The 144179-nt window shown below is 40.0% G+C and overlaps 4 protein-coding genes across 5 annotated transcripts; 2 read left to right on the top strand and 2 right to left on the bottom strand.

Annotated features, from left to right (window-relative positions):
• Positions 1–30398: 30398 nt before the first annotated feature.
• Positions 30399–78443, bottom strand: IFTAP (intraflagellar transport associated protein). Its single transcript, XM_051621094.1, is given in 8 exon segments — positions 30399–30553; positions 41936–41969; positions 49598–49633; positions 49635–49701; positions 58356–58402; positions 60919–61051; positions 62873–63041; positions 78353–78443. Coding segments are annotated over 8 exon segments (732 nt in total).
• Positions 78444–90071: 11628 nt separating this feature from the next.
• Positions 90072–91679, top strand: RAG2 (recombination activating 2). The gene has a single exon (XM_051621505.1). It carries the CDS (start codon positions 90072–90074, stop codon positions 91677–91679), a length of 1608 nt encoding a protein of 535 aa, XP_051477465.1.
• Positions 91680–99395: 7716 nt separating this feature from the next.
• On the bottom strand, positions 99396–111645 carry RAG1 (recombination activating 1). Its single transcript, XM_051621093.1, has 3 exons — positions 111635–111645; positions 109998–110899; positions 99396–102514 (listed from the first exon to the last, which is right to left on the bottom strand). The coding sequence occupies exons 1-3, from the start codon at positions 111643–111645 to the stop codon at positions 99396–99398; spliced, it is 4032 nt and encodes a 1343-aa protein (XP_051477053.1).
• On the top strand, positions 110193–132585 carry TRAF6 (TNF receptor associated factor 6). 2 transcript variants are annotated; one of them, XM_051621504.1, is made up of 8 exons: positions 110233–110274; positions 117133–117178; positions 117878–118204; positions 123917–124067; positions 124640–124798; positions 125667–125738; positions 127092–127169; positions 127957–132585. In XM_051621504.1, the coding sequence occupies exons 3-8, from the start codon at positions 117909–117911 to the stop codon at positions 128836–128838; spliced, it is 1638 nt and encodes a 545-aa protein (XP_051477464.1). In that variant the 5' UTR covers positions 110233–110274; positions 117133–117178; positions 117878–117908; the 3' UTR covers positions 128839–132585. The 2 variants fall into 2 exon arrangements, with proteins under 2 accessions (XP_051477463.1, XP_051477464.1); XM_051621503.1 differs by lacking the exon at positions 117133–117178 and having other exon boundaries at positions 110193–110274.
• Positions 132586–144179: the final 11594 nt, after the last annotated feature.

Raw genomic sequence — 144179 nt, 5'->3', positions numbered from 1 at the left:
CAATTGCATGAGTTTCAATAAGGTCAAACGTCTTTTTGCTCATTTCATACATTTTTTTTTACTGAAACTATGTTTCGGGAAGCATGTTACGTTAGTATCAGATGCACGTACACTGAAGCTTCATGTGATACTAGCCCAAATTTTAAGGATATGGAGTCTGTCTTTGAAATGTAACATAGCTGGACATAACTTGTACACAGCGCTGATGCACTACTGCGCTACTGCTTGAAGTGGCAGGAATACAATAGATTTGTGTAAGGGGTTTTGTAGATTCCTTGCCTTAAGCTAAAGTAGCTAATGATATTCATGCAGATACAGTGCAATAAAAATGGGGCATGTTAAATGGCTTAAATTAGGTCAAATTGAATAATTGAATTTATTCTTTTACTTAAAATTAGCTTAATCAGCTGAGTCAGAAAAAATAGTTTAGTTAAATATTCATTAGAAGTTTATGTTTTGAGCTTCTTACAATCACTTGCAGCAGTATTATTTATGTATCTGTTTTTTCTTCATTACAGCTACTAGGGGATGATGTTCAACCATTCTCACTTGATGAGGAAGTTGATTATGACAATGTGGTACTGACCCCTAAGTTCTCTGAAGCTGAACTTAAGGCCATTACAGAATTGTCTGAAGAGAAGAAAATGGGCACAGGTATCAAGTCAGCATGAGCTGAAGTCAAAGGTGTTCTGTGCAGTGCTGTTAAAATAACATTTTTAGGGGGTAATTCTAGCTCTTCGTTGTACCCTTATGTAGTATTGTTATATGTGTGGCCAGTAAATTACATCCTTGAGAATTTTTTGTTTGTTCTGCCAAGGTGTCTTGGAGCCTGAGGTTGCCCTTTCCCTCTATCTCCTTCTCATTATAATGAAAACACAGAATAGGAAGATGGTGCTGGCCCAGAGCTGCTTATATAGTAGCCCTTTAGCCAGTGAGGAAATGTTTCCATCCTTTTTATATGTCTGTACAGTGATTTGCTTAGGCATTCAGGTTGGCTGGGAAGGTTTGTATTTGTCCCTAAACCCAACAGGATTTTTCCTAGGCCCCAGTGCTCAGGTACTCAGCTGTTTTCTAGGTGGTATGAGGCAGTTAGCAGGATGTCTAAAACGACAGCCATAAATTCCCTTTTGTAGAAACATCTTTGAGGGGTGTATGAGTCCTGTATTGCTCAGGTTAGATGTCCTGGAGTAACTGCTCCATAGAACCAAAACAAGCTGCTGGAATTCAGAATAGCACTATGGCTACTCTGGCCTATATTTGGTGCTGACTCAGTTCCTGACTAGCAGAAAGCTAGTCCTAAATCTCCTTTTACCTAGTTCTTTCAGTAATGCAAATAAGCACTTTTTGCAGCTGTCAAATCCATCTATAAACCCTTTCCATAAGTTATGAGACTTAAATATACAGAGTTATATGTGTGAATATATTTGGGAATTTGCTGCAGAATACCCCAAAACTTGGGACTCTTTAGTGATATCCATCTTACACAGAGAAATGGGAGTAATTCACTTACACCACTCATTATTTAGATTTTTGTTATTTTTTAGCATAGATTAATATTACAGTGAAGATTAGGCAATGTAGGCTATTTTTCCTGAACATGACATTTCATTGACCTTCCCCTGTCTTGGTTTTTGGCTTGTACCTTTCACTTCATTATCCTTCACAGAGGGGACATATTTTCCTCTTCTTCATTACTGGGATGTAATTTTTAAGAATGCACTTTAGGCACATATTAAATTTTATACATGTACGTGGAGCTAGTTACATAGAATTGTTTCAGTGTTTGTGAGGTGGAGAACGAATAATATATGTATTTTCCTCTTGCAGCTTTTATTCGCTTTAATATTTTCAACAGAGGTTTGTGAGGGACATTCTCCTTTTCTATTCATGGTCTCTTCTAAACATCCTTACAGTTCTAAAAAAAATATAAAATAAAATAAAAATTAAAAATTAAATTAAAATTAAAGGCAAAGAGGCAAAGCTCACATATAGAACAGGAAACTCTGAGAAACTTTGAGTGCTACTTGGAATCTGCTTACAGGCTGCTGCAGTAGGGAACAGGATTTTCTCCCTGTGACACTGACAACAATTTTGGACTGCAAAATCTCTGATATTGGGTGAACCTGTTGGAAGTGAAGTTAGTGTCTCTGTTACTCCTTGGTATTCATGACTTCATTGACATGCAATAGAGGTATGCATCCATGTCAGTCAGTGAACTTACCTGTATTAAACTTGTAGCTTACTTGGGAGATACCAGAAAGATACTGTTTTCTTCCACAGTCTTGATGGATCCTGAGTTATTGGGGAGGAACAACTTGAGTTTTATGGGAAGCGTAGTAGTCCTTCTGCTGGGTCAGTGATCTGAAGGGTTGTTTCCTTTGCTGGCTGTGGTGCAAGCTTGGATATTATTAATGCTCAGAGTTACTCCCTGTGGGTGTAACAGGAAGAGTAGTAATTTGCTGAGATAATGGTTGTGAAAGAATAAGAAAAAAAAAAAAGAAGAAATGAGAAGAGATGCAGACAAATCTGACTGACTCAGACATTATTACGGTTCCAAGTATCTATTAATGCACAAAGGTATTGCTGTATACACTTGTATATACACAGTACCACTGAAAGAAAATAACTTCAGCATGGAGAAAATTCAGAACCTTTTGAAGAAGATAGCATTGAAACATATCCCTGATTTTACAGAAAAGACCTTTTGGTCCTTGATTTTCTGCTGCTATAAACTGGTAGGACTCCACTGAGGCCATTTAGACTAATACAAGATAGGCAGGACCTATTTACAGTCTTAGCTGAAAGAATACCAAGCCAAATAAATTCCCCATTTAGCTTTACTGAATATAAAGCTATGTACATGACCCATTATCATTATGGGAATATATTAAAATGCAGTGCCAATGCAAATTAAATGTAGAAGCCATGTCTTTAACTGCTCAGTTACTAATCTTACAGGACTCACGGTGGAGTTCCTGTAGTGGTGTGTGCTTAGAACATTGCTTTTTTGCTTTAACACACATACCGCATACATTTTCAAGTCCTGTTCAAGTAATGAAACTTGATTGCATCCATGACTTCTAAAGATTCTCACTTTGGAGTTGTTTTTTTTCTCTTCTGCATCTTGGTAGAGGGAAATGGACTTTCCTTTATCTTCAAATTGTTTTAAAAATACTTGACATCTTTTGTAAAAACATGCTTTCTTATAAAGGCAGACTCTCAGTGATGCAACACTAAAAGGAGAAATAAAAATGGGCCCAAATTCCTAGCTATTCACCAACTTTGTGTACATCACTGTGTGGCTAAACAGCCACTTATCAAAGTGTCTGCTTAGGTAGCAGGCTGATTTGTATCCTGTTGTGCTCTACTTTCACTTTTACTCATGAGTCTTAAGTGTTAGGTTGGTCCTACATAGGTATGAGTTCTTGCAGTCCTGCAAAAGGGACTGCAAAACAATTCAATTGCGTTAACCAAAGATGCTAACCAGCAGTGTCTTGTGCTGAGGCTCCACGCACACTCCAACTTGCTAAATAATTTAGCTGAGTATGGCTATTCAGCAGAGATTTGTGTTACAACCTTTGTGAGTGTGATACTCCCAAAGCCATGGAATGGAAAAGCCATGACTGACACGGGTTGAGGCAGACATTCATTAGACCCTCTTCATTTACTGCAACTGTGCTGAACAGGTGGTCTACAACGCTCATTCACAGATTTCAGTTCAGTCTTGGCATGTTCAAGCCACCCAGTAAAGTGAGGAAACCCGTGCTAAGGGTACTTGCTGGCTTCAAGTGATGAGCTCTCTGCATCACTGAGCTGAGTGCTTGTGATAGCAAAGGGCATTTCCACCACTGTGTGCTTTCTTGTGGTGAGGTGTCAGTTAGCCCAGGTGGGTGTGAGGTACCACACGTGTTTTGGGCACCTCTTGGAGGGATGTGACCTCTCACTGAAAGGCAGCTGCCTTTGCTAGTCTTAGGCACATGCAGTTCTCCCAGGTGCTAAATGTCTGCCCATCCCTTGGGAAAACTAGGCAGATAGATCGTTTTCTTTGAAATGGTATTAAGGTGCATAAGATAATGAGTTAGGTACATTTGTGATTGCTGGCAGTTGGAGGTGACACCTTGTGTTTTTCTGGCAAGGTACTGTAAGCCAACATTGCACGCGTATGAGCATGACCTGTGAAATGCCATGGAGTTAGACTTGATATAATTTCAGTGGGTTTTTTTGAAGTTTGCAAGAAGAAAAGCCAGTGTTACAAGGTATTCTCATTTTTGTAGCCAGGCTACTTTATTTGTAATTGCAGTGCCCCGTAGTTAAAATGGAAATAAATTTTAATACCATACGAAAATGCAGAAATATTTGTCTCATTTATAACACTTCTAAAAAGGACAGATTATAAAATTTCCCTGATTAATGATCTGTAATTTTATGTGCTCTGTGGTGTCTTGTTCAGTATATCTGTTTGCGTAAATGTTTCAAAACAATAAGTAAAGACAGATCTGAACAAAATCCATAAATCTAACTTGACAATGAATTTCAGGTTGTAGAAACTCGCTATATATTTAAAGTCATCTTTGGTCTGAATATTCCCAAACTTTGGGAAAGTAGTTACTCTACTTTAAAAATATTTAACCAAACATTTCTCAAGCAACCACTTAGTATCCATCTAGATGACAAAAAAAAATCCCAACAACAGAGTCAAGGACCTCTAAAAAGAACTTATGCACTCTATAGGAAGATACTGGTATTCTATAAAAGGACTCTGAAGATAGTGAATTAAATGGAAAACAAGCTTTTTTCTAGAGAGGCAACCTTACTAAAGTATTCAATAAAAATGTTGACTTGATACACTTATTGAGAACCTTTGAATGCCCAACTGAAAAATTAGTCTAATAATTTTGTCATTTGTATGGATTTACCAGACAGTTATCTCTTGAGCCATTAAAATGAGATTAAGAGTTGTGTGGGGTTTTTCAGTACAGTTTGTAGCAGTACAGTTTGTACCATAAATTAAGGCTTTATCCTCATTATGGAGCAGATCATCTTGAGTGCCATTATGCAGCATGTGCAGGATAACCAGGTGACCAGGCCTAGTCAGCATGGGCTTATGAAAGGCAGGTCCTGTTTGACAAACCTGGTCTCCTTTTTATGACAGGGTGACCTAATAAGGGAATAATAGATAAGGGAAAGGATGAGGGTGTTGCATATCTTGACTTTAGTACGACATTTCACAACATTTCCTACAGCATTCTCCTAGAGAAACTGGCTGCTCATGGCTTGGAACGGCATAAGCCTTGTTGGGTTAAAAACCTGGTTGGATAAAAACTAAAGGGTTGTGGTCAATGGAGTTAAATCCAGCTTACAGCCAGTCACAAATGGTGTTCCTCAGGGCTCAGTACTGGGGCCATTCCTGTTTAATGTCTTTATCAATTATCTAGACGAGGGGATAGAATGTACCCTTAGTAAATTTGCAGGTGACACCAAGCTGCGTGAGGGTAGAGGGATTTTGACAGGCTTGATCAACGGGCCAAGGCAAATTGTATGAGTTTCAATAAGGCCAAATGTCAGGTACTACACTTGGGCCACAACAACCCCCAGCAGCGCTACAGGTTTGGGGAGGAGTGGCTGGAGAGCTGCCCAGCAGAGAGGGACCCAGGGGTGCTGATTGACAGCCAGCTGAACATGAGCCAGCAGCGTGCCTAGGTGGCCAAGAAGACAAATGGCATCCTGGCCTGAATAAGAAATAGTTTGGTCAGCAGGGCCAAGGAGGTGATCTTACCCCTGTACTCAGTACTGGTGAGGCCGCACCTCGAGTACACTGTTCAGTTTGGGGCCCCTCACTACAGAAAGGACACCGAGCTGCTAGGGCGTGTCCAAAGAAGTGGAACAAAGCTGATGAAGGCTTTGGAGTATATGTCTTATGAGGAGTGCCTGAGGGAGCTGTGGTTATTTAGCCTGGAGAAAAGGAGACTGAGGGGACACCTTGTTGCTCTCTACAGCTGCCTGAAAGGAGGTTGTAAAGAGGTGAGATCGGTCTTTTCAGTGAAGTTACAAGAGATAGCAGAAGAGGTAATGGTCTCAAGTTGCACCACGGATGGTTTAGATTGGATGTTAGGAGGAATTTTTTTACTGAATGGGTTATCAGGCATTGGAGCAGGCTGCCCAGGGAAGTGGTGAAGTCACCATCCCTAGAGGTATTTAAGAGTCATATAGATGTAGCATTAAGGGATGTGGTTTAGCTAAGGACTTGCCAGTGGTAGCTTGATGGCTAGAGTAATAGACCTTGAAGGTCTCTTCCAATCAAACTAATTCTGTGTGATTCTGTGTGAAAATGTACAAGGAAATGGATATCAAAACCATAATGTGACTATATAACTAAGCCAGAGGCTGTTCCAAAAACCTACTAGGTAGAAATGCCTAATTTTAAATTTAAATTGCATGTGTTAAGCTCATATTTCATGAATGCAGATACAGATCTCATCCATAGTTGGGTTCATACGTATGCTCCTGTAGCCTTGTTATGAGAGTAGCTAATTAATCTGGATGGCCCTCTGACCCCTTAGCGCACCTTGGAGTTCATCCAGCACTGCGTGCCAGGGGAGAGCAAAGAAAATAGTCCTGCCCTTGAAGCTGAATGTAAGGCCTTAGCATATTTGTAAGCCACCAGAAAAACTGAAAGCCATGCAAACAAAACTGAATGGGACCCCTTCAGAAAACCTTGCCTGAGAGGTCTCAGGAGGGTTCACCATCCTCAAGGGGACCAGTTTTTTCCGCAGAGTGATTTGGAGCAAGGTACTGGAAGTGCACTAAGGAGTGAGTCCCTGTTCCTCCTATTGAGTCTTCTCTTTTCGTCTCCTTCTGCCCTGTCTACAGCCGTAAGTTAAGTTTACAGTGTTCTTCACAAGAAACTATGACCCCAGTGGGACTACAACCACTGATCCTTGATCCTTGCTGTTTTAGAGCAGTTTCCAAGCAGCTGTGATACACCAATGCACAGCTCGCTGCTTCATTTCCCATCAACACAAGTAAGCGCAGAGCAGCCTGCACAGCCGGGCAGGTGCAGCTGCAGCCACGCTGCGGGAGATTCCAGCCACATGATGGCAGTGAGTTCTCATCCAGGCCACACACTCAGCAGGCAGGCTCTCCAGCTGGACAGCAAGTCTCATTTTGGGAGACACCTCAAGAAAAACCATGTTGGGCATAAGAATGTAGTATGAGTAAAAACAAAAGGGTTCACTGTGCCAAGTTTGTTTGACCAAATGGAATGAAGAATAACAATAGACGTACATAAATAAAAGATATCTTATGGATTTTCATCCATTAAACATACACAGCTTAATTAATTTTGTCTACTTTTCCCAGTGTGACTCAGTAGTAGATTCCTTGAACAGACTTCTATATCCCAAATATAAACAGTAATAACTGAAAGGAGTTTAAAGCTGGTTTAAGAGTTAGTACGAGGAGAAGGATAGGAAAAGAAATAATTAGGTAAACAGGCTCTAGTTATAGTTAAAAAGTAGGTATTGTTTGATGCTTTTCTTTTGAGAACTAACAGGCAGCATGTATATCACGTTACTGTGGCGAAAAGAAAAGAACCAACAAAACTCTCCAGATTGCTTGAAGCAAACAATGCTTAGCACTATTGTCAGTACAGTTTCTCCCCCGTGGCTTGAATAACACTTGAAAATTATTATTATTCTGTGATTCATATATTACAAATGGTTTTTATCTCATGGCTGTTGTAGTTGAGGACTCAGGTGGCTTTGTTTCTAGAGTGCAATTGTGTACTTGTAGCAAGTAAGTCTTAATAAAGGTTAATAAATTTTCTTGAATCCCTTTGCTTTTCTTTCCATATGTATAAACCCTTGTAATATGTAATATTGTATTCATATTTCTTAGAAAGAGGCAAGAGTCATTTAGTATGTTGCTTATGCTGTTCAGGATAACTTAGCTAGAGGACAAATTATACTGATTTCTTGGAAGTGTTGACTATGAAATGTAGACATGCTGCAGATTGCACATTTGTTCTTTGAGAGAATGTTGAAATGCATTTTTTCCACTTCTTTTCCTTAGTTTTGTTTTTGTCTTTCTTACATCAGATTTGCAACTAGGTTTCCTAAATTTGACAAGACACTACATAAATCTGATGAGCTATTTTCCTACTGGATAAAATTTTAAAGTAAAAAAAATGGAAAGCTGGTGTCTGGGCTAGGAAACATCAAAGCTCTAGTAGCACTTCATGCAGAAACTTAGCATTTGCAAAGCTTTAAAAACAGTAAATCAGGAAAACACAAATAATGGTGCGCCTGCTTACTGAATGAAAATTTAATTAAAAATTGCCTTTTTTCAAGTCAGCTGCTTACACTTCAGGTCCTCTGCCCACACAGGATTCTGTTACGTAACGTATTTCAAAATCCAGACTGTCAAAAATACTGGCAGCTTGCACTAGCTGAGTAGCATTTCCTACAACAAAATTGTGATCCATTTAAGGCTTTTTTTTCCAGGTTGTGAAACACTTCCTGAATTCCACAGGTTTATTTGCCATTCATGAACATTAATAAAGTAAACTGTACAAAAAAAATGGTTTAGTGGATATCTTTCTGCTGAGTGTAGGAAGAAGGTAGCTGGTGGGAAGAGAGGGTGGCTGAGCAGTCAAATATTATTGTGCTCAGAATTTGATGTTTGATGTCTTGCTTTTGATTCTTTTGCAATATTTGTACAAGAAGCTTGGTTGTCAGAAGAGCTGGCTGAATAACACCAAACTCACATGTATGATTGTGCTGGCAAACAAGCTATCCAAATTCAATTGGCTACTATTCCAAGGGTAATATTCTTAATTAAAGTGTGTGTTTTACAAGGTGCTTGCAACTGAGAGCATTTACTAGTTGACAGGATTAAGCTCTGATCACAAATTTTCAAACGAGTATTTATCTGGTACTGCTTGTAATCCTATATTTTCAAAAAATTAATTTTTGAAATGTATATTCTTCTGATACTCATTACTCACTGCCTCAGAACCAAAAGATTAAAGTCATCTTTCAAAGATGGCACTGAAAAACATAACTTGGAGTTCTCTGAACAGAAGTGAATTAAATAAAATTAAATAATGTTAAACTTAGGAAAAACAACTTTCTGATATTCATATATACTAGTCTCTGCAAGTACCACAAGGGAAGTTGGTAGAGGGGGCTGGCTAAGGTCAATTAAAAGAAACCTGAAAAAAATACTGGAGAATATGCTATAGGAACAAAATACTGCATCAGCCAGGAGTTGGATTTTATTAATATTTTCCCTCTAAGATTCATGTATGTTAGAATGAATAGTTGAAGTCTGAAGAATTTTACCTCTTAAGATGGTTAGCATCTTAGGTTTCCAATTCCAATAATGGAAAAAAAGGATGGTTCGTGTTAGTGGTGCACGTTCAGTTTGTTTTACTTCCAGAGCATTTCTATAAACTTTTGGCTTGTACACAGGCTGGCAACCCATATATGAAAAATCACTGCCAGCATTTTAAAAAATAAGAAATTATGTATTATTTAAATATTCTGCTTTTCTGAACAGTCTAGTTGCATTACAATTGCCCAGCAAGATGAGAAATGGCTTTTTTTTCTTTTTCTTTTTTTTTCTTCCCCCCCGCCCCTGCTTTTAAAAAAGAAGCTTACTGTAGAGGGGAGAATTCTGAAGTGTAATGTTGGATCAAAATCATATGATGTAATACACAGAGAACAAGTTATGGTGCTGCTACATTTTTCAACAAGAAAAGGGAAACTTCTCACCGAGAGCTGAAAAGGCCATTGAAAACCTTTGGTTGGCCACTCGTCAATTTGAATAGATTCCCAACCCACTGTAGCTGTATTAGATTCAACACAACACACAGACCCTCACTGCTGTCTGTTGTAGTTGCACTCCTGTAAAATACCACCAGTTCTCTGTGACCTTTCCAGGAAGCTTACCAGCTTACCAAGAGACTCCCTGGAGGAAAAGTAATTTTTATTTATTTTCTGTTCCAATACATGTTTCCGTGTAACCCTGTCTCACCCTGTCCTCCCCAAAGGAATGGCTAGGGAACAATACCAATGCCTAGACTGATTACCACTTTGGTTTGGTTTGTGTTTTTTTTTTTCCAGTTTCCCTGATCTTTCTTTTCCAGATGGAATTTTACTTCAGGTGTCAAGCACTGAAGAGCCAAAACTGTGTGCTTCTTCAAACCACTTCCATCTCATTAACATTTGGAAAGATGCTTGCCGGTGTATTCAGTAGGAGAGGAAACTGATTGCTACCTCACAATAAAACTTCTTTGTTTTAAATGTTTATTTTTATAAGCACTCTGAAGTTTTATGTGACCTCTAGGTAATATATATATAATTTTTTTAATGATGGTTGATACATTCTCTCCCCTCAGAGGGGAGAAAAAATTACTTTACTGGCCTAGTTTCAGGTAACCTCTAAAAATTCAAGTGGACCAATTACACAAAAAAGAACAATTTTTATAAAGCTTCATTTGAATCCCAGAGGGGAAAAATGATAGAAAGTCAATTAACTTTCCACACGAAAAAAAAGCTCATACTGCATAGTTTCTTGATTATATTTGGAAGAAAATTGCCTTGATTATACCTTTGATGGGAAGGAAAACCTTTTAATTAATTTAATATATGGTTACAGCAGTGCTAAATTGTATCATGGAACAATGAAGTGAGCCTACACTGATATTTTTACCTTGTTGAAAATGGATATTGCTCGCTTAGTGAGTCATGCTCTTGCTGGGTCGATGCAATTATCTGTTCATTGCAGAGCATGTGACATAAGAGCTATTAGGGCCTTTTATATAAAAGAGAGTCTAAATGGAGTAAACAAAGAGCCAGTTTTAGTGGAAAGTCTGAAATGTCTTCTTTTATAAAAAATCTTGAGAAATATGAGCTGAACTTCAGAGCCTTTACACTCGGGACTGAACTAGACACCCAAACTCTTAAGACAGTCCCTACTTTGGGAATATTTAGGGTTCAGGTCTATTTTCTACTGGTGCCGGACTGAAATGAGGAGCAGAAGTGGTTCTAATGTGTACTGACAGATGATCCTCAAACTTTTGTGCAGCTGTGAGCTACCAATAACAAATTTGTAGTAGTATCTACAGTGCCTACAGCACTAGCTGCTGCTTAAAACATTTGCCTCAAGCTCTTAGCAAAAAAAAATTACATTTGTTGTGTTTCCTGACAATAACATTTAAAAATTATATTATTAATATAAATGTTCTAGATATAACAAGAAGAAATGCATGCTATTTCTTTTTTTAACAAATGATGTGTTCTTGTTTTTGAAAGAAAATATTGTTAAGAATCTTCTTGATTTGTCTCCTGATAATGTACATTTTCTTGTCTTGTAAACTAGCACAACTGAGTCACTTCTCTTTCACTGATGGATCTTGCCTGTTACGAATGTGTTTGCCTGCATCATGCTTTTCATTCTGAAGACTGCTGTGTCTTTTTTGGTGAGCTGTAGAATCAGATATCCAAGACCTGAATAATAAAGGGAAGAGTCCACCAGCAGGGAATATCTCTTACAAATTCAGTCATAGTTGTCTAAGCTCAGATAAAATATTATCAAACATTTTTCTAATAATCCATGATAATAAACAATGACAAATAAAAACCTGTACAAGTTAGGAACAATAGCCTAATGGCATGCTCCCTGCTCTGTTATCTTAGAGGAGAACCAGCTGATGAGGGATTTGTTTATTAAAGGACACTAATAACTGTGGAGAGGGAAAGACTTGATATGAGAGACTGAGCTTTCTTGCAGCAGTGTGAAGGTGAATCTGTGCTATAAATTAATTTCAGAGGTGCAGAACTGTGATTGTGAGTGCTGTACTACAAGTCTAGTCTGTTCTGAGCAAGTGTTTTCTACACTATTTAGAAATTTGATTTGATTTAGTTTAATTAGAAGTCTCATATTTAATAACTAGCATTTTGAATTGTGGCAAAATTGGGCTGGAAAATATCAGTAGGTAAGGAGTGCTGTCAGATGCACTCTCTAGGCTTGTGTACTAGTAAAAGTGTTTAGTACTGACCAGAACGGCAAAACCAGTAACCAGAATGGCTGCATGACACTGCCTGACATTAGGTAGAAAGGTGCAATTTGCATCACTTAATTCATTAACAACTGACTTTCTTAAAGATAGGTTGCAAATCTGCATGTGGCTCATTGTGGGAGCCAATACAGTGAAAGGACTAGCTCACTGCCTGCCCCTCCCTGGTTCCACCTAGTTGCTGCCTGTCTTTTAGACCAACTGGGTACTGTAGCTTCCGTGATCTTGACTGTGATGATCAGGCTTAACTGACTGAGCACAGTCAGTAAATGTATCTGAAAAGCAAATGTTTTTTCCACACTGCTGGAACAAACATATTTTTGTTTTTTGTATCTGTGGTGTGTATGGCCCAATGTAGCCCTCTACCTTCCCATCAGTAGGGATTAAGCAAATTTTTTTCCCCCCTTTTTGGTTACTTAAGTTTATCTTTCTTATAATCATAGATTATAAGATTATATGATGTACTTTTTTAGTTCTCCCAAGTGAAAAATAACAAAAATACAATATGCGTTCACACTATTGCATTTTGATTGCATTGAGGTTCTATTTTTCATGTTTAGCCTTCTTCATAAAAAAACCCACCAAAACAAAATATTCTCATCTTGTTGAAAAGCAAAGATAAATGGGTTGGGAGCCATGTTAGTACTGGGGTCAGCATCACAACCAAGACCTAACCCCTCTGAAAGATAGAAGAGTGTGTCAAAGATGATTGAAAACATCACTGATGCGTAAAGGCAGTCATGTATGACTAATCATTCCCACTGTAACTGGAATATGATTGCCATTGGGTTACTCTAGGAAATATGTTGCTTGACTGTTCTAGCAAAAATATTAAAGAAAGAGCATTTTTAGAGAAAAAAACCCAAATCTGACCTGTTTAAGTTCTTGAATTTTCCTTTTAAGCTTTGGATCATTAATTCCTAAATCAAGTTGTTCCCCACAAAAACAACAGTGCAGTAAGAGACTCACAAGTACTGGTAGCTGACTCTTAAGAGACTAATGGATGATGGGTAGGCTTTAAGGGAAATCTGACAAAAGGAGAGAAAAAAGGTCACTAACTAAAAAGTTTTCTTTTTCTTGGACAAGAAAGCTTAGAGGGGTGAGAGCAAATATGTGATTCTGTCTGGGAAATGGAATTGGAAGATGAATGTAGGGCTTGCTGAGCATTGCTTCCAAAATGCTCCAGGCACTTTTTACACCGAAGTCCACAGTGAAAAATACACTTTGTTGAGCATATATTGCTTAGCTACCCTTATGTTTTTTTCTAGTTTCTCTAAAATAGCACAAAAAGGAGGGTAAGTGTAATGACACTGTAAAACCTATTCTCTGTGCAGAACACATGGTGGCAATGTCGCAACGCTACTGAACGACTGTTGTGCTGCGCTTAGCCAGCCAATATTTGTTTACTGAGTAGTAAATAGGTAAATGTAGTAGCGTGCTGCTTTACCCAAGAAATATTATGCTTGTTCATGATAGCACTGATTGTGTCTTATATTGAAATAGTGAGTAAGGTGTAGGAAAAAATCTCCTTTTCCTTTATTTTTGTCATCTTGCATTATTTGCATGCATCCTAAGCACTGATACAGTTTAAGCTTTGCAGAAATAATGTAGCTGGTATTGGAAAAAGTTATAACTAATTAGCTTCATTCCATAAAACCAAATATGTCTGCCTTAGGGGAGTACTTAGGATAATAAAAACCAGAGAAATCAGGAACTGTCAAGTTTTCTCCATCTCAAAAGAAAGCTTTACATTATTAACAAACAAGCTAGTCCCTTTCAAAAAGGCCTCTAGCCTAAATATAAGCTTCCTTAAATGCCTACAAAGAAATAGTGCCGCTGAAGAAGTTAGAAGGAAGTTTCTGGCACACATAAGGGTGAGTCTCTGGGTTCAGCAGCTGTGAATGGCACTCAGCACAAAACATCTTGGAAACCATGTGATTTATCTGAAGGGTTCATGCACCTGTGGTTTTCTTCTCTGTTCAGCCTGATGACTGGCAGTTCAGAGGGAAAACAAGTAGGAGGGGACTTACACTACGAAGATAATTCTGACTGCCAAGTATTTCAGGTCTCTGGGGCTGTTGTCTTTCATATTTCTCCTACTTTTTGTATGCTGTTGCAGCTCCACTGGTTTGGTTCCCAATCTATGGTCATTCCTGTTTTTTTTCCTCTTTGTTGAATGTGGTACCCTGGCAAACAGACCCTTCTCTGGACTTCTGCATGGCTCAGCTTATATACATTTCAGCAATACAAAATTAGTGAGATTTTTCCCTTCTGCTTTTCAGCCTTTTGAGCCTAGACATGATATCAGCCATTGCCAGATCATTTTGATTGTCATTAGCTCTATGAATCTGTATTAAACAGATATTCAGCAAATCTCAGTGACAGGAGCTACACACGCTGCAGATACTCGCAACCTACACTCTGCAGCACTGCCTTGCTATTTGAGTGTGAGAGGCCTAGGGAAATGGCAAAGCTGTAAGGGCTCAAGATGCATTACTACAGAGCAAGAGGGAAAATGCAGGATTTCTTCAGATAACAAGCAACACCATGCTTTGTTCCATTTCTCCATTCTACCAGATACAAATGTGAAATAAAATAAAAAAAACCTCAACAAACAAAACCCAAAGTGTGAGACCAAACACACCAAGTCACACTCAACCAACTGCTCAGATTCATGCTTGGAAGATCAGTACGTTCAGACTGGTTGGTATAGATTGATTTCTGTGAACAACACATACCTACATAGGCCAGAAAAAAAACAAACCAAACCAAAACCCTAGTAATTAAACAAGTATTGGCATAATGTTTCTGGGCAAGGTTGGTGTAAATAAAAGTGGCTAAGACCCCTGAAAATGTGTTGAAGTAATTTGTATAATGATAGCAAGGAAACAAAACAGGATTTTTCCAGTTCCTACAATCATTTTGAGATGTACATTTCCAGGATGAAGATGAAGAGCCCTACAATTCCTTGTCTTCTTTATTGATTCACATTAGGCATAGCCTAAGTGGTAGTGGAAAAAATAGGAATGGAAATTCACCAGCAACTGCTAATCAGGATTTTGGTATCTACCTCTCCCTGCATCCAACAACCAAGACTGAGGCTTTCAAACGTATATTTAGGAAGAAAACATAAGTGCCATACAATTATTTTTTAGGTGCATAACATAACCCATAAATAATGATCATCATTTCTATTGTCAGTAATTTTTAACAAGAGACATTAGTAAAAATAAGTGGCTATGGTATTGCATTTTCTTGAAATATGTAATTCTTGAACACTTCAGCTGGAACTGTAGAGATCCCACTGAAATCCCTGTACAAAAGTCCAAAGACCTGCCTCCCATACCACTGTCTCCATGGTGCAGACTGACATGGTTACTAAAGTTTCAATCCTATAATCCAGCCTAAACGCAGCTTGTCTGTGTGGCTTGTGAAGCTCCTTCCAATTTGCTACCTTCTCTGCCTCAGAAAAGAATTGGTAAATTCCATACATCTTCAGCCAGTGCTTTTTTTCTTTCATTTCTCCCTGCCAAGCACCTACCAAGTTCCCACTTGCCCAACACCTCTGTCAGTAGTGCATCGTGATTGACTGCTTTGTGTGATTTTCTGCACTGTTTGCTTTACAGGTCACACTGCTGGAGATTAGCAATCTGGATAACTTTCATTAGGAGCTCTTGGCTCAGCTGCCTACAGTCACAAGACAAAGAAATGCATCACCTGGTATACCTAGGTGATTTGGTTTACTTATATCTTTCTGGGTTTTGTTTAAATCTGAGCTTGAGCTGACAAGAAATAAAATAAAACACTACTAATAAGAAAATGATAAATCCTTTTTTGTAAAAATTATTGTCTGTGAAGTGCAGATTGAAAGCTAAGCCAAACATTTGTAATTTAGAAAGGACATGAAGAAGATCCATGTTAAAACACACATCTTAAAACTAATTCTTTCTGAATTTTTGCTTGTTTTTTACCCTCACACATACATAAAATATTAGTTTCCTAGTCTCAAATAAGTTATAAAACCTCAAACATTTATCAGTTGCTCTCTTACTGCTTAGGATAAAAAATAATGCTTCTGGCACTTTATATTAATGGTATGATTATCTTCTGCAACATCTTCTGCCAGTCTTTTTAAAGTCAGTATGAGTGTCATTTTTGTACCTGAGGCATTAAGTCCTTATGATGTCCAGCAAGACCTGCTTGGTGTGTAAATTTATTTCCACAGAGCAGCTAGAAGTATTTCAGGAAGGGAAGAATGCTGAAGAGAAATACTGTAGCTACAGGTAGCAAAGGCAAATGCTGTAGAATACTGATTGAGACCTAGAAAGTTACAGAGACTGTCACATTTAGTGTTCTTGCTTGGTCAAAGTTTGATGGTAACAAACAGCAAAATCCATAGTGCAGCATATATTTTCTCTTATGTGGGAATGGCCTGTGGAAAAAATGTGAACTTCACATAGAGGTACCAAATTAACAATTCTGGTTTTGTGAAGTACATAGAGGGGATTTATTGGGAGGGCTTCAGATGTAATATAAGCTCCTTTGGAGGTAGAGGGTGAGATTCCCCATTCAATTCTGTAAGTGTGGATGGAATAAATCACAAGTGGTTCAGACAGTACTATTGAAATACAATTGTCTAGCCTGCCTTCTAACTAAACCAGTTTGTCCTCATACCAAGTGACACAGGGTACAAAATGGCTCATGTAGAGAATAAGTCTGCTATCATGATCATCTTTCTTCTTCTTCTTCTCTGCTATTCTGCTATGACGGAGCAATCTGGTATGTATCAAACACTATTTGCATTGTCTTTGAGTCACTTTCTTTTCATGCATCATTTCATCTCTGTGGAAGCTGCTTGCTTTGGGTGATCTGGGCATCTGCAGCAACAGAAGAGAGCTCTTGCAAGGTGCTTAAAATATATTCCAACATTTTCCATGCTATTCTGTGCCAGACACTTTGTGCAGTCACATTAATACATCATCTTGAAAATTAGTTCCTATTAAAGAAAATGCAGACCTAATTTTTCCCACTTTTCCTCACTTCCAATATCTGTTTTAGTGCTTTATTGAGGTCAGAGTAGTAGACCAGCAGTAGCATGCATTAATTTTTACTCCTTCCATAAAGAACTTATCTTTCTGTTCCCAGTCATACAGCACTTCCCAAATTGAAAATTTATTTTAAAAACTCACGACTCTGCTCATGAATCAGTCTATTTGATTTCTTGCAGTTTTGGGATGAAGCGTATCTCATTCACTTTATTGTGATCACTGGGGGTTTGCTTCTTCACAGAATCACACAATCACAGAATGGTAGGGGTTGGAAGGGACATCTGGAGATCTAGTCCAAGGCCCCTGCTAGATAGAGCAGGATCCCCTAGAGCAAATTATGCAGGAACATACCTAGGCGGGTTTTGAATGTCTCCACAGAGGAAGACTTCACAACCTCCAGAAACTGTTACTTTGCTCAGTTCCATTAGTGATCATGTTTTTGCCTTCATGTTTAAAATTGTTGTTGCTACTGAAAACAAAGATGGGGTTTTACTTTTTGGGCTATTAATAGAGTGTTTTTGATTTCCCTGTCATATTCCTTGGCCACTGCATGATGATCCCATTTCTTCTTTCATTAATATCTGTGATATAAAAAGGATGTGTCTGCAAATAAAATCTATTGGTAGCAATGCTGAGAAGTTTTTTCAATACAGAAAAGGGCCAGAACACCACTCAGGAGGCAATAGTTTCCCTTGAAAATAGAAGTAATGTGAAATAGGTTAAATTCAGTAGTGTATAGTGAAAGGAAATTCATGTGAGGAGCGATTTCCCAACAACCATCCCTCCTGTGAACTCAACAGTCTTCCAGTAAGAAGAGTGGGAAAGAGACTTCGATGTTATCAATGTAACAGAAATTCAGCTCAGATTCAAGTCCAGTCTTCTATCCTGACACTTAGAAAATGTAGGCTTTGTTAGCAAATAGCAACTTGGACAATAACAAGGAATTAATGCATTTTTTTCTGCAATGATACAATAAAAGCATGTATCTGTTAATTTAGTTTATTAATAGCTTGCTTGTGTCTTTGCAATAGACATTCCAAACTTTTGAAATACAGTAGGAAGGAAAAGTCTTTTGCCTAAGTTTTTGTTTTCTTTAAATGTTAACCCTGATGTCACATGTGTTTGCTTGAAAACTATTGGAAATGTCACAAGTCTGATTTCAGCTTATATGTTGTGTGACTTTCAGGGGAAGGGCACTTAAGTTGCTAGTAGACGCCACCCTAGAAATACCTTGGCCTTTTCAGTTCCTGAAACATGTTTCATAAGCAGCATATCTCTTCTAGCCTGCAACAACAAGATTTGACATTTATGTATTGCCCCACGCATATATCACATAAAGTTGCCAAATCCTTTATGAATAACTGATGTAATAGACTTCTAAGATAAAAAAAAATGTATGTGGGAGAATCCACAGAATAAAACAAAGGTTCTATTTTGTTCCAAAGTTGAACTGAAGAAAAGGAGGAAATAGATCTTTCCTGAGGACAGCCATTCTTTCAGAAAAGCAAGCATAAGAAAAGCCACTGCATCAATAATGGTGAGAAGCAAAGGCATGCCAAATTTATCCCTACACATCTAGGCAGTGTATCAGATCAATATATCAGAGTGAATTCAGGAAAGTAGAGAACAGAAATCAAAGATGTTGTATCAGATAAGCAGCATTCTCCAGCTTCGCATTAAGACTTTGGCTCTCAGGAAGGACTGAGACCCACTTACTTTTTTTTTTAACTGAACTTCCACTGATCAAGTATTAAGCTTACTGTTATACCATGCCACATGTGTCTAAATACACCTGTCTTGCATCTGTTGTTACAAAAAACCCAACAACTTGAAAATATGTAATGAGTGTGAACATCACCAAACTTGGATGTGAACATCACCAAACTTGCACCTGAAATTGCAGAGCCGGGACCTTGCATGACATTCTTTTACTGCCTGATGTGTTGAGTGGGGTTTTTTTATTGTTACTAAGAAATTTCCACAATTAAAGCATTTACCACCACTCCTAACAAACATTTATATTTGCTTTGAAACCACCTGAGGATCTCTGGGCTCACAACTGCAAGAGCTTCTGTTGGTGTCCTGAAGGCTTTATATCTTTGTAGATCTTGCCTTTTACCCCTGTGCCTGGGTAAAAGACTATCAGGATGAATACAGTTTTCCATTTGCTTGATGATGAAAGGTTGACAAATCAGATAGACTGATAGAAAAATGGCTTTTGTTTGTGTATTTTTCCCATTGGAACATATTGTGTTTCTAGAAAATTTTATCTTCCAAATGAGGATGAAGAGTGAGATACCACTACTCCAGAGGGACAATCAGTAGTGCTTGGGTAACTTGTGTCCAGGAAGGGATGCGCTATGTCCACTCTTTGAAAAGCTGAGGAGGCACTGAATGTATAAAGAGCTCCTAATTTTATTTCATATAACAGACACGAACCCCCAGCTATCTAGTGTTACACTGCGTAACTGAACTTCAGCAGAGGGAAATAAGAATATGTCAAAACCTAAAGACACCTATTGTTCTTGTGTTAATAAAAGAAAACAAAGGAAGGAATAAGACAGAGAAGATTAAGTGACTTGTTATCGCGGCATTTTCTTATCCTTAGAATTCTTGGCCAGCTCTAGGATTTATGTTGGTAAACTTGTGTATTAAAATTCAAACTGCTTGCTGAATTTTAAAATATTTTCCTCATTGTTTATAAGATATAAAATAAATCTTCATTATATTATCAGTTAATGAATGGCTCCTTCTGTCAATATTATTTTGTAAGTCACATTGTTTTACCTTCATTTAGAGTGTTTAGAAATACAGAGTGATACATACTATGAAGTAAGTAATAATTTATGTCAAGGTGTGCAGTATGCAAAATGTCATACAGTGTGCAAAGATTAATGTATGAGACAAGTGCAAATACATTAGCTTAAACAACTATCTGGAAAGCAAGCTTAATGAAAGAGGGGGATTAAAGCAACATAGAAAAAGGCATTATAGTGACAAAAACTTAGATAGAATATGTATTTAATATGGGAACCTCTATGAATTAATAGCTCTTCTCTGACTTCAAGTACACAGACACTTGCGTCTGGTAGATACAGTCATATAATACAGAGTGGGAAGTAATGCCCAGTTAAATAAAAAACTGAGCACTGGAGGCTGAGTTTAGCAAAGATAAATCTGTTCCAGGATGTCACATGTCACACATCAAGGTATAGCATTTCAAAGCATTTCAACATTTTAAAGCAAATATCCATTACTTGTTCTGTTAAGTCTCATTTCTGCAATACCAGATAGCAAAAAAGTAAGACAACATGGTGTCTTCAAGTCTGTGCATTTCTAATGAATTCTTGCATGTTGAGATCTTTGGGAAAGCTCTGCTTATGCCCACAGGCATACACATAAAACCATGACTACAAAGTTTTTTAATGTGTATCTGTGGTCCATCCTGAAGTCTAGGTTTCTTAGTTAGACTCTAAACCTGCCATATTTTCAATTACAACACCTGAATTTACACTGTAAAGCTCTTGACCTTCAAGTAAGTTGTTTTCCCTGAAAACACCTGTTGACCCAACTTGCTTTACTATTTACTATGGTTAACACATGCTAATTTCAGCCTTTAAAGACACCAGTAACCTTAGGATTAATGAAGGCCATCAGAATTTCAAAAAAAATACCATCCAAAATGCAAACCTGCCATCTTACTCTATTCTCCTGTGGTGCCTGACACTGTTTTACCTCATACTTCTGGCTTTAAGTGATAAAGCTTGTTGGGCTACAGAAGAAGTCAGTCTGTTTCAGTAACTTTTCATGGTTCCAGGTCCATGACACCTAGACTTCTATGTGAAAGCAGCAGAGACATGAAAGAAAGTGAGCTTGAAGAAACAGGTTTAAAGAGAAGCATCCATTAGGGTTGATGCCCTTCTTCTGTCCCAGAAGCTGTGGCAGTCTCTCCTTGTGTGCCCTGGGGGCAGTATGGTTTCTGAAGCCAATTACAAATTGCCATAGGTGATAAAGATGACCAGCTATGTATTTATTCCTGCATTGTGGGCTAGAGTGTGAAATCTGAGAGACCCATAATATATAGAAAGTTCAACTACATTATTAAATGGGTCTTTCTAGCACCATGAATCTCTGTCTATAGATATATATATATAATTGTTAGGATGCTGCAGTAAGACTGCACCATAAAATCTATGAGACTTGGCAGTCTGCAGAGTTAGCTGCTGTTCTGTGAGACAGAACAGATGCTGCCTGTTACACTGAAACACACAATACCTTGTTCTGAAGATCTTTGTGGTTCATATTAATCTAAAATAAGTAAACTATATTGAAAACATACCCTAACTTTAGGGGAAAGGACAAATACAAGGTAATCATGTTTTGTAGGCCTCTATCCATTTGGAATTTGGAGCAGAAATAAAACTGCAGCCAGAGGATGTCAATCAGAAAAAATAATTACTCCCATGTTGTTTTGTCTTTGCTTATAATTTAATTTCCAAAGTTGTTATTTCAAGTGAAATCTTACTCTTAGCCATCTAGATACAGTCTCTCTTGCAGGTAATGTTCTCAAAAACCCCTTTTGGAAAAGACTATCACAATGGCCGTGACATTGTTAACTTCAATATGCAAAAATACTAGATTTTACTAATCACTAATAGAGTGATTATCTGTGTTTCAGGAAAATGCAATTTTAAACTTTTTTTATGTGGAATTAAAAAAAATGGCACAAAGAAATGGAAATATTTCCTATTTTCATTCCTGATTTTAATTGACAATGAACAAAACTGGGGATAACAGTAACTATTTTTGTATATAATTAGCAGAAGAGTAGGTGTTATATGTGGAACGGAAGTGTATTATGGACTGGAAACTATGTTTTTAGCAAAACATACTTTGCAAACTTGTCACCATTTGACTCAGGTTCAACAACAACACTCTTGATCCCCTCACCCTCCCACCCAGGTAGGGAAGGAGAGAGAGAAAAAGAGAGAGTGTTTCCTGGATTGAAAACTAAATTACACTGCTTTAATTAAACACTAATGATAAAATAAAATATATACAATTATACCCAAATGTGTCCAGATATGTGCAAAAGCGTCTCGACTCCCCCCAGCCCCAGCAACTCCCACAGCACTCTGCTTAGCCACAAACAATCCTGAAAAATCCCAGAGCTGCTGCTGGAGTGATGAGGGTCAGGAGAGCTTGAGCTTGGGGGCTGACAGTGATGGATGGATGGAGTTCTCCCCGGACACCAGCCATGGACAGAAGAGAAGGGCAGAATAAGCAGGAAGGAAGTTGTCTTCTGTGATCTCTGACCTTCCTCTGAGCTTATGTAGATATATGGAATGGAACATTTCTGGCCAATTTTGCTGTCTGTCTAACTCAGCCTCCTACGGGGGGCCATAGATCTCCCTGTAGTGTCTGAGCTGGCAAAGAAGACCCAGCAGTTCGAAAAACATTCCAGCTGTTATCAGCCCAAGCTGGGACACTTTGCTACTAGTTAAAAGAAAGTTTACTGAAGGAAAAAAAAACACAGTAAAAGGAAAAATAACTTCCTCCTGGCTCAAACCAGGACAAAACTATTAATTGCATTTATTTCTTGTCCTTAGTTACTAAAAACACATATGGTCTGCATTTTAGCTAGCTTATTAATAATTTCCCTAAATAGTTTCTTGTTTAATATGGTAAAAGAAAGAAGGTATTCTATTTCCTTTTTTATCCTTTTGAAACAAATGTCTATAGCATGCGTTTACTTTTGAAACCATATAGTAAAAACCTTTTGTGTATGTGTGTAGGCATGACAGAGAAATGGTGAGAAACAAGCTATGTCCTCTACTCTGTCTTTGCTTCAGGGACTTAGATGACATTGGTAAGGAACAATATAAGCTACTAAAGTGGCTTGCATATGGATGAACAGGAACAAAAGTCACCTTGGCCAGTGTCAAACTGTGGGTCTGAAGTTTAGAGTAAGCCCATTTCTGGGCCCAAGACTCAGGGAAGTCCCTTCAGGGAAAGTAATTTACTTTTTCATTTTTTATCCTCACATGAGTTAAAGAATTCAACATATCCTGCACTCACAGTTGTCACTAAGGTAAAGTATTTTAAAAGTTTGAGTGCATATTAGAGAAAATGATAGATCATATTCCTCTTAAATATGCTGTGAAGGCTACCTTTTTCATTAATTGCTTTTTTCTTAACAATACATTTTCTCCAGCATATTGTTGGTACACCAGCTGCTTCAATTGTATCAAATAATAATTTTCAAGTGTTATTCAAGCCACGGGGGAGAAACTGTACTGACAATAGTGCTAAGCATTGTTTGCTTCAAGCAATCTGGAGAGTTTTGTTGGTTCTTTTCTTTTCGCCACAGTAACGTGATATACATGCTACCTGTTAGTTCTCAAAAGAAAAGCATCAAACAATACCTACTTTTTAACTATAACTAGAGCCTGTTTACCTAATTATTTCTTTTCCTATCCTTCTCCTCGTACTAACTCTTAAACCAGCTTTAAACTCCTTTCAGTTATTACTGTTTATATTTGGGATATAGAAGTCTGTTCAAGGAATCTACTACTGAGTCACACTGGGAAAAGTAGACAAAATTAATTAAGCTGTGTATGTTTAATGGATGAAAATCCATAAGATATCTTTTATTTATGTACGTCTATTGTTATTCTTCATTCCATTTGGTCAAACAAACTTGGCACAGTGAACCCTTTTGTTTTTACTCATACTACATTCTTATGCCCAACATGGTTTTTCTTGAGGTGTCTCCCAAAATGAGACTTGCTGTCCAGCTGGAGAGCCTGCCTGCTGAGTGTGTGGCCTGGATGAGAACTCACTGCCATCATGTGGCTGGAATCTCCCGCAGCGTGGCTGCAGCTGCACCTGCCCGGCTGTGCAGGCTGCTCTGCGCTTACTTGTGTTGATGGGAAATGAAGCAGCGAGCTGTGCATTGGTGTATCACAGCTGCTTGGAAACTGCTCTAAAACAGCAAGGATCAAGGATCAGTGGTTGTAGTCCCACTGGGGTCATAGTTTCTTGTGAAGAACACTGTAAACTTAACTTACGGCTGTAGACAGGGCAGAAGGAGACGAAAAGAGAAGACTCAATAGGAGGAACAGGGACTCACTCCTTAGTGCACTTCCAGTACCTTGCTCCAAATCACTCTGCGGAAAAAACTGGTCCCCTTGAGGATGGTGAACCCTCCTGAGACCTCTCAGGCAAGGTTTTCTGAAGGGGTCCCATTCAGTTTTGTTTGCATGGCTTTCAGTTTTTCTGGTGGCTTACAAATATGCTAAGGCCTTACATTCAGCTTCAAGGGCAGGACTATTTTCTTTGCTCTCCCCTGGCACGCAGTGCTGGATGAACTCCAAGGTGCGCTAAGGGGTCAGAGGGCCATCCAGATTAATTAGCTACTCTCATAACAAGGCTACAGGAGCATACGTATGAACCCAACTATGGATGAGATCTGTATCTGCATTCATGAAATATGAGCTTAACACATGCAATTTAAATTTAAAATTAGGCATTTCTACCTAGTAGGTTTTTGGAACAGCCTCTGGCTTAGTTATATAGTCACATTATGGTTTTGATATCCATTTCCTTGTACATTTTCACACAGAATCACACAGAATTAGTTTGATTGGAAGAGACCTTCAAGGTCTATTACTCTAGCCATCAAGCTACCACTGGCAAGTCCTTAGCTAAACCACATCCCTTAATGCTACATCTATATGACTCTTAAATACCTCTAGGGATGGTGACTTCACCACTTCCCTGGGCAGCCTGCTCCAATGCCTGATAACCCATTCAGTAAAAAAATTCCTCCTAACATCCAATCTAAACCATCCCTGGTGCAACTTGAGACCATTACCTCTTCTGCTATCTCTTGTAACTTCACTGAAAAGACCGATCTCACCTCTTTACAACCTCCTTTCAGGCAGCTGTAGAGAGCAACAAGGTGTCCCCTCAGTCTCCTTTTCTCCAGGCTAAATAACCACAGCTCCCTCAGGCACTCCTCATAAGACATATACTCCAAAGCCTTCATCAGCTTTGTTCCACTTCTTTGGACACGCCCTAGCAGCTCGGTGTCCTTTCTGTAGTGAGGGGCCCCAAACTGAACAGTGTACTCGAGGTGCGGCCTCACCAGTACTGAGTACAGGGGTAAGATCACCTCCTTGGCCCTGCTGACCAAACTATTTCTTATTCAGGCCAGGATGCCATTTGTCTTCTTGGCCACCTAGGCACGCTGCTGGCTCATGTTCAGCTGGCTGTCAATCAGCACCCCTGGGTCCCTCTCTGCTGGGCAGCTCTCCAGCCACTCCTCCCCAAACCTGTAGCGCTGCTGGGGGTTGTTGTGGCCCAAGTGTAGTACCTGACATTTGGCCTTATTGAAACTCATACAATTTGCCTTGGCCCGTTGATCAAGCCTGTCAAAATCCCTCTACCCTCACGCAGCTTGGTGTCACCTGCAAATTTACTAAGGGTACATTCTATCCCCTCGTCTAGATAATTGATAAAGACATTAAACAGGAATGGCCCCAGTACTGAGCCCTGAGGAACACCATTTGTGACTGGCTGTAAGCTGGATTTAACTCCATTGACCACAACCCTTTAGTTTTTATCCAACCAGGTTTTTAACCCAACAAGGCTTATGCCGTTCCAAGCCATGAGCAGCCAGTTTCTCTAGGAGAATGCTGTAGGAAATGTTGTGAAATGTCGTACTAAAGTCAAGATATGCAACACCCTCATCCTTTCCCTTATCTATTATTCCCTTATTAGGTCACCCTGTCATAAAAAGGAGACCAGGTTTGTCAAACAGGACCTGCCTTTCATAAGCCCATGCTGACTAGGCCTGGTCACCTGGTTATCCTGCACATGCTGCATAATGGCACTCAAGATGATCTGCTCCATAATGAGGATAAAGCCTTAATTTATGGTACAAACTGTACTGCTACAAACTGTACTGAAAAACCCCACACAACTCTTAATCTCATTTTAATGGCTCAAGAGATAACTGTCTGGTAAATCCATACAAATGACAAAATTATTAGACTAATTTTTCAGTTGGGCATTCAAAGGTTCTCAATAAGTGTATCAAGTCAACATTTTTATTGAATACTTTAGTAAGGTTGCCTCTCTAGAAAAAAGCTTGTTTTCCATTTAATTCACTATCTTCAGAGTCCTTTTATAGAATACCAGTATCTTCCTATAGAGTGCATAAGTTCTTTTTAGAGGTCCTTGACTCTGTTGTTGGGATTTTTTTTTGTCATCTAGATGGATACTAAGTGGTTGCTTGAGAAATGTTTGGTTAAATATTTTTAAAGTAGAGTAACTACTTTCCCAAAGTTTGGGAATATTCAGACCAAAGATGACTTTAAATATATAGCGAGTTTCTACAACCTGAAATTCATTGTCAAGTTAGATTTATGGATTTTGTTCAGATCTGTCTTTACTTATTGTTTTGAAACATTTACGCAAACAGATATACTGAACAAGACACCACAGAGCACATAAAATTACAGATCATTAATCAGGGAAATTTTATAATCTGTCCTTTTTAGAAGTGTTATAAATGAGACAAATATTTCTGCATTTTCGTATGGTATTAAAATTTATTTCCATTTTAACTACGGGGCACTGCAATTACAAATAAAGTAGCCTGGCTACAAAAATGAGAATACCTTGTAACACTGGCTTTTCTTCTTGCAAACTTCAAAAAAACCCACTGAAATTATATCAAGTCTAACTCCATGGCATTTCACAGGTCATGCTCATACGCGTGCAATGTTGGCTTACAGTACCTTGCCAGAAAAACACAAGGTGTCACCTCCAACTGCCAGCAATCACAAATGTACCTAACTCATTATCTTATGCACCTTAATACCATTTCAAAGAAAACGATCTATCTGCCTAGTTTTCCCAAGGGATGGGCAGACATTTAGCACCTGGGAGAACTGCATGTGCCTAAGACTAGCAAAGGCAGCTGCCTTTCAGTGAGAGGTCACATCCCTCCAAGAGGTGCCCAAAACACGTGTGGTACCTCACACCCACCTGGGCTAACTGACACCTCACCACAAGAAAGCACACAGTGGTGGAAATGCCCTTTGCTATCACAAGCACTCAGCTCAGTGATGCAGAGAGCTCATCACTTGAAGCCAGCAAGTACCCTTAGCACGGGTTTCCTCACTTTACTGGGTGGCTTGAACATGCCAAGACTGAACTGAAATCTGTGAATGAGCGTTGTAGACCACCTGTTCAGCACAGTTGCAGTAAATGAAGAGGGTCTAATGAATGTCTGCCTCAACCCGTGTCAGTCATGGCTTTTCCATTCCATGGCTTTGGGAGTATCACACTCACAAAGGTTGTAACACAAATCTCTGCTGAATAGCCATACTCAGCTAAATTATTTAGCAAGTTGGAGTGTGCGTGGAGCCTCAGCACAAGACACTGCTGGTTAGCATCTTTGGTTAACGCAATTGAATTGTTTTGCAGTCCCTTTTGCAGGACTGCAAGAACTCATACCTATGTAGGACCAACCTAACACTTAAGACTCATGAGTAAAAGTGAAAGTAGAGCACAACAGGATACAAATCAGCCTGCTACCTAAGCAGACACTTTGATAAGTGGCTGTTTAGCCACACAGTGATGTACACAAAGTTGGTGAATAGCTAGGAATTTGGGCCCATTTTTATTTCTCCTTTTAGTGTTGCATCACTGAGAGTCTGCCTTTATAAGAAAGCATGTTTTTACAAAAGATGTCAAGTATTTTTAAAACAATTTGAAGATAAAGGAAAGTCCATTTCCCTCTACCAAGATGCAGAAGAGAAAAAAAACAACTCCAAAGTGAGAATCTTTAGAAGTCATGGATGCAATCAAGTTTCATTACTTGAACAGGACTTGAAAATGTATGCGGTATGTGTGTTAAAGCAAAAAAGCAATGTTCTAAGCACACACCACTACAGGAACTCCACCGTGAGTCCTGTAAGATTAGTAACTGAGCAGTTAAAGACATGGCTTCTACATTTAATTTGCATTGGCACTGCATTTTAATATATTCCCATAATGATAATGGGTCATGTACATAGCTTTATATTCAGTAAAGCTAAATGGGGAATTTATTTGGCTTGGTATTCTTTCAGCTAAGACTGTAAATAGGTCCTGCCTATCTTGTATTAGTCTAAATGGCCTCAGTGGAGTCCTACCAGTTTATAGCAGCAGAAAATCAAGGACCAAAAGGTCTTTTCTGTAAAATCAGGGATATGTTTCAATGCTATCTTCTTCAAAAGGTTCTGAATTTTCTCCATGCTGAAGTTATTTTCTTTCAGTGGTACTGTGTATATACAAGTGTATACAGCAATACCTTTGTGCATTAATAGATACTTGGAACCGTAATAATGTCTGAGTCAGTCAGATTTGTCTGCATCTCTTCTCATTTCTTCTTTTTTTTTTTTCTTATTCTTTCACAACCATTATCTCAGCAAATTACTACTCTTCCTGTTACACCCACAGGGAGTAACTCTGAGCATTAATAATATCCAAGCTTGCACCACAGCCAGCAAAGGAAACAACCCTTCAGATCACTGACCCAGCAGAAGGACTACTACACTTCCCATAAAACTCAAGTTGTTCCTCCCCAATAACTCAGGATCCATCAAGACTGTGGAAGAAAACAGTATCTTTCTGGTATCTCCCAAGTAAGCTACAAGTTTAATACAGGTAAGTTCACTGACTGACATGGATGCATACCTCTATTGCATGTCAATGAAGTCATGAATACCAAGGAGTAACAGAGACACTAACTTCACTTCCAACAGGTTCACCCAATATCAGAGATTTTGCAGTCCAAAATTGTTGTCAGTGTCACAGGGAGAAAATCCTGTTCCCTACTGCAGCAGCCTGTAAGCAGATTCCAAGTAGCACTCAAAGTTTCTCAGAGTTTCCTGTTCTATATGTGAGCTTTGCCTCTTTGCCTTTAATTTTAATTTAATTTTTAATTTTTATTTTATTTTATATTTTTTTTAGAACTGTAAGGATGTTTAGAAGAGACCATGAATAGAAAAGGAGAATGTCCCTCACAAACCTCTGTTGAAAATATTAAAGCGAATAAAAGCTGCAAGAGGAAAATACATATATTATTCGTTCTCCACCTCACAAACACTGAAACAATTCTATGTAACTAGCTCCACGTACATGTATAAAATTTAATATGTGCCTAAAGTGCATTCTTAAAAATTACATCCCAGTAATGAAGAAGAGGAAAATATGTCCCCTCTGTGAAGGATAATGAAGTGAAAGGTACAAGCCAAAAACCAAGACAGGGGAAGGTCAATGAAATGTCATGTTCAGGAAAAATAGCCTACATTGCCTAATCTTCACTGTAATATTAATCTATGCTAAAAAATAACAAAAATCTAAATAATGAGTGGTGTAAGTGAATTACTCCCATTTCTCTGTGTAAGATGGATATCACTAAAGAGTCCCAAGTTTTGGGGTATTCTGCAGCAAATTCCCAAATATATTCACACATATAACTCTGTATATTTAAGTCTCATAACTTATGGAAAGGGTTTATAGATGGATTTGACAGCTGCAAAAAGTGCTTATTTGCATTACTGAAAGAACTAGGTAAAAGGAGATTTAGGACTAGCTTTCTGCTAGTCAGGAACTGAGTCAGCACCAAATATAGGCCAGAGTAGCCATAGTGCTATTCTGAATTCCAGCAGCTTGTTTTGGTTCTATGGAGCAGTTACTCCAGGACATCTAACCTGAGCAATACAGGACTCATACACCCCTCAAAGATGTTTCTACAAAAGGGAATTTATGGCTGTCGTTTTAGACATCCTGCTAACTGCCTCATACCACCTAGAAAACAGCTGAGTACCTGAGCACTGGGGCCTAGGAAAAATCCTGTTGGGTTTAGGGACAAATACAAACCTTCCCAGCCAACCTGAATGCCTAAGCAAATCACTGTACAGACATATAAAAAGGATGGAAACATTTCCTCACTGGCTAAAGGGCTACTATATAAGCAGCTCTGGGCCAGCACCATCTTCCTATTCTGTGTTTTCATTATAATGAGAAGGAGATAGAGGGAAAGGGCAACCTCAGGCTCCAAGACACCTTGGCAGAACAAACAAAAAATTCTCAAGGATGTAATTTACTGGCCACACATATAACAATACTACATAAGGGTACAACGAAGAGCTAGAATTACCCCCTAAAAATGTTATTTTAACAGCACTGCACAGAACACCTTTGACTTCAGCTCATGCTGACTTGATACCTGTGCCCATTTTCTTCTCTTCAGACAATTCTGTAATGGCCTTAAGTTCAGCTTCAGAGAACTTAGGGGTCAGTACCACATTGTCATAATCAACTTCCTCATCAAGTGAGAATGGTTGAACATCATCCCCTAGTAGCTGTAATGAAGAAAAAACAGATACATAAATAATACTGCTGCAAGTGATTGTAAGAAGCTCAAAACATAAACTTCTAATGAATATTTAACTAAACTATTTTTTCTGACTCAGCTGATTAAGCTAATTTTAAGTAAAAGAATAAATTCAATTATTCAATTTGACCTAATTTAAGCCATTTAACATGCCCCATTTTTATTGCACTGTATCTGCATGAATATCATTAGCTACTTTAGCTTAAGGCAAGGAATCTACAAAACCCCTTACACAAATCTATTGTATTCCTGCCACTTCAAGCAGTAGCGCAGTAGTGCATCAGCGCTGTGTACAAGTTATGTCCAGCTATGTTACATTTCAAAGACAGACTCCATATCCTTAAAATTTGGGCTAGTATCACATGAAGCTTCAGTGTACGTGCATCTGATACTAACGTAACATGCTTCCCGAAACATAGTTTCAGTAAAAAAAAATGTATGAAATGAGCAAAAAGACGTTTGACCTTATTGAAACTCATGCAATTGGTTTTGGCCCATCGATCAAGCCTGTCTAGATCCCTCTACCCTCACACAGACTGACACTTCCACCCAGCTTAGTGTCTCCTGCAAATTTACTAAGGGTATACTCTATCCCCTTATCTAGATAATTGATAAAGATATTAAACAGGAATGGCCCCAGTACTGAGCCTTGAGAAACACCATTTGTGACTGACTGTAAGCTGGATTTAACTCCATTGACCACAACTCTTTAGTTTTTATCCAACCATTTTTTTAACCCAGCAGAGCTTATGCCCATCCAAGCTATGAGCAGGAGAAAGCTAATTTTGTGAAATTGTATGTCATTCATAGTGGTGAGGTGAATAATAGGCAAAAGTGCTAGTTTCTTTTGTCTTCCACTCAGTAAATATACTGTTGACCAAAAACTGATTTAGCTTTATTAATTCTGTTGGATTTCTTATGTGTCCACTATAAACTGAATCAGCATCCACAATAAAATCATTTCAACTCTAGGCCTGTGTAGTATTTGCTCCACAATTTGTGACTCATTTGAAATCTCGTAGTTATCCAGACACCTCATCAACTTTAGAAGTTAAATAATTTCTTTTCACCATCTCAGAGATATGCGACTGGTCCAACTGGATTTTTTACATGATTAACACAGCCTTACTGCATTTGTCAGTATTTACTTTGCTAACATAGTGTATAGCATTTCTCTATTGCTTCCCATCGAAATATCTTAGAATAAATGCTCTGCCTGTAAAATAAAGTAATGAAAACAAATACCTATGGCAGGCTGCATGCTAATAAGGGACCGCAGGGGGCCATGACACAAATGGTTTATGGTAAGCATTTACATACAATTAATTTCAGAGCTACAGAAGTGACATGTTCTCACTGCCCAAATGGTACAGGAATGCTCATTATCCTTTGAGAATTTAATATAAAATGTCTAGAAATGTCAGCCATGAGAAACAGCACAGCTCCTCAAGGGCCTTATGTTTCAAACATTTAAGTAATTCAGTACCAAATTAGCAAAACATTTAAACACATGCTTATCTTTTCAAACTTCTGATGGATCCTCAATTGAGCCAATGACTTCTGATGTATTTAAAGGTAAGAATACACTTACTTGTCTTGCTGAAAGGGAGGAAAATACTCAGCATCTTATAGTCATTACTCAGTTTAAAGGGCATAGCATCCCACAAAATTTCTAGCAACATTTTGTAAGAAGCTATTGACACAGTTAATATTATCTAGTAAGTCAGAGAAGTGTTAGCTGGATTCCACTCAGGTGGAATGTCACATGACAGACATGGCAGTAATTATCTTGCTAGTATCCACAGCCTTTATTAATAAACTGTACTATTGCCTGATTTATCAAGAAATAATTTTTTAATAGAATTTTATTGCTTAATATTCTAGGAACCTAGCTTACACTTACTTTATTAGATGCTGGAGCATATAAACCTTCCTAGATGCAGACCTGTAGGCCATGGGCATTTATACACAAGGAAAAAACACTTTGTTGATAGGGTTGGTCTAGAAAACGTTATTCATTCTGCATGCGAAGATTATTTTTCTTATGTCCATAGACTATACCAAGTAAACTATCATTAACTTTTATAAATAGCACATTCAAAAAATGTTTGCATGAGACAAAGCCTGCACAAGCAGCTCTCTTTCCCAAGGCTAATGTCAACTCCTTGACCTCCTCACCATAGTCATGTTTAGAATTAAAAATAAAATAAAATTAAAAAAAAAAAAAAAAAAAAAAAGCCAAAAAAGACCCAGCATGAGAGTCAGCCTCTGGGTGGAAACCTATAACTTCTTAGAGAAAATGCCTACAGCAAGTGTGTTGAATTACTTTCTGGAGGTGCTTATTTCCCCCTCTTGATGACAGAAGGTCTAAATGAGACCAAATTTAAAGTTGAAGCTAGGTGACACAAAGCCCGCTTTCAATACATGTTTATAGTGAATGAATGAAAAATATGCATTCAACTGCACTCATACATATGCGTGGGAGGAGGAAACAGCAACAAATACTCTAGGAAGTAGACATTAAGTTATATTGTTAATTAAAAATAATAGTATGTCTTTTATGAAAGAAAGTGTTGATGTACAAATATAGGACAGAATAAATATCTGGCATGGGCAGGTGAATGTCCTGTGATAATGTATTTTGACCATGGAGTGAATGCTATTTCAACTGCCCATGGGAGCTCATGTATACTGCACTGTCAATACTAAATCCAGGAATTTGTTTATGTCTAAAATCCAGGGAAAGGATGAATTAACATTGGTGGGCAGCTCAAATGATTTGCTGTTTTACTAAGCCTCTTCCTAACAGCTTTCAATAAAAAAAAATATTTTCAGGGAGACAAATTTTTCTTTAACAATTACCCAAGTTATACACTAGTGTCTCGGGCCAGTATCAGGGGCTACCGGCAGTCAGGATGCATCCGCGACTTTCACCCCGAGTGTGGAGAGGTTTGTGAATGAGACCGAGGGTCACACGTGGCACTCACCTCTCACAGACGAACGGCCACTGCGAGACTGTATTTTAGAGGGTAGATTAGAATACCCCCTCACCGTGCTCACAAATTGTTACTGAGACCAAGGTTTAGTTTACGAATCAATTGGTTTATTAAGGGTCAACACAAACTGAGGGGCCAAGGTTCAGGAGAGGTAGGCTAGGTATATCAGAAAGGTAATTTAAAAGTACTATGGTCTTATTAAATGCACACTCCGAGGGAGAGGTGTGGAATCAATGGGGTAAAAGGATAGGAGCTGAGCCTGGCAGGGCTCGGCAGGAGAGCCGTGGAGGGGCCGGCTCCCCGGTAACCGGGGTGACCACTCCCAGCAGCAGCAGATGCAGCAAACACAGCTCTAATCCTGAGACAGGGTGGCAAGCACAGGCTGGGCAAGCTCCTACTCCGGTTCGGTTTGGTTTAGGCTGGGCAGGCAGCAATCCCTCGGGAGCGGGCAGGCCTCGGTGAGCAGGCTTGCAGGTCCCCATGGAGCGGGCACGATCCCCCTGGAGCGGGCACAGGCCGCCCCCTTTTCCGCTTCTCCAGGCAGCGGTGGTGAGGCAGCCCCCGTTTTCCTCTCGGTTCCTCCGGACAGTGATGCTGACGTTCCAGGCGGCTTTTGGCACTGCAGCAGGGTCTCCTCCCGGGCAGGCAGAGAGCCCCGGACCTGCAGATCTTGCCCTCTTTTTGTAGATCAGAAATCATTGTTCGAGAAAGTACCACTGTTCAAATTAGGCAATTAGCATTGGCCAGGTACGTACTCTGTCAGAGGCATCTTTAACCTGTTGTCCATTTTTTCTGCCAGTTATCATAACCCTTATGCTCTTTTCTTGCTGTGGACTTACCTGGTAGAGCAAGGGGCCTGTTCCAGTCCATCCTTGCCTAAATCAGCAAAAAGACGCCACTCTTGCTTTGCTGGCTTGAAAGGCATTTTGTTTAGTCTTATGTGTGGGGAGAGAAGATGGACCGTTCCCCACATCTCACCCTTTGCTTTTAAGACAGCTTAAAAAAATATATCCAGAGTACCAATACCGTCTGTATTTCCTCCACTTAGCTCCATAACTTTTATTTCATGTAACTTATATTATCACCAGGAATTGAGCCATATGCCTTTATTATTTTGATTAGTTCTCAGATTGATTTTCAAGAGACTGAAATATCCTATAAAACAGCATCCACATAAAAAGGATATTTTGTTAATGACACTTCCTGGTTTTATTCCCCTTGACTTTTCTCCCACTCTCTTAGAGCTTCTATCAGTTGTTCTGTGACATGGGAAAAGGTGCCGACAGATATCCCATTGCTGATAGCAATAAGCATAAATAACTAGGCAGTACATGACATGTCCCTGCTCTTTCTTTCAGCATATTCCTTCTCTCCAAACAAAAAAATGGAGTAAACTGTAGGGGATGCTGGGAGTCATGTTTCTGAAATGCAGTAGAAATAATAGAAGGAATTATTTTCCACATGGGTGAGGCAAAAGGAATATAGGAAGACAAATTATTTCCCCTACAGTCTCCAAACTGCAGAAAGTAAGTTGGGGACACATGGGAGAAATTTTAATCTCAGAAGATCCCCTGGGAAAGATATTTCTGTGGACAAGTGAGTGGTCAAACATGTCAACTTACCACCATTTTTCGCTAAAGTGTTCTTTTTTGGAGTGAAGCTAGATCTGCAGCTACCTAAATATCTGCCTCCTTTCAAGGACTCCAGAAGTCAAATATGGAGGGTCTGCTATTTTCAACAAGTGTTCAAAACATGCAGAAACTCTATGATTGTTGGTAAACAAACAGATTTCAGAGTTTAATGTATGTCTGTACTATTGCATTTCTGTTCCTCCCTCTCAAATTGTATAGAATATTATAAAAACCACTACAAAATCTTTGTGGCTCAGAAAGGAATTAGGCAATCATGAATAAAGACATACAGCTTGGGTCAAGCAGGTGTGAGGAAGCTTGTTTATTTAAGTGTTTTGTAATACTTTATAGTCAAGCATTCTTTCATGTAAGGGTGCAAAGGATCTGCCTGCGTCATGAGTCTTCAAGATTTTCTACAGTGTATCACAATTGCTGAAAAAATTCTGTCTAAATAACCATGATCAAGACCTTTGAATTTTCCATTTGATGTGACCTATGTGGTGGTTTAACTGATAGAACAGACTCACTGTATAAATTAAAATCAGGAATGGAAACCACTAAAATTATGTTCTCAAAAACCTGCTGTTTAGATCAGAAATTTCTCCCTCATTCTTTGCCATAAGGCCAGCTGTAAGTTATAATGGTGTCAGATTACTATTTCCTTGAACCTCCAAAACTGGCTAACAGCTAGAAATCACCAGCAAGTCTCTCCACACAAGGAAGCCAAGGACTGTACATAAAAACCACTAGATAAGTTGAATGGTTATGTTCCTCACTGTGGGTGACTAGCCTGTAATGTATCATATGTAATGTTGTTTATCAGACACATTCTCCTCCATGCAGTGATGGGAGACCTATGTTGAAGAGCCCATGTGTCACCCACAGACTTCTTAGAGTAAAGCTTATTCCAAAAGTAAAGTGAGGAGCTGGAGTATATTGCATGGGATGCATACACAGATGCACGCACCAACTAAGCCCCAAACCTTCTATTCAGAAAACAGAGGGTCTTACGCATTAACTACTGTTGAATGAAAGATGTGTTATGGGATTTTGCTAATAAGAAATGGTTCATTTCTCAAATTATTCAGCAAATGTAAAAGACTTCTAACAAACGTATAGGTTTTTAGAAAGCTACACTGTGTAATCCAGATTTGTCACTATATGTGTGGAACATATGAAAAGCAAAGCAGAAAGGAAAGTAGAGGAAGGGAAAAGAGAGGAAAAGAAAGCAGTGGAAAGGAGCAGAAAGGAGTGGAGTGGGAAGGAGTGGAGTGGTGCTGGAAGAAGGAAGGAAAGTGGTAGGGGAAGGCAGAAGGCTTGCGAGAATATTCAGAAACAAATACACCATACTCCTTGCTGAGATTTATCAATTCTTTGTCCAAAACAGACCATGTAAATCCTTGCATATTAGCATTTCAGGGTTTATCTTTAATTTGGATTTGTCACAAGCCGGTACCGGGGATTCAGTTGTCCTTGAGAAGCAAGTCTGTTTTAGTTCGTTAGCTGGGGATAATCAGGAGAGGCCTTCGCTGGCTTAAAAGGCATTTTGTTTAGACTTACGTGGGGAAGAAAGGAACAGTTTCCCACAGGATTACTACCTCTTTAATTGGTCCAGGGAGTCCCCTGATTAGAACATTCAGTCTTTCAGGTTTCACTCGAAGATTCATAGGACTGTCCTGACCCGGTATTAAATCATGGTCATAAATCATTTGAATTACAGCAGTCTTTTGTATACTGGCCACAAGATTAGAGTAGTCCCCTTCCACGGCCCACGGCTCTCCTCTGGAAAGGGGATCACTTGAGCCAACACAAAAAGCTGCACACTGGGTTACAGTCCAGGGGTGCAACTTATCTTCAGTTGTTAGAAAAATTCCAGCATTGCTGGCTTGAAAGGCATTTGTCTTATGTGGGGAGACAGAAGATAGACCGTTCCCCACAACTAGGTATAGCAGGGCTTATTTTTTTACCTTTGCCTAGCAATACGTTCAGAAATGTACACCTTCCTCTAAAGTCCTTTATAGACAAATATGTCAAAAGCATACACATTTGACATCCTACATTGCACTATTAAGCGTGTTTATTTTTCATAGGGAAGGGTTTTCTATTCTATATGACAATGGACTAGGCAGCCACATTCTGTTGCCCTTCCCTATCAGATTTGTTTTGATAAGCAGAGAACAGTTTCATTTCAAAGCAGGGATGTCTTCAGGAGGGCAGACTTTTGTTTGTTTAGATTAGTTGACAGAATCCCTTGGGATACAGTTCTAAAGGGCAAAGGAGTTCAGGAAGGATGGACGCCCTTTAAGAAGGAAATCTTAGAGGTGCAGGAGCAGATTGTCCCCATATGCCGAAAGATGAGCTGGAGGGGAGAGAAGAGTGGCCTGGCTGAACAGAGAGCTTTGATTGGAACTTGGGCAAAAAGAAGAGTTGATGACCTTTGGGCGAAGTAGCAGGCAATTCAGGGGGACTACAAAGGTGTTGTGAGGTTATGCAGGGAGAAAATTAGAAGAGCCAAAGCCCAACTAGAATTAATCTGGCTACTGACATGAAAGACAATTTAAAATGTTCCTATAAATAGTTTAAAAACAAAAGGTAGGATAAGGAAAATGTCCATTATTTTATTAGATGCTGGGGGAAACATAGTAACAAAGGCTGTGAGAGAGGCTGAAGCACTTCATGCCTTATTTTCGTCAGACTTTATTAGTAAGACCAGCTGTTCTCCTGGTACCAAGTCCCCTGAGCTGGAAGAGCAGGAGCAGAATGAAGCCCCCATGATCCAAGGGGAAATGGTTAGCAACCTGATACACCACTAAGACACAAACAAGTCTGGGGGGCCAGATGGGATCCACCCAAGGGTACTGAGGCAGCTGGTGAAATTGCTTATCAAACCACTTCCTATCATCTATCAGTAGTCTTGGCTAAGCACGGAGGTCTCATTTGACTACATGTTAACAAATGAAATGCCCATCTTCAAACTGGCAGCTTGTGGGCGGGCTGGCAGAACAGTGTAGGCAGAGCCAGCAGCACCACAGTCTCTCGCACTCTTACAAAAAGCTGCCCAAGGGAGAGCGAGTGACCCAGAGCACGGCGAGCAGGACAGGCAAACAGGGCGTGGCACGTCAGAGGGCATGGTGTGGCAGTTTTCTCTGGCAGCTTGCTCAGGCAGTTCACGCAGGAAGGGTGCCAAGAGACTGCTATCAGCCAGGTAACAGAGGTATCCACTTGGCAGAAGACAATGGCATCTCTCAGCTCTTCGCACTCCAGAGCTGATGCAGCTTCCCAGACTGAGCTCTCCTGGGAAAACCACACCACCTAGGTGTCAGGCTGCAGGGTGTTCCCAACTCCCACAATTGTCAGATAGTAGCAGTGAGCACACCTGTAGGAGGTGTGCCAGGGTGGAGGAACAACTCTGCCTACTGCTGGAGCTCCAGATGGGGGTAGGCAGGCTGAGGGCCATTAGGGAAATAGATGCTCAGAGTTGCACCCTGCCTTCGATGATAGAAACTGAGCAGGCAGAGAGAGAGCCCCTGCTACAGTGGACTCCATGTCCTCTCTCCATCCAACTCAATGTGATGCCTTGGAAGACAGGGGGCAATGGCAAAATGTTCCTGCCCAGCACAAGAGGCACTGAAAATGTGTCTGCCCAGCAACTACACCACTTTCCCAGGTGCCACTCAGGAACAGGTACAGTGCTTTGCAAGTGAAACAGGATAATGGTGAGAACAAAAATTCTTCTAGCTTGGAGGTGTCATCAAGGTTTAGTCAGACCACCCCACTCATCAAAATATCTGCAGCAAAAAAAGAAAGATGGGTCCTTGCCTTAGGGCATTCAATTCTGAAGGAAGCGGAAGGCCCGATATGTAGACCAGATCTACTACATAGGGAGGTTTGCTGTCTCCTTGTGGCCAGGGTCAAGGACATTCAGGAAAAACTCCCTACCCTAGTTAAACCCTCAGACTACTATCCATTAGTGATTTTTCAGGTAGGCAGTGATGAGATTGCTACCAGAAGTCCAAGGCCAGTGAAGGGAGACTTCAGGGCCCTGGAACAGCTGGTTAGGGGGTCAGGAGCACAAGTAGTGTTTGCTTCTATCCCACTTGTTGCAGTGATTGATGAAGGGATAAACAGGAAGAGCCTACAGATCAATGCCTATGTGACTGGTGTCATTGGCAAGACTTTGGGTTCTATAACCATGGGCTGCTTTACAAGACGTCAGGGCTACTGGCAAAACATGGGGTAGACCTATCTCAAAGGGGGAAAAGGATCCAGGGTCAGGAGCTAGGAGCACTTAGAAAGGTCTCTAAACTAGACTTGAAGGGGGGCAGGGGTAAAACTGGGCTTACTAGAGAGGAACCTGTGAGAGGCATGCCCATACTACGAGGAGGGTTCCAAAATGGCAGTGTTCACATCACCATTACCACTACAACTGGTTGGGGAACAAACTGGGCCAGCCTGAGTAGTGTAAGATGTGCCTCAGCTGTCTCCTGAAATGAAAACCAAAAGATCAGCCACCTGAATTGTAGGTATACAAACACACACAGTCTGGGAAATAAACAGGAGGAACAGGAGCTCTGTGCCCAGTCAGATAGCTATGATGTCATGGAAATAACTGAAACATGGTGGGAGAATTCACACGACTGGAGGACTGTGATAGATGGCTGTCAGCTGTTTCATAAAGACAGGCAGGGGAGAAAAGGTAGAGGAGTCGCGCTCAATGTTAAGGGAAATCTTGAATATATAGAAGTCAACTATGTTAATTGTGGTGGCCCTACTGAATGCTGCTGGGTCAAAATCAGAGAGGTCGTCTCCAAGGGACACCTTACAGTAGGCATCTGTTAATGACCCCTAAATCAAGATGACGTGACCAATAGAGCAATTCTTGGGTCACTCAGGCAAGCTTCAAGTCATCAAAACCTGGTCCTTACGGGAGACTTTAACTATCCAGATATTTGCTGGAGGAACAACACTGCAGTTCACATAACATCCATCAAGTTCCTGGAATGTGTAGAAGACTGCTTCCTCACACAAATGTTGGATGTGCCTACCAGGAATGGGGCACAGCTGGACTTACTACTCACTAACCAAAAAAACCTGCTCTGTAATATCTCGGTTAGTGGCAGACTTTGCTGCAGTGACCACAATATTGTGGAGTTTGGGATACTGCTGAGCACAATGAAGGTTAATTCCAGGACAAAGTTTTTAGATTTTAGAGGAGCTAACTTCAGCTCACTCAGGGCTCAGTTGGAAGGGATCCTGTGGAAAGCTTCCATGGAGGGTAAAGGAGCTAGTGAGTGCCAGGAGTTTTTCAAGAACACTCTTCTAGATAAACAGTTCATCCTCTCTAAAGGCAGGGGAAGCAGGTGGAGCAAGAGACCCCCTTGGCTTAACTGTGAGCTTCTGGGTCTGCTCAGAACCAAAAGGGAAACGTACCAGAGGTGGAAAAATGGAATGTTATCAGTTGAAAATGACAAGGGTATTGACAAGGCATGCAGAGATGCAGTTAGGAAAGCAAATGCTCAACTTGAGCTGACATTGGCCAGAAATGTTGTGACATTCAGGATATATGGTGCTTATGAACAATCCAAGAGATAAATAGCGTATTTGGACACTTACTGGCATCTACTGTTTGTCTGGAGACATGCAACAGATAAGAAGTGTTTAACCAAGAGACATCTCAGCAACCCACCAAAGCCATTTTGCTCAACTGATAACAGCAAGACCCCCTTTGATGTGATAAACGCCGAAGGCAAACTGGAGAGTTCAGTGTGGGATGTGCTGAGATTGCAGACAAAAGAGGCACACAATTGGTGCCACAGCTAGCACTGAGCAAGGATATCTAGTAAATACCAGGCCTTGAATTAATCAAGAGGTTCAGAGAGAGTTTTAATGTAAATCATCAAACTGGCAGAAAAGACTTAAAGTCTATGCAAATAACTGAACCAAAGAAATGCAGGAGGTGATAAAGAATTTTCACTGCAAATATGGAACAGTGATTGGGTAACCGCTATAGTGCAGCCTGGGAATTAACTGTATAACGGAGAAGAGCACCAGTCTCAAGATGCCTGCTAAGATCAGACCACCACCCTGCTTCTACTATGAGACCAAGGGGAAGTTGCTGGAGCTCTGGTGGTGACTTTTCTTTAACTCTTTATTTCCTTTCCTGATCTTTCGCTTTTGTAGTTTAGGGTTGGTTATCATATCTATTCTAAGCTTATAACAAATACATAGTTATAACTCTTACCAGCTGACCTGTACCTAAATAAAAGCCTATTTGTACACCTGATATTGTGTTATCTTTGTTTTGCTCTGGCAGGATCACAAAGAATCTCCGTGTATCTGACTATCAGATTGTGACAGATGTCAAGAACTTCAAGAAAGGGTTCTTCAGATACATTAACAACCAGCAGAAGCAGAGGAATAATATTGGCCCACTATTAAACAGGAGAGGGGAAGTAGTCGCCAAAAATGCTGAAATGGCAGAAGTCCTCAACACATTCTTCACCTCTGTCTTTACCAGTGCTTTTGGGTCGCAGGCCATAGGAACAAAACTCCAGGTTGACGCAGACACCAACCTGTCATCAGTGAAGAAAGAGTTGGTATGTCAACTGTCAACTTGGCCAGTACAAATCAATGGGTCCGGATGCCATTCACTCTAGGGTGTTAAGAGAGCTGGCTGATGTGGTTGCAAAGCTGCTCTCCATAATTCTTCATGAGAAGTAGAGGATCCTGTGCCTTCCTGTCCCCTGGCAGAGGTAGGGGACCTGAGAGAAGATGGGAACTGGAAGCGGGTCCCTGCTTGAGGCAACAGGTGAACCCACTCCCGGCTTCCCTCACCTTCACGTGTGTCCTTACAGAACAGGTATATGGCCCTGGATCAGGAAAATAAATCAGGTAACTGAGGTTACTGACAAAGGTCGGTCCAGAGAGTTGCCAAGGCAATCTGCCCCATGCATTAGGACTGCTTCTGCTAAGAACAAAAAGAAAGGTTACTGTTGTAGGAGATTCTCTTTTGATGGCAACTGGGCCAGACCCAACGCTCAGGGAGGTCTGCTGCCTCCCTGGGGCCTGGGTTAGCGATGTTACTGAGAAACCCCTAGACCTGGTGCAGCCCTCTGATTACTACCTGCTAGTGGTCATGCAGGTGGGCACTGATGGGGTTGCCAAGGCAAGATTCAGGGTGATGCAAAGGGATTTCAGAGAACTAGACTGAATGCTTGCAGAATCAGGAGCACAGGTGGTCTTTTCCTCAGTTCCTTCAGCGGCAGGAAAAGCTGAAAGGACTAGGAAAACACAACTGATAAATGAATGGCTTAGAGGCTGGTGCTGCTGGATGAACTTTGTGGTTTTTGATCATGGAGATGTTTACAGGGCACCAGGTATGCTAGCAAACAACGGCATAGAGCTATCAACAAGGGGGGGAAAGGAATCTTGGCCAGGAGTTAGCGGGGCTTGTTGAGAGAGCTTTAAACTAGACTTGAAGGGGGTAGGGGACAAAACTCCTGGATGGTTTGATTTACAGGACATTGGGCCTGCTGGCAGTGGATGGGAAGACTCCGTCCTGCAGGGGACAAAGGGTCCTAGGGCAGGAGTTAGCAGGGCTCATTCACAGAGCTTTAAACTAAATTTGAAGTGGAAGGGGATTGTAGCTGGGTTTGAACTAGCGGGGCAATGTTCTAGTATTAATGAAGACCAGAAGACCTCCCACCTCCCAAGGGTGCCACCAGTGTGCTCAGCTAGCTACCTGAAATGCCTGTACAGCAATGCACACAGCATGGGGAATAAACAGGAGGAGTTAGAAGTCTGTGTGCGCTCTAAGGGTTATGGTCTGGTGGCAATTACAGAGACATGGTGGGACAGCTCACATGACTGGAATGTGGTCATGGATGGCTATGTCCTTTTTAGGAAAGATAGGTCAGCAAAGCGAGGGGGTGGAGTTGCTCTTTATGTGAGAGAGAAACTAGAAAGTATTGAGTTCTGTCCGGGTACCGATGAGGAGCAAGTGGAAAGTTTGTGGGTAAGAATTAAGGGGCAGGCTTGCATGGGTGATACAGTTGTGGGGGTCTATTACAGACCTGATCAGAACGAGGGAGTTTGATGAGGCTTTCTACAGGCAGCTGAAAGCAGCTTCACAATTACAGGCCTTGGGAGATCTTAACTACCCAGATATTTGCTGGAAGGCCAACATAGCCAGCCATTCACAGTCTAGGAGGTTCCCCCAGTGCTTTGATAACTTCTTTATACAAATGGTGGGCAAACCAACTAGAAGAGGAGCGCTGCTGGATCTTGTGCTCACCAACAAGGAGGGTCTGGTTGAAGCGGTGACGGTCAATGGCAGCCTTGGCTGCAGTGATCATGAGATGGTTCAGGATCCTGTGTGGGAGGAACAGAATACCTAGCACGACTAGAACCCTGGACTTCCACAGGGCCAACTTTGGCCTTTTCAATCAATTATTAAGAGAAGTCCCATGGGACAGGGTACTAGATGGTAAAGGGGCTCAAGATAATTGGTCAACATTCAAGGACCACTTCTTGCAAGCTCAGGATCAGAGCATCCCAAGGGGTAGAAAATCAAGTAATGGAGCCAGGAGACCCACATGGTTAAAAAAGGAACTCCTGGGCAAACTCAACTGGAAAAAGAGAATCTATGGATCATGGAAGAAGGGGATGGCCATTGGGAGGAATATAGGACTGTTGTCAGAGGTTGTAGGGAGGAAATTAGGAAAGCTAAGGCCTCCTTGGAATTAAACCTTGCTAGTGAGGTCAAAGACAATAGGAAGGGCTTCTTCAAATACATTGCAGATAGAACTAACACTAGAGGCAATATAGGCCTGCTGCTGAATGAGGTGGGTGCCCTGGTGACAGAGGATATAAAGAAGGCAGAGGTACTGAATGCCTTTTTTGCCTCTGTCTTTACTGCTGCAGACTCTCTCCAGGAGCCCCAGATCCCTAAAACCCCAGAAGAAGTCAGGATGAAGGAGCAGTTTGCTTTAGAAGATGAGGATTGGGTTAGGGATCAGTTAAGCAATCTGGACATCCATAAATCCATGGATCTGGATGGATTACACCCGTGGGTGCTGAGGGAACTGGCAGAGGTCATTGCTAGGCCACTCTCCATCATCTTTGGTAAGTCATGGGTAACAGGAGAGGTGCCTAAGGACTGGAGGATAGCAATGTCACTGCAGTCTTAAAAAAGGGTAAGAAGGAGGACCTGGGTAACTATAGACTGGTCAGCCTCACCTCCATCCCTGGAAAGGTGATGGAACAACTTATTCTTGGCACTATCTCTAGGCATATCAAGGATGAGGGGGTCATTAAGAGCAGTCAACATGGTTTTACCAAGTAGAAGTCATGTTTGACCAACCTTACAGCCTTCTATGAAGAAGTAACTAGGTGGGTAGATGATGGTAGGGCAGTAGATGTGGTTTATCTTGATTTCAGTAAAGCATTTGACACAGTCTCCCACAGCATCCTCGTAGATAAACTGAGGAAATGTGGTCTTGGTGATCAGGTAGTGAGGTGGATCATGAACTTGTTGAAAGGAAGAAGTCAGAGAGTTGTGGTCAATGGAACATTATCTCGTTGGAGTTCTGTGACTAGTGGAGTCCCTCAGGGGTCAGTACTGGGACCGGTACTATTCAATATTTTCATCAACGACCTAGATGAAGGAACAGAGTGTACCCTCAGCAAGTTTGCTGATGACACTAAGCTGGGAGGAGTGGCTGACACACCAGAAGGCTGTGCTGCCATTCAGCAAGACCTAGACAGGTTGGAGAGTTGGGCAGGGAGAAACTTGATGAAATTCAACCAGGGCGAGTGTAGAGTCTTGCATATGGGAAGAACAACCTCATGTTCCCCTAGGCTGGGGGCTGACTTCCTGGAGAGCAGTGTAGGAGAAAGAGACCTGGGGGTCCTGGTTGACAGGAGGATGACCATGAACCAGCATTGTGCCCTTGTAGCCAAGAAGGCCAGTGGCATCCTGGGGTGTATTAGAAAGGGTGTGGTTAGTAGGTCAAGAGAGGTTCTCCTCCCCTTCTATTCTGCATTGGTGAGGCCGCATCTGGAGTATTGTGTCCAGTTCTGGGCCCCTCAGTTCAAGAAGGACAGGGAACTGCTTGAAAGAGTCCAGCGCAGAGCCACAAAGGTGATTAAGGGAGTGGAACATCTCCCTTATGAGGAAAGGCTGAGGGAGCTGGGTCTCTTTAGCTTGGAGAAGAGGGGACTGAGGGGTGACCTCATCCATGTTTACAAATACGTTAAGGGTGAGTGTCAGGAGGATGGAGCCAGGTTTTTTTCAGTGATGTCCAGTGATAGGACAAGGGGCAACAGGTGCAAACTGGAGCATAGGGGGTTCCACGTAAACATCAGAAAAAACTTCTTTACTGTGAGAATGACAGAGCACTGGAACAGGCTGCCTAGAGAGGCTGTGGAGTCTCCTTTGCTGGAGACATTCAAAACCCGCCTGGACGCATTCCTTTGTGATGTACTCTAGGTGATCCTGCTCTGGCAGTGTGATTGGACTAGATGATCTTTTGAGGTCCCTTCCAACCCCTAAGGTTCTGTAATTCTGTGTGATTCTGTGATAATCTTTGAGGAGTCACAGAGACTGGGAGATGCCCCTGAGGGCTGGAGGAAGTCTAATGTCACCCCCATCTATAAGAAGGGTCCAAAGGAGGAGTCAGGTGATTACTGACCCGTTAGCCTCACTTCAGTCCCTGGAAAGGTCATGGAGCAAATCTTCCTAGGGACAGTCACAAGTCAGTTGAAGCATGTGACTGGGAAAAGCCAACATGGATTTACCAGGCGCGAATCGTGCTTGACAAGTTGTGCTTGATCGCCTTCTATGACAAAGTAACCTTGATGTAGTGCAAGCAGATTGGAGGAGTGAGCTAGCAGGAGCCTTGTGAAGTTCAGTGGGGAGAAGTATAAGGTCTTGCACCCGGGAACACATAACCCAGGAGCGCAGTTCAGACTGGGATCCACCTGGCTGGAGAGCAGCTCTTCAGGGAGGGACCTGGAGGTCATGGTGGATAACAGCCTCAACATGAGTGAACAGTGTGCTGCAGCAGCAAAAAAAGCCAGCAGAATCCTGGGCTGCATCAACAAGGACATCACCAGCAGAATCACAGAATCACATAATCACAGAATGTTAGGAGTTGGAAGGGGTCTCCGAAGATCTTTGAATCCAACACCCCTGCCAGAGTAGGACAAAAAAAACTAGGACAGATCACTCAGAAAGGCATCCAGACAGGTCTTGAAAATCTCCAGAGAAGGAAACTCCACAGCGTCTCTGGGAGGCCTGTTTCAGTGCTCTGTAACCCTCACAGTAGATAAATTCTTCCTCATGTTGAGGTGGAACTTCCTGTGTTCCAGTAGCTTACCTGGACTTTAGTAAAACCTTTGACAGTTTCCCACAGCATTGTCCTGGAGAAACTGGCTGCTGATGGCTCCATAGAATCATAGAATGGTTTGGGTTGGAAGGGACTTCGAAGACCATCTTTTCAACCCCCTTGCCATGGGCAGGGACACCTCCCACTAGATCGTATTGCTCAAAGCTCCACCCAACCTGGCTTTGAACACTTAATGGAGGGGGCATCCACAACTTCCCTGGACAACCTGTTCCAGAGTCCCATCACCCTCACAGTAATGGCTTGGATGGGTGTAAGTTTCACTAGATAAAAAACTGACTGGATGGCTGGGCCTAGAGTTGTGGTGAATGGAATTAAATCCAGTGGTATGTCACAAGTTGTGTTCCTCAGGGCTCAGTATTTGGGCCAGTTCTCATTAATGTCTTTGTCAGTGACCTGGATGAGAGGATCAAGTGCACCCTCAGAAAGTTTGCAGATGATACTAAGTTGGGAGGGAGTATTGATCTGCTTGAGGGTAAGAAGGCACTACAGAGGGACCTGGACAGGTTGAATCAGTGGGTGAGGCCAATTTTATAAATTTCAACAAGGCCTTCTCTTGGGTTACAACAACCCTATTCAACTCTACAGGCTTGAGAAAGAGTGGTTGGAAAGCTGCCCAGTGGAAAAGGACCTGGGGGTGTTCGTCGACAGATAACTGAATATAAGCCAGCAGTGTGCCCAGGTGGCCAAGAAGGCCAACAGCATAGTGGCTTGTATCAGGAATAGTGTGGCCTGCAGGACTAAGGAAGTGATTGGTCCCCCTGTACTCGACACTGGTGAGGCCACACCTCAAATACTGTGTTCAGTTTTGGGCCACTCTCTGAAAGACACTGAGGTTCTGGTGTGTGTCCAAAGAAAGACAATGGAGCTGGTGAAGGGTCTAGAGCACAAGTCTAATGAGGAGTAGCTGAGGGGATTGGGGTTGTTTAGCCAGGAGAACAGGAGGCTGAGGGGAGAACTTATGCTCTCTACAACTACCTGAAATGAGGTGGTAGAGAGGTGGATGTTAGTTTCTAAGTATACGTAACAGATCATAGGACAAGAAGACATGGCTTGAAGTTGTGCCAGAAGAGGTTTAGATTGTATAATAGGAAAGATTTATTCACCAAAAGGGTTGTCAAGCACTGGAACAGGCTGCCTAGGGAACTGAATGAGTTACTATCCCTGGAGATAATGTGTAGATGTAGTGCTTAGGGACATTGCTTAGTGGTGGACTTGGCAATTTAAGTTTATGGTTAGATTTTATGATCTTAAAGGTCTCTTCCAACCTAGATGATTCTATGATTCTGTTCCAGGGAAAATCTTTTTCTCTTTCTAAACAAGTCCTGCCATAAACAATGCCAGACTTAGCTTTCAAGGCAATGACAATTTGAAGCACTGAGGGATTTTAAAATAGACCTGCTCAATCTTGACAGTTCTATATTATGTAAATGTAGGCATAAATGTGTGCATAATTTGGGGAAAGACTTCATAATCTTGAGAAGCCTGGCACCAGCCAAACAGTTGTGAAACCTTCTTGAACAATGCAGCAACCCTTAAACCAATGTAATAATACTCCGTTTCTTTTTCATAACCCAGCTTTTCCTCAAATGGAAATGAATGTTGTATGCAGTGGGATCTGCATCTATTTTTCATTAATTATTGTTTAAAGATCCATATGCAATCCTTTATGAACACTGCAGGCTGCTACAACTCTTTATCTTCTTTGGTTTTATACAGAAGTTATCAAATGAGGAAAACATAAAATCTCATTCCAGGGTTTTTTGTTTGCCAATGGAGACTTCTAAAGGCAAAAACCTTGAATTATGTCAATTGTTAGGGGAAAGAGTGAGCATTTTTATACACAGAATGGTATTAAAACTTGAAAGGTCATTTTAGAACATTTACTTTTCCCCAAAGCAGACTAGTTCTTATAGTAAAGAGTTTATTGCAGAGAACTAAACTCAACTGAGCTCAGGAAAGGAGGCACCATTTGCACTGCTATAACATCAAACCTCCATTAGTCACGTGTCATTTATAAGCTTGATTTAAGCCTCGTGGGACATAAACAAGCATATCAAACTATCAAAACTGGCCCCTTTAGCTTGAAGCTAACTTCAGCTTCTATTACAATGACCAAGCAGGCAAAAAGTGTGGTGAAATGTTTCTCTGCAATAAAAACATACTCAAAATTAATGCTCACCCTGTCTATTTGGATAGGAAGTTTAACGACTTAAAATAAGCCTGTGAGCAATGCACACTTTCTGTTCCAGTTTGAAAAGAACTGAAATTCTGAGGGGAAAATGGCAGTTCTAAATTAAAGCTTGTATTGATTGTATCTGATTAAAAGACTCAGTCTCCATAATGCAAACTTCTCCACACCAAAATGCAGATCTTCAGCAGCATCCTGCTGCTACTCATTTCCAAGAGGACAAATGCCAATTCTGATCACAATATACTCTACAAACTTTTTTCTTTTAAATGTTACAGTAAAGGGATTGTTCACTACCTCCTTGAAGATGGTTGCTATATTCAGCCCAATGAGAACTGCAGGATGTCATAAGATCACGAGATCACTGGAAAATTAAATGGCACATCATTCTACATAAGCAATTATTTTTTAAAAGGTCAGGAAGTGCAAGAGTTTACTTGAATATTCTGTGAATTACACCAATTTATTAAAAAGTCCACATATATTTTGAAGTATTGAAGTACATATTTTGAAAAGGTAGTATTATATAGCAGCAGTGTTCTAGATTTAAAAGCGCATTTCTATTAGAGCAACTATCTCAATTCTTAATGTATTTAAGAATTCATAATTAATTTAAAAATTGATAATGTGATTTGTTAACTCCTACCAGTTCCACACTATCTATATACCTCTATTCTTGTGGGAAAAACATTAGAAGCCAAAAGCATAAAAACAATCCAAGTTTCCAATGTTTAAATAAATAAATCTGACATTATGCTCTTTGATCTTTGCTCTGATGGCCATGTAATGGACAAAGTTCTAAATTTCAGTTGAATTGGCCTATCAAAAATAGGGTGTACAATAAGTCACTGTCTGTTCCACCTCTGCTGAGAGAACTGATGACCCTGCAGAACAAAAAATAATCAACTTATGCTTCTGTCACCGTTTGACTCAGGTCCAACAACAATGCTCTCAATCCCCTCCCACTCCCACCCAGGTAGGGAAGGAGAGAGAGAAAAAGAGAGAGACTTGGCTGGATTGAAAACTAAACTGCACAGCTTTAATTAAACACTAATGATATAAGAAAATATATACAATTATATACGGATATGTTCAGGTATGTGCAAAAGCCTCTCTCCTCCCCCCACCCCCAGCAACTCCCACCACACTCCCCTGAGCTGGAACAGTTCTGAGAAATTCTGGAGCTGCTCCTGGAGAAAGCACAGAGTTATGAGAGTCAGGAGAGCTCGAGCCTGGGGGTCGACGGTGATGGATGGAGTCCTCCCCGGACACCGGCCATGGACGGGGAAGAAGGGAAGAAAAAAGCAGGAAGGAAGTTGTCTTCTGTGATCTCTGACCTTCCTCTAAGCTTACGTAGATATATGGAATGGAATATCTCTGGCCAGTTTTGCTGTCTGTCTAACTCAGCCTCCTACAGGGGGGTCACAGATCTCCCTGTAGTGTCTGAGCTGGCACAGTAAAGGTGCAACCTTGAAGCCCCAGTAGTTAGAAAAACATTCCAATGTCTTATCAGCCTAGCTAGAACAGGTGTTGCTAGTTAAAAAAAAGCTCGCTGAAGGAAAAAAAAATCAATAAAAAAGAGAATTGTCTTCATCCTGGCTCAAACCAGGACAGCTTCCATTAAATGTATAAATTGCATATTCCTGTGTAAAATCCTGTACTGCTCAGACACAAGCAGAAGCTTGTTAGTCAAAGTGTTCTGTACTTACTGTTGCATATAATATAGACAGCTATCTTCAAAACAGATCCATGCAGTCCTGAGCTAAAATCTAGATAATAAAATATACTGTACGAAGGAAAAATCAAGCTTTGTTGAAAACAGACAGGTAGCTGAAACAAAGAAATTGAATTCAACAGCAAACAACTCACTGTTAAGCCATATTCTTTATTGAGGTTGCAGGGGCAGTACGTATTCCTACAAGTTAGCAAAACACCCCAACTAATATACACCCGAAAAAAAATGCATATTCAGTTTTATGCCAGTGAGTTCCCAGAATTCTTTTACATAGTAATTTTATTCCCTGGAACTAGTTAAATACTTGCTTTGTAATTATGCATGCTCCAGGGTCTCCTGTGGGATTCTTTGTTGATTCTAGTCCTTTGTCTTCTTCAGTCCTGTCTCCAGCTGGTCTCAACCATTTTCCAACTGCTTTTTTATTTATTTACATCTAAAAAGCCTAGAGATTGCCCAGGCGGGGTCCATTGTTAAGACAAGTCTTAGAAGACTTAGAAGAGCACAACCTGCAGAGTGAACTTAGTAGAACAAATTAATAATTTTAGTACATTTCTATTAGGGTTAATTCTGTATTTCTATTAAATCTACTAAAGAATATTCTGCAACTATCATAGCTCTTCTTTCTTGAGGACACTGAAATAAAAATCTGGACGTAGATGCCCCTAAACTCAGAGAACACCTGGGATTAGATTAGTATCTTTCATAACACAGAAGATCCTGAGTAGACATGTCTGCACTATGAGTAACAAAATATCAGACTGAATCTTGGTCTTGCCATTGAGTCTTCAGCAGCATCATTAAATAATCTTTAGCTGGAGTTTCATAAGTAATAAAGAAATATAGCATAAAGAATCTCTTCAAAGCACCATATCATGACTCTCTGAAAACATTAGGTAAAAATATCTGGTAGAAATATTAATATTCCCTCCTTCGGTGTCACATGACTGTCTTGTCCAAGGATATTTCATGGATGCTTGTTCCTCGCTGAGCTTTCAAAAAAGAGGTACGTGAGAAGACTTCCCTATATTTGGGACACAGGAACACAGACTTTCCACATGGTCAAGATACGGTCCACAGTTTACAGATGCACAGAACTTCTGAATCACTTTTCTTGTACATACTTAAGCAAAATGTTCATACTGGGAACAGTCTGCTTTCTGTGATACACCAGAAGGATATGCCTCAGGTTTAGAACTATCTTTTAACATGAATCAACCTCAGCTCTGCTACAGCACAGATGTGTCCATCTTGTCTCAGTAATGTTTTTATGAAGGAACTTAAGGGGGCCATATTGTTGTCAGTTATTAATTGAAATAAGTAATAATTGAGGGGAAAAGTCACATCTGGGAAAAAATCACTTTTGAGAACAAATCACATAAAAGAGAAGGGAAACGTAGAATAAAAGCAAGGCCTAGATTACAGTGAAACAGTAAGAATTAGACAAAACCAGATTCCGATTAGAGAAAAACTCTCTCCAAGTAGTCAACAGCCCAGCCTTGAGACAAGCCTGCAGAACAGATGAAAGGGATGGAAAGAAGCACTCCCCATAGCTTATCTTGGTTACAGCTCTGAGCACTGGGAAAAAACACATTGAGTAACTGAAATAATCATATTAATGTATTAGTGATCCATTAGTATACTAAAATTCACAGCCACAGGCTAGAGGGACCCCTACTAACAACAAGCCCCTTACACTTTGAGCATGCCTAGTGAAATTCCTGAGCATTGCCACTTTAAATGGAAGCAAGTAATTAGTTGACTAATCATGTGTGCCAGTGATAAAATAATATTAAAGTTCTTTTTCACATTTTTGGGTATAAAAATAGCACTTGTCTTTCAGGAAACTGAGCTCGATTTGAGGAATACCACCACCTGTCCTAGTTTGAGCCAGCTTTTCTTTTACTGATTTTTTTTCTCCTTCACTTAAGCTCCCTTTTAACTAGCAGCAAGTTTTCCAGCTAGTGGACTGGTATTGAGTGGATATATCATATCCTGTATCATGCACAAGCCTCAGGAAAAATTGAAAGGTACAATGGTTTGTTGAAAGCTATCCTGAAGGTAATGTGTAGTGGAACTTTGAAAAATAGGGACAAAAATTTGGCAAAGGCCACCTGATTAGTTAACACCAGGGGATCCTTTAATTGGGCTGGTCCTGCTCAATCAGACCTTCTACATTCAATAGATTGGGATAAAATTCCTGTGGTGTGTGAAAGGAATCTGTTAGGTAAAAGTGTTTGGGTTTTTCCTGCTTCAGGTAAAGGTAAACCTGTCTGGGCTGTTGCTTTAGCTCAGGGACCTGGACATACTTGGTGTGTGATGATGGAGGATGGTGAAGTACAATAGGTACCTCAAGGTAATCTAAGTCTGAGGGAGAATCCTTAGTTTGACAGTAGGTAAAATATAGAGCCTATGTGTAATTATGGTATGGATTAAGGGGTGGAATGTCTTGGTTTCAGCCAGGATGAAGCCAATTTTCCTTTTACTGATTTATTTTTTTTTTCCTTCAGTGAGTTGTCTTCTAAATAGCAGCAAGTTATCCACCTAGTGGACCGATAACGCTGGAATGTTTGTTACTGTTGAGATGGGAAAGTCAGCTTATTCTACCCAGTGAATCTGCAGCCACAGATGCTGCTGGGAGCAGAGGAGTTGTGTTTGTAGCTCATAGGAAGGAGTGGACGAGATGGACAGCAAAACTGACCAAAGTGTTCCATTCCATTTATCTGCGTAAGCTCAGTGTAAGGTCAGAGATCACAGAAGACAACTTCCTTCCTCCTTCATCTTCCCTTCTCTTCCTTCCATGGCTGGTATCTGGGGAGGACTCTGTCTATCCATCACCATTTATCCCTAGGCTCATACATTCCTGAACCTCAAAACTCTGCCTTCAGCTCCTGACTGATATGCCACTATCTCTGGCAGTGCTCCAGGACATTTTGGGACTGTTCCCAGCTGAGGAGAGTGCCATAGGTGTTGCTGGGGGTGGGGGGAACTCATAGGGTTTTGCACATTCCTGAACACATCTGTATATAATTGTACATATTTTCTTTTATCATTTGTATTTAATTAAAGCTGACTAGTTTAGTTTTCAAACCAGAGAGTCTCCTTCTCATTTTCTCTCTCCTTTCTTACCTGGGTGGGAGAGGACAGGGATTGAGACATTTGTTGTCACTGGTTTAATTGCCGATCCTGAGTCAAACCATGACACCACCCTGCTTTTCTGCACAGAACTGGATATTACAGCAAATATCTCAACTCTGTGTGTGGATTGGCTTCTTGCATACTGGGTAATGGACCCTGCTTTTGGGACAACAATTTGTCTTGCTATTTAGTCAAAGGATTATGTAAATCTACCTACTATTTTTTCTGGCTCATACAGAAAATTCTTTACAACTTTATACTACATTTTAGTAGCATGATTCCATCTTGAAATGTTAGAATAAATTTTCAAACACTTGGTTACATGTTAGTTAATGGAATCAACAAAAGGGTACATAGATCCAGGGTGAAAAGGAAGAAATAGCAATTTATCTCTACCTGCACACTTTTATCACAGTAGTAGAGTTACAGACCTTTCATTCTCCTGTAAATCTGCATTTGAAAATAATTATTTCCTAGCTAAGCCTTTGCAAAAATTCCACTATCTAATTATTTATTTAGTTTTCTTTTGGGAACTGGGTATTATTTCAAAGCCAGCAGGGCTTTGGACTTCTAAAATGGCTTTTTTTTTTTTTTTTTTTTAAAGAGATTAATTCTCATGGGTCTCTCATTCCTGGATTTTTCTTTGGGTTCGTGATTTACTTGTAAGTAGTTTCCAGTTTTCACCCCTGTTCTCTTGGTTGCTTGATCAGAGTATCTCAACTCACTCTGCATCAGTTATATGAGAAAGCTTTCTGAGAAGAACAGTGCAGCCCACAGGTATATATGCTATGTCTCTACATGTTCAGCAACTGCTTTTTTTGTTCTTTCATAACTTCACTCAAAACTATTTGTAGAACTGAAGGAAGACGTGAATGCTCATTTAAAGGCAAAGGTATGTTCCACTATTGTTTTAAACTTGCACTGTAAATATATACACTCATTTAAGGAAGGAAAGCCTGGACATCAGGAGGTTTGTATCACCTCCTGATACAAACCTTAATTAATTCTGTACTAAGAACTCCCCACCCCCCCAAAAGACCAATCTGCAGAGAGAAGATGAGGAGGAAGCACCGTTATGCAACAGACTGGCAATGGCTCAGAAAGACAACTCTTACATATAAGAACAACAGAAATAAATCTATTTTTGCTTTTAGCAAGATGTGCTTGTCATACTCAGAATGTAAATTCCACTATTTTAAGGCTCATTAGCAATGCAAACAATGTTTTGAATTCCCTTCAATCAGCTTACAAAAATGCAGTAATCAACTTCCAGTTTGCCAATAATCATGCCAGAAATGAGCTTTGTCTCTCTATCCTGGCTGCACAACAGCATATGGAAGTCTAATCATGCTGCTAAATGCTGCTTTCCCGGATGATGTTTAAACAAGAAAACTCCTTCAGAAAAAAATCAGGAGTTGTAACAGTCGTCCTTCTCAGTGGAAGCTCCCAAAGGAAGTGGAAGCTATTGAAAGTTCTAGCCAGTACTTCACAGGTAGTTTAGGCTGATGCTACAGCACTAGTGGATGTTGATCCCAATGAAGCTGCTAGTTATGTGGAAGCAATTAATTAGCAACAAGAAAGCCTTGGACACTGTCAAGAGCACCTTATATAGAGATAACTGAGCAGGCCTATATAAAAAATCTTGGTAGAAATTTTGAAATGCACCTCTCCTCATACCATGAAAAAATCACATTCCTGCATGATATGACAGGGAACTCCCAATGACTTTATTCAAGTCCAGCATACTTTCATGATGGTGTATTTGGAAACTGACCAGTTCTCCTCTGTTTAGTCCCTTCCCCCTCCTACATGACAAACCCACAAAAGGTGATTAATAATTATGGGATCACTGCCGAGTTGGGTTTGTTTTTCTTTTTCATTGTGTATCATTGACATTAATTGCAAGTATAGAAAAAAAAAAATCTATTGGCACAAGCCTGATGTGAACTTTCAAGAGTGAAGAAGTTTAAAGTCTTGTCTAAACCTTTAGCTTTACTGTAGCTAAATGATGCCATGCTATAGATACACTAACAGGTTTTACAACTTTCAGACATTACATTTCACCAAAATGCTGTTGATGGGGAGTCAAGGAGGGAGATAGTGACAACAAAAAAAAGCTTAAAGGCTAAATTTTGCTGTCTCCTCCAATTCTCAGGCTTCAGGCTATTAGCCAGGAAGAGCTGCTTAGTGTGAAATCATCTTAAGGCAGTGTTAAATGGATTACAGAGTCTGGAGGAGAAAAAAGGAAAGAGACCCACTAGCTGGGCAGAGTCCCATACTTCAAAAAATCCACATAATTTAACTCTGAATCCTCTTCCTCAACCTAATTTTTCTGGATGTATAGGCTCAAAATACAAATGAAAAGGCACAGATTATGGAAAATTACTAATATTATTTTAAAAATTCTTTAGGCAAGTTTTATCAAATAGTTATGCTTGGCATCAGCTTCAAATTAACTGAGTCTCTTGGGTTCTCTTCAACCTTTGTGGTGTTACAAGGAACTGGAATTTTGAAAAAACAGGTTTACAGTACCTAAGAGCTCAAAGCCAGATTATGATGAGACTGATATCCCTGCCTATGCAGCCTCGTACATATGTTTCCTTAGTGCTATTTGAATTTTCTCTTTTATTTAAAAAATAGCAAACTCAAGATTTCTAGATATGTTTTTTTACATATTTTGTGTACTTTATTACCTACCTATCCTTAGAGCCCTGCAGCAAGTGATTTACCACCAGTCCTAGAAACAAATTCTGCTGCCAAAACATAGGTACTAGGCACCTTCCATTGGTCCCTGGAGAAAGCTTGATCATCTCTCAACTACTGGAATGGGCTGCTAAGAGAGATGGTGGAGCCACCATCCCTGGAAGTGTTCAAAAGAAATCTAGATTTGGTTCTCAGAAATATGTTTTAAGCACTGAATGAGTAGATCAAGTTATGGTTGGTGGATTTAGGTTATGGTTGGACTTGATGGTCTTCAAGGTCTTTTCCAACCAGGATGATTCTGTGATTCAGTGATTCTACAGGAAAGCTGAGGAGAACCTTTTCACCAGAGAGGGAAGTGATAGGACAAGGGGTAACAGTTTTAAACTGAAAGAGGGTAGATGTATGTTAGACATCAAGAAAAAATTCTTCACCATGAGGGTGGTAAGGCACTGGAATAGGTTGCCCAGGGAGGTTGTTGAAGCCCACTCCCTGGAGGTGTTTAAGGCCAGGTTGCATGAGGTCTTGTGCAGCCTGGTCTAGTGTGAGGTGTCCTTGCTCAGAGCAGGGAGGTTGGAACCTGATCTTTAAGGTCCCTTCCAACTTTAACCATTCTATGATTCTGTATAAGTGTCCAAAATCTCTTGCTGCAGAGTTGGCTCAAGGAAACAGTCCACGGCTCTTCCCAGCACCTAACAGAATCAGATCCTGCAGAACATGTGGTGAGCTTAAGACAAGAAGCAGAAGCCTCTCTTCAACACCTCCAACCACATTTTATAGGACATGGCAGGAAAGGGGAGGGAACACTGATCTGACTCTTTGCTGCCCCCTGGATCCCTCAATGTCCTGAAAGAATGCTCTCTCTCTAGGTCCTCTTATTAATATAATTAGCTTGCCCCCCCAAACCATGACATGGGCACATATGAATACCGCACTCAAAATAAATCTCTTTATGTCTGTACTTGACACAAAGTTATCTTATTCCCTCCTTCCTGAAATACCTGGCTTGGAGAGAGAATATTTACTGTAAACTTGACTTATGTTGGTTTATTATTTTCTTGCTAGTTACAAACTCCAAATATTCATCAGCTGGAAGTCTCTAAGTCTTCTGACTTAATAGGAATTCTGCACATACAGAATGACTAATCAAGTCTTTAATGGATTAGACAGATAAACCAAATGGCAATAACGAAGGAACTGAGGACCTTAGTCCTGCTCTGCAACAGCTTCTTACAGTGACCTTAGGCAGATCCCTTCATCTATGTAGCTTGGTTTCTTTCTTTGTGCAGTCACAAGTATAGATGAGGAAAATGTATTTAATCACTAAAAGACTGTCAGTTCTGGTGATAATGAAGACCACACAAGAACCTACATTAGATAAATAAGTACAGACATCAGATTTCAATTTACTTTTTAGAGGCGAGACAGTCAAAATTATTATAGATGTATGAAGCAGTTCAACACAACTCCAAATGCTCGTAACTGGAATTCATAAAGAAGTTCACTGTGAATTCAAAATCAGACTTATCTATTTCAAGCCCAAGATGAAATAATTTTAATACGTGGGGACAACATTTTCATTAAGTATTTCCACTTTATTGAAGTCTCTCTTAGCACCCACATTACTTTGTGGAGAAATTTTTGTAATCAAAATAATTTCAGTACAAAATGCAAGTGTGAAAAAAAATGTAGAAACATTGTTAACAAGAAGTGTTCTGTAATTCTGAAAATGCCTGGGGAAAAAACCTGCTCAACAGGACATAGAATAATAAATATTCCTTATAATTTACTAATTCATTAACTCTTAGAGTGAACAAATGAGTACTTCAAATTAAAGAATTTAGACAATTCAGGGAAATTTTTGGAAACAGAAGAACAGAGGAAGAACCTTTTTTTTTAGAGGAAAAATGGATCCATACACTTGGATCCAAAGACAGAGAACGATAGTGAATATAAAGAGGCAGAACCTACTAATGCATGTCTCTTCATCTGTGTCTGTATCTTCCAAATCTAAGTACTTGTCCACCTGTCATTAAAAAAAAATAATAATAATTAGAAAACAGATTAAAATGTATTAATTCCATTTCTTATCATACAGAATGGTTGAAAAAGACCTCTGAGATCAGCAAGTCCAACCATCAGCACAAAAAACCCAATCCAAACAAACACAACCACACACTCCACCAAAAAACTCCCACAAAAAACTCCACAACCTCAGCCACTAAAGCATGCCCTGAAGTGCCACATCTGCACATTTCTTGAATACCTCCAAGGATGCTGACTCAACCACCTCCCTGAGCCAGCTTTTCCAGTGTCCAACCACTCTTTCGGTATAGAAATTCTTCCTAACATCCAATCTGAACCTCCTCTGGTGCAACTTCAGGCCATTTCCTCTGAATCTGTTGTTATTTACTTGGGAGAAGAGGCCAATACCTCCCTCACTACAACCTCCTTTCAGGTAGTTGTAGAGGGTGATGAGGTCTCCCCTCAGCATCCTCTTCTTCAAACTAAACAACCCCAGTTCCCTCAGCCACTCCTCATATGACTTGTTGTCTAGACCCTTCACCAGCTTCTTCTGCTCTTCTCTGGACATGCTCCAGCACCTCAATGTCCTCCCTATAGTGAGAGGCCTAGAACTGAACAGAGTACTCAAGATGCTGCCTCACAAGTGCTGAGTACAGGGGCATGAACACTTCCCTACTCTTGCTGGCCGCACAGCCAGGATGCTATTGGCCTTCTCAGCCTCCTTGGCATACTGCTGGCCCATGTTCATCTGGCTGTCAATCAGTATCCACAGGTTCTTTACTGCTGAGCAGCTTTCCAGCCACTCTTCCCCAAACCTATATCTGCATGGGGTTGTTGTGACCAAAATGCAGGACTCAGCACTTAGCCTTATTGAACCTCCTACAACTGGCCTCAGCCCATCAATCCAGCCTGTCCAGGACCCTCTGTAGAGCCTTCCTGCCCTCAAGCAGATCAACACTTCCACCCAATTTGGTGTCATCTGCAATCTTACTGAAGGTGCACTCAATTCCCTAATCCAGATCTTTGATAAAGATATTGAACAAGACTGGCCCCAAAACTGAGCCCTGAGGGACACCATTGCTGACCAGCCACCAACTAGATTTGACCCTGTTTACCACAACTCTCTGCCCAGCCATTTAGCCAGTTTTTTACCCAGTGAAGAGTACACTTGTCTATGCCATGATTCACCAGCTTCTTCAGAAGAATGTTGTGGGAGATGGTGCCAAAGGCCTTACCAAAGTCTAAGTAGACAACAATTCACAGCCTTCCTCTCATCCACAACATGGGTCACATGGTCACAGAAAGAGATCACACTGGTCAAGCAAGACCTCCCTTTCATTAACTCATGCTGGCTGGCCCTGATCCACTGCCTGCCCTGCACTTGACATGTGTTCTCACTCAAGATGAGCCTCTCCATGATCCTTCCCAGTCCTGAGGTCAGGCTGAGAGGCCTGTTGTTCCCCAGATCCTCCTTCCGGCACTCCTTGTAGATTAGCCAGCCTCCAGTCATCCAGGACCTCCACTGTTGATCAGGATTGTTGATAAATGATGGAGAGTGGCTTAGTAAACTCCCCTGCCGGTTCCCTTAGTCCTCTAGGCCCCATAGATTTATGTGTGTCCAGGTGCAGAAGCAAATTATTAACTACTTTCTCCTCCATTATGTGGAGTTAGTTCTGCACTCCATCCTTATCTTCCAGCTCAGGAGTCTGAACACCCTGGGGGAAGCAGGTCTGACTGTTACAGACGGAGGCAAAGAAGACATTAAGAATCACAGCCTTTTCCTCATCCTTGGTTGCAATGTTTCCCTCACATCCAATAAGGGATGGAGATAATCCCTGGCTATTTTCTTATTGTTGATTTATTCGTAAAAACTTATTTTGTTGTCCGTTTTGTCAGTGGCCACCTTGAGCCCCAGCTGGGCTTTTGCCTTCCTAATTTTCTCTCTGTATGACCTAATGATATCTCCGTTGTCTTCCTGAGTTGCCTATTCCTTCTTCCAAAGGTGGTAAACCCCCCTGTTTTTCCCAAGTCCCAGCAAAATTTCTCTGTTCAACCAGACTGAACACCTTCCCTGCCCTTTAATCTCATAACACATGGGAACATCCTGCTCCTGGGCCTTGAAGATTTCCTTCTTGAAGAGTGTCCATCCTTTCTGGACCCCTTTGCCCTTCAAGACTGTGTCCCAAGTGACTTTTTCAGCCACTGTCCTAAACAGGCCAAAGTCCGCCATCCAGAAGTCCAAGGTGGAGGTTTTGCTAACCCCCCTCCTTATATCACTAAGGCTGGAAACTTCACCATTTTGTGATTGCTAAGCCCAAGATGGCCTCTGACCACCACAACTCTCACTCATCATTCTCTCTTTGTGAACAGGCGGTCCAGTGAGGTGCCTCCCCTGGCAGGCTCACTTACCAGTTGTGTCAGGAAGTTATCCTCCACACACTTGGGGAACCTCCTAGACTATTTCTTCTCTACTGTGTTATATTTCCAGCAGACATCCAGTAGGTTGAAGTCCCCTACCAGAGAAAGGGCTGGCAATTGTGAGAATTCTGCCAGCTGCTTGTAGAATACTTCATCTGTCTCCTCCTCCTGGTTGGGTGGTCTATAACAGACTTCCAGCACAATATCTGCCTTATTCACCTTCCACTTCATCCTTACCCATAAACACTCAACTTTATCATCACTATAATCAAGCTCTACACAACCAAAACACTCTCTAATGTACAGAGCCACACCACTGCCTCTCTTTCTTTGCCTGTTTTGAAGACCTTATATCCATTCATTGCAGCACTCCAGTCATGACAGTCATCCCACCATGTTTTTGTAACGGCAGCTATGTCATAGCTGTCCTGCTGCACAATGCATTAGTGTAGATGCACTTGAGATGGGCTATTGATTTCACCCCCATCCTTGTCTCCTCACCTTTAGGCTCATCTCTGGTGGGCCTTTGTTTATTCCCCTCCCCCTTCAAGTCTAGTTTAAAGCTCTGTCTATGAGCCCTGCTAACTCTTGCCCTAATACCCTTTTCCCCCTGTGATATAGGGTTTTCCTATCCATTGCAAGCAGGCCTAGTGTCCTGTAAGTCAAACCGTGGTCAAAAAACCCCGTCTTGCTGGTATGAGCCAAAGCTCATACTCATTGACTCATATATATCCTTTACAGTACATTTAATTTTTTTAAAAATAATCAAATGCAATGCTTCTGAAAAGAGAATGTATGCAGGTAATTCTCTGAAATCCTGCACAGAACTAGAGCGAATCAATTGGAACAACACGCCTAAAATGCATCATTACAACAGATGCATTGTTTTCAATAGCAGATTTTTCTCTCTTCCCTTTCCTCAGGAAAGGCTTAAAGGTTACATTGGCCAACTTACTGCATTACAGCCTCCTCCTGCTATGACATTAGCAATTTTTCTGATGCCTTCTACAATTACAGTACTTGTTTCTTAAACTGTTAATGTGGCAAAAATGTGGAACCATGTCTGAAACTTTTTTTCAGTAGCAACTAAGACAAATATTAAGGTGTTCTTTTAAATAAAGGAAAATGGAAGATATACATTGCTTTATAGGGCAAAAAGCCAATTCAAAGTGGCTGAAGTGAGACGATCATAAGCAATCCCAATGAGGCAACCGTATTCTTCATGTGAAAAATGGGAAAAAAAAGATCCCTGTTATTATTATTATTATACAATCAACTGACAGAATGTGATTGTTTCAAAAGCATTGTTTGATTCCACCTCAAAGGCATGTGCTAGTAGGGAGGAAAGTGACAGCTTGTGTTCTTTGTCTGAGGCCTGGCAGGCCTGTCATTTGAAGGCACTTAAGGGTGCTGTTCTGTGTATTTCATAAAATCACCTGCCACATATTTTCTAATAAAAAGTTTATGCAGGAAATTTTATTACAGGCTAGACCACAGTTTAGTTCCGTGTTTTTCAGGCAGGAAGGCAAAAGTTCTTAACAAGTGGACTCAGATTTCTGGCTCATTTCCTCCAGATGATGTCTATTGTTTTCCTGTCCCTACAAATTAAATTCCTAATCTCATATGTTTCAGAAGATTAAAAATGCCTCCGGCCTTCCTACTTTTTACTTTAGGTAGCTGAAGGAATCTTGTTTCAGTAACATAGAATTCAGTACTGGCTAAAATTCCAATGAAACAAAATAAATCTGTGCATGCTGGCATCTATACTCTCAAGACTTTCTAATTTTTGCTAACCTCTACCACAGCCCTCAGTGAAAACATTGCAAAGGTCCTTGCAGGGCGCCTTATTTATTAGTCAGATTATGGCAGCTCTTCAGTAGAGCAAATACCACTGACAAATGTGATTACTTCAGATTACTCTGTAAGCATTATACACTTAGGTAGCATTTTAAATATTTGCCTCTAAGATTTTGACAGAATATCTCCCCATATTTTCATATTTATTTATTTTTAAGGTAGTACTTCTCTACATGAACAAATGTTAACTCATTACCTTATTCTCATTTGGCATATGTGGCAAAGAGGCATCCGTATATCTTTGCTTCTTCCAGATGAGCCACCCTATTTATTTCTGCTTGATAATTCAGAAGTAGAAAATAATTTTCTTAGGGAGTCCACTTTAGTTCCTTGAATCGTCTTTCCTCCTTCCTCTGCAAGGAGAATCACACTAGGTCACATAACATAATGTAGTATCTAGTAAAAAGAAAACTTGATTTTCACTATATCTAATATTGACTTATTTTACACATTCACTTTTCTTCTCATGCTCAGAGATTCCATGTGAATCTTATATACATATTTTGTAATCTTTATCATGCAACCAAACATACTGTTTAAACTTCAAATGCACAGATTATCACCTGTTCCTCAATACTAAAGAATCTACTGTCTCAAAACCTTCTGCAATATACTGAAAGCTTGATAAATAACCCAAAAGCTGAAAATAACAAAAAAAAAAAAAAAGGCAGGGGAGTAAGTAAGGTTATGCCTTCATTTTTATTTAAAAAATTTGTCTGAATGCTGCACAAAATGGCATTTAACATTTGTGCCCATGTCTTCACCTGGCATTGCTAACACCAGCACATATTAAGAGTCTTTTCTTTGTGACACCACTATAAACCCCATAGCAACTGCATGCACTCAGTAGAGCTATTTTAGGTGCACAATTTAGAGTTTAAACCAGAAAACTTTCCTAATTGTTCAATACCAATATATGCTCTCAACAATTACATGTCTAGTTTTAAAAGTCCAGCAACTGTGCTGATGCAAGATCTGCATTCACAAAGTCACTTGATATCTTCAACAGTTCAAATGCACATATTCTTTCACATACCTAACTGATGGTGGGCCTCCTTATCAAGTACAAGAAAGGATTCTGATTTTGATCACAGTACAGCAAAGATATGATCCAAAAAATGGAGTAGTTCTTGTATTTTCTGCCTCAATATCTTGATATCACCATTTGTACTATTAACCCAAACATGTGCCCCATATGTGAACCTCACAACCATCAGAGCAAAGGCTCGTGTTGTCTAGTACGGAAGTGAGCCTTGACACTTCTTGTCAGAGCTGATATTGATACTGCCTGTGAAACCACCTAGGGCTAGCACCCACAGTGCTCTCAGGTGTCCATGGGCAGCACTGCCAGAATCTCCATAAGTCCAGGACCACATGATGAGATGCACTGACAGATCCTATAACCTAGCCCCTGTATCTTTAGTTAGTAAAACACTTAATATGAGCTGATTTCTTTAGGCACTGCCGCTTTCATTGTTTAACAACTATAGTATGCTCTTCCCTTAGCTTATTACCAGTTTGATCTCCTCCCTATACTGGCAAGCTGACCGGATAGGAACATTTTGTAAGTATTTTTCAATTGAGATCAGACAAACAGCAGTATGTCGGTGATATCTAACTGTCAGAAGTTTAGGTCCTGAGATTCACGATTTTTTCCCTAAGGGGATTTCCTTAGTAATGAAAGAGTGGAAAAATGTTTTGTCAGTGCATTGAGAGAAGATTGGAATTACTTCTCTCGTTTATATTTTATACATCAGTTGGTGGCTATTTGGGCCCTCACTGAAAGTAGAGAAGCATTCAGAAAGACAACTGAGTCTTTCAGTGATAGCTTGTGACATCTTTCAGACTTTAACAATGCCTTGGACAACAAGAGCAAAGTTAAGACAGCTACTAGTTTTTCTGACTGTCCTACCAGACAGTTCCATGGGACATGGAGCAGCCAGTGGAATAAGGATACAGTTAGGTGATTATCAAATGAAATCTCAACAGTACAGGCTGGATCTAGGAGCTGATTACAGATCAGAACAAGTATATGTATGGAAGTATGGATTTCCAAACCCACGCTGAATGTTTTTTTTTCCTACAACATAGCAAAAAATATACTAATTACGGGCCAAATAAAGATGCAGGACTTATTTTAAACATACTACTGTCAAATATGGAGCAGCTATAGGGCAATCAGTTCAAATTAGCTCCACACCACATGTTCTTAAAGAAAAATAAATGCTCATTTGCCAGAGTTTTTTGAGTTTACTTTGAAAAATCTACTTTGTAAACGTAAGAAAAATGTGGTGCATTCTAAAGTGTAATTATAGTTGCAGGCATTGAAGTAATTCTTGCAGAGTCTGAATAATGCCCTTGGTATTACTACATTGAGCCATCCACCAAGGAGTTATTAATCTCCAGGGACAGTTCTGTCCTGCAATTACTATGACACATAGAAAGGGCTGGCAGTCTGACCATAACTTGAAGTCCAAACTTGTAAGAGTCAAGGTTCAATAGCACCAGACTAGAGTAACCTAGTAAACAGATTTCAATGCTCTCACCATAAATGGATCTTCTGAATAACTCCTACACCCCAGCTCTCTTGATACAACATCTAGATTCTCCCTACTTTTTTGGAAAGTACTTTCCTAAAATAATATATGGAAACAGCTGTACATATGGGCAATCTCTTATTCTCTTTTCAAGCCACAGAAACAAAGCAGTATTACAAAGGAAATCCTTTTTAAAGTCCTGACAGTTAAAATGGTCACCCACTATTCACAGGTATTTTTCCTGTCACCCTTCTTTATAGGAATAACTAGATGACTAGCTCAAAAAGTTTCAGTCTTTTCCAACTGTAGTGGTAAAACAGGGTGCACTTCCTGTTTTATACTAAGAACTGACAAATTTGATATTAAAGACTAACAAGCCACAAAAGGATATTAATGTATTTTAGGATATGTATGTATTAGCAAATTATTCAACCAAACATGTAAAGACTTACAGAGTAACAATAGGGACTGATGACCCAGTATCCTCGCTGTGAGCACAGGAGCCTTTATGTATGATAAGTGAGAAAAAGCTTCTGAAACCATACACTTTTTTTTGCCAGATCAACAGAGACAAAAGACATCATCAACTGTAATGATCAGCAACATAATTCACACAGCTCTGAATAAAAATTATTCTCCTGCACAAGCAGATGCCTATCTTGGGTACCACTGTGATCATTCTTCTGAGATACAAATCAGATCAACCTTCTCCAAAATATAAAGTCTGAATTTTCCAAATAAAATAATATAATTCAGCATCAAATGACACACAGTTGGGCAGTCATAATCAGACAGTATACATGAGCTGAAAAACTTAATTATATCTTTTCTGGAGAGCTGAGCTATTTCACAGTTAAAAAGCTAGATAGATTAAATGAGTTAATAAGAAATCAAGTGCATTCATAGTATTTATATGTCATTTAACAACCCCAGATTACAGCAAGAAGCACCATTATCTCTTTTCCTAAGAGAAATGTCAAACTACTGTCAGGAACATTTTTCTGATTAAGACCACAGCAGAGTTATTTGGTTATAGAATATTAAGCATTACATTTGATGAAACATTCACAACTGCAATGTGATACTAGAATCATAGAATCATAGAATCCTAGGGGTTGGAAGGGACCTTGGAAGATCATCTAGTCCAACCCCCCCTGCCAGAGCAGGGTCACCTAGAGTACATCACACAGGAAGGCATCCAGGCGGGTTTTGAATGTCTCCAGTGAAGGAGACTCCACAACCTCTCTGGGCAGCCTGTTCCAGTGCTCTGTCACCCTCACAGTAAAAAATTTTTTTCAGATATTCAACTTGCACCTCCTATGCTCCAATTTGCACCCATTACCCCTTGTCCTATCACTGGTCAACACTGAGAAAAGCCTAACTCCATCTTCCTGACACTCACCCCTTACATATTTGTAAACATTGATGAGGTCACCCCTCAGTCCCCTCTTCTCTAAGCTAAAGAGACCCAGCTCCCTCAGCCTTTCCTCATAAGGGAGATGTTCCACTCGCTTAATCATCTTTGTAGCTCTGCTCTGGACTCTCTCAAGCAGTTCCCTGTCCTTCTTGAACTGAGGGGCCCAGAACTGGACACAATACTCCAGATGTGGCCTCACCAATGCAGAATAGAGGGGAAGGAGAACCTCTCTTGACCTACTAACCACACCCTTTCTAATGCACCCCAGGATGCCATTGGCCTTCTTGGCTACAAGGGCACATTGCTGGCTCATGGTCATCCTCCTGTCTACCAGGACCCCCAGGTCCCTTTCACCTACACTGCTCTCCAGCAGGTCAGCCCCCAACCTGTACTGGTACATGGTGTTTCTCTTCCCTAAATGTAAAACTCTACACTTCCCCTTGTTGAACTTCATCAGGTTTCTCCTCGCCCAACTCTCCAGCCTGTCTAAGTCTCTCTGAATGGCAGCACAGCCTTCTGGTGTGTCAGCCACTCCTCCCAATACTAAATTCATGACTGCAAGGGAAGAACATTTTAGAAGGTAAAAAAGGTCTAAGCAGCCCAAAGCAGTTGTGAAATGCATGCTACAAACAGAAAATCAGCTATGCAGCCATGTCCATAATGAGGCTATGCCACATAAATTGGAGGGGGAGAGGTGACTCAAACATTACATTGCTAGCTGCAAGCACAGTTTCTCAGGGAAAGGAAGATCCACCTTCAGATGTCCAAATTAACTACTAATGCCTATAATTTCTCAATGCATGCATCAAGTAATTGGCTGTCTTGAAGCAGTAACAGTCATGATCTTAACAAGTATTAAAAGCAACACAAATGTATTGGTTTAATTTTAAAGAAATTACCATCTGCAGAGAAAGACTGCATCGAAGCTGTATTCCTTTGACAGTGTTCTGAATTTCAACCATTTCTATGTTTACTTTTGAAACAGAAGGGGAAGAAGGATCACATTCAAGCCAGCAAGAGCATCACTTTGCTAAGGATGACTTAGGGGACTCTAAAGTGATAACTGACTCATTTTTCACAGTCAGTTCTCAACCTGCAAGACTCATATGTAAAGCACTGACCTTTATGACATGTGACAGAAGTCCATAAGGGATACAAATGCAACAAAAGTCAGCAGAAGGGGGCTGAAGTGATGTAAAGATTCACATCCACTCTCCACACTGTTTTTCAATCTTAATTTTTAGAAATTCCACTGTCAGTACCTTAGAAATGAAATAACAAACCTGCTTAGGTTGCTCGAAAAGTAATTTTGAGTTTCTCAAGAGTACTATCCATCATAATTGTGTGTCACTGAAAACTATGATGCAAGAATTAAAAATATATTTCTATCAGAAAGTATATTCAGCTTGATAATTTCATTTCTCCCATTATCTATCCTCTGATCTGTATAAAATTCTTTTTATCTTCCAATTTGGAAGGGAATCTTCTGAAAACATCCATTGATCACCCCCTATATTTCAAAGAATAGTGGAGTCACTTGCCACAAAGCCCAGAGCTAGCAGGATTATCAGGAAAAACTTCCTGTCAATGAAATCTGTTAGATGAAATAGTAGCTCCAGGAGAATAATAAAAGTCTTATGGTTTGAAACTTTTCAAAACCAGATTAGATGCAGCAATAAATAACATACTGTAGAAAACCTGGCTTGGGATAATACACTGGACAAAACAATACAAACTACTAGGTATATCCTGCTTTTTTCCAATTCAATTGTTTCATTCCAAAACAAAATATTGGGTGAGAACGAAAAACAGGCCCCTTTAACTATTTTTTAAAAATAAATACAGCAAAGCTACTATTCTAAGTTCCAGTTTACTTCTTTGTCCTCAAAATGCTGCACTGAGGGTTAGTAGAAGGCCTGTGAACACCTTAAATCCTTTTCAAGGTATGTTTTGATGGGAAACTTGGGATCCAAATAATATAGCAACTTTGTACAGGGCTCCCAAAAAAAACCAAAACAAAACAAACAACAGCAACAAAAAACCCAAATAAACAAAAAAAAACCCCACCACAACAAACAACAAAACCAAAAGAAACAAACAAACAAACAAAATTACTCCTACTAGCATAACTGTCTTGCACAGAGTTCATGAGTACAAATGTAATGTTCATTCACTATCTTCATTCTTCAAACACATCATCAGCAAACAGCCACATTTTAAAAAGGAACAAACTCTTCCATTGAAATATTTCAATAAAATATCACTTTGAGGTGTTCAAAAGAATGTAACATACTGTAGAAGTACCTGTATTTACCTATTTGCACCTATGGAAACCGTTGCATTATGATGTTATCATTTACCCTCAATGGCAAGCAGTAAGAGGAAAACATACATTTCAAGGCTGAAAATCCGAATTATTGTGAAGATTATGTTTAAAGCCTTCTATTTCCTTCTGGTAATTTGTCATGGTTCCTTGTCTCTCTCCTGCCTGGCTCACCACTAATGTTAGGGTTTGGGCACAACACAACAAAGAAACAGGGCCATGGCCACTCACTCAACTCCCCTCCCGACACACACACACTCTGGGATGAGGAGGACAAAGCTCCTGGGTTGAGACAAAGGACAAGGAGGGTTCTTCAACAATTAAGGTCCTGAGCAAAACACTCAACTTGGGGGGAAAACAAAACAAAACAAACAAACAAACAAACAAAACCCCAAAAAACCAAAACTTTAATTTCACACTAATCAAACACACACAGGAGACAGACAACACAAAGAGCAGTGCTTGCATATGTTAACCCACTCCTCCTGAAACAAAAATTTGGAGCTTCCAAACCTCCTTGCTTTCTAACACTCCTCACCGAAGTGGGAGGCTGGGTGTGGCTGGGTAAGGATTCCGAGATCAAGACCCAATAACAACAAGCAAGCTGTTATTGAGCAGGCATTCTTTATTGCAGCACTGGGCAGCACTGGGGATTCTCCACCACGAGTGCTGCCCCAAGTTAGTGAAACACCCCGATTAATATACACCAAAAACATGCACATTCAGTTCCATGTCAGTGAGTCCCCAGAATTCTTTTACATAGTCATTTTATTTCCTGGAATTGGCTATCTTTGTAATTATGCATGCTCGAGGGTCTCCTGTGGGGGTCTGTGTTGATTCTAGTCCTTTGTCATCTTTGTCCTGTCTCTTGTCCTGGTCCTGTCTCCAATCTCCCCCTGGTAGATTGCCCAGGTGGGTCAGAATCAACACGAGTGTCCTCTGTAGGCACCACAGGTCTTAGAAGACTTGATGTGATCACAACCTGCAGGATGCTTGGCATAATTGACTGACAGTATCACAAAGCACATTGTTTTAAAAGTAACCTGTTCAGCTAACTTAGTATAGCAAATTAATTATTTTAGTAAATTTTTATTAGGCTATATTTCTATTGAATCTACTAACGAGTATCCTATAACTATCAAGCTGCTCCAGCCTAGGCTTTCCACAGAGTCATGGCCTGATTCAGGAACAAACTCCAGTGGCACCAGGGTCTTCCAAAGCTGCGTAATCAGAGTTCACTGGCAGCAAATCCACTGGCCACAAAATCCAAGTTCACTGGCCAAGCTCATCCCTCCTGGTGCCTTCAGGGAATGTTCCGCCACATTCCTCCGCAATTGCAGGGGGACAGCCTGCCATCTCGCCATGGGTTGCAGGGAAACTTCTGCTTTGGCACCTTCTTCCCCTTCTTCCTCACCAACCACCAGCACCCTCTCCTTCCTCAGCACAGCTCTTCTTCCTTAAGTTCTCACTCTGCTCAGCTCTTATCTCAGTTCTTTTGTATGCAAATCACAGAGGTGCACCTATTGTCCCTTGGCTGGTTTTGGAGCAGGGGGAGCTTCTTATCTTCTTACTGCCACTCCTGGGGCCTTTCCCCCACTATGAAAAAAACCCCACCAAACCAAACCAGAACATAATTTAATCAAACCAGCTCACAGATTTTCTGCAGTAACTCAGTCAAGTCTTGCACCTTCCCTCTGCTTGTGTACAGCCCAGCTGAGAATAGAACATAGTAGGTTTTTTTAGTTTCTTAACCTAGAAAACCTGATCTGATTTTCTTGAGCTATCTTCCTGTTTCCATCTATTAAATGCATACATCCCTGTAAATCAATGCAGTTTGTCCAACTTTTCATTATAAAAAGCCCAAGTATCACATACAGAAAGTTCCTGGAGGATTTCAGTATTAGGAACCTATATGCCTGTCCATAAGTAAGAGCAACCTGAGTGCAATTCAGACACCTAATATGTAGTACTGTTTTAAGAGTCTTAGAAGATCCTGCTTAGCTGCCTGCTGCTACCCAAAATGGCAGTGGATGCTTCATAAACATTGTATCTGTTCATTGATGAGAATCTCAATGTGAGTCAGCAATGTGAATTTGCAGCCCAGAAAGCCAACCACATCCTGGGCTGCATCAAAAGAGGCATGGCCAGCAGGTCAAGGGAAGTGATTCTCCACCTCTACACTGCTCTTGTGATACCTCCCCTGAAGTACTGTGTCCAGTTCTAGAGGCCCCAGCATAGGAAGGACATGGAGCTGCTGAAGCAAGTACACAGGAGACCCACAAAGATGATCAGCAGGCTGGAGTACCTCTCCTACCAAGACAGGCTAAAAGAGTTAGGGTTGTTCAGCCTGGAGAAGAGAAGGCTCTGGGGAGACCTCATAGTGGCCTTCCAGTCTCTGAAGGGGGCCTACAGGAAAGCTGGGGAGAGACTGTTTACAAGGGTTTGTAGCAAGAGGACAAGGGGGAACAGTTTTAAGATGAAAGAGGGTAGATTTAGATTAAATATTAGGAAAAAATTCTTTACTGTAAGGGTGATGAGAAACTAGAACAGGTTGCCAAGTGAAGTTGTGGGTGCCCCTAGATGATCCTTAAGGTCCCTTCCAACCCAAACCATTCTACGATTCTATGATTCTATATCTGCCAACCTCAGCATCTGAATTGCCTATCCCCTAGTTATCTGAATTCCTAAAGTCCCCTTCCAATCTTACTTAATCAAAACCTTCATTAATTTCAATGACAGTGATCTTGCAGTAGCACTGAGCTAGCAGAACTCATCTGTCAAAGTAACTTGATCTGTACAGCAGTGAAAATTACAACATACTTGCCTAAATATGCAAATTACTATTTGTAACACAGTCTGTTATATCAAACATTGTGCTCTTCCATTTCTACACTTCACCTCCAATAAAAAAGGCATTTTGCTGCTGGATCCCCTTTCCTTCACTCCATTGTCTCCCCAACATAACTCGTTCACGAAGTTCTTTCCTTTTTACATGAGAACAGAGATGCAGCTGGTGCAGCCTTTTCCCCTACCTTCTTGAAATTAGGCATTTCTATCTAGAAGAAGTAAATATTCAGTAATATTGCTGTTGATATTTTGATAGAGATACCATCTTATAGTGGCATACTGACTATAGTTAAATTCTGTAGTACTATAAAAAACAGTAACATAGAATGAATTCCAGCTCTAGCTCATCACTTTGCCTTTTTCCTTATTTGGTTATACCAGTGAGCTACTGCATAAAGGAACACTATTTCCCCTTGTCATGCCTACTTTTTTTTCTGTCTGCACAATGGAGATTAAGTACCTTGCATAGCAAATACTACTGTGATCTAAGGACAACAAATACCATAAAGTAGACGAGGTATTATTATTTCAAAAACAATCTATCATTTTTGCATCCTTATGTCTATTTTTTCCTACATTTAGGGGCTCTGTATGGTATTTTACTTTATAGTATATGAAGGTTATAGATAGCTACAAAATTTGCAATCAATAGAAAAACGGATTTTTTTTCTTCCAATCAGTTCTTCCCAATGATCCAGTACAACACATCAATAAAAAGCTTTGCTGTTTGATGCTGTTTCATGTCCTGTTTAAGTTCCCTGGGGATGAGAGATTAATTTAATTAGTTTTACTGAACTGCCTAGTTCCTTTTATTGGCAAACCCACTTATAGGAAGAAGGCTGAAAATCTCTCTTGGGGTTACGATTGTCCTACTGGACCATTTTAAAAATTAAAGTGAATTTACTGTCATTTCTTATATAGTTATCTGCTATGCTTTTTGCTGTTAAGACTCACATTGGTAAAGTGCCTTCACTGACACTTGTGTAGCAATTTCAAAGTTGTTGTTTTTCCTAAACGTGGTTATCAAAAAAAAGGAAGCAGACAGCTACCACCAAATGTACTGTGAACTAAATACAACACTCAGCTTTCACTGGGGAATTGAATTAATCTGATCACAACATAGAATATGGCTCCTGCATGCCACCTGGAAGCAGAGCAGCGGTCAGCCACTTCCTAACTTCCTCCACTTGACAGCTTGCTCAGCACAGAAGCATTAAAATAAAAGCTCTGACTTTACCAAGTATATATCCAAGGTTCAGTTTGCTTAGACATGGGTCTGATGACATGGGTCTGATCAAAGTCCTTAGACTGCCAGGCAGTCTGAGATATATGAAACAGAGCAAAATTAACAGCAGGAATAGCGTTCAATTTAATTTCAGTGGTAAAATACCCAGAAAAATGGAAAAAACATTAATCTAAACCTGGGTTTGGATAAGGTTTTAATTCAAGGCTGCATTTTTATATGCAGCTGCCTGATGCAGGATCACATATTTTTAGCAGTGGGAGAGGAGTAATTTAAAATCTAGATGAAAAATTTGAATCTTGGACCATTTTTGTTTTGGTTTGGTTTTCTGTATTTTTTGTAGAAGGTCAAAGGAGATATTTTATGCTCCAGTGAATTTCCCAGTATGCCCCTGAGTTTAGGAAAATGAGCAGATGCTGTCTTCTAATTTTCGAATCATAGCTGTCCCCACCAGACTTCAAACATTCTTCCTAAAATACGAAAGAGCCTCTTGCTCTGGGTGTCATTTTTTTCAAAAAAGTGGTGATTGGGTCTACTTCCAGGAGATTTTGTCCTAAGTTTTTCTAGAATTTTTTAGTTCTGAAGATACCACTCATTGAGCACATCTACAGATTTCTGTGTCATCAATTCCTTTTTAAATCCAACTCTTCTGAAGCTTCCTCAACTGCACAGTCAAGAAATCACTCTTAAGATTTTTCTTTGGACTTAAAAATCACAGTTCTACAACTTCAAACCAAATGCCAGTTAACTTTTTATTATCAGATTGTTTTTATGTTAGAAGGTAAAAGAACAAACTAACAACACAAAATATGTATGGCATACATATTTATATGGCATACATATTTATATGGCATATGGCATAAGCGTAAGAGGGTTCACTGATTCTAAGAACAGCACAAATGAATGTATCAAAATAAATGAGTAATAAATTATTCCTTTTACCAATATATTTGCTTTGGATTTGCACAAGAGGCAGCAATTTTTTTCCAGATGCTGAAAATCTTATCTTTCCGGACCTATGGTCTAATTACTAAATTATATTCCTATGGCCTTACCAGCCCTTTTACCTATTTATTTATTTTGTTAATATTCTCCTTTTGACAAAAAACATGCTTTGAACACTGTATGTAGGAAAACTAAGAGACTTATTAGAACCTTCCAGTTATGGAGGGAGTTCTCCCATGCTTTTAAATTATTATGCATTTAAGATATATAGGTCATGTTCTGTTGTAGTATCTATGTTTTAAATGCTGAGCTCAGAGTTTTAAAAGTACATTTAAGTATGTTTATCTATGTCCCATTGTATCTGGTAGAAGTGATCCAAAAGCCTTACTATAGGATTTCCTTGTCAATTAGTCTATCAACTCTCATTCTGTGACAGCACCAAGCACACTTTAAAACAGAATCACTGCTTTTTTAAGGAATAAAAGAAGATTAAATTCCTATAACAAAGATATAATTTTTTGGTCCAACTAAGTTCTAACATATCTATGTGCTATTTAAACTATACACATGTGACACAGCCTGGATTTAATAACCCAGGAAGCTTAGAAGTGGACGCCCTCGCTTTCTAAACTCCTACTGCAGTAGAGGAGCTTATCCAGTCCTGTACGTGTCACAACTCAGACTGGGCAGCCCAGGGAGACAAGGACTGAACCCACTTGCTTTCTAGACTTCCTTCAGAGAGGAGCCCAGGTGCAGCTGAGCCCAAAATCCTTCTCTCAGACCTGGTCTTTTTCCAGAGTAAATGTGTTACAGTCCGAGTAAAAGCTCGACTGTCCAATACCCCTTGATCAGATTAAGATGTAGCAACACACAAGGTCTGTTTATAACAAATAATACATTTATTACACTAGAAGGAGTTAATATTGAACAACCTTAACAAAACCACTCGCATATATATATTAAGTAAGGAAAATGGGATGAGAAGAAAAAAGGTGGGGGCGGGGAGGGGAGATGAGAGCGAAAGAGAGAGATAAAGACTGAGGACAGGAAAATCACCAGTCCTGGATCCAGCATCATTGGTCCAGCCAACAGGGGAGGGTTGGTGTCAATGTCGATGAAACTCCCCAAGCCCACCATTGCAGCTCCCTATTTTATAGGCCTAGAATCTTGATTTCACAAAGAGTACGCGTGATTGAGCCATACATGTTCGAGCAGCTGGAGTGGACCTCCGCCCCCTCCACCCCTCGATCATTGTCGTTATCTCAATCGTTATCACATCCGTGCAGGCCCGAGGCCGTATGCAGGCCATTACTGCAGTCTCCATCCTTCCAGGCAGGCCTTTTGGGATGCATATGAGCAGAGGCTGCAATGGGGTTTCAATACCATTTTCCAAAGTAGGTCTGGAGGGTTGGTCCCGAACAACATGCCACTAATAAATTACACAGAAGGCTCTTATTTTTACTCCAGATCTTGTTCTATTTGAGCTAATATCTATTTAAATAATACTAGAAAGGTAACATCACACATTCAAATACAAAAAGACAACATTCTAAAAATGTCATTTTCTTGATTAGGATATTAACAGTCCCTAAAAAGCCAATGAAAGTCAGGAATGCAAAAAATCCTGAATACTGTTTCACCTATCTACAAGAATGGAACTATTCTGTCAGCAGAAGACCCTCAAGTGATAACAGAGGATTACTCCTGGCTGACAGCTATAGCCTCAAATGCTTCTTTTTAGGTAAATCAGAGCAGTCAAGGATGCCTGGCTTTTTGTACAAGGTATATTCTTTTCCATTTCACTGTGTGTAAAATTTAACTAATGAAGAATAATTAAACATTAATTAAGACATGAGTTTCTTATTAGGTGCTTTCAAGAATAATGTAGAAACTCCTGGTGAAAATACCCTTGCAATCCCAACTGGAGAGCTAGTACAAATTAATGCACAAGTGAAAATCACCTTATATAAATACGGTACCCTGTAAAATCAGTGGGATCCAATTAGTTACATGAGTGTCTTCTATTTCCAATGTTATAAGAGTGAAAAACCTATCAGATAGTGATGTTTTTCAAGGTATTTTTATTAAAAGAGCTCCTCTATATGTACACACACAACTGAATGGACTTGGTTATTTGTGTATACAAAGAGCTGTCTCCGTATCTAATTAAGCCGGACTGCAAATTCTGATACTAATCTTTGTACAACAAAGTGCACAGACCAACATTATTACCACACCAAATTCAGCAAGGCAATACAAAAATGGTCAGATTTCTGGAGCCTATTTAAAGCCTATTTGCTTTAAAAAAATAATTTAAAGCCAAAAAATTAAGAAACAAAGAGTGTTATAGTTTATAAAGTATTTTGCACTGTTCTGATGCTAAAATGCCTTGTGCTTTAGGTGAAATTTTTGCAGGTTACTAGTTTATAATGCAAACCAGCACTGTTGAGTATTTTTAAAGGAAAATGAAGGTAGGAGGAAAACAAGCCAAGCTGTTTTGTTTATACCAGCATAGGAAACTGCATTTCTAAGCATTTGATTCAGCTAAAGTCTACTTTATATACAGTGTTAGTGGCAGATGCTATATCAACAATGAAAATTACTGAAACACATGCTGAGGCTTTTTGCAAGAAGCATCGTGATATGCAGATTGCTTCTAAGACAGTATTACTGATTTGATTATGTTTTGATTATTTGGTTTGACTCATGGATGGAGGGGGGAGGCACAGTCAGGCAGTCAGGCCTGGTTGGGCCTGGTCAGGCTGAACTGGGCAAGACAGAACTTTCGGGAGAAGTTGATCTCAAGGGAATCATACAGGGTGTGGCAGGGGGTTTGTGTGTGATTGTGTTTTACTTCAGCAGTCACAGAAACCACAAGAAGTAAGCAGGTGGTACAAGTAACTAGGGTCTAGTATTATATTTAGCTAGGAACTATAAAGTCAAGAAGAATAAGATATTATGTTAAAGCAGCTCCAGTGGAAATAATAATACAATAATTAATCTTGAAACAATCACATCGTGGCCAAGGTCACAGTAACCAGTTACGCTGCTTGGAGATCCCCTTACCCATACCATCCTGATATGAATATCAGGAGCTACAAACAATACAGTGAGTATAGGTGACCAGTGATTTTTGTTAGAAATGAATATACATGAAATTATGTAACTCAAAAGATCATAAGAGATCAATCAATGTAAAGGTTAAATTTAATGAATAGTTGAAGGTAAGCCTTAAATGCATTTTTATGCTAAATAATTTGTACAATAGAAATTGAACATGTGAAAACCTCCTGATTGTAATGCAACTTAGGATACGCTAGGTGGAGTTATCCTCCGTATCCTCAGCATAATAAAGAAGTCTCTGCTTATGTGCATCGCAGCGGTGTTGTTCTTTTCGTCCTGTTTGGTAACAATAGGAGCTATCCCCAGTGTATCAATTATACATAAAGAAGACCAGAACCTAATGTTCAGTCCCCTTATCTCATCCCCCAGTGACTCCTTTGTCTTTTATTTTTTATTGGGATGAGACAGAAGGTTGCTACAAGATTATTTCTGTGGCAGCTTTGATTCCATTGGTTTTCTGCTGTGACTGACCCTTAGTTCTGCCTGAAGGACAAGGACAGGACAGACTTCTGAGTGCCAATCAATGAAGTATGCCACATGCTGTAACTGAAAACTACAGTGCTTCTGCAATAAGATGAGGACATAATTTTTAGTGCAAAGCTGTGGTAAAAATAATTGTAGGTGAGTAGTAAGTAGCTCACATTTCTTTTTATGGCACCTGGCTTAACAGGGCCAAAATAAATTAATGTGGATCCAGATCTGAACTGCCTGTACTTCAGCAATACTCAGACCAAGGTGAAGCCCCACTTTTTATTTTATTTGCAGAGCAGGAGACTGAAAAGTCTGATCATCCTTGTCTGATGTCCTGTTGTGCCTTCATTCAGGTTATCAATTAGCTTGGCACACACAACATAGCACAGCAGTTAGTAAGTCATGAAAGTATCCAAGCTGGACAACCCTAATCTTAGGCCATCTCGTACTATTAAGTACTTGCCTTAGGCTGTTCTTTTATGGAAATCTCTGGCAAATCAATGCAGAACTTAGGAAAAGCCCATCCTTCCAAATAGCACAGGTTCCCCCAGCTTGCTAAAGCATACAAAACATGATTGAACATCTGTAGAGAGCTACCTTATTACTGTGTGAACCAAACTAAGGAAAGTTGTCCTTAGGGATCTCACTGATGATGGAAGAAACTAAAGCATCACAAGGATTTGCCTAAGGTCACAAAGCAAGTAAGCAGTGAAATAACATTAAATACTAGTGCTTCTTTTTTTTATCTTCCTTTCTGGCTGTGATTTCTAATGGGAATGTATTTTGAAAGTCTTAATGTGACTGCTCATGCCTATGAATAAATTGATCAAGGACACTGTTGTTCAACAGTTGTTCTCCCATTATCCACACCTTGACAGTCACATAGGAAACCTAGGACCAGTCTCAAAAAAAGGTCAAATGCTGAGAGCTGAAGGAACCCCATAAAGGCTTTTCTGGACCTGAACGTTCCTTTGTTCAGTCACACAGCAACAGCTCTCCAACCTGTCTTCATCACTTTACCTAAGGGAAGAAACGGCCCTGAAGAAGCTCTCCTTGAGGTATGCTGAAGTTAACATTGCCCCCACTTATGAAAGCTGTGTAAATACATTTTAAGAGCTGTGTGATGTGAAGTAGTTAATAATACTATGAATTTTTATACACATAATACCAGGCTACTAGAAACAGAAAAACACAGGTGAGAACATGGACACAGATAACTGGCACATTGTCTCACATGGTGGCAACGTAACTAAAAAATGTAAATTACCAGTTTTCATACATAAACGTGATAAAGATGCAAGAATGAGTTACATACTAAGTGCTTGATATTAATCTGTTCCTGTGTTTCTTCTCTTGATTTACCACAGTATTAAGAAGTGTCTTTTGGGAATTAAAGCTAATTCTCCAGCAAAATTTCAAATCAACTGCACGAAAGACAGGCTGCCAACCCAATTTTAAAGTTAAATAAGATTGAACAAGAATTGTTCAGAACTCATCAGGAAAACAAAGCATTGGATGGCTGGCTTGTAAAGAAGGCTAATGTTCTGAAAATACAGGAACACACACATGTCCCCGTGATCTACAGTTTAAGTTTTCTAATATTTTACAAAAAGCAAACCAGTTTTAAACTCTCTGTAGACTGACCAAGCTGAACATAGTTTACCAGGCTCTCAGAGTGGTTTATGCAAATTATGGTAGTTCCAGAGGGAAGCAATGCCTCCTATTCCTCATTATTGTTCAGTTATTACAGTCATTATTTGAGGTAAATATCTTTATATGAAGGACTGCAGTAATTTATATGGCTAGTGTCAAAGAAAAAAAAACCTCCCAGACCTATATTTAATAAAGAAAATGGCAATAACAACCTTTTGTTTTTCTTTGGCATCTGGAGTCTGGGATCTCCAAGTCCTTTATAAACACTACTGAAATGAACATCATAATACTCCCATGAGGAGAAGCAAATAAATATTCTAAATAATAGATGAAAAACTGGACCACCAAGAGTTTGCAGTACTTACAAACAAATCAGAGGAAAGATGGCAACAAAGCTTAGGTTCCTTTACTCTAAAATGCTCTGGGAAGCTAGAAAATTTATAAGCAATTTGGGGCAACAGTTGTATCCTTAACCAAGATGAATGGTAGCTTTCCCAGTGAATGCCAGCCACCAGTTCATCAGCCTGAGATTAAGAATCCAGATGAGGTGTTAGCAAAATGCTATAGCTCAATTCTTACTCTGCTGTGCAGCCTCTACTTCATACAGAGCTTGGGAAACTCCACTTAACATATTTCACCACTTAAGTTGTAGAGAAGCAATAGTGCAGCAAGACTTCGGATAAACAATGGGGTTTGACTCATTACACTTAGCTAGAAAATGCAGTGCTGAATTCAGCTTGACAAAGTTTTAGCCAAACTATGATTGGAAAATCCTAAACGTCAGTCTCATGAAAAAGCAAGCACTAAATACTGTTAGAATATAATCTAATATTTAATACCTGAAATCTCCTGAGGTATGGAGATTAGGAAGTTATTCTGAAAGGTTTTAAACATGTTTCACTGAGCCTGTATATTTTTATCTAGCATGCACTTCAATGCGTATGCACTGGGAGAGAAGCATATTCAAAACAACATTACTCTAAAAAAATAGTGGAGAAAATTACCTGGATATTCCTAGGATATGGTTGGTTCTCTGGGATGCAAGCACACATTGCCAGGGATTGGAATCACCAACAATTTATGAACTGGACAACATTTTTCAAGGCGTATTTAATACTCCAGATCTAACTAACCTCTCATAAAAGCAATCCTACAACTCACAATACAGAACTAAGCAGCAAGCATTTCTTTAACACCTTTAATCCATAAAGATTTTACTTATCAGTCTACACTAAAGAGCTTGATTTGGGAAATTTTCCTGGCCTGGCTAGTTCAGCAACATAAAAGCTGTCACTAAGGATGGGGTGAGTTGGTAAAGGCAAGGCAGAAATTATCTTTGTGGGTTGACCACTGATGTAGAAAGGCAATACTGGAGGAATATAGGCAAGTCTTAAGTGTGCAGTTAGTTGTCAAGGGACAAAGTACAGAACCAGAGCTGCTTGCTACCTTCTAAGGATGATGAGAAAGTGCACTGTGATTCAGGACATTAGAGTCTCCTCTCCAACCTATTCCAGGACCTACACAACAGCTATCTCTTAACATCCCAATCTGCCCTCAGGACAGTAGTACCATCAAAGTCACTCCATGTGATACATATACCCATATATCTGTGTAAAGCTTTCTCTAGGAAGCTGGTTTAATTAAAACAAAATTAGTTACATAGGTCCTATATTGTTATCAACAATAAAATCAATCTGAAGAGAAGGGATTAGTACTTTTGCAGTTAAAATATATGATTTCCATGCTTTGCTGTCTTACTATAATTTACCACACTAGCGAGTCAAGGAAACTAGAGGAGTACAGATTTGTTACAATATTATTACAGCAGTAAAGAATGAGATAGTACATTTGCAAAGGGAAAAAACCTATATCAGATGACCCCAGTCAGAATCAATTTAAGCCTAAATACTGGCTGTTACCAAAAAGGCCACCACCACCCTCTTTCCTTCTTCACAATTTTCATTCCAGCCCATCTCTTGGCCAGGCAAAATAAACTACCATTACCAGATTATTGAGGTCCCTTCCAACCTGACATTCAGTGATTCTATGATTATATGATTCTATGAATATAAAACCTAAAACTGAACTAAGCAAGCAGGTATGTCCTGTTTTAAATAAACGTTTTCTGATCTGCCTTACAGCCATACAATTGTGTCTGCACAAAGAGACAGTGGGAACATACAGTGGGGGCAAGGAAAAGATGCAGGATTGCCCCTTTTGGCAGCCTGCCATAGCTGTTTATGCAACCCTGAAAACACTGTCTCATCAGAAACACCACTCATGAATGGCTCAGAAAGCTGTGCTTCCTCCATGCTAGCAAAAGCAGATGTTACCAGGGTACTCATATCTGCACTACCACTACCAGAATTCTGGGAATTTCTGACTTGAGAAAGACATAAAACATTTTCAGTGGGGCAGCACAGGAAGGTTACCCACTTTCCAGAAGGCAGTCAACCGCTTCCTTCTTGTCTACACATCTGTAAAGCTACAGTTGCAGAAGAAAACCCTCCCTGCTCTACTGTTATGCCCTACTTTTCTGCTTCCTCCTCCCTGCTACCCATCACCTGCAAGGAGGCAGAGCTTCTAGAGCAAAACCAACAGCAGCAAACTCTGGCCACAAGCAGCTGTGGGTCAACTGAGCTATGGGAACAAACTAAAAGGTTTCAGCTAAAAAGGACATAAATTTCCATATTAGATTCCTTGCAGCACCTCTCAATTCAATGTAATCTGCAACAGCTAATCCTGTTTAAATCAACTGGATGTTTGCCAGTGCCTTCAACAGGAGACCTTAAGGGCACACACTTCATGCATCAGCAAATTGCATGGATGGGAGCTGCATCTGATTACATAAGTGCATTACTGAGCCTCAGCACCAGCATTTGCTATAGTCAAAAACACACGCCTCGTGCTCACCTCATATGAGCTTTTAAGGGATATATCCAAGGGCTTTAATTGCAAGCAAGTACATTGATCCTGGCTTGATTTCAGTGCTATTATGTCATGATCAGAAGGTTTCTTTAATTCATTTAATAGAACCATAGAATGTGTTGGGTTGGATGGGACATATAAAGGTGATATAAGTTCAAGCCCCCTAAAATAAGCAGGGACATCTCCCACTAGAACGAAGTGGGCTCAGAGCCCCATCAAGCCTAACCTTGAATGTGTTCAAGGAAGGGGCTTCCACCACCTCATTCTTGTTCCAGTGATCCATCACTCTCATTTTTAATAACTTTTTCCTAATGTCCAGCCTAAATCTACCCTTTTCTAGCTTAAAACCATTACCACTTGTCCTATTGTTCCATGCCCTTGTGAACAGTTGTTCTCCAGCCTTCTCATAGGCCACTTTCACTTATTGGAAGATTGCTATAAGGTCCCCTTGGAGTATTCTCTCCTTCAGCTTGGTGTCATCAGCAAACTTGTTAAGGGTGCTCTCAATGCCACTATGAATAACATTAATTAAGTTATTAAACAACAATCACTAAGGCTGGAAAAGACCTCAAGATCATCAAGTCCAGTCATTGGCCCTACACCTCTATGACCACTAAACTTAGGATGAGGGGCAATGGAGTCAAACTCGAACACAGGAAGTTCCACCTCAACATGAAGAAGAATTTCTTTACTGTGAGGGTAACAGAGCACTGGAACAGGCTTCCCAGAGAGGTTGTGGACTCTCTTTCTCTGGAGACTTTCAAGACCTGTCTGGATGTCTTTCTGAGTGATCTCCCTTAGTTTTTTTTGGACCTGCTCTGGCAGGGGGTTTGGACTCAATGATCTTCAGAGGTCCCTTCCAACCCCTAATATTCTGTGATTCTGTGATTCTGTAAACCTTTTCCCAAAGCACCACGGTCTACCCGTTTTTTGAACACATCAGGGACGGTGCCTCCACTACCTCCCTGGGCAGCCTATTCCAATGCCTCACCACTCTTTCTGTAAAGAAATTTTTCCTAATACCATTCTGAACCTCCCCTGGAGCAACTTGACCCCATTTTCTCTTGTCCTATCACTAGTCACTAGGGAGAAGAGGCTAACACCCACCTCACTACAACCTCCTTCCAGGTAGCTGTAGAGAGCAATGAGGTCTCCCTCGGCCTCCTCTTCTCCAGGCTGAACAGCCCCAGCTCCCTCAGCCTCTCCTTGTAAGAGCTGTTCTCTAGACCCCTAATCAGCCTAATTGCCCTTCTCTGCACCCTCTCCAGCACCTTGATGTCCTTCTTATACTGCGGCACCCAAAACTGCCCACAGTACTCAAGGTGCTGCCTCACCAAGACCAAGTATAGGGGTAAAATCACCTCCCTGGTCCTGCTGGTCCCACTATTTTGATGCAGGCCAGGATGCCATTTGTCCTCTTAGCCAGCTGTACACACTGCTGGCTCATGCAGTCTGATTGACTGGCAGTCAATCAACACGCTTAGGTCCCTCTCTGCTGGGCAGCTCTCCAGCCACTCCTCCCCGTGCCTGTAGCACTGCTGGAGGTTGTGGCCCAATGGTTTAAAGACTGCTGCTCCCTTTAAAGACCACCTGCAGGAATATGATATGGGTAACATTTCCTGTGCACCAAGCACTCCTCCAAAACATGGTACTCACTCTCACCTGGATTGTGATCATCCTGGATTTGACAGTCAAAGCACAGCTGGATTCAATCAGCTATTTTAAATGAGGCCTCCAAAAAAAGCCCTGTCCCTTACACATTAAATACTGTTTACTGATGTTTTTAGATGAGACAGATAATCGAAGACTGTAGGATGCTGGACACCCTTTGACATTTTTTCAAATGTTTCAGCTCATAGGTTCTGGCTAAATATCCAGAATATTTGCATGCTGGTTGGCTAACCCTACAGAAACAATTAAGGCAGCCTTCACTTTCCCTGCTGAGCTGGAGTGCATTACTGCAACCCATAGGGAGCCAGCTACCTTCCAGTTCAGAGATCACTGTGTTTTACTGGCAGAAAATATGCTGAAAAGCCTAACAATATCTCAGTGCAATTTGGAATTGTTTGGGATTGTTGGGATTAATAAGACATAAACCACATATTATTTAAATAATTCATTGTTGAAGAAAATCAAGCACATTTCAGTAACAGTAAGCAATCTACTGAAAACATACCACCTATGTCAGAGTTATTAAAACACAAATTGTGAAGGAAATGTATATTTATTAATTTTCACATGGGTTGTCTGCCAAATAAATTCAGGATGGAAATCCCAGATGACCTGAGCAGTTCCAAACATTATTCTTGTGCCTTGTAGATACATTACTCTGAAGCTACTTGCTGTAGATCCTCCAAAGTAGTTTGTTGTTTGTCACTGACAGCTTGGACAGACCGTGTCCTCATCCAAAAATGACATGTTGTTGACAACAAACTTTAATTTCTCTGTCTTCTCAGCCACAGTAATTGGAAAAAGAATTTCTAAAGAGAAGACAGGTCAACTGGCAGAAGGAGAATAAAATTAGTATAAAATAATAAATGTAACACAACTGGAGGGTGGGATTTTTCATTTAAATATTTGTATTTCTTTTGCCAGTAGATCTTCAATCACAGACCCAAACAAGGGTTAGACTATGTCAAGCACTTGGATAAGAATTTGTCAGTAACATCTAGGCGATACTGAAAATAGAAAGAGATAGGATTTGAATGCCATTAAATTTGGGGAAAGTTAAGTTCTTCAGCATTCAGCTCTGCAGTACAGTCTACTCTTATCTTTGTTTCAGAAGTAATAGGCCCATATACAGGGCACAGTGCCTTAGAGCTGATGTGTTTCAGATTAAAACCACCACCATATCCTATCTACATTAGTTATTCAACATCCCAAGACAACTTTCACAAACATTCAGTATGTTTACTTTACTGTACTAATAAAATTACATTTCAAGGTTTTTCTACTTCTGCTCCCACAGCAGTTTCAAGCAGGAGATGAGATATTTCTAAAATACTGTGCAGCAGATGTTATAACTCAGGAGTGGGTAAAATCAGGCCAGGAAAACAAAAGCATGGAACTATGAAGACTGAATTGTTTTCCAGGTTTTCCTGTTTATTTGCTGTGTTGTTATGCAAGTAATTTATCCTCTGTGCCCCAGCACTGCTAGCTGTTGAAAGAATATGTTCCCAGAGGACTTGGCAAGTCTAATTATTTTTTGTTGGAGAAAAGCATTGTGAAACTGATGAAAAATGCCACAGAAGGGTGAAAAGTTTTATCAGTATTTTAAGGTCTGATCAGAATGCCACTGAAGTAGAAAGAAGACATTCTTAATTACTTCAGTGAACTTTGAATTGGACTTTTAGTCAGCCCTCATTCACTGGGTTGCATGCATTTGCCATTTACTTTGCTTTGTTTCAATGTCACTACCTACTTGCAGTGGAGCATTCCTGGGGAAAGCAGTAGTACAAAAGTCAGCAGGAGCTGTTTTCTTGAAACTATTGACTAGCTATTGAATAGCTATTAATTTTTTTTCCTTTTAACTCAAAAATTACTTTAGATTATACTTTTATATTCCAATAGCACTGAAAAATCCCAGAAAAGATCATGAGGGTGACAGGTTTAACAGTGTAAACAAATAAATTGTAAAGGAGTGTACGCCAAAGACGTTGGCAGTCTAACAGACATCTACTGTCTCTCTAGTCTGGTTCTACTATGAAGAGTTAAATCTCCTGGTGGCTGGTGGGTTTCTTGTTGAGCCATCTGATGACAGCAGAGGAACGAAAAAAAAAAAAACGGTCACAGCCAGTTAGCCACAACAGAATGAGTTCTCAGGAGCACAACTACAAATTAAGCAGATAGATTCCCTTCCATCAGGCTGGCTCTCAATGCAACAAGCCCCCTGCACTGTCAGAGAAGATTCCTCAAACTGCTCATATTGAATTCAAGTTACTTAGATTTTGGAGGACACAAAAAAGGCCCTGTCAGCCAGGTATGTCTAACTTACTTTTTTGCCCAAAGCAAACTTGGTTAACAGACCTAGCACATGTTTTGAGAAGTAATATACAAAGATTTCCTTCCTTAGACTTGTTTATGGAGGACTTCAAAGCTGTGTGAGTGTCTGGCTATGATTTTGATTGTGGAGTATTTGGGAAAAACACTTGTTTTTTAGGGGTATGCTTTTTCATTTTGCAGAGGCAGAGCCTGCAGATCAGCCAAAAGAAAAAAAACCACAAATATACAAAATTCCAAAATAAATTTAATTATACTATAGATATCTGTGTTTGTGCCAAGTTAAAAATAACTGCAAACTAATGGCAGAATTTCATGGTCAACACTAAGCATTCACCAACTAAGACTCCATGCTATCATGCAAGCCATTGCTTCAGTGTCCAATCAGTGCTGTTCAAATACCTTATTTTTGTGTAAATGAAAGGTGCTTTGGGCTTGCTACAGCTCATAAGATCAAAACATTCGTTATTTGGTAGAATTCAAATTACTGAACAATAGTATTGATTATTCATTGTTCTCCTGTTCAAAATGTTTTTGTTGCCTAATCAGATAAGAAGCACAGCAACAGAGGTGAAATATGTAGTAAATACAGTTTGGGAATGACTCAGTGCCTAAACATAGTAATCTAGGGATATTTTACAAACCCTAGATTTCTGTCAGATAATCTCAGTTCAATATTCTATTACTTACTGAACTGCTCGCTCATGTAAAGTTCAAGTAATATTAAGAGATGACAAGGAGGAAGTGTGTTTAATTGTGTTTATTTAACCAGTAAATTCTGTGTGTCTATCAATCTCACTTTTAATCATTTCCATTGGTCTTTTTTCTCCAATCTGTATCTGCAATAATCTTTTCAGATAGATACCCTACAGAACTGAGTGCTGCTCAATGTTTGGGAAATAGTTTGTGACATTGTGGACGCCAATTATTGTCATGTTTAAGGTTCTTGAAGTATATGGAAGATAGTGCAAACAATTAAGTTAAATTGTTTGTAATTTTTAATAGTCTTGTTAGATTTCAAATATAAACCAGCAACCAAATGTAGAACACTACAAAAGACAAATTGTTACAAAATATAGAACACTGATTTACAGATGTGTTTGAGGCATCTTCAGTATGGAAGATATATTAATTTTCTAAAGATCCTGTAAAATCAAAGAAGCTAAATAACCACTCAATATGGAAGAAGAGACAAAGGACATCTAACCCAGTAAATCCAGCTTAGTGCAAGCTCCTCTAACAATACCGTTTCTGAATGGATATAAGAAACAAGCAGCAGAGATCCATGTTTAGCTTATCATCCGAGGGTAAACAATCTGGCAAATCTTTCTTCATATAAATAATAAGAACACAACCTGCTGTGTACACTGACATGCTCAGAACAGTGCTCACTAATTAACTTGTAACTGAACTTCACATACAGTACAGTACTTCTGAAAAGAAACTCAAATGTAGAAAAAACTACCACCTTCAGGCAGAGGCATTAGAACTGGCTACAAATTGAACAAAACTTGACCATGATTTTTGGGTGATTCCACAATGTGCAAGAATACAGCTATTCCATGGATTATTTTTAAAATAGATTCAGTAGTGCCTATACCTACTCTCTTCCTGTGCTCTGGCCTAAGCACATCTGACCAGGCTCACTTACCTTTGAAGTTTTTACTAGCAGAGCCGTATTTTGGCACAGCAGTTTACATACCCGGAAATGGACCAGGCACGCAGTACAGGAATGTATTACAACAGTTCCTACTGTGCATGAGAACACTCACCAATAGCAATTTGATATAGTCAATGTCATTGGTTTCCATGATTTTACAGTGACTCTCACTGTACACAAAGTCGTTCCGGAGTTCACTGGTTTTGATGTCACATAGAATCAAAGAATTATAGAATGCTGGAAGGGACCTTTAACGGTCATCTATTCCAACTCCCTGCAGTAAGCAGGGACATCTTTAACTAGATAGGGTTGCTCAGAGCCCTGTCAAGCCTGACCTTTATTATCTCCAGGGATGGGGTCTCTTACACATCTCTGGGTAACCTGTTCCACCCTCACAGTAAAGATCTTCTTCTAAATATCTAATCTAAATCTACCCTGCTCTAGTTTACAACCATTGTCCCTTGTCCTGTTGCTAAATGCTATCCAAACTGTTCCTTCCCAGCTTTCCTGTAGCCACCTTCAGGTACTAGAAGGCCTCTATAATGTCTCCCTAGAGCCGTCTCTTCTGCAGGCTGAAGAATCCCAACTCTGTCAGCCTGCCTTCGTAAGAGCTGTGGTCCAGCTGTCTAAACATCTTTGTGGCTCTCCCCTGGACCGGCTCCAAAGCTACACACAGTACTGCATAAGTAGAAGATACCAATCCTTCCTTAAAAAAGAAACTCTACATGTCTTGGCTTTGTTACAACTGCAAAATGAAAAGCAGAAGCAAGGAAATATTTCAAAACAAGGAACTAGGTTTTAAAATGTAGAGGTTGTTTAGGTTTTTTTTTTCAAACACAGTATTTGAAAGCCAGTTCTCACCTTTAAACTCTTAGGGATTTGGCAAAGGCAAAGACATTTACTGAAAGGCACAACTCTGCTGTCACCAAAGAACAGTGCCAGTGAACAGAGCAGTTGTATCCCTCTCTGGTGTCTGTGCTGTCCAAAGCTCTTTCCAAGTTGTTATCCAGGCTGACCATATAAACTTTCTGAGATTTTTTTAACATACAGGTAAAAAAAAAAGATACTCCTTGAAATCTTCTCACAAAAGAATGAGCAAACAGCAAATACTGAAGATAAAGAATTTGACCACACTAGGAAAACACCTGGCAGTGAAACTCCCGGCCACAGTTAGCCCAAGCAGGCTGTTCAGCACAAGTGTGTGAGATTCACCGTGGCACCAACAGTTTCTACCTCTGCCTCTTCAGCAATACCTACATCGTGAGAAATACAGCTGGCATTGTCTACTCCTAAATGTCTTCAACAAATCTTATTGTTTGCTATGTAAACCTGAAAAATGTACAACTGAATTTTGCATTTGGCTATGTACATACTCACTTCAGCTCACTGACTGCAAAGCATGACCACGGCATGTTGCCAGCCAGATGCTCCTTGGGCATCCCACAAAAGGACCACCCTTCCCATAAGAGGGATGCCAGTCTCTGGGAGCAAGTGATCCCCTCAGGCACACGTCCCCAGGGACGAGCAAGGAGCAAGCAGGTGGCTGCCCCTCGATGGCAGTGGGACCTGGGACCCTTCTCTGCAGATCTCAAGCCACCTGCTGAGGCTGCCTGCGCCACCTGGCCAGCATCCCAAGCCTCCCTGGGAGCCTCCTGGTGAGAAACGGGCAGAAAGAATCCCATCTTATATCACCCCCAGTGCTGGTCCCTCTGACCCCAGGGCCCCCAGAGCAGAATCACGCCTCCAGAAGACTCACCTGCTAGCTGCTCCGGCTCCATGGCCCTGCTCACCTGCTGCCTGACCACTATTCCCTTCAGCCCGTTTCCTCACGCCCAAGGCCAGGCAGAGCAGTGGCCAGACAGCCCTGCTGAGTGCCAGACCAGGCTGGGCCAAGTCATCAAAGCAAGAACCACCAGCATCAGCAGCCTATTTCCATGGGAGTAGCCAAACTCAAAGCGGGGAAGTTGCCACAGTGCAAACGGTGGAGTGTGGGGTGGCCACACACACAAGTGTGCAGGTTTTATGTGCTAACAGACTGTAGTTGGTACAAAATCCCATGGAACTGGTACACAGCTTCATTTATATCCTGACTTGCTGAACCAGGTCACTTTTTGTGTCTCCATGTGTGAACTGAAATGTAACTTTAATACTATTTATTCAACTATTGTTAAACAACTCTTACAGGGTCTAAAGCATGTTTCATCTCTTTCTTCTGTGTTGTTTTTTTTCCCTCAGATACTAATCACAGCATGGCCCAATCATCAGACAAAATGTCGCTGCAGGTGGTATCAACTGTCAGTAATTCATCCTTGCTTCATCCAGGCTTCTCTCTCTTGAATTTTGATGGGCACATGTTCTTTTTTGGGCAGAAAGGATGGCCAAAGAGATCCTGTCCCACTGGTGTTTTCCTCCTCAATATAAAGCAGAATGAGCTCAAAATGAAGCCTGCCTTGTTCTCTAAAGACTCCTGTTACCTCCCCCCTTTGCGCTACCCTGCTCTTTGCGTGCTCAGAAGCAGTGCAGAGTCTGATGAGTACCAGTATATTATCCATGGTGGGAAAACACCTAACAATGACCTTTCTGATAAGATTTACATTATGAGTTTGGTAAACAAAAACAGCAAGAAACCCACATTCCAATGCATTGAGAAAGACCTGGATGGAGATGTTCCTGAAGCTAGATACGGGCATACAATTAGTGTAGTTCATAGCCGAGGAAGAAGCATGAGTGTTATATTTGGAGGGAGATCATATACTCCTCTTGCACAAAGAACCACTGAAAAATGGAACAGCATAGTTGACTGTTTACCATCTGTGTTTCTCATTGATTTTGAGTTTGGATGCTGTACATCATATATACTTCCAGAGCTTCAAGATGGGCTTGCTTTCCACGTTTCAATTGCCAGAAATGATACAATCTACATTCTGGGAGGCCATTCACTTCAAAATAACACCAGGTCTCCCAGTTTATATAAGCTAAAAGTTGATCTCCCACTGGGCAGCCCAGCTGTGACCTGCACCATCTTGCCAGGAGGGATATCTGTGTCAAGTGCTATAGTGTCTCAGACCACTGACACTGAATTTGTCCTTGTTGGGGGCTACCAGTCTGACAATCAGAAACGGCTGGTGTGTAACACCATAGTTTTGGAAGATAATAAGATAGAGATTCTTGAAAGGGCAAGCCCAGACTGGACACCAGATATTAAACACTGCAGGATTTGGTTTGGCTGTGATATGGGTAAAGGGTCTGTATTGCTGGGTATTCCAGGGGCCAGCAAACAGTTAAACTCAGATGCAAACTACTTCTACATTTTGAGATGCAAAGAAGCAGAAGTGGACAAGGATGAAGAACCGACAGCACAAATCTGCAGTCAGACAACCACTGAAGACCCTGGAGATTTCACTCCATTTGAAGATTCGGAAGAGTTTTGTTTTAGTGCTGAAGCCAATAGCTTTGATGTTGATGATGCTGACATTTACAATGAAGATGATGAAGAAGATGAATCAGAAACAGGCTACTGGATTACCTGCTCTGCCAGTTGCAACATTGACATTAACACCTGGGTCCCTTTCTATTCGATGGAACTCAGTAAGCCTGCAATGATCCTATGTTCCGGCGGGGCTGGCCACTGGGTCCATGCGCAATGTATGGATCTCTCAGAGAGCATTCTCCTACGTCTTTCAGAAGCAAATATCAAGTACTTCTGCAACAAGCATGTTGACCTTAATAAAGAGCTACAAACTCCCAAAAAGACGGTGCAACTCAAAAAGCAACCCATGAAACCACTGCGCAAAAAGACAACCATGAAGTTAACAACACCAGCAAAAAAGTCATTTCTTCGGAGATTGTTTGAATAGATTTACACTGCTGATTTGTATTCACCTGGGAGAAAACGAAATAAAAAAGACAGCTGGCAATGGTTGATGCAGAAAAGGTTATTTGAGCTTGAAGAGATCTTTTTATGTAATGCATTTCAATTATCTCAATATTTCTATTTCAAAGCTCATTAATTTATTTTGTCTCTTATGTGTAGTTGTGTAATAATATCTGGATAGGAACCCCATCATAGATAGCGTAGTGATAAACACACAGCCAGATACTGGTAACTTTGTGCTTTATTTTATGCTATAACTTACTCCCCAGTTATCTTCAGTGAGTTTAATGAAACTGCTGATAGAGTAACACTTTCTCCCATGTACTCAATGCTGTTAGCATCTGTCCATCAAGAACACTGTATTATCCATTTTAATTTTTTATCTTACTGAGTAGTTCTAGAAATATTTGCCCTAATTTGTAGCAGCATTACTCTAATTTTATGTTGATGTAAGGAAATAAAATTAGACTAATTACTCTGGCTTTAAACTAGAGTGGTGGCTTAAGTCCTATGTATCAGAAACAGTGAAATATTCAGACACTGAGGGTCAGTTTTCTTCAGGGTCCTCTGTTGTGGAAAGCTTACACATGGAGCATTTAATTCTTGATAATTTTTTTTTAGAGGTCTTAAATTACTATATGACAGTTTTGGCTACAGTTATGGAATATTGTCTCATAGTAAAAATTATCTCAGTAAAAATCAAATTGCTTTTTAAACCACTGTGTTAAAAAACTGTATTTTAAAAAATCTAGTAAGCTAGTAAAGATTGTAATAAAAATTACTGCATTCTATTTCACCATTATTTACCATAGGGTAAATCAAACACTGTAAAACCCAAAGTCTACAAAAGGACGGCATGTGAGCTTGGGAGGCCCATCTGAAGCCTGATAAGGGTTATAGCTTCACAGCCACCCCATACTGTGAGCTCCCATTGAGTTCCCTCTGATGAACAGGATTTGTATCATTTACTCTGGTCTCCCAGGGTGACTGTGCAGAGTGTGTAAGCTTAGAAGTGCAAGTTGTACCTCAGACTGACACGTTGAGCCAGTAGAGCATTGTGAGGGTGGAAACAAATACAGCAGGCTGCTCAAAGCATGAGGAGAAGTTTGGATTCAGATTGAAAAGGACATTGTCAAGGTTGAATAGCCCAAGATTTTGGTGGATTCTTTTATTGCCTATTAGTAAATCCTCATAATTCTTGACTTTATTTTTTATTTTTATTGCTTCTTAAAATATCTTTTCAAAAAATCAATACCATCAGCTCAACATTTGTGAGCCAACACTAACAGCATCAGAACAGAGACTGAACAGAGTTCACAGTCCAGCTCTCACGCTGGACCCCTGAATAAAAAAGAACAGGAGCAACTGACAGCCATTTAATCACTATGTGCAGATCATGAGCAGCCACTCCTTTAGGAAGCAGCATGTGTAGCACAGTATTTCTATTAACAAAGACATGTATGCACAGTACTTCCTTTGAAACCTTTACAGCTCAAGTCAACACCAGAGGAAGATAACAGTCAATCATGCAGACTTTCCATTTCCAGCCTTTGTATGTGCTGAGGAAGTTTACAGTTTGGGTAGAGCTTGTAAATGGGAAGTATATAACCCTGACTCCCCTTTCATCAATGTGATATTGGAATAAATTTGTAGATTTCAATGTCAGCTTCCCATTTCCTTTGTCATGCTATTTTATGTAAGCTCAGATTATAGTGCTATATGATTTTCCAGTGAATAAATTAATGCACATTTATGCACATGTAAAGTCCTGTCAGTTGGTGAAATTCAATAGTCAACACCTCTTTTTTTATGTTGGTTTTACTCAGCTGAATTGTCATTAAAATACACATGCATCACGCACTCTTCATAGACTTCATTTATATCAGCAACAAAAAAATAAAATCCACACCAACATTAAAACCACATAACCTCACATGTCCAGTCTGAGTTTTTGCCTGTTATCTCTCCCAGTTCCTGTCATGATCTCAAATTCTTCAGACCCGACATCGTGTGACAAATTTGTCTGCTAGTGCAGACAACTAAAAGGATGGAAACATTTTCCAAAGGGAAAGCTTGACACTGGGCCAGCAGAAGTGACAATCAGCCTGAGATAAAGCCTGGTGGCTCAGTACTGATGGTGTGATTGTAGCATCTTGGCAGTATCTCTGAATTTCTAGAACTGACTCCTGCAGCTGCAGTGATTCCCTGAGCCCTTAGGAGCAGAGAGTAGGAACGCTCAGCATGTGGCAAGCACAACCACACAGAATCAAAGAATCACAGAATCACAGAATGTTAGGGGTTGGAAGGGACCTCTGGAGACCATCTAGTCCATACATTGTTGTCCTTTCCACTTCTTACCTGAGTTGTTCTTTCCTTTAAGGCTGTGACTATGAAAAAAGCAATTCACAGTCAGACTTTATGATATTCCTCATCAGGCCAATAACATTAGCGTATTGTATGATTGAGCTGCACTTTCTTAACTTGTATAATTTATTTGAATATGAAGGAGAAATTGATTGGTCAAATAATGTCCTAGTTTCATAGTGAAGGACAGTACAAGCAGCATTACATCACAGCTCAGAGACTGTAGTCACCACAGGAAGAGAAAGTCATAAGTAAAAGAACTCAGACATGAAGAGATACATGAACATCAGCCTGTAAAGACACTTGACATAACACTCAAGACTGCAGAAAGTACTTATTTCCTTGATAATTCTAATTACACTCAAGTCATGTAATTTTTAGTGCATTGATTGCCTTCAAAACTGGCTAATCAATACAGAATGTTTCTTCCTCAGGTGGGTTAGAATTAGAAGATAAAATTAAGTAGTTTTGAGTGCAGAAGTAAATCTGTTGTATCTGCATCCAACTGACCTATGTGCTTTGTAACCACAACAAGCAGCATCACAGTTCCCAGGCACATTTTAGTAACACTATGTTATTATTATCCACTTTTAAAAGAGTAATATATGGATTTTACTGCTATTAAAAGGTGCTCAGACCCTGAAGCACCTGACTAATCTACAGGAAAGAGACAACACTTAGAGACCACTTAGCAAAACTGGACATTCATAAATCCATGGACCCCAATAGGAAGCACCCACAAGCGCTGAGAGAACTGGCAGATGTTATCCTAGGCCACCCTCCATCATCTTTGAAAGGTCATGGAGAACAGGGGAGGTGCCTGAGGACTGGAAGAAGGCCAGTGTCACTCCACTCTCTTAACAGGGGAAGAAGAATGACCCAGGAAACTACAGACTGATTAGTCTCACCTGTGTCCCTGGAAAGGTCATGGAACAAATCGTTCTGGATGTTATCTCTAAACATCTGGAAGAAAATACAGTTATTTGGAGGGCTCAACATGGATTCACCAAGGGTAAATCAAGGTTGACCAATCTGATAGCCTTCTATGATGTTGTAACTGGCTGGTTAGATGAGGAGAGAGCAGCGCATGTCATTTACGTTGACTTCAGCAAGGCTTTTGGCACTGTCTCTCATAACATCCTCATTAGGAAAGTCAGGAAGTGTGGGCTAGATGAGTGGACAGTGAGGAGGATTGAGAGCTGGTTGAGTGACAGAGCTCAGAGGGTCATGATCAATAGTGCAGGGTTGAGTTGGAGACCTGTAGCCAGTGGTGTTCCCCAGGGGTCAGTGCTGGGTCTTATTCAATATATTAATCAGTGATCTAGATGAGGGGATAGAGCATATCCTCAGCAAGTTCACTGATGATGCAAAACTGGAAGGAGTGGCTGACACACCAAAAGGCTGTGCGGGCATCCAGTGTGACATGGACATGCTGGAGAGTTGGGCAGAGAGGAACCTAATGATATTCAACAAGGTCAAATGTAAGGTCCTGCACCTAGGGAGGAATAACCCCATGCATCATTACAGGTTAGGGGCTGACCAGCTGGAAAGCAGCTCTGTGGCAAAAGACCTGGGAATCCTGGTAGACAACAGGATGACCATGAGCCAGAAATGTGCCCTTGTGGCCAAGAAGACCTATGGCATCCTGAGGTGCACCAAGAAAAATATAACAAGCAGATAGAGAAAGGTTATCCTTCCCCCTTACTCTGCCCTGGTGAGGCTTCATCCAGCTCTGGGCTCCCTACTTCATGAAGCACAAGGAACTACAGGAGAGAGTCCAGAACAGAGTCAGTAAGATGATTAGGGGACTGGAGCATCTACCATGTGAGGAAAGGCTGAGAGAGCTGGGCCTGTTCAGCCTGGAGAGGAGACTGAGGGGTGACCTCATTTATGTTAAAAAATATGTAAAGAGTGAGTGCCAGGAGGATCTTTTCTCAGTGATGTCTAATAATAGGACAAGGGGTAATGGTTGCAAGCTGGAGCATAGGAGGTTCCATGTAAGCATGAGGAAAAACTTTTCCACTGTGAGGCTGGCAGAACACTGGAACAGGCTGCCCAGAGAGGTTGTGGAGTCTCCTTCTCTGGAGACATTCAAAACCCAGCTGGACACATTGCTGTGTGACCTACTCTAAGTGATCCTGCTCTGGCAGGGTGGTTGGACTAGATGATCTTTTGAGGTCCCTTCCAACCCCTAACACCCTGTGATTCTGTAAATAAAACTGTAAGTCAGTGAGAAAAAGTAAAATTATGAAGTCATGGAGTGAGACAAAGCACAGAACTCAGCATAGTTAGAAATTAGGATGCTGTGAATATCCAGATTTTTTTTCTGAACTACCCAACCAAAAGTCAAAGCTTCACTTGCAGGTACCAGTCCTTTCAGTGCTGTTCTAATAAGTTCAAAACAGTCAGAGAGAGTGTCTTGATTTACAGAAGAAGGGGGGAAAAAAAGGAAAAAGAAGGGAAGGAAAGGGAAGAGAAGGGAAGGAAAAGAAGGGAGAAGGAAGGGGGAAAAAGGGGGAAGAAGGAGGAAGGAAGGGGGAAGGAAGGGGGAAAAAGGAGGAAGGGAAAAAAGGAGGAGGGGGAAAAAGGAGGAAGGGAAAAAAGGAGGAAGGGGAAAAAGGAGGAAGGGGAAAAATGAGAAAAATGAGAGAAGGAGAAAAAGGAGAAAAAAGATAGAGTAGTAGTTCTCTGTGTCAGCTCTCCTGTCCAGAGGTGGCAGATTATGAAATGTGCCTTGATGGTTTAACAATATTTCACAAAAAAGTACTTTCACATTCCACTGCATTTCTGTCTCCATCCAGGTTTGGTTCAGTCTGTTGAGTTACACCGTGGTATAAGCCACATCTGGAGAAGTCATAAATACATGGAAAAATATACTCAACCTTTTTGAAGGCAGTGAAATTGATCACTTGCTGATATAACAGCAGCTTGTCACAGTGAATTTGAAATTTGAAAATGTTAGCAAAGTCACTGAAATTACATTTGCAAAATGAACAAAGTCTGGTCTGTTACTCCAGTGGCACATATGCACTGCAATGGATGGGTCTGAATTACTTGGGGCTGAAATTCACTTCTGTGCAAAAGGCAACACAAACCAGTATATAACACTCAAATGAATTGAAAATCATCATCACGTGACTCAAGGTTATAGGTTATAGGGCCACAGGTTATTCAAGCAGAGTCAAGGATAAAACCTAAGGTAATATGTTTGTTTTGAATATACATATAAAGAAAAAAGAAAAGTATGCAACTATTAGCATAATGAAATATATGCTGACCAGAAATGCAACCATAACTGCATTTACTACTAAAGGATGCTCTTTATACCTGGTATTTATACTTCCTGGGAAACAACTGTATTTGTTGTCTACATCTATTGGTAAAGAATGATACTTATGTAAACCTGGTATTTATGCTATATGGGAAATATCTGTTTTATTCAAAGAACTGAAAAAAAATAATCTAGAAATGAATGCTGAGTAACTGTGGATATACATGGTACACCATACAAAAGACACTGTAGTCTTTATGGCTGCTTAGAAAAGTAGATGTAAGTAAAAGGCATTATTTCCAACTGCAAATTTTTACATAATGTTAAATTATCTTTAAAGAAACCATAAAAAAAAAAAAGCCTAAATTACAGGATACTTTAAAATAGTACTTTAGTTAATACAAATAAAGAAATAATCAGAATAACATTAAGGTTTTTACTAATTACTAACACTTAACTCTATTATTTTCATAATCCAAAAGACTCCTCTAAGATATAGTAAATAATGTGAACAAGATACTACTAAACAAACCTCAGACTGTTAATTATTTGTTTGTTTTTCACTTACACTCACAAGCCAACTTCTGCCACATTAAAATAAATTTAAAGAAAAGCTGATTCTTTTAGAGCCATGCTTTGATTGTTTCTTCATTTATCTAGTTTCAGAAATATTTCTCCAAACACAGTAATGCCCTAGCTACAGAGGAAAGGCTAGATGATTTCAGAGCATCCCAGGTATGTTTGAGTATATTTCATCAATAGGTCATTGAGTGAAATTAATGTCATTTTAATATATGAAAGGCAAATACCACCAACAAAATGTGTCATCTAATACTGTACAGAGGAATGCCAACTAAACATTGCAGTAACAATGTAAAACACAGTACACAATCATTCAAAGGCAATTAATAGCTTTCTCACTAAGTTTGTATGCCAACTATCTTTGAGGTTAATAAATATCATTCTTCTTTTACAGATTTGGAGAACAAGATTGAAAGTGTGTTTTATTTCAGGCGTGAAAATGCTCAGTATCAGATACAGTCAGAACAAATCAGCAATTAATGAAATATCCTAATACAATAGATAAGAACACTGACATGTATCTGATCGAGGTAGTTGATGTGACTAAAGTAATTTGGCAATGACTGTGGGCCTGCTGCTATTAATTGTGATTTACTGGTGACTTCATAGAGGTCAGGAATTCACCTAATAAAATTCTAATACAAATTATATATCATATCATATAGTATTGTATTTTATTATATTATATATTATACTAAGTTACCATAGAAATAAAAAATGCTCATGAAGCAACAAGCTACACAGCAGAGCATAAATGTAACTTGTATAGCAACATAACCACAAGGCACTGTAAATCCTGATCTAGGAGCACAAGTACAAGTTTGTATTTTAGAGTAAACAAACTATGATAAGAATATCTGTAAAAAATTCCAGCTACCTTTTCTGTGTCTTCATATAGTAAAATAATATGTGGATACCACCATCTAGTCCTAAGCAGTGCTACAATATAAATGTTAAATAATAATATTTTTCAAAGTTTGTGAGATCAAAGTTTGCATTTTTAGTCAGTATTTTACAGAAAAATAACTGAACTTCATCCCCAAAAAAATGACCCAGCTGTCTCACTGACATATCTTTACTTATGAAAATCAAAGGACCATCAATAAAAGAATTAAACTCTCTTAAAAAGTAAATAGCAACATATTTTTAAGCAACATATTTTTTCAGAAACTTGCATAATTCTACAGAATCATAGTAATTCCAAAATGTTACTTTACATAAAACCTTGTTTACTTTGGCTTTCTCACTTTTAAACAACACTCTAAGACCAAAATAAACCTAAGACCTTCCTTTGCAATTTGTTTCTGTTTTCATCTCACATAACAATTGCCTCTTTTGAAAACTCCTAACAGACATGGTGTTTATTATAAACTCCACTCAACCACACTAACAGACTTTCCTGCCCCTCTAGAGACCTAAAAAAGAAGCTGCCTCCTTGCAGGAAGACACCATCACAAACCCAACACCAAATGCACTTTACATTTAGAGTTTTGCTGAACCATTGCTTTCCAAGACCTCTTCCAATGGCAAGGAGTCACCTAAACTATCCTCTGTATCCATGGTGAAACCTGGGCTTTTTAATGTTTTATGAGCATTCATGAACTTCTGGAGGTACTTAGACGTATATAGCCAGTGATGCTTCAAAACATCCTCCATCTCATAGCATTTGGACTGCCTGGCATTCATTTTTCGGAACCTCCTGAACAGTTTGTTTCCTGACTCATTTCCTTCACTTGCCCAGGCCCCAATGGATCCATCTCTTTCAATTATTTCAGGAACATGAGCAAGGGTTTTGTGGAAATAATTTGTAATCTTGCCTTCATATCTGTACTTGAACTTTGTAGATAGGAGCTCAGCAAAACGCTGTGAATTGTAGCTATACTGGCACAGCAATTCTGGACACTCTTTGGCAGGGCACGATGATCGCCACACTGGCTTCATCTTCAGATAAAGGTCCATTAGTTCTCTTAGGGCTTCATGCCTTTCCTCACATTTTATTAATTCACATACTGCCTCTACTGTCTCTTTGGACATAAGCTTTCTAGCAAAATTTCCACTCATCCTCATCATAGGCTTCAAGTTCATCTTCTTTCTGAGGTGTTTGTCAAGAGTCAACTGCCACCTCTTCCTCTCCTCTTTAGACACATCAGGATTCTTGTAAACTTCACCTATTTCCATCTGGAAAATCCTGTAGAATTCTGTTGCATTGCCAATGTCGCAGTGCAGTGCATCTATGGAGGGAACAGTCTCAATAAAAGGTTTGGCTGAAACACCCTTCACTCTGTCACGAAGCTCATCAACAGATTCATGATACGGGTTGGACCTCCATATTTCATATCGCTTCAGATTTTCAGCATGGCTCCTGGTTATGGAGTGGAAGACCAAATTCTGGGATGCCTCCAGGCGGGTTGCATCACACAGAGTACAAATGTAACTGGAACCTGAGGCTTCCAGACCTTCCACTTCCCGCACAAGTTTCTCATCATATCCTGTGCCCCTAAAGATGAATTTGAATGTTCTCAGGATGCCTCCCATTTCAAGCAGCAGTTCACTGTTTTTCATAGCCTCTCTTTCTGCTATGAGGGGGCTCAGGACTGCTGTCAGAGTTTCATGATCCGATTCATCAGCCAGCATAAGGCACAAGGGTTTGCAACACAACTCTGAATTGGGCTTTACTTCTTCAAAAATCCTCTTGCTTTCATTCCCATGGGCCATAGCAATGCTCATGACTGTGAAAGAAAATCGAACAGCCTTCTCTGGGACAGCAGGCCCACTTCCATGCTTCTCACTGACATCTCCCATTCCATCACAAGACTCTTTTACTACCACAGTGAAGGGACCATTAAAATAGTCATCCAGTTGCTTTGCTTTCATGCCTTCCAAGATTTCCTCCTCCATGTCCTTTAAGGCACAAACCAAGGCTGCATCATATCGAAATCTCTTGGCAATTGTGTCTACTGGGTAATCATCAATTGAAACTGTCAATCCTGATAGTCCATCTATAATTCCGACTTCTGTGTTAGTGGATACATTTTTCAAGGGAGGTTGCCACTTAAATGAATGATAACCTGGTAGGAGGGCTTTCTCAGCAGTGCGAAGAGCATGCAAAGGTTGGAATATCTGCCTCCCAGTGACAGCTTTTACTGTTCTATACATTTTATGATATTGGCTGCAGCTGAGAAAAGTGTTAACTCGGATTGCCAGGCAGACAGCAGGGTGAAGTCCAGATCCTCTCCCTTGCATTATAGCCTCCAGTTCATCAGCTTGTCTGTGTTCATTTTTTGCTCTTAAAGCTAGCAGGAACAAAGTCATACATACAGCTTTTATATCACCACCCTCTTCTTTCTCAGCAAAAGCCTTGACTTGATGTTTCAGTTCTCTCAGACGATGTTTCTGTGCTCTTCTCGTCAAAGACAGGAGATGTTGCCTTGGTCTACCCCCTTTGTTTTTGTGGCCGTAGTGCTCCCTATCTTTCATTTCCTTGTGGCTGGAGAGGTGTTTGCCATATTTTCCATGCAAGATCTCTTCATCACATTTCTTTATGGGGCATCTTATACCCAGGCTATCAAGAATGTTCAGGAAGGATTTCACTGGGGTTACCAGATCAGTAGGGAAGCAAGGATACCAGCAGGAAGGGCAATAGCTGCCCATAACCTTGATACATTTAAGGATGCAAGTTCTGCAAAACAAATGTCGACATGATGTTTCTACTGGATCTGCCAAAATATGCTCACAGATCTGGCAAGAGATGGATTTAATTAAATCTACTGGGTAATCAACTGCAAGCAGGTTGGTACTGAGATGTATATTCTTGCAATTGACAATATCTTTAATTAATTTTTTGTTGTTTAGCTGTGCTTGGTTTATTTGACCATACTCTGCAATGGTCTCCACACGTTTGCCATGTTGTACACTGGGTGGTTGGCTTTTTCTCTTGACTCCCTGCCCAGTAGTGTGGCACACATCACAGTTGGGGGAGTGAGGTTGCCACTCCATTGTGCTGTTTCTAGGAAAATATCCTTCACATGGAGTATTACTGAATTTTCTATGAATAATACTCCAGCAGTTGTGACAAAATTGAGTGGGATGGATAGTATCAACATCTCTTCGCACATCAGTCTTAAAAACCTTTGCTATAAGATCTGGCCAAGAGGTTGCTTTTTTTTCTTTCTTTCTCAGAAGCCACAGTGTTTCATCATCTACTGGTCCATGCACTGGATAAGTTCTCTTGTAATCAGTTTTAAATGAAACTCCACAGATGCGGCAAAGTTGCTTCAGATTGTTCTGATGAGCTTTACTGTCTTGTGTTTTCATGTCACTGGCATCTTTCTCAAGTGCCTGTCTATTGCCCACTAAGTCCATCTTTTCTCCTCTTCGCACTGTTTTGTCTTTACGCAGTATGATGTCTTTGTTTGAAGAAGCAACCTCTCCTGCCTGATCTTTGTTTATGTGCTGGCTGTCATTGGGTGTTTTTTCAAATGATCTCACTTTAAACAGCTTGAATTTCCATTCAGAAAATTTTGTATAGGGATGTTGAATTTCTTCAGGCAAGTCCATTTGTGATGCTACTGACATCTGCAGTCTGGCAGAAAGCAGATCACCTGAAATAGAGAAAGAATCTGAAAGTTACGTTATCTTCCAAAATTAATAATAATGCTGTCTTTTAATATAACAGTTCTAGTAACATTAACTGAGAAATGTTTCGAAAGTTAATTACTTATCCAAGACACCTACTGAATGGGAAGGTCTAGACATGGCTGTCCAATCAGAATCTCAGGTAAGTACCCAAATGTATTTTGACTTTGATCTTGAGGCATCCACGTCTATTAGCTCACCTTACATAAAGCCATTAGTTATCCAGTATGAACATCCAAATCTGACCCTTCCTTCTAATAATTGACTGAGATTACCATAAATCAAACTACTAGACACAACAAAACTACATTCTGAAAGTTTGGTGACCTTTTTATATGAAACTGAACTCATTTGTGTCTGAAAGATAGGGTTGTGCCTGCTTCATGCAATGTTATATAAATCAGTAAGACCACTGTTTGGTGATAACACCACTATTAGTCCTTGATCTTATAAAAAATGTCTAATCCATGACATTCTACATGGGCAGGGCAGGATATACTGCTCAATCCCGGTGTAGACTTTATTCAGACCCCTGAAAAAAAAAAAAAAAAAAAATTATTGAACTTTTCTTTACCAGAGGTAAGCCATGTCTGATTAATTTGGTGATCGTTAGCAAGTGTTAGGTAATTGGTTTAGAGGTGGTACTTAGTCAAAGCATTAGAAGAGTATGGAATGTATTAAATATTTTGCTCAAGATGTACTCAGTGTAGGCTGTTTCTTTACATTTTCTTAATGAATGTGAGTAGCTCCATTTAAGCAGGAGGAGTGTATCCTCCTTTTGATTAAAAGCTCTATAGTTCCCTGAACTCTAAAGGACATGTGGAAATTTACACTGGCTGTAGATTTGCTCTAGCAAGAATACATTATAATTTAGTTGTCTGTTAAATGCCCTGCTGAGAACACTGTAAAGATTACTGGTACTGGAAAGCTAAAAATGCCTGTTCAAATTGTACACCACTTTTAGCTTTCATAGAGATACAGACAAGAGTAATATTAATGTGGTTGCCATGGAAATACGGTATACTATTAAAATATTGTATAAAAATAAATACAATAAATACAAAAAAATATTTTCATCATAAACACTGCCACTTTTTGTGTCAGATTTAGAAAACAAAGTTGTGTAGAAACAACTATGAAAGCAACTAACCTATTTTTCATTACTTGGCTATGAGAAGTGCACAAACCAAACAGGATAGAGAAGATTCAGTTATTTTTTCTGATTTATTTTGTTTTTTACTGATCTTATTGCTGTGAGTCACTTAGCAATTCACATTACTTGCTAGTTTAGTGTCTGTTTGGAATGTGTCCTTCATAAGATATGCATCCTGGTTATGGTCTGAAGTGATGATGCCCAGGGTGTTTCTGAGATTATTCCATTTATAATCTTTCAATAAAGCATAATTTCAGGAAAGCTTTTCAAAGTCTGTTGGGAAAGGACTGCATGCTTTGATTAAGTTCCAGATCCATAATGACAAATCAGTCTGTTTAGCTCCTTCCTTAAGAGCTGTGTTTCATTTCAAAATCATTCATTAGGCCTTGGCAACTAAAATTTAGGTTTGTTTTCTTCCCAGCTTGTCTTCGTCTTGTACCACTGAGAACAAGCTGCCCATATTGCTGTCCCCATCTGCCTGCATTGCTCAGTACAGCTGCCTATACTACTAAATATCTCCACCTGCACTGCAGTTCACTGCTGTCCATCACCAATCCAGCCTGGCAACATGCTTGCTTGTATTCTGCAGTTCATAAATCTGTGCTGTGCAGCTGTGCCCAGATGTATTCAGAGCATTACAACTGTCTCACTTTTCTTGGCTGCATCCTGTAGCAGATTTGGTAAAAACTATCCAATGAGCAGTAATTCTTCTGTCCCTGAATAGTCCGGTGTCCCTATTGACTGCAGAATAATTTAATAGCTAGTTGTCCCATACTGTCCACAGATCCTTTCTTCAACATAACACTCTATGCAATTTTGTTTAATTTCGCCATCTCCAGCAGAAGTTCAGAATCTCTTGAACAAGCAATGCCTCCTCAGGGCAGCATCTAAGTAATTGTAAAGAAACAGCCTACACTGAGTACATCTTGAGCAAAATATTTAATACATTCCGTACTCTTCTAATGCTTTGACTAAGTACCACCTCTAAACCAATTACCTAACACTTGCTAACAATCACCAAATTAATCAGATATGGCTTACCTCTGGTAAAGAAAAGTTCTTATTATTATTATTATAAAAGTTTTTATTATTTTTTTTTTTTTTCATTGAATGTGCCCTGGAAGAAAAGAATGACAAAGATGTCCTCTTACATCACCTGAACTTAACCTTCTGCATTAAAGAATTGTTGCCAACGGGATATTCCCAGGCAGTGGAAATTTCAACAGCTCTCTTGGGAAAGTTAGAAACATTTCCAATGCTAGGAATAGTTCCTTCTACTCATGCTACATTTGCTTGTGTTCCGTTATTCTAGTTGGGGTCACACTGAAATCCTTTCTTCTTGCTGCTGACCCCACTCAGATTCTTACAGAGCAGACCCCAGGCATGAACCCCAGCTGTGTTAATTTAATCAGCTCTGACAGCTGTGTTCAGTATTGCCTCTTTTTATCTTCAAAAGGGAAAAGAAAAGAAATCACTTTTCTTCCAATATCACTATTATACACATTTCTGAAGATGGGTAAGAATGCAATATTTTACTTACATTAAGGAAGATCTTGCTGTATAAATAGTCTCACCAAAATGAACAGAACAACCTCTGAGGTGAGGAAGCACATACAAAATAAAATAATTGACCTACACATTAAACTAGGAAAATAAACCAACATTTGAATGTCATATAAGTATCTGTGATGCTGTCTTTAGTACTGTAAGCCTACCTTTAGCTCACTGTCGGTTTGCAGAGCTGTTGCTCTGTCTGCTCAGTTTGCTCCAAATGTCAAGCTTGCTTGCACTCTCTCCCGCATGCTCTCACTCTTTCTGTGTACTCTCTGCTTTTAAAGACATTACAGTGCTGTTTATCTCACTTATCGCTGTCCCTCCAAGGTCCCAGTACCATCCTGGTGCTAACCACAGGTTACTTCAACTAAACACAATACTGAACTGTGAAATCCAGGTGGCACCTGGCAATTTATGAGGCTTAACCACAAAATTCATATAAACAAGTTCTTTTTGTGTAAGATGCTTGGGTTCTGAGATAAGTATGCAAACTCTCTCTGAGGAGCACCTGCACTCGTTTTTAACACAAATTTTGCATTTGGCTTTATTCTTTATAGTTTCAGAGTTGGTTTCTTCACTGTTAAATCTCACAGAGGAGAACCTGCTATCTGGTAACACCACTGTCCCATATCAAAGCTATTTCATTGAAGTTCAGTCGCCCTCTTCCTCAGGTCAACAGCAGCCAAGCTTCTGGGGTTTGGGTGAATTGACAATGGAGATCATAAAATGTCCTTTCTTGTGATACCAGTATTTAATTTTCAAGGATATTACTTATTTGGTGATGAATATCTGAGGTCTTGAAGACCCTGGGCAGAGAGAACAAATCAACAATATAAAGGCTAGCTATGTACATATTGAGTAACTGGTACGTAGTACATCAGGCATAGGCCACAGGTGGCCACAAGCAGTGGGCAGTAGAGCTTCTTTTCTCGAGAAGTCCCTGCTTAGTTTACACAGCAACTGCCTCAAAAACTGTTTCAAAGTGGAGAGAAACCAAATTCTGTCACACAGCAGCACCCTGAACGTTTCCAGTCTCCACACATAATATTGTGCAAAAATTCTAGCAATCCATCAAATCCCTCCAAATGTGAACAGAAGTTCACACTCCAGAAGTAGGAATTTGCAACAGCAGCATAAGTACATAAACACCTAACCAAGCATTTCCCTTTCTCAGGAGACTTTGTGATCCTACAGGTCTCAAATCCATTTCTGACTTGCACACTCTTCCCTGACATGGTGGCTGTGAGGGACATCACTGTGCATTCACTGCTCAGGATCTCAGAGTTAATGTGGCTCCTACCTGACAGCATCTTACACAACACTGAAGGCAGCCAGAGGGAAAATAAGCAGAAGTTGTTATGTTTGGCATTTGCTAGAGCTAAAAAGGTGTGAGGATTTCTTCTGTGTTATGCACTCTGATTTTACAATGCTTAAAAATCTTAGAATCAGCAAGTCATATAGATTGGAAAAGACCTTTAAGATCATCAAGTCCATCTGTAAACCTAGCATTGCCAAGTCCACCACTAAAACATGTCTGTAAAGCACCACACCTACATGTCTTTTAAATACCTCCAGGGACGGTGTCTCAAACACTTCCCTGGGCAGCTTGTTCCAATGTGTCACAACCCTTACAGTGAAGAAATTTTTCCTCATATTCAATCTAAACCTCACTGGCATAACCTGAGGCCATTTCCTCTGGTCATATCACCTGTAACTTGGGAGAAGTGACCAACACCCAACTTAATACAATCTACTTTCCAGCAGTTGTAGAGGGCAATAAGGTCTCCCCTCTGCCTTCTTTTCTCCAGACTAAACAACCCCAGTTGTCTCAGTTGCTCTTCACAGGACTTGTGCTCTAGACCCTTCACCAATTTTGTTGCCCTTCTTTGGAACCGCTCCCAAAACTCAATGTGTCTCTTGTAGTGAGGGACCCAAAACTGAACACAGCCTCCCCAGTGTTGTGAAGCCCCCAGCACAGGAAGGACATAGAACTCTTGAAGGGAGTCCAAAGGAGGGCCACAGAGATGATCAGAGGGATGAAGCACCTCTCCTATAAAGACAGGATGAGACAGTTGGTCAGCTGGGAGAAGGCTCTGGGGAGACCTTATAGCAGCCTTCAGTACCTGAAAGGAGCCTAGAGGAAAGGACTTTTTACAAGGGCATGCAGCAATACGACAAGGAGTAATGGCTTTAGACTGGAAGAGAGTAGATTTAGGTTAGACATGGAAGAAAATCTTTTGTGTGACAGTGGTGAGACACTGGAATATGTTGCTCAGGGATGTTGTGGAATCCTCCTCCCTGGATGTGTTCAAGGCCAGATTGGATGGGGCTTTGAGCAATCTGGTCTAGTGGGAGGTGTCCCTGCCCATGGCAAGGGGGTGGAAGTAGATGATCTTTAAGGTTTCTTCCAACCCAAACCATTCTATGATTCTGTGATGTACAGGGGGACAATCACTTCCCTAGTTGTGCTGGCCACACTGCTTCTAATAAAAGACAGGATGCCTTCTTGGCCACCTGGGCACACTATTGTCTCATATTCAACTGTCAGCCAACATCCCCAGGTTCTTTTCTGCTAATCAGTTTTCCAGACAGTCTTCACTTAGCCATTCTTGTAAAGATGATGTCTTGGAGAAGTGGTTAGTCCTGATTCTGTATGCCACTTGAGAGGCAGAGTTTCACAGTAATCAAGTGTAATGATTCATGACAAAGCAAGTAATGTATGGTGAAAATAAACAAAGTACGTATGGAGTTTATAATGCATGGAGAATGTAAACAAAATTCAGGGCCAAACCCTGATATCCTTGTTCAGATTCTGACTCATGCAAAACTGTAACGGGAAATAAATCTCAATCTGGAAAAAACTGAATGGGAGTGTCAGAGTCAGATGGAACAGAAATCACAGAGGTTACTCCAAGCCAAGGCAGTGTGGGACAAGGATGTCATGGATGAGGCATTTATAGACCTCTGAGAACATGAGATGGCTAAGTCCTGAACCTGGCTCTTCTGCTGTCTCTGTTTTGTCTGGACTTCCTAACAACCTGCCTATGTTTACTATTCACTCCCTAGTATTCAGAGAGACCTTTTCAAAAGCATATCAGTTCAGACTGCAATACCAGATATCAATCAAAATCACTCCCTGCAGTCACATACTACTTTCCTCCCTTATCTTGAAATGGCAGACTCAGCTCCCTGACAATATGTATTGCTAGTATTGAGGGGTTTGGGGCTTTTTCAGAAGTAGTTTACCAAATCTCTCCCTCTGGTAGCTGGCTACCTGCCCTGTTCCCTTGGAAGCCCAAGTTCCCATTCAAATGGTGGTGTGCAGGCAGCCACTCGGTTATCAAAGGAGCAACATGAGCATACGTAAGCCTAGTCAAGTGCTTTAGTTCCAAAGTACCCAGAAAACCACCTTGAAAAATATTGTCTTGTAGGGATACTGCAGGAAACGAAAAGTTTTAATTTATCTCAAATTGCAACAGCATATGGAAATTATGTCCATATGAGCATAATTTCTCAACAGTTAGAGCCGTACGGATCCAGCACTGGAAAATGTTCACCCTGTGCAACTGGCACCACCGAGTGGAGAAAAGCTTTTTTGCATTGGTTTCTGTTCCGGCAAGATCATTAATGCATGACCATGGGCCTAAGCTTCCCATAAACCATACAGATCTGGGAACTGCTCTGAATTTCATTTACACTTGGAATAAAAACTCCATATAAGTTCCTTGCGTTGTCAGCTAAAGTAGGCTCACTTCACAGCTAATGAAAGTAGCATACAGTTTGGTCACTGAGGAGGCGAAAAGGGATAGCTCTGCAATTCAGCCAGTTGTCCAGGAAAGGGTCCACAAAGTCCTAATTTTTAAATTTATTGTTAACTATTTATTTATTGTGGTACTTTGGAGCCCTATCTGATGACCCAGCCATTTCCTCCTCTAACTCTTAGCTTTCTGGCAAGTCCTAACAAAAATCAAACTTTGGACAAAAGCGCTTGGAGTGGTGCGTTAGAGTCTGTCATGAGCCTTTGCTCCAGAAGCAGAACCCTGCCTGTGCCTGGGAGCTCAGCAATCAGAGGGAGACAGGCAGGAAGCACAGAGCAAGGCCAGAGACACTGAAAACCACTGGTAATCCCACCTTCCCTCAACCTTATATCCCTCCCAAATGCTGGGAACTGAAGTGTTTGTTGGGTTTACATCTATGTTAGGTGAAGATTCTTGCCAAGAAAACTCACTGATGAAGACAACCAGTTTCCCCTTGTTAGTTTTTAAGAAAATGAAGCTGGTTTTGCGTTTGAGCTGTCCCGATTTTTCGTGTCCCTAAAACTGTCCATTGTTGAAAGCCATGGGGAAAGGTTAATCTCAGTGTTTGCCCTCAGGAGGTGAGGCACTTTGCTTTAGATCCTGCAGGAGTCCCCTTATGTCAGTGATTGAAAAATAAAATTCTTTCTATCAGGAATCTGTTTGACACTGAGAAATTGCTTTTTATTATTACTATTTTTTATTATTTTTCAAATTGCAAGCCATTTACAAGCACACACACCCCTCCCCAACTTTCAATGCTTCGTTTTTAATAGCACTCACAACAGAGCTGAGTGAATCCTGAGTGAATTTCTTATTCATAAAAATATCAGCTGTGTTTAGTAAAATTCATTGCTGACACAAAAACTTTTGACTGTTTTAGTTAAGTTTTTATGTAAGGGATGACAGCTTCATTCCGATTTCTGCAGCCTAGGCAACGCTGCCCACTTCGGGGTACACAGAGATGGACGCCGGCTCCTAACAGGGACAAAACCTTCCCGCTCTGGCTTCGCGATCCGAGCGTCGCGACCAGGACCCAGCGCTTGGACCGGCCTCCGGTCCTCACCTTGCTGCCGTTCCCCCTCCGCGGCGACAGGGGGCAGTGCAGCGAACGTGGTGCCTCCGTGCGCCCCGCTTGGTCTGGGCGACCACGGTCCCGGTGCCTCCCGAGGAGAAGGCGGAAGTGGCCGTCGGCGGGGATCGGTTGGCGGGGTGTTGAGAGGCGGTGAGTACAGGCGGGCTGTTGGTGGCTCGCCGGGGCCTGTGGGCGGAGGCTGCGGCGCGCCTGGCTCGCCGGACCCTGGCAAGCGAGGAGTCGACCGGCGCTACGCCGGTACGGGCCGTCGCAGGCGGATGGCGCGGCCCTCGGCGCGGAGCATTTTCCCACCTGGGCCGGGTTTGTTGGCGCGGGAGCGGAGCGCGGTTTTCGTCGCCGGGGGAAGGCGCCCTCCTGCCAAATCCAGGCGGACCGCGGCGCCTGGACCTCCGGCCTCGTCCGCAGGGCTCGGCGGCTCGTCGTACACCTGTGTCGGTCACTGGGGACTTGCCGGTGAGCAAAGGTGTTCGTTAGAAGAGGGTGGTCAGTCGGGCTGAGATAAGCCAGCCTGTGCTTCTCCGAAACGGAAACTATCGCGGTGAGCTCAACAGCTGTAATCCCAGCCGTCTCCGTCAGCGGCAGGAGCTCAGAGTAACGCAGGCGGGGAGGAGGGAACCTGGCTGGAATGACTTGATCTCGCCTCTCAACTACCCGGCGTGTGTCGCAGGACATCTGTAGGAGCATTAGCGACTGCTGGCTTTTCACTGTAGTCCGAATGTAGTTGTTAGTTCCTGTGCAGCCTCGAATATATAATCTGAAAAAAGGTGAAGGGAAAAAGGTCACAAAAGTATGCTGATAGAAGCACGTGGATTATTTAGTTGGCAGGTATTATTATGGGCATAATTCTTCTGCTTATTCCACATTTCCTTCAGCTTTTCCCAGCAGTTAAAGATTTGTGGAACTTAGTCAGGCTCTGTTGAATGAGGAGACGTCAAGATAAAAATGGCTTTTTAAGTTTTGTAGCATTGCATCATTGCAGTACTGCTTTCTATTTAAAAAAAAATAATGTGCTACTGTATTTAAAAAGACAGTACATACAGTAGATAATTATGCTGATATAACTTCGGTGAACATACTTTTTCTTCACTTGTTGAACTTTCATGAATTTACTGTGTCAAGAAGAGTAACTTTTGTATCTCAGTAGTATAAATTAGCTAAACAAATATAGAAAAAGTTTTAGATCCAGAACGTGAAAACTAATTGAACAAGACTCTGGGAATAAAGTGTGTCAAAAACAAAATAAAAGTAAGCATAAGTTAAAGTGAAAAGGAGAAATGGTTTAGTTCTTTTGGAATGTGTACTTAATTAAACTTTTTTTTTTTTTTTCCTAGGGTCTCAAATTCTTTTACTATGCCAGATACAAGCTTAATGCTTGTTGACCTAGATGTTAATTAAATCTAGCTTGGAGGCTGTGCCTTGCGGAAGTGGTGTTTGTTCATAGCCAAACTTCTCCCTGCCTCTGTGAAGTGCTTTCTGTCCTGATGTTTACTCTGTCTCCATTATGGCAGCATCTTACATTCTCAGCAGATCTGATGAGGGATATAGAAAGGCACAATACATATTTTGGTGTTCTCATTGTGCAAGGGGAGAGCAGAGGCCAAAGAAAGCAGGGTCTGCCAAAGTAAAGAATTAAAGTATTGCTCTTCTCACTAGGAACACTTTCCTTGTATTTGTTAACCTGAACAATTTTCACTGAAATGTTTCTGTAAGTTACTAAGTTGAAGAAAGGTTTGGGGAATTTTTGGTTTGGGTTAGTTTTTTGATTATGGAAAAACCCATAAAATATTTTGGTGTGAAATACAGTACAGTGTACTTCCACTGCTCACTAAAATTAACATTCTGTTCACTTAAGTAGGACACAATATGAACATAACTGGGAATATGCCACCATCTAGTCTCCTAAGTAACACTTAAGTACAAAAATAAACATGATGGAGGCCTGACAGCATTCTCTTCAAGCAAAGGGAAATCACCTTTAAAGCTTCGGAAACTCCCAAAGGCTGCCATGCTCCAGCAGCAGGAACTGTGGTAGTGCTTATTAATGAGCTTTATTTCTGTTGTTTGCTTGTATTGGCCTCAAAGAAGAGGTCTTATTTTGAGTCTTTAGGTTCACATGTTAAAGCCGGGAAGTCTTAACAGTTTCTGCTGTTAGAAAAAACAGTTGGAATTTCAAGAAAATATTCACAACATACTTGCAGGCTTTTTCAGGGAGCCAGAATTATATTTTTTTGCAGTTATGAATTCTGCCTAGATCTTCTATTGTTTTGGCTTGTCTAGCCATTTGATAGCTTTGAAGTGAAAGTGTTTTATAGATATTAATTAAAAGGAACTTGCATAATGTTATATGTTCTGCCTGGATGAGGCCACAATGATGATAGTTACAAACCTTATAATGCAAACACACAGTGCTTATCTGTTGTCAGTAGACCACTGATTAATATGCCTGGGAATAAGTGTTGCAAGTATTGCTTCATAAACAAATTATATGAAGTCATTCCACTGGTCTGTCAGTCTCATGACCCAGAAATCTAGATGTATGATACTGTTCTCAGTGAGGCAGAGGAGATAGATTTTGGCCAGTTTTTGTGTCCATGCGATGTTGAAGGCATTTCCCCTGCTGGCTATGTGCTGGCCAGGCTGCAAGCAGATTTCTTATCTATTTCAAGTAAGAAAAGGGTTTTGAAATACTCTTCTGTATTGATTTTCTTATTTATATGGTTCCTCAGTGGGAATTTTCTAAGAAAGGGCACATGGAAATTAATTGTATTCAGCAATCACTGATTAATATGAAAAATTTTCTTTTTTATGGTAACTCATAAACACTCTGTACAGTGTTTCTTCACCTTTGCAAAATGCTCAAAGGTATGTCTTATTTCAGTGTAAATAGGATACGATGCCTACTTTTATTTCCTCCCTATTACTCTAATTATAGTGTAATTTTCCATGCAATCTGAAAATATCTACTGGTACCAGTAATATTTTTTGATGTAGAAAAATTTCCAAATATATTCTGTGGCTCTTTGGAGCATGAAAATCTGTAAAAGACCTACATAAACTCCTTTATACTATACAACTGTGCAAATCACACTACTGAGTTTTGTTGCATGCTGTAATTTAATATATGGGTGGTTTTTAATTCTCTTTTGAAATTGTTTTTGTCAATAGGTTCATTATTGTTACTGCATGAGTTTGCACTTCTGGTCTAACTGTGATCTCACATCAACCTAGTCACTTTGTAATGCAACAGTGTGAGTAGCCGCATAGCACAGGTTACTTGCTGAAGAAAGGTTTCATTCTGGTTTGTATAAAAGTTCGAAGAGTAGTATGGAGACTCTCCATACTCTTTTAACTATCTGTTCAGGGACATGAAGGTTTGATCCTTGGGCGTTTCAGATTTCTGCAGCACAAATAATGATCAAATTCTGTCCAGTACCGTTTGGACTAGAAAGCACCTTCCTTTTTGTTATCAAAAAATAATAGCTGTTGTCTTGGAGAGAGAAATCAACCTTTGCTGGCCAAAGAACTTTGGGTAGCTTGTGTATGCAAACTAAAAGTCAATCTATCTACTCAGCAAGTTTGACTGGACTTCCTAGCTCTAGAAAAGGGCATTTCAGGAGCATTACCAAACTTATATTTTAGGCTTTCTCCACCTGTGACACTAGCAAAACCAAGAATGTAATGATCCACTTCACTTTCAGTTGTTCCTTGACCTGAAGGCTGCATGTTACCCAAACAAATGGGGTCATAGAACAGGCTACCATGCTGTTTAATGTATTTAACTACCAATGTAAAAAAACCTGACAAATTCTAAAGGTTATGGTGTAGACAAGGTATTATAAATTAATATGTGCATATTGTTGTGTTTTACTCAATTTTGCTCAGCATAGAGAAAGAATAACAACTATTATCCATAGGAAGAAAAAAATATGTGGTTTTGGGCAGGTGTTTGTTAGGTTTTACTTCATTGCTAATCTATTTTGTAATAAAAAATAAAGGGTGGCAATTTGATGTGAATTGTTTAGTATATATCGTGGCTTGGGGCTTAAAATCCATTCTCTTTTATCCTGAAATTTTTTTACATTCCTTAGTGGAGGAACATGCAAAACTACTACAGTAGGCTCACAGATTGCTCTGCTCCACCTTCATCAGGGGAATGTATTCAAAGTATACTCTTCTCTAATTTTTTTTGCTGTAGCACTGCTCTGTTCATGAAGACTGACTCTGTTCCTACTCTTGGTGGGTAAAATAAATGCCACAAGAAACAGAACTAATTTCTGCTACAATCTTTACAACTTGTAGAGGAATTGTTCTAAATTATGATGGAGTAATCAGGCCTTGGTTAATGGTCTAACAGCAGACTGCATTTTCATTTGGAAACTTGTGTCTTACCTCAAACCTGTAAATATATGTGGAAGAAGGAGGATTTTCTTCACAGATAAGATGAAATGGAGCAGAGTGCTAGGAGGAATCCTGTCTTGTATAAAACATGAGCAAAATTCTGGCTTTTAATCACCTAGTTTAGGTTGCCTCTTTGGACCTAAATTTCCCTATTTAAAAAGAGGAGACATTTATACTTGCACTTTTTTTTTTTATTTATCCTTTGGTTATATGCAGACAAGAAGCTCCATCTGAGAGTGGAGTATATAACTACATATGGGGATTTTTGTGTGAGACTGGGACGTTGGCTGGTTGCAGAGACTTACTCATTTAAAATTACTCTAGTGCAGGATTTTTATTTCTTTAAACTGAGTGTACATATCTACTATGTCTGTAGAAACAATTTAAATGGGCAAAGAGAACACCACCTGCATAGCACTTAAATATACAAAGGATTCAACTATTGAGGTTATACTGAGTCAGATCCTGTTTTCTTCCTTATAAGAACAGGATTTCAAATTGTATGTTTTGGGTTTTTTTTCCTAGGAACAAGCCAAGGGAAGAGTTGTGCACTTCTTTGCAATTTATGTGACAGCTGAATTTGCGTAAAGCTATATATATTTTCCTCCTTGCAACTTCCTGAATTCCTTTGTGACATTGCTAAAGGGATGCATGTTTCTCTTCTGTTTCTTAAGCTCAATAAATATACCCTTGTGGCTTAGAATAATGTGATTTTTTTCAGTCCTAGGCTGGCCTGTGGATTCTGATATCCGGTATACCAAATTTCCCATCCATTGGCCCAATGTAGTTCCTGTGATTTTTCATTAATTACGATCTGTGGGCTGAACATCTTCTGCAGTGGCTGTTAAATAGAAGCCATGTTAGTTTCACAACAAAAGCAAGTTAGGTTTTTTCCTCCAGAGAAAAGAGACCTACTGATGGTAGTCTTAAAAATCTGTCACGGAGCATTTTTCTAAATATTGATTCTTTTGCTTCCATTTTAAGCTGCTGGGGAAAACTGCTCAGTTACATGGGATTAACTTGATTGTTGTTGGACTATGCCTGAAACAACTGCTCAGAATTTACTTAGTGTTCGGTTTGTATTGCTGTTGTGTTTAGGAGCCTTGTTTATAAAGCCTGTTGGAGTATAGCCTGTTGTGAGAATAGGAATACAAGTAAACATCACTCCTTATATGCAGTTCCAGACAGCTCTTCTATAGAGTTATCTCTGCATAAAATGAACATTGCAGATCAGTTCAACTCTAAACTGTCAAACTGTGCTTTGAGACTCTGTACCTTAACAGTACTTTGGAAACATCAGAAATGGCACTCTTCATTTACTTCTCATACCTCAAAAAATGGAAATTGACGTATTTACACAACAGAATAAAAGTTCTGGTTTGATTGTAACTGTAACTGTTTAGTAGATCTGCCTTTTTTTTTTTCTTTCCCTAGATAACTGGAAAAAAAAATAGCTCTTAACACTGCTAGCATATTGCTAAGATTGCAGTATTGCTAATTGTTTACATTGTAGGCGGCCTAAAGTGCATTTCTGTAATGTTGCATTGTTAAAATGTTGTTCAATACATATTTCTGGTAAACAGTAGTTGACGATTTGTGTGATTAGTATTTCTGTTGATGTAATCTTCAGGGTCACTTTCCACCAGACATGGTTGCTCAAAGCCCCATCCAACCTGGCCTTGAATGCTTCCAGGGAGGGGGCATCCAAATCTTCCCTGGACATCCTGTTCCAGTGTGTTAGCACCCTCACAGTCAACAATTTCTTCCTATTAGCTAATCTAAATCTACCCTTTTCCAGTTTAAAGCCATTACCCCTTGTCCTGTCACTACATGCCCTTTGTAAAAAGTCCCTCCCCAGCTTTCCTATAGGCCCCCTTTAGGTAGTTGAAGGCTGCTATAAAGTCTCCCGAGAGCCTTCTCTTCTCCAGGCTGAACATAGTGTTAAAATTTCCTGTTCAAATTCTGATAAAGGCAAGAAAAAGTTCAGTTTTATGAGCTTTTGGTCAACGTAACCATATTCATTTTGTACCCCTCATCGTCCCCAGAGTCTGCACTAGTGATGCAGATCCTTACAGTTCAGCTCTTGTTTAATCCTTAGATTTCCCTTTCTAGTATGCTTGAAATGATGTAATGGTGTTACAGTGAATGCAGTAGGTGAACATTTCCATAGACCTTTGCCTATACTGCTGTGCAAAAGATCAAATCTGGGCTTACTGGGCTAGTTTTGCACACCTTGATGTGTAACCCGCAGACTGCTCATACTGCCTTGCACCTGGTGATAACCTCTGTGTTTCAAAGAAGAAGGTTTATAGAAAACTAACCACAGTAGGATTCTAAGAAAATGGTTGTAACCATTAAAAAATTGAGGGAGAGGATAATTTCTTGGACTTCTAGGATTTGTTGTTTAGACCTTTCTTCAAAACTCCCTCATTCAGTGTAGAAACATTGGCAATCTGTTTGGGGATACCACCATTATTTTATTTCATATCTGTGAGATGAACCTGCTTTGTGAACAGTATTTTAAAAACTGATTTTATTATATCATTCACTGCTCTTCAGGGATGTGACTTTTACCTCCTGTTCTTACAGTCATGTCCCTTGTCCTCCCTGCCAGCTACACTGGGAGAGTGGAAAGGTGAGCAAGAACTCTGAGCGCTAGTAGTTGTGGAGAGCTTTTGAGCTGTGAAAATACTAGCTTTGCCTCGTGTGTAGCTTCCTACTCAATTTAAAGTCATCTTGGCAGCTTTAAAATGTTATCAGCAGTGCTGTGTACTTGAATTTCATTTGCAGCACAGCATCTGCTTGCATTTGTACTTGTATTTTATTTGGGGACACTGGGACATGCACTAAACTGATTTGAAATCTATATTGTGATTTGCTGTAGGCAGAAAAATGTTAAATAACATTTATTCAGTGCAAGGAAAATACAGAATTGAGCTCTGTCCATCCAAGAAAACTTCATTTTGTACAGCATTTTTCATGCAAATGAGATTTGAATGCTCTAGAAATAAATTATACTGAAGGGGTAGCAAGGCATTTTCAGTAAACATAGCAAGGAGAAAGAGTATTCCACTTTTTACAGAAATTAGGTAGTCAGATGAAAGACTACAGAAAGGTTTGTGTTTGAACTGAGCTGACAGGATGCAGTGCTTTTTCTTGTATATCACAAGAAAAGTAAAAAAGATACCAGAAACTGGGACAAAACAGAAACAGTGATTTTGAGTAGAAACAGATCTGTACCACTCTTCAGTGTTTCTCATTAGAAATAAAATTTACTCTTGACAGGAAAGTATTTGAATATTTTAATTTAACACACTTTTTTGTTATCTTGCAGAGCATTTCTGTGTAGCACTTGATTAGCTACTATGAGCTTGCTACATAGTGATAACAGTTGTGGAGCCCGAGAGGTGGAAAGTGGCTGCTGTGCAGCCATGGCCAGTGCCTGCACTGTTGGAGTGAAAGAAGACAGCGTAAGTATTAGCAGTGGGACTGGAAACGCTCCAAGTTCTTTCACAGAAGAAACACAAGGATATGATGTGGAGTTTGATCCGCCCTTGGAAAGTAAATATGAATGTCCAATCTGTTTGATGGCTCTTCGAGAAGCAGTGCAGACACCATGTGGACACCGTTTCTGCAAAGGCTGCATTGTCAAATCAATAAGGTAAAGGAAAATTTATGGGAGTTGTTTTTAATAAGAAATACATGTACCAAAGTGAAGCATTTTAAGAGCAATGTAAACTGAATAGAACTGTTTAAGGTGCATTACCAGTGAGAACTCAGGGAATTTATAATTAATTTATGGAACTATGGATATTTATAATTAAAGATGTTTTCTAATAAACACCATGTCTGGCTAAAATGTCACAAGTTTGTAGGTTGCACAAACTTTACATATTTTGCTATATATGCAAATTTACCCAGGTTATGAATCTAAAAAAACCTGACTGAGTAAACATTAAAAAATAATTTAGAAAAGTACCCAAATCCTCTAAATAAATTCCATTTTCAGCTCAGGATTATAAAACCTCTCTTTTCTCTGTGACTATTATTCTTGATAACTATAGGCATCTAGAGACAGCCTGGTTTCTTGGTGCAGATAGGGCAATTCATACTTTCAGATCTTCACTTGAAATCACCTGCTTCCTTGTTCAGTTGGAAGAGAGAATGTAATGAGGGAATCATTCAAAACAAATACTTGAGAGAGGAAACTAGCCTGGCATATTAGAGAGTGGGAATGAGATATGAAAGCAAGAACAGGCTAGGGTCATAAAAACGAGTGATTGAAAGACTAAGGAAGGGCAGAAGGCACACCAATAGAGTGCTTTTTATGCTGTAGGGTTTTTCCTTCTCAGTTTAAGTCAGATTTTTTTCATATCAATTGCTCACTTAGCTCAAATGTCACAGTACTTTGTTAGGAATCTAAATATTTAATTCTGTGTGACCCACATATTGACTTGGTTGATTTCCAGCCTTGCTTTGCACACCTTTGTGTAACGATCATCAAAATGTCTCTAGTGTTACTGCACAATGTTGGCTTTCTCAGTCGTTTATTTTTAGCATGCAAAACGGACAGAGCTTTCTTGCTTGGTTTTCCATACAATTTATCCATAGTTCTATTCCATTTATTTTTTTCCATAGTCAATCTTGTAGCTTACTGAATTAATAGCATGCCAGCAGTGATGTTCTCTGAATACAGTATTGTGTGTGTGTCTTTTTGTGGGCTTCTCTGTAGCTTCTGTCATGGTTGTATCTGATGCTACTGTGTTTCTTCATTGCATCCCTTTTAGATCAAGGAGGCAACCTTAAAACTTCTTTCTATTTATTTTTTTTTATGATGGCAAAAGACCCAGCTGTTTTCCTCTCCAGAAAGCACAAAAATTTGTGCGTGTTTAAAGCACAGTTCTTGTTAACATTAGTTTCATCAATATATCTGAGGAAAGGATGCAAATTCATTATCCAGAAAATGCAGACCACCAGTGTTCACCCATTAAAAGTGACTCACTTGTAGATTCTGTAGAGGTATTTAGTTCTACACTAACTATACCATGAGATCACCCTGCTCCCTTAGTGCCTTTCTTTGTTCACTAAATTCCTACTTCTGCAAGAAAAGTACATCAGGCCCTACGCAGCTGCATCACCCAATGGTATTTGTGTCATACTGATACATGGAAGAAGGCAAAATACCCCAAACCTGAACATGTAAGCTTTGGCGTATAGGGATCCAGTTCCCTAGGCACAAGCATTTGGCTTAACTTTTTGGCCTTTCCTTTGCACATTTCAAGAGATTTATGTGTATAATTTTATGTAAATTTGTAAGTATTGAACTAGACAGTTGTACTCATAAAGGCCTCTTACTTGCCTTACTTGTTCTCTCTGAGCTTGCTTCGTTTGTTGGCAAGAGCAGTTTTTATAGTTTAATTTGGTTATTTCTGGAAGAAAGAAAAAAAATCTTTAAACCTTTTTGTAGGAGTATGAAGTCTATAAATCCTGAAGGTAAATTATTACTTAAGTATACTGATACTTAGAAATGTCTACTTACTAGTCATTTCAAAGACAGCAGAATTCCTGGGTTGAGAACTTGGGGGGGGGGGGGAATAACTAAACTTAAAATTAGCAAAATGGGTGTCTCATTTCTAGTCTTTCAGATCCTTAACAGCTAAGGTGATCTGATGAGCTGCACAGTTACAGTCATTGGTAAGATTTTACCATAGCATTGAGTGAGGAACTACATGCTCAGAACACAATGTCTCATAGCAGGTAAAGAAACTTCCTTCTGAAACCCCAGGCATGGGAAATGGTTTATCTTTCTTTTTAAATTAACAAAGCATTTGCTTTGCTCAGAGTTTTAGATCTGCTAACAGTTTCAATGATCTTGAGCTTTTGCTTCTTTTACACCCTTTCCCTATTGTACTTCATTTCTACAGATAGAATTGACTGTTTCAGTAAATACTAAGTACAGGTGGCCAGCATTTTACATCTTGGAGACTATACAACATCACTGTGATCTTTCAGGTGTTTCACTAATAGTGTTTTCCCTCATACCCCACTGAAACTTGTCTTTAGAGTGCAGTTTGAGTGAACGCTTGTGAAAGCAAAGCAAACAACTCTAATGGTCACGGCCCCTCTGAATCCCAGAAGGGTTGAATTACATTCTAATGGGGATACATGAATCAGGTATTGATTTGGAGTGTGTAGTGTCAATAGTACAATACTGATGTAATTGAGACTCTTCTACAGGACTCATGAAAATGGAAAGTGATTTTTACATTCTCTGACGACTGTTGTTTGGTTTTTTTTCATTAAGTGATTGTAAAGGCCTTTATTTGATTTGGAGAAAAAATTTCTACTGTTTATTCCTTATTTCCCTACTCTAACTCAAGTGAACATGGAGATTAAGGTTTCTAATTATAAAAGATGGACAAGTAGTTTTAAAGTAATTTGTTGCTGTCACTTACACAAACAATTGTAGTTGCCAATGTTGAAGAATTTGTGGCTGCAACTAGAAAGATATTTTTATAAAGCTTTTAAAGACTGAAGCCTTGAATCTTTCAATGTGAGGGACATGATTAGACCAGATGGATTTGATAACAGTAAATGTGTGCCTCCCATAAAGTCTCGACAGCTTTTTAAATAAAGCTGTCTGAAGTGCTTGCTGTGCTATAAATCATAGTAGTGAAGGAGCTTATCTAAGTAACTGCAAATCATAGTTTACAAATATTTGAAAAATGTCTAGAAATGTTAGAAAATTTAAGTTCAGGTGCAGTAGATAATTAAATTTTACTCCAGTCTTTCTTCTTCTGGGTCTTAGCTCAAAGCTAACTTAGGGCTTGTACAGAGCTCGTCAAATACCAGAACTTCTGATCAGCATAAAAGCAGTTCTGAGCTGACAAGGAGAAGCATGGAAAGCTTTGGGTGCTAGCAAATCATCAATCAGCTGGCATGGCTGGAGTTAAAGTGTGTGCCAACCACTTTAGCCTCTAGGCTAAACTGCTCAGTTGTCAAAAGTCATGGAGCGGGCTTTTTCTTCAAACAAAATTATTCTGGCTTTGCTTTTCATACCTGTATTTTAATTTGAAGGAAAATTACAGGAATATTAATTGTACTTTTTAGCAGATATTATTGTTTCACAGGTACTGCTGTGGGTGGCACAGTGCAATGTTAAAAATAATTATAGCATACAAAAGCCCCCACTGTAATGTAAAATGAAACCAAGCTGCATATACTCAGTTCTATGATAGGAAACATATAGCAGTATATTTTTCTGTAGATGGATCTTAGCATCTTTAAACACAATCCTAATACTTGTAAATGGCGTTTGAAGCCTGTTTAGTACAATAAGCTAGTGCTCTTTTCTTACTAGAATTATTGGAAAATTGCCATTCTTTCTTACCAGGAGGCCTACTGCACTATCATTGTTCTTCACTAAGAAGGGTATTGTAAACAAATTATACCTGTGAAAAGTGATTTCCTGTAGGTTGTCTGCAAACTGAGGGAACATTTCCAGATTCTCACAAAGATCAGCATGTTGATCATAGCTCAGGGAGCTATGAAGCAAGACAGGTATTTTCTTTTTTTCCACATGTTTGGCAGGATGACTATCAGACTTGTGGCAAGCTACCTCTTGTAAGCATAACTTAGGAAAGGAAGTTCATTATGTCTTTCTGAAGTCTTAACTTTACCCTCACTTCCTCTAGCAGTGTTGCTGATGAAGGAGCTGCTGAGCAATTATTTCCTATTTGAATAAAGAACATCAATTCCCCCCTGGTCATGGAATCATAGAATAGTTTGGGTTGAAAGAGACCTTAAACATAATCTAGTTGCAACCTCCCTGGCATGGGCAGGGACACATTCCACTAGATCAGATTGCTCAAAGCCCCGCCTGGCTTTGAACACTTCCAGGAAGGAGGCATCCAGAACTCCTCTGGGCAACCTCTTCCAGTGTCTTACCACCCTCTAAGTTAAGAATTTCTTCCAAATGTCTAATCTAAATCTACCCTCTTTCAGATTGAAACCATTCCCCCTTATCCTCTCGCTACATGCCCTTATAAAGTCTCTCCCCAGCTTTTCTGTTGGCGCCTTCAGGTACTGGATGGCCTCTGTAAGGTCTCCCCAGAGCCTTCTTTCTGCTGAACCACCCCTACTCTATCAGCCTGTCTCCATAGGAGAAGTGCTTCAGCCTTCTGATCATCTTTGTGGTCCTCCTCTGGGCTCGCTCCAACAGCTTCCTGTCCTTCTTATGTTGGGGACTCCAGAACTGAACACAGTACTCCAGGTGGAGTTTCACAAGAGCAGAGCAGAGGAAGAATCACTTCTCTTGACCTGCTGGCCACGCTTCTTTTGATGCATCCCAGCATACAGTTGGCTTTCTGGGCTGCAAGCACATTGCTGGCTCATGTTGAGCTTCTCATCAATCAGCAACCCAAAGTCCTCCTCAGAGCAGCTCTTAATTCATTCTCTGCCCAGCCTGTGGTCTCCACAGTCCCCTAGGTTCTACTTCCCCTCATGCTTGCAAGCATTGACAATGATCTGGCCTTTGATTTTTGCACCACAACTACTCTGACATTTTTCTGCCCCATGTATTTTTCCATTTTATTGCTGTTTCCACTAGTGCTTATCCCTTATGCCTTTTTAACTCTATTACTTAATTCTTAATAGATACGTTGCCCTATTGCTTTCAGAAATCGTCTGACTTGAGATACAATGCACAGTTCCAAATCCAGTGCTATTTTTATGGTTATTAGTAATTTTTGTGTTTGGAGTTTTTTCAGTCTGCTGTATAAATAAATGGATGAATGACAACTGAATAAATGATTGTACAGCAAAAATGGGGAAATGGTCTGTATGAAAAGTAATGCTAAATAGATGAAGTGAATCTGGAAAAAAAAGGACAGTTTTGGTTTTTCTCTCAGCCGTGGTGACCTTGGCTGTTTATAAAGTGAAAAAGAGAGGAGATAAGGTCCAAGAAGCTTTAAAGGATTGTTTTGAAATAGTGTGTGAAATATTTTTGAATGTTTGAGCTATGTGAGTACTTATAAAAAGGGGAATGTAAGTTCTTAATTTGTTTACATCTCCTCAAGTTTATTTCCAAACTATCTTTCATGGCATTTGTCCAAATAAAACCTATTGAGTTAGAAAAGTGCTGTGATCCCAGTCGTGCCACCTCAAGTGAAACTTGTGTATTGTCAATTTCTCTGATGTAAATTGCATTCTTTATCGTGATTGCCACATAAATGCCATTGTTTTCAAAGACTTTCTCATTATAATTTGGTCACTAATGTCTTGCTAGTGTAAAAACATTTTAAATTAAGGGCAAAGGCAATTTGTACTCATTTCTCCTTTTTTTTTTTTTTTTTTTTTTTTCCCTGCATTGTAGAGATGCAGGTCACAAATGTCCAGTAGACAATGAAATTCTTCTTGAAAATCAACTTTTCCCTGACAATTTCGCCAAACGAGAAATCCTTTCATTAATGGTTAAGTGTCCCAACAAGGGCTGCAGTATGAAGATGGAGCTGAGACATTTAGAGGTGAGAATTAGTTTTGAAAGTATGGAACCTTGTTTTCATGGACAAGTAAATATTCAAAATAACTTAACATAGATTTTAATGCTTAATACCTTTTAATGCTGATTCAGTGCATTGTTCATTCAAGACTATAGCTAGATATTTTAATTTTTTTATGAGTGTTTCATTGTAATTAGGTGATTCTCAAGTGAACATTTTAGTGGATGAAATAGTTTTCATTGTTGTTTGTCTTTTGATCAGCTGAATCTGTACTTCACATAAGTTCCCTACAGTCGGTTTAGTATTCCTCAAAGCAGCTTAGATATATTAGTTGAAATAATTATTTTGGAAAATAAAAAGGATAAACATAAAGCTGAATTTCTACTTGAAAGTGTTCTTAAAGCTCTGACTACATGAAGTCCTGATCTTAGTAATGAGACAATAGGCCGTTGGTAAAGTCAGCATAAGTGTATAAGGATTTGCTTGCATGAAAGAAAAATTGCAATTTGTTCCTCTTGTACTGTGCTTGATCTCAAAAATAGATGAGATTATAGTACCTGTTTGTAGTATCAAATCCCTCTTCTGTCATTGTTCAGGACCACCAGTTGCAGTGTGATTTTTCCACCATGGAATGTCCACAGTGTCAAGGAGCCTTCCAGAAGAACCGTCTGAAAGAGCACATGACACAGGAGTGTTCGAGGCGTCAAGTCTGTTGTCCAAACTGTGCCACATCTATGGCCTATGAAGATAAAGAGGTACTTAGCAGGAGTTTCAGTTTTTCAACTTTCATTCACGTGGATTTGTTTGTAAATGCAACCTTAAAAAAAAAAAGTTTTGGTCTAGAGCTATTTGTGTTGCTTAGGTGAGAAGCTGCAAACTCAGGACACTAGTCTAGATCAGGACACTAGTCCAGAACAGGCAAGAGCTGGTGAGAAGAGGAACCATTGATGTTTGGCCTTGCCATTGGAAAGGCCGGTATCTGCTGCGAAAGCAATATCCTACATCCACAGTTTTTATGTTTGGCAGAAAGGATGTGTCAGGAGATACAATCTGTTTCGGGATATCTGCTGAACACAAGACCAAGATCTCTTCTGAATTTTCCTCCTAGCTCTGCAGTTTTTATTTGGGTGATACTGAAGATAGTACTTTGTTTCTTGAGCGTCCTTTTCTTTATCTTTATACATACGTTTTTTTTCATATCTGTATATGTATTTGTTTGATCTCAAGGGCTGTCAATTTTATGATACTATATTGTGAATTGGGAAACAAAAATACCTCATATAGTCTAACAATACAAAAATAAAACTTTAATATACCACTACAACTGAACAGTAATTTCAGAAACTTCTGGATAAATTCTGACTCCTTGGAGCATAAGAGCTTTAGGAAAAAATATTTCTGCAACTTTAGGAATTTCTTGTATGAACCCAGGAGAAAAACAGTAATTATAGAAAACGTACTATTCAGGGTAAGGGGATTGTCTTAGTTTCACAGTTGCATACAGCTAAATGCAAATTTTGGAATGTAAATTAAAATGTAATGTCTGATGAGACGTGATGAATATTCTTTTAAATTGTGTAACTTTATTCTTTATTTCCTCTAATTTTCTGTTTGGTAACTAAGCTTCATGACCAAACCTGCCCACTTGCCAATGTATTTTGTGAATACTGCAACACAGTGCTTATTAGAGAGCAGGTAAGAGACTACCTTTCTCTGTGTTTAATCTGGGTCAGATGTTTTGTGTTTGTATTGCTGCTTTAATCTGAAATTAATCTTAAATAAATAGTTTGTCTACTCGCTAATAAATCTCTCCCTTTCTGTCTGAAAATTTTGCATCAAGTGAGGTGTAATACTCCTTTAAATGCTGATCCAGCTTGTAATTGCAGTCTGGTAAAGCTCTAGGATTTTTGGCTGCAAATCACACCGTTTAGCTATACTGCTTCTTGACAGGGGCCATACTTCACGTGTTTGATCTTCAGTGTAGGTTGAAGAATACAGAGAAGCTGCTAGTGGTTATGGCTGACATCAGAAGACAAGCCTTTAATTTGGGCAGAGAGGGAAAGTACTAGTAATTGGAAAGCCACTGTTGGAAAGTAGCTATCCTTTACTATCAAACTGTAGATGCTAATTGGTATTCTGCTTGTCCATTGGTATTTTACTAGCTATTATTATTTCTCCTATTCAATAATAGCTTACTTCATTGACAGGAAAATGATAAATACTATTTGATTTGCAGCCTATCCCTGTTGGAATGGGATAGCAACTACGTTAATGATCTGGTTAAAATAAAAAATCATCTTGTCAAATTGGAGAAATACTCTGAAAGGATTGAGTTCAGTAATGACAAAGGCAAAAATCTGTCATTAGGCAGAGTAAAAAAACCTGCAAAAATAGGGAGCAGAGAATGCTAAACTAGGTAATGGTTTAGAATTAATAGCTGACCTCTGTTAACCTTGTGTTTTACGTCGTCATGATTTTTAAACAAGTCTAATGTGCTGGGTTACATAAACAGGTATTTTGCCTGTGAAATCCAGAATTATCCTTTACTCTGTTTAGGGCTCATAAGGCCTCAGCTGAAGCTATCTAGCTTGTGGAGTAGAAGTGGATAGGGAGGATCCAGAGAAGTGAGATAATTTGGTCTCGAAAACACAGACCATAAGAAAAATGAAAGTAACTAGAGCTTTTCAGGAAGAGGATAATGACGAGACACAAAAGTATATGCAAGTTGTGCTTCAGATGGGAAATAAATGGACTGTCATCTAGCTTGAGGATAGGCTAGAAGCAAAAGGCATTTGGCTAGCAAGAAAACCTGTATGCTCTCCGATGCTTAATGTAAGAAAAAAGGAATTATAAAGTACCTACAAGGAGGATACAGAATTTTTATCATCAGCTAACATTTTTTCTTCAAAACTTGCATACCTATTTGAGAAATTATATAGGAATAAACTGATCTGGCACCTATTTAGTGTCCATCCCACCTTATTCTTTTAGGATGTTATAAAATAATACTATTGATGGAAAAATTATTTTCAAATCTTACTGTTTTAGATGCCTAACCATTATGACAATGATTGTCCTACTGTCCCAGTGCCATGTTTTTATAGTGCCTTTGGGTGTCCCGAAAAGGTAAGCCTTTCATCAGAATCATGAATTGCAGACCTTCTGTTCAGTTTTGTTGTGATTGGTTTGGGTTTTTTTTAAATGTGTTTTCCTATTCTATTCTCATTCACCAGCCCAAATCCGCAGTGGTTTATGGGTTTGTCATTTTGAGGTGTCTTAATTCTAAAACACTATATGTTGATAAAATGCCTCTCAAAAGTCCTTTTCAAATTTAAAAAACTTAGTGTCTCATTTGCTTGATTAACTTGATTTTATTAAGACATTAATGTTTTCTTAGTTTTCTTGCCAGTAAAGTGGCTTCTAGCCTTTTTTCCAAAGTTGTGACTAAGTACACCTATGGCCGTTTGGGTTCAGTGAAGAAAACCTGACAGTGCTTTAAATTGTATTAAATTCTAAAACTATTTAATCCGGATACTCTTATTTTTATTTGTTTAATACCTCTTTGTAAAAATTGATCTTTTTCCTTCATCATTTCCCCATCAGTTTTCATGCACCTTTATATTTGGTACTTTGGAGCATTTTAGCAAATCAATGAAGGGTATACAACACTAATTGTCACTATGTCACTGTTATGAGTTAAACAGTATTTGCCCACTGGCATTTGAACTTTTTTTTTTATTTGTCATAACAGTGATCTTAAATTTGGAGTCCTCAGTTGGTAAAGTGCTACTTCATCCAGTTTTTCTCACATAACAGAGGCAACTAGTTGTTTGATTTTCTTCACAGCCACATTTAAGATGTGATCACAGATAATGGTTGAAGTGTTCCTAATGCCACATGTCTTAAATTCTAGATGCAGAGGAATGAACTTGCACGACACATGCAGGAGTTCACTCAGGTTCACATGAGAATGATGGCTCAGAGTTTTCAAAATATCAGTGTTACTGCTACAAATCCTGTACCCTTCATTAATGGCCTACCCTTTGAGCCTGCCCTTTTCTCACATGTGTCACATGCTGCATATGACTGTAATCCTGAAGTTGAAAACTTCAAAGAAACCATTCAGCAGTTGGAAGGTCGTCTTGTAAGACAAGATCACCAAATCAGAGAACTCATTGCTAAAATGGAAACTCAGAACACTCACATGGCAGAACTTAAACGTACTATCCGAAATTTGGAGGGAAAGATTACTGAAATGGAGGCACAACAATGTAATGGTATTTATATCTGGAAGATTGAGAACTTCAGTGAACTTCAGAAAGCCCAGGAAGAAGAGAGACCTGTTGTGATGCATAGTCCTGGCTTCTATACTGGAAAACCTGGCTACAAGCTGTGTTTGCGCCTGCATATCCAATTACCAAATGCTCAGCGTTGTGCTAATTTTATCTCTCTCTTTGTCCACACTATGCAAGGAGAGTATGACAGCCATCTGCCTTGGCCTTTCCAAGGCACTATACGACTATCTATTTTGGATCAATCAGAAGGCCCGGAAAGGCAGAATCATGAAGAAGTAATGGAAGCCAAGCCAGAGTTACTAGCCTTCCAGAGACCAACAATTCACCGCAATCCAAAAGGTTTTGGTTATGTGACTTTCATGCATCTGCAAACCTTGAAACAAAGAACCTTCATAAAGGATGATACCCTTCTGGTGCGCTGTGAAGTTCTAACACGTCTAGATTTAAACAGTCTCCGCAGAGAAGGATTTCAAGCTCGTAGTACTGATGGAGCTCTGTAGCCTATAAGTCTTAAACAGAGGAATGGAGCCACCAGTCATGTTCCTCCACCACAGACTACAAGCATGCGTGATCATCCATATAGACTGCATGTGTAAAAGATCATAGTTGCCAACACAGTTGATCTTCACCTGAATAGACTTTTGTTGTTGCTTTTTGTTTTTTTTTTCCTGTATGAGGTCATGTGTTAAATATTTAGTATTGTTCTCTTAAAGTAATAAGCTACTTCTGTAGCAAGCAAACTAAATGAAGTTTTGTCCACTGAAATTTAACTGCCTACAGGAAAATAGTATTGAAGTACTGTACATCTCAGTTCAGTAAAATTTAAATCACACCAGAAAAGACCCATAAATCTTTTCACCTCAGTGCCTTGGAATAGATACTGTAGGAGGGAAATAGCTAAATTAATAAAGATGTGGGGGTTGCTTGTTTTTCATAGAGCTTGAGAAAGTTGAGGCAGTTTCTATATTGCCTTATCTAGAATTTTTAATTGGTTGTGCTTCTCTTAAAATCTGAAGTTGGGTTAAGACTTTGATTACATCACCTGAAGACCTGAAGTTGATGTATGCTTTGACCCTTCCACCCTGCAGAGTTAGCTTCAGGAAGTTCCTGTCAATGTAGAGTTGATACTAGTCTTTCTGAAAGATGTGGTAGTGTTGTGGAGAAGGCTAAATGAGTCTCAGCTGAGATCACTTAAGAAATATTTTTAATGTGGTCTGAAACTGCCCCCTAATTCTCTTTGTTTTGATAAATCTTTTTGTGTGTGCTCTGGGCCCAGAATGTCAATCACAATCACCAAAGAGATTAAAGTATAGCATTTGAATGATAAAATGATACCTTTGTGCTGGTGAGATCTTCTCCTAGTACTGGACTTTTTTCAGGTTGTCAAGTGGGTACCTGAGCAAAGGTATGTACTAACTAGATAGAGTGATGCAGAATTTGGTTTACTGTTGTTGAAACCTGAACTTCTACCCAAGTTGAACTTGTGACCTGCATCTGTTCAAGTGCTGTCTTGTTCTAGTATGACCTGTGTTGTTTCCTATGAATTCTCAGTGGAAAGCTGGCCGTATCAACATCCAGCTGTCATGGGTATTTACTGTCCCATTAGACGATAGGAGCTGGGACACCCTCAATACTTGGGAGAGGAAGAAAAGCCTAATAATTAGACAGTGTGAGAAAGAATTGCAGTCCTCTTTGTTCTTATGAAAAAATCTGGCTTCCCTAGTGGCTCATTTACCAAACACTAGATTGACTATGTCAAGAACTCATGAGCTTCCTAATGTTGCCTGTATTACTGTTTTCTGCGCTGATTATATGCCATATAAATGTTAGTTTTGACAAGTCAGAGCTGAGTAGTTCAGTGGTGCTACAAGTTTTAATTTATCATGGTGCTGATAAAGTTCTGAATCTCATGTTTAAAAGGAGGGAATAAAGTTTAGCTCACTCAGTAATTTAAGTACACAGTCTGATACCAAAGAAAGAACTAAGCCATACATAAGCATATGTATATTATTTCTCCAAACTACTGAAACAATCTAAAGACTTAAGACACTGCAGCTTAAAAGATACTGAAGAGTATTGCAAGTATTTAGCCTCATCAAAGCAACCCTATGGGGATCATCAGTGAGGAAAGTGTATATGCTTAATATATCTAAGGCTAATGAAAGACTAGATATTGGTTTGGGAGAATACTCTGCCTGCATGTGTGAGATTAAAAGTACCAGGACCCAACTGACCACATTGTTTATCATATCCAGATGGGTAACATTTATTTTACAGATATATCCTATTTGTCAAAGAGGGATTGTGTTCAATGGAGTATTGACACTACTGAAACCTGAAATTCCTGGTTAATCATAAATGCAGTCAGTCATTAGCTTACTTAGTGTATTCTGTATGTTTAAAGGACAGGTGAGCACATATAACTCAAAATAGGAACAGGACCATGTTTTAAACCTGTCTTTTTAAGCCTCTTAAGAAGTTTTTGTACTGAAGAGCTTCATCCTATTGGTTGAATTTTTTTCTGGAGTGTCTTCAGTTAGAGTATTCCTAGTAGTGAAACCACTCTTAACCAAGAGCTTTTGACATACATGACAGTGCCCAGACCCACTATATACAGAAGGCACTGTACAGTAGTTCTTCATTTTAACACTATGTTAGTTATCCACATTATTCCATGATGCTCTAAGATTACCATTCTCCTTCCTTTTTCTATCTTTCTTTTTTGTTTGTTTGTTTTGTTTGGGTTTTTTTTTTTGTGGGGAGAAAGACTTGTAATTTGTAATTTTCCCACCACAAATCCCTTCTGCTCTAGCGATATTAACAAAAATCTCCCTAGTCTGTGTTCTAATAGTTTATACTCGGGCCCACTAAATGCATTCATACTTTTTTCCTTTTGAAGGTTGGCATTATGAACCGAATTTTCGTTTTGAGCCTTATCTGCTAGACCTGATACACTTCTGCCTTGGGAGAAAACTCAGTTTGGTGTCAGGTTCAGGAGTTTAAGTGATTTCAGTTTAACATTGTACAATAGCACAAGCCAATAGGGAACAGAAAGCTACTGTGTGTATAATGCTATATTGGCCACAGTAATACAAATGTTTTAGTTACTGCAGCTATTCTATTTTTTTTTTTAGTATTACCAAGTAGAACTCAGAGTGATGCCAAATGACTGTAATGCCAGAGCTTTATGCGAGAGACTTTCAGAGCTCTTTTGCAAACTATTGCTTAAATCTTTCAATCACAAAAAATTATAAATGTTAATGAAATGTTTATTCACCTACTTGTTCCTGAGCTTTCTTTACAAATAAGAACTTCATCTCCAGCTAATGCAAGTCTCCATTGTTACCCTCTCAATGTATAGTCTTTCTGACTATTAGCTTTTATTCAAATTTTTATAAGGTTAGAAAAACCAGATTAAGTTTCTATGTGAAAATATATTTTCAGTGAAACAGCTTCTTTTCCTTTTTCTCCAAATCTCATCTCTCTTTTGAGACATTGTTTTACCATGGTGGATTGAGGCATAATTGCTAGAACTACGTAAATGGAAACAGAAAGGTGTATGCAGTGTCAGGAGCTGTTTCTAAAACAAATAGGAAGAAATATGGGAATTGAACCAGTTTCCTGTCTTAATTTCTTCAGGAATGGGGTTCTTAAGTTCTGTAATTATTGATGCTTTGCAGCATTACTGGGTCTCAAGGTGGTTTGGAAGTGGCTTAGCTTCTTGTTTTCTTCCACATTTCTCATCTTGAATGTATTTTCAGTCAGCCACTCTTATTTTGTGTATTTTCAAAGCTGCTATGATACAAGCTTTGAAGTTCTAATGTATTGCAAATCTGTTTTCTTTCTGCTTCTGAATGTCTTCCCCTGCAGGGCAGGGAAAAATATTTTACTTAAAATGTTGGCATGTAATGTATAGTGGGAGCTCAGATAATGTGAGATGTATAGCCTTGTTTTCTAAGTGGTCTCATTATATGCCTGGTCATGTTTGCTATCACGGGATTAAACCTGCTAATAAAAAAAAATCAGGTTGGCCTCTCTTCATAGTTAGAAACACTTGCACATCAAACATATTGGTGATAGATGCAGAATATTATTCTGGAGTCAGTGTTAAAAGTTTGTACTGGTTTGCATCTGAACAGAATGGAAGTTCTGTTCCCTTGGAAGTATCCATAGATTGTTTAATATATTTTGTAAGGCACAGCTTTATTTCTGACAGGATTTTAAAAAAATAAACTAATTAAAGTGTGCACTGTATGTTGCATCTTTATTCATACAAAGGGCTACTCAGAGTAAGTGATACAGGACCTTGGTGGTATTTTCTCACAGAATCACAAAATATTAGGGGTTGGAAGAGACCTCCAAAGATCGAGTCCAACCCCTCTGCCAGAGTGGGACCAAAAACTAGGGCAGATCACTCTGAAAGGCATCCAGACAGGTCTTGAAAGTCTCCATTGTCTCCGTCTTGTGAGTTTCAGAGTTGGCTGTTTTTTAATGAGGGAGAACTTACAGCACCAAGAAGGCAAAGAATATATTTTCAGATAAAAAAGTTGTCATTTTTAAATGTTAACAACAGTTTTATTACTAGAAGTTACAGCTAGTGTAATTGATAATAAACTGAATGTTCTCATTATCATCCTCTAATTTAAGATGCATCTCTGAAAAATGCTGCACACCATCACCTCTCTGGCCACATCCTGCTTGCTTGCTATGTCTGTCACAAAACCAACTATGGGTTGAAACTTTTTTTTGCAAGATTTCAGATCAGAAACAAAAGAGAGTTCCTCTTGTCAGTAAGAAAAGTGTTTGCTTTATGTTATCTCAGCTACATCTGTTTTTTAACAGCATCTGCAGGAAGGGAAATCTTGATCTCAGACTCTATGCTCTATAGAATGTATAATGTCCAAAACCTTCAGACTTTTCTGAGGAAACATTGTGGTGTTTACATATCTAATGCAATGCAGTTAATATAAAAAAAAATAATTCTTAATATCTTTCATCTTGGTTGGTCTAGTAGCTCCCATGAGTAATAGATAGGAAAACATACTCAGATACTGTAATCTGTTTTTAATCCTTTTTTAATGCTCGTATTTCTAAGTGCACTAAAATCTTTTGATGAGCCAAAGTAATAATGTCCTTTTTTTTAAACAGAAAAAATAGGCACATACAGCTGAACCTATGAATAGAAAGTCAACATGCAGAAATAGAAAAATGTCAGGAATATAGAAGTATGTTCACACCCATGTAAATAAAAATGTCTCATGTGCCTGTGAGTTTCTGAAAAAAACTTGTACTGCTTCAACTAGATGTGGACCAGGATATTTCTAGTATTTTATTGGATAAATATCATTGCAGCATCTTCACAGGATGGATGTTTTAGCTAAAATCCTTGCTTGTGCAAAACCAGTCACTCTGCTACCTTACTTATCCTCAAAAAGCAGTAGCCTGGCCCTAAGACTGTTCCACCTGCAAAGAGAAAACTTGAACAATTCCTTACTACAGTATCCTGCGTGAGTACACACAGTGCTAGACTTTAACTCTTTGATGCTGTGTCTGTCATTTAGGTGCTGTGACTATTTAGCCTCTTCCAAGACAGCGCTTACCGGAGTTAACAAAACTTAGTAAATAAGCACTAATGAGGGTTGAGCATGCTAATAAAGCTGTGCAGTAAACACAAGGCAATAGAGTAGGAAGCTAATGGACTGAAATGGAAATTAGGAAATTAGAGAAATTAGGCCTGTCTGGATGAAATTATGAAGATGACTAATAAATTCTGCCTGTTGCACATTTTGGCTCAAAAAAAACCAAAGCAAAAACTCGCTCAAACTCATGCTCATTCCACTCAAAGAGGAAATTGTTATGCTACCAGGAAAAATGACCAAAGGAGACACACTTCACTGTCACCACTGTCTCACCCTCATCATTTTCCCACCACTGAGCTTTTGTTCACTCCATCTGGAAGATGTGGCTTGACCAGTCTGGACAGAGTGGACCCTAGTGCCACCATGACCCTTAGGGGATCTGAGCGTCTTAGTGACCTGGAATACAAAATTTCAGGATCTGTGGCCTTTGTATCTTTTTCATTTCACTGGTTTAAATTTTTTTCAGTTAAACGTAATCTCCTTGATTAAAAAAACAACCAACCAAACAAAAAAACCCCACCAAAAAAACAAAACCAAAAACCAAACAACAAAAAAAATGTTTTTGAGCACAGAGGCAGCCATTCAACGGTTAACTTTAAGCTTGTCAGGCCTCAGCTACTTCTACAGAGGTTTCCAGTTTACAAACAGCAATTAAACCAAAAAACAACCAACCCACTGGCAGAACTCCTGTTATCTCTTTTATCATTTACAATCACTTGCAAGGAAGAAGAAAGAGATTCTGTAGCAGTAGTTATAGCTTGAATCCACCCTCACTTGTATTTTGTTCCAAGCAGAACGGTTACTATCACCACTTCTCCTCTGAAAGACTCCAATTTTCTCTATTTCAAAATAAATACATGATACTGTAAAAATTAATTTACCTTGCTAAGTTATGATGGAGGAGGAGCAGATGAAGACTGATACACAGCATCATGAAGCTAATCTATATACCCAAAACCTGGGGCCCTGCTTCATTTTCTGAAGTCTATTAGTGATCACTTTTGACCCCATTTTTTCCACAAAAAAAGTGCTCAGGTTTCACAGCTCTGAAAGTCTGGGTTTGATTGGTTTGGTTTTTTTTTTTCCTCTCAGATGGACTAGGAAGATTTCTGAAACTGCATGAGAGGTGGAAACAATGAAACAGGAAAATTAATGTCCCTATTTGCTGCAGTCCCAGCCTCAACCTCCTTTTCCTTTCAGTTTGTGCTCTGACTGAATGATCTCTAAGGCAATACAGCTCATGAAGGTTTCCAAGTTTAGTGATTTCATCCCGACTCCTTTGTCCCAATCAGCTCTTCTTTGCCTCCTGGAGCTAGCTGCTCTCCTATGTGGCTGTGGATGGTTATTTCAGTTGGTGAACAACCCCTGCGGACCCAGTCACCCCATGCTGAAGCAGGAGGAAAAGCCCTGGTTTACTCACAATCCTGGAGCTCATACTTGATAGTTCGTCACACTGTTCGTAACAGCAGGTTTGACTTGGCTCAGCCAGACCTGACAGGTGCCAGCCTGTAGCAAAATGAATTCATATGCCATGCATAAATTTTCTAGTGGCTTTTGTTGAGGAGACTTACCCCACCTAACAATGAAGGGGCCAAGGTAAAAAAAAAAAAAAAAAAAAAAGGCAACAAGACAAACTTTACCTTATCTCACCCAATCTGTGGAGAAGATTGCTTTCTGCAGAGTCCTGACTCCTCTGCTACAGACCAGTGTTACTTGTTAGTTTTCCTTTCTGCCTTCAGCAACAGATACTGCTCTGACTGCTCGCACAGCAACAAGGCATCAGGGTGTCATGTGCAATCCTTGAGTTTGGCTTCTCAAGTACAATAACTATGTTTGACCTTCCCATTTTTATCTCAATTTTGGAATTAATTCAAGCATGTATAGACTTGCTTCCCTCCAAGATTTAACTTTGCTTCTATTGTTGTCTTTACTAAAGTGGCGGTTCCAGCCAGGTATGAACTTGGCTTTGCTAACAGGGTATTAAGGAGGCAAGGTACTACCAAAGAAAAGTGACATACTGAAGTTTTCCTAGTTTCAGTGCACACCTTAAACTTCACACCTAAGCAAGTGCCTCCAGTGTGATTCACCTCCTGTAAACACTCCTAGAGCTAACACTTCAGTTTCTTCATGCTGAAGTCCTTTATATGTGTCATCATCCTTCTAGTTAAAATTTAGAAAGTGAATTAATATTTAAAATTCAACTGAGGGATTTGTTTTTTTGTTTTGCTTTAGCTATGGCACCTGTAGTTAAAAAAAATATAATAAATTAAAAAGTAGATACAGGCTGTATTTCTGGATCCCCTGGAAATTGAAGGAGTTTAGACTTTATAAGCGTAGAAAACAAAATGTTGAAAGGCAGGACAGTAGTGTGGGGAAAGGGAAGGTCAGACCACTGAACACTGTGGCCAAACACATCAAAAAAGTAGGACAGAGATGAATGCCCATGGCAGACTCCCTGGTTCCTTTCAGACAGCAATGGAAGCCAGTGTGTGAATGCAAAGGAGCCATATTTTAACCTCTGGCTATTCTGACTCATATATTCTCAGCTTGGCTGTAATAATCTGTTGGGGACTAAAATGAATATTGGGTTTGCTTGCAGATAAATATTTAGAGCCTGGCCAAACTAGGCTCCCACTTGATTTTTGCTTAGCATTAGTAGTTGAGATATTGGAACCTTAGGCCACGCTGAATTACTGTTGAACTTTAAAGTATTACCTCGAAAAGTACTAAGAATAGATCAATATAATGGAAAAGTTCCCTATGACAGTAAGACAAGACACCACCAAACAGGAAGCGGGCCACCTGAAACCAGAATTCAAGGAACTATAATTCCAGATGCAAATAATGAAGAAAGGGACCATTCAACCTGGAGACAGCAGAAACCCAATTAATTTCAGGGGCAGATGGAACAAAAGATGAAGTCAAAGGCACATGCAGAAGAGAGAAGAGAACAAGCATCTCAGGAAAAGATGTACCTTAAATGAAATTCCTGGACAAAGGATCGAATGCATGTCATGTGGATGGATTGTGATAAATTAAAAGGCACAGATAAAATTCAATTGGGGTCCCTCTTCAGAGGTACTTAGCTCAAGATGTAATAAACTGACTTGGTGACAGAACCTAGGGTCTGAACTTTATACTTTGGGGCTAAGACTAGATACAGTTGCACCCAGACTCCTCTCTGAGAAGGAGTTTAGAAAGCAAGGGGATCCAGTCTGGACCTCACAACTCAGCAGTAGAGTCTTCCTGGACTTTTTTTTAACATAATCTCAGATAAAAGTAATAATAAATATAATAAAATCAAGACACAAATAAAATATATCAATATCTAAAAAACAAATACATATTTTAAAAATATTGAAACTATGTAATATAATAACATTTATATAATGTATTAAGTATATATAAATATCACTACAAGAAGGATGTAGAGTTGCTGGAGCGTGTTCAGAGAAGAGCTACCAAGCTGGCGAAAGGTCTGGAGAACAAGTCCTATGAGGAGAGGCTGAGGGAACTGGGATTGTTTAGTTTGAAGAGGAGGCTGACGGGAGACCTCATTGCAACAACTACATGAAAGGAGGTTGTAGGAAAGTGGGAGTTGGCCTCTTCTCTCAAGGATGAGAGGAAATGGCCTGAAACTGCATCATGGGAGGTTTAGACTGGATATTAGAAAGAATTTATTTACTGAAAGAATGATTGGACAGTGGAAAAGGCTGCCCAGGGAGGTGGTGGAGTCACCATCCCTGGAAGTTTTTAAAAGCAATATAGATACAGTGCCTAGCAACATGATTTAATCACTGAACAGGCAGATTAGGTTATGGTAGGTGGATTTAGGTTATAGTTGGACTTGATCTTCAAGGTCCTTTCCAACAAGGATGATTCTATGATATGGATTATATATATAAATATACAGAATATAAGAATATATAGAAAATACATTTTAAAATATAATAAAATATAAATTGTTATAAAGATAGTCACAGTCCAGTCCAACTGCCCCCATGTCTGACCACCTTCTTTGAGCCAAAATTGTGCTTCCAACACTTGATCTCTCTTATCAAAATCAGAAAAGGTAAAAGCAAGGTAAAGCCCTTTTGATTAATTTCTAACAGCTGCAGTAACATACTTATTGTGATAACAGAGCTGGACTGCTGGTGAGCATCAAAATATGTTTAAAGGTCCTGCACCTAAACTGCATGTCAATTTAATCATAATCAGTTACTGCTCCTTGAAAATATAGCTGAATAGGGTACCATCAGATCACATGAAGTAGGCATGATGCCCCTTAAAGAGGCCACCACAAGGAATGGAAGAATAAAGAAATACCCATGTGTACAGGGTACCAGACCTCACCTTCTCACTCAGTCTCTCTTTCAATGAAAAGCTTTTGTCAGGGTACTATTTTTACATCTATTTTGGTTTAGGATTCCTATCATAAAATTAAATTAAACTCCTGAAAGTCAGTGAATTATAACACAAAGTCAGAGCAGTGAGGTCTTCTCAGCAAGAAGGCATAGTGCCCTGCGGGTCCACCTATAACTTACAGTTATTTGCAATAAGGCAAAGACATGAACAATTTTCTCCAGGGTTAGACATAACTCATAAGCACTAACTCATATACATTCATCCAGTAATTCACACAGAATGCACAGAAGACCACTCCAGATGCTTCTAACAATTGTCAGTGCTTTTCTATTTTGTTTTTGTTGTTGTTGGGGGCAGGGGAGGGACATTATTTCCAAACAAATTATGGCTGGGGTCTTCCCCAGCCAATTACCAGTCAAGTGTTCTACCCTCAGTGCTTCTTGACCACTAGGAGTCCATACTGAAGAACTATCTCTTTGAAAGACTATTTACAGAAGCCTAAGTTAAGGACAACTAAAACTTCCCTGTCCCTGTGACAGGATCACATCAGTCCCACTTCCACAGGTGTCTATCCACTTTAGTAAAGGCTGCCCGGCCTGTTAGATGCAAGCCTGCTTTGATGCTACAGAAGCTGTATCTCAGCCAGGATTTTGACACAAATGTTTTATGAAGGGGTGACTGCAGAACCTGCTGGTAGCATTTGATATCAATGATTTCTCATTATCTAAAGGCATTATCCCAAAAAACTGAACTGGTTTAGGTCTCCCAGTTCAGACCTCACACACCCAGGCAGCTTGACAAACTGCACCCTGGTAGTGAGCCCCATAAGGCTGCCAAATAAACTTCCATGGCTGGTTACATTTAAAGACACAGAATCACACAATCATTCTCATTGGGCAAGACCTTAAAGATCACTGAGTCCAACCACTAACCTGATTCTACCAAGTCCAGTGCTTAAACCATGTTCCCAAGCACCACATCTACATGTGTCTTAAACACCTCCCTGGGGAGCCTGTTTCACTGTTTAATTATCCTTTCAATGAAGAAGTTTCTTCTAACATCTAATCTAAACCTCCCCTGGTACAACTTCCAAAGTCCATTTCCTCTTTTCCTATTAGTAGGGAGAAGAGACCTACCCCCACCTCGCTACAACCTTCTTTCAGATAGTCGTAGAGAGTGATAAGGACTTCCCTCAGCTGCTCCTCATAAGACTTGCTGTCCAGACCCTTCACCAGCTTTGTTGCCTTTCTCTGGACTTGCCCCAGCACCTCAAAGTCTTTCTTACACTGAGGGGTCCAACACTGAAAACAATACTCAAGGTACAGCCTCACAAGTGCTGAGAACAGGGGCACAATCACTTCTCTATTCCTGCTGGCCACACTGTTGCTGATACAACCTGGGATGTTCTTGGCCTTCATGGCCACCTTGGCACACTGCTGCCTTATATTCAGCTGGTTGTAGATCAGCAACCCCAGGTCTTTTTCTGCCAGGCAGCTCTCCAGCCACTCTTCCCTAACCCTGTAGAGTTGCTTAGGGTTGTTGTGACCAGGTGCAGGACTGAACACTTGGCCTTGTTAAACCTCATACAACTGGCCTCAGCCCATCCATCCAGCCTGTCCAGGTCCTGCTTTCAACCCTCACACAGATCAATACGCCCTCCCAATTTGGTGTCACCTGCAAACTTACTGAAGGTGCACTCATTCCCTTCATCCAGATAATTGATAAATATATTAAGGAGATATGGTCCCAACATTGAGCCCTGGGGAACACCACCTGTGACCAGTCACCAGCTGGATCTTACTCCATTTGCCACAACTCTTTGGGCCTGGCCATCCAGCCAGCTTTTTACACAGCAAAGAGGACACACATCCATGCCATAAGAAGCCAGTTTCTCCAGGAGAATGCTGTGAGAAACAGTGTCAAAGTCTGGGTAAATAAAATCCATAGCCTTTCCATCATCCACTAAATGGGTCCCCATGTCATAGAACAAGATCAGGTTTGTCAAGCAGGACCTGCCTTTCATGAACCCATGCTGACTGGGCCTGATCACCTGGTCATCCTGCACATGCTGCATGCTGGCACTCAAATTATTTGCTTCATAACCTTTCCCAGCACCAAGGTCAGACTAACTGGCCTGTAGTTCCCCAGATCCTCTTTCCAGCCCTTCTTGCAGATGGGGGTCACATTTGCTAGCCACAGGTGTACTGGGACCTCTGCTCATAAGTGATGGAAAGTGGCTTGACAAGCACTTCTGCCAGCTCTCTCAATACGCTTGGGTGGATTACATCTGGCCCCATAGAATTCTGTATGTCTAAGTGCTGCAGCAGGAGCTAACCATCTCTTCTTTGATTATGGGGGCTTCAAACTGCTCCTCATTCCTGTATTCTAGCTCAGGTGACTGGGTACCCAGCAAACAACTGGTCCTACTACTGAAGATTGAGGCAAAGAAGGTATTAAGTACCTAAGACTTGTCCTCGTCCCTGGTCACTTTGTTCCCTCCTACATCCAATAAAGTACAGAGGATCTCCTTAGTCCTTCTTTTGTTGTTAACATACTTATAGAAGCAGTTTGTTGGATAGAGCAGATCTGCAATATTGAGGTAAACACTGCTTTATCAACTTTAGCAAGAAAAAGGAACTTACTAGCAGTTTCAGGATGGCAGAGGATAGGAAACAAGTTGAAGGGATATACTTAGTATGGGCATGGCTGTTGCTAATCCAAAAGCTTCACCTCCTGGACACCCAACTTGCTTTCACCACAAGCAGTGCCAGAGGCTATTTGTGGTGCTAAACACCTGGAGCCCTTACAGGCTTAGCCCATACATTCTGCCCTCCTTGTCTCAAAAACACATTGTCTGCAGTAATACCCTGTACACCCTCTCCAGCATTAACAAAACTAATTTACATGGTTTCAGAGCCACTTCACATTTCTATGCATGGCACAGGCTGGACACAGCTCCTGAGCTAGAAGCACTACAGCACACTGATTCACACACGGGGTACAGGAGGTGAGGGGTGCCAGCTGTTTCAGACATAGCCCAGGGGAAGGGGAGATTAGTTTGCAAATGGGGTAAGAGACAGGGCAGGCAATAAAGGACATAGTTGTTTTCCTCCAAGACTCTCAAAAGCCTCTTTGAAGCACCTCCTTCTCCCCTCTCAAAGAGTAACCCCAAACAAGCAATATCAGAACAACACATCTGGAAAGTTATTATCAGCTCCCTCAAAGGCCTAATTCTTGCCTCTCCACAGTACCTGCAGATAGGAGTGCTTACTGCTGAATGAACCCTCACGTTTTCTTTTATAGAGAGCCGAGTATTCGTGATCACTGCCAAGCCAGAGCAGGTGTGGATAGCGGTCTGCTGCTGCCCTCTCAAGGCATCACTGGCTCTGCAGGTGAATCAGCTAATCATGACAATTAGTCAGGAAAAAAACAGATTGGGCAGAATTGCAGATCTTCATCAATTTCCACTACACATTGTAAACTGCCAGTAAAGGAGGATGACAATAACAATGCAAACAGACAGCGGAATAGATTAAACACTGGGGAAAGGCAAATAAATAGGCTTTTGCAGATCGATAACAGCTCTGAGCAACCTGATCTAGTGGGACGTGTCTCTGCCGATGCAGGGGGTTGGATCTAGATTATCTTTAAGGTCCCTTTCAATCATAGCCATTCTATGATAAAATTCCTGGGGGAGGATTTGTACTACTGGAAGAAATGAACTTAACACAAAGAGGAGATGTAAACTGGCACAACAATCATACAGCACTTGCCCTCCCAGGTGGGAATAATGGTTGGATATAACTAAAATGTGTAGTCAAGGTATCTTTGGGTGCAAGTAATGAATGAAGGGCAGGCAATTCCCAGGAAGAAAGTGGCAGCTATTTTATTGCATGCATTTTTGAGCTCTGTATAAATGAGACTATGCTGCTCTTTTGCTGCTAAGCTGCTTTAAAAGCTGAAAATTCTGTTTGGAAGCTTTCATTTATTTAGTCAAGTGCTTGATGCCCTCACCAAGAGGCACAACAAACATTCTCCAAATAGGAGGACAAGTAACAAAATCCCATTTAAGCTGTTGTCATGTTGCCAGATATGCCTGCTGCACTTGAAAACTTAATAGGATGACCAGTTATCTCCTCTTCATTCAGAGAGATACCAAATACTATCCACCCTCTTCCCCTCTGAATCAAGAGGAAGACTTGTGGTGACTTTCCTATGGAGCTGGAGTGTTTGTGGATGAAAAATAAGCTGACTGCGGGCTGAATTTCCAGCTCACATCCTCCTTGGGAAACTCCCTAGAACCGTGAGGTGTCCACACCAGGGTAAGGCTTGCTTGCTTACTTGTTTTTCTGAGTTCTGTCACCATGCTGGTCCATGCAGGAAGCAATGCTGGCTGTGCGGAGAACTGTCTCATGTGGGGAAGGGGGAAGCCAGGAAGTGTGGCCCCCCAACTCTTTTGGGCTTGGCTCGATACAATGCACACATTTCCTGCAGGAGTGGCTGGTTTACCTCAGTGTGCAGGAAGCTGTTCTCTCCCAGCCTTCTCCACAGCTCGTTGAAGAAAACACCAGTGACCAAACGCACAGGAGATCAGCAGGGCTGTGGAAAGGGTCTAACTCTGGCTTGGTGAGAAGGGGCCCTGGTCTCCTGGCACAGACAGGTGCCTGCTGCACTAAAATCATTGGATAAAACACACTCAACTTTTGCCAGCTGAACAGATCTTTATCTGCCCCTTAATTTCAGTTGTGAATGAAGAGAGGAGCTCACTTTCATTTGTATAGCACCAGTACTTAAAAATCACCCTTCTGCAGCCTTTCCTAAGTATAAGACCCATAGAGAGTATGAGTGTAATAGAATCATAGAACCACAGAATATCTCAAATAGGAAGGGACCCTTAGGTATCATTGATTCCATCTCCCTGCTCCTTGCAGGACTATCTAAAACTTAACCATATGAGTAAAAACTTGAACTCTTCACATGACAGGGCCCTGCCTACAGCTCCCTGCACAGGCAGTATATTTTGCTCTTAGCATAGAACTTGCAATTCTGGCTCTGGCAACTCAGTGTAAGTCAGTGTCACCACCTTTGTCTGAGTTTCTACACCACCCAGCTCCACTTTCTCTTGCTGGAAATGCACACAAACAATACCTGTGTCTGGTCCAGGAGACCTGCTGCTCATACAGGGCTGGGAAGGAACAGGGAATAAAAACACTTAGGTAAACTGGCTATTCTGGGTCTACAGCAGAATTAAGAAGTTCATATAAGTAACTAAACCATAAACACCACAATTTTTCCCTCACTAGACACTCAATTTATGTTCTCTGGAACACACAGGCTGCCTGTAAGAGTCAAGCATTTTCAGTCTGTCAACTCAGGGTTCTAAGTATCAGAAGACTATTCTTCCCAGGGGAACCCATTGCTGTTTGGATCCAAAAACAAAAGACAATACCCTGAGCATCAATCCAAATCTTGCAGCCTTCCCCCTGCTGCCAGCAGTGCCAGCACCAAGATCTACTGTATTTCTTCAGATAGAAAAAAAAATAATAAAAAAAGCCTGATTAGTGCCCACTCAGCTCTGGACTGAAGCAGCTCTGCTTGCTGGCAATAAAACCATGCTGCTAGTCTATGGGGGATGTCAGGAAAAAGGCCATTTGTATTAAGAACAGCTGTCTGCTGAGTCACCCTCAATAAGTTTATGACAGAATTGTATGGATATGGAGAAAAAAAATCACTTACTTTAAGAAAAGAAGACAGGGTAAAAGACATATTTGGTGTGATGGGAAGTAACTTGTGTAATTATCCAGTTAGAATAGATAGACTCTGGGACATGGTTAGAG

Source organism: Apus apus, chromosome 5, assembly GCF_020740795.1.
Source record: "Apus apus isolate bApuApu2 chromosome 5, bApuApu2.pri.cur, whole genome shotgun sequence".
In the NCBI taxonomy this organism is placed as follows: Eukaryota; Metazoa; Chordata; class Aves; order Apodiformes; family Apodidae; genus Apus; species Apus apus.
This window is presented reverse-complemented; position numbering and strand designations above follow the sequence as displayed.

What these genes read in the sequence shown, in the direction of transcription:
- TRAF6 (XM_051621503.1), top strand. Translation starts at nt 117,909, where the DNA reads ATGAGCTTGCTACATAGTGATAACAGTTGTGGAGCCCGAGAGGTGGAA. An exon ending in TGGAGCTGAGACATTTAGAG is followed by an intron (nt 124,068 to 124,639) that starts GTGAGAATTAGT and finishes GTCATTGTTCAG; the next exon opens with GACCACCAGTTGCAGTGTGA. An exon ending in CCTTTGGGTGTCCCGAAAAG is followed by an intron (nt 127,170 to 127,956) that starts GTAAGCCTTTCA and finishes CTTAAATTCTAG; the next exon opens with ATGCAGAGGAATGAACTTGC.
- RAG1 (XM_051621093.1), bottom strand. An exon ending in CCATCTCTGTGTACCCCGAA is followed by an intron (nt 102,515 to 109,997) that starts GTGGGCAGCGTT and finishes TCTCTATTTCAG; the next exon opens with GTGATCTGCTTTCTGCCAGA.
- RAG2 (XM_051621505.1), top strand. Translation starts at nt 90,072, where the DNA reads ATGGCCCAATCATCAGACAAAATGTCGCTGCAGGTGGTATCAACTGTC.